We start from the raw sequence: 134,094 nt of genomic DNA, 5'->3' as shown, positions 1-134,094 counted from the left end.
TGCACTGCCGCATGAATGTTTTGGCCCATGACCCTTCATCCCGATTCATTTTTGGCCCTTCACTGATCACTCCTGGTCTTTCCCCGGGAACCTTTTGAGGAACTATACCACTTTGACCAGGGTCTAGATTTAGTTGAGGGGTAATTGATCTACCCCTTAAAAAGGTACTTTTCCACGGTTCAGAAATTTAGTGGGGTGTGGTCTGCAGTGCTGAGTTATTACTGCATTTATTTCACTTGAAGCTCCAAGGTGACCACTGGATTGAGATGGAGACTCAAAAGAAAGTGTCAGACTGATGGACTGACAACGAGATGCAGGCCTTGCTCAGCATTTAAATGCTGAAGAAGATGATATCCATATCAAGAATTGGAGGGACCCACAGCGAAAAGGTCTATGCCAAAATATCACAGAGGTTGAGCAAGCTCAACATTATCCTGCCAAAAAGTACAGGGAGATGTTAGAAAAAAGTTTAACAGGACTAAAGAAATCCAGGGTCACAAGAATGGGAGGGGCTTCAACCGGAGGATCAGTAAGCTGTCTAATATTTTTTTATATGCATCTTCCAGGGACATTGGGCTGCAAGGGAAACGTAGCCCTAAACACCAAAGACATCTAGCCTTCATTATATTCTTTCAATATGGAAACTGGCCCTGCAGAGAGTTCAGTTTGAAACAACTGTTGTATAGCCTTAACTCATATTTCTAGAAGTTGTCTCTTGTAGTTTGGTAGAAGGTCTCATCTCCCCTTTGGACTATATCAACAGAATGCCAGCACTTTTTGTGTGTGTGTTGGTTAGCAGAGTGTTATTATACCAGTCCATAATAAGGGTGAATGTTTTTTGTGGCACATTTTTTATTCAAACCAATATGATTTTCTCCTGCGTTAAATAAATGGAAGTACAAATTCTATTGTACGCTATGACAGATAAACACATCCCACTCACAGCACAGTGTGCAGCCCTGTGTTGAGGAAGATAGTGACTGTCATCGCTAACAGGATTTGAACCAGGGGAATTATCAAGAGATGACAGTGTACATCGCCAAGCTCATTATGTGGTGCCAGCCATGTCAACTGATACGCATCATGTAACCACGACCAGCAGGAGAACAGTCTCCTTTGCAAGAGGTCAAAGTGTGGCCGTGTGTGATGGGAGCTTTGATTGGCAAAAAAGGGCTGTTAGTCAAATGGATTTTTCACAGCTAAGATGCTGTTTTGAGATGGAAATGGGAAGGATACAGTGATTACATTGTGATAGTGGAGTGAGGTCTACTACACAAGAGTGCACAAGAGTGTAAGACATACTATCTACAATTACCAACAATTCTGTGCGGCAATACCCTCCTGTAAGGCAAACATGAGGGGAACATCAAGCACAAGAAAAACACATACACACTGCAGGCGGTGATGAATTATACACAGGTATCAAGGACAAAAATAAACAAAAACATGAAGAGATACGCAAATACCTCAGCAAGAGAAAGAATCAAACAGGGAAAGAAATAATTGATCGACAGCAGAAAAACAGGCAGGAGCTGAGCGACAGAAACAAACTGAGTGAAGAGAAGTGAGAATGCCGGTCGAACAGGAATGCTGTAATTTATCCACAGCTATAATCTTTACAGAGAGAAACATCTGGAGGAGGTGTTTCACCTGACTGCTGCACACACTCAGAAAGTGAAAATGAACATTTGAAAAACGGGGTTAACCCCTTTATTTTTAATTCTGCACATGCCTTTTGTATAATTTGTCATTTGTGTGTATGGACGTTGTTCCAGACGGTTTTTACAGACTCAATGCACACATCACTCCGTTAATATACGAGGGGAGTGACGTGTCTAGAAAACAGGAAAGTTTGAACCTGGTGTAGAAGTTACAGCTTGTTTCAGGTCCTGTGTTGTGGTCTAAGATGTTGCTTTTATTAGACTTATTGGCTTCAGTTCATTTCTGTTTGATTAACTGCCAGCTGCAGAGCAACTTCAATGAGTCAGGATCACCAGCAGTGACTAATTCGTACCATCGCACCATGCACACTGTTAACAGTTGTGGAGCAGGATGAAATTCAGCATGGAGGTTAATAAAATCTACCCTTCATCGGTTATTTTCTGTTAATCCAGTAGCATGTTGAAATGTGCATCTCAGCACCAATTTCCAAAAAAAAGTCCTTAAACCTCTCTTTTCCTTACTCAGCTCATGCTTTTTGTATGTAGGCTACACACAATGATCAAGGCCTGCCCTCTAGTGAGAGAACAGCTAACCCCCCCCCGCATGCCTTCATGTGTACAGCATACAAAAATCAACAACAGCTAACCCCCCCGCATGCCTTCATGTGTACAGCATACAAAAAGAAACTAATCAAGTGATGTTTTTCCATTTTTGTCTCCTATAGAGTTTTTTTTTTTTTTTCAAATAATTTTTTTTTTTTCATGCAGCCTTTTTTAAAATCAAATTGAAAATCAGGTCAGGAATGATGCCCTTTAAAAAAAGAATGCAAACTTTAGGGATCTTGAAAAACTTGCTAGGTTTCTGCTTTCAATTAATTCATACAGCATCACACCAAATTTAAAAATGAGGGGAAACAACTACAACAAACATTATGTCTGTAGACTACAGTGACAACAACAGAGAGGATCAGGGGGAGATAATTTTTATGTGTGTGTAACAAACCCTGTTAAGTCTTTCACACACTGAACCACAACAAATAATCCTAATTATGGTGTCACTGTTTAGGTGTTCTAGTTTCTCCACTCTTTGAAGATTTATTAACGTGCCTGCACAGGAGCTGCAGGGCAAACAGAACTACTGTGTCTGCACAGGTTGCGTTCAGACACAGTATTGTGTACAAATCTATACACAGTCACTGAAGCTCTGATTGTACAATGAGAGAGAAGAAACTGCAGAGAGAAAAAGTCATTTTGGTTCAGCGTCTTCCATTTATGTGCACATAAGTAAAACACAAGTTGTTATTTCATGTGTGTGTACAGCTGTATCTCTTCTTCACACTTACACTGAACTTTCATACACAGCCCACACACGGAAAAACATATCGGTGTTGATTTTTTTTGATGGCATTTTGAATGAGAGGCCCGTTGTTGTGCCATTTATCCACGACCATCACCTCATGTTGCAGCATGATAATAGGGTTATATTAATACATATAATGCACGGCCCCATGTTGCAAGGATCTGTAAACAATTCTTGGAAGCTGAAAACATCCCAGTTTTGAATGGCCAACATGCTCACCGGACATGTCACCCATTGAGCATGTTTGGGATGCTCTGGATCCGCGTATACGACAGCGTGTTCCAGTTCCTGCCAATCTCCAGCAACTTCGCAGAGCCATTGAAGAGGAGTGGGCCAACGATCCACAGGCCACGGTCAACAACCTGATCAACTCTATGTGAAGGAGATGTGTTGCACTGCGTGAGGCAAATGGTGATCGGTGGTCACACCAGATTCTGACTGGTTTTTTGACCCCCAAACCCACCCAATACAGTACAACTGCACATTTTAGAGTGGCCTTTTATTGTGGCCTGCCTTAGGGTCACACAGATTTAGACAGATTTGTGAACAATATCTTACAGAAACAGTATGTGTACATCGAAAAAGTTTGATATCTTTGAGTTCAGCTCATGAAAAATAGGAGCAAAAACAAAAGTGTTGCGTTTATATTTTTGTTAAGTGTATTTTCAGATACAGTTCAAATGATGAGTCATGATGAGGCATTTATAAAGTATTAAGGGGGGACAAGGTGAAACGGGTAAAATGTTTAACTAACAGATATCACTATGAAACTTCCCAAGTTTATCACTTACAGTAAGACAAATATTTTTGTATTACAAGTTTTGTCAAATGTTATGTCTAAATATGTAAATGATGAACAAAAAAGGCTCACGCACATCCAAAAGTGCAACCAGGTGCTGAGTCCAGGGAGGCGAAACGAAAAGAAGAAAGGACTTGCCACACTGTAGGAGCTCCCATACAAAAATGTATTAGAGGACTAAAAAAGGAGACAACGTTTCGAGCAGTGCGCTCTTAGTCAGGTCAATCAATATGTAAATGAGGCAATATGAAATGTGCACTAATTTTCATACATTTCCAGAAACTAAATCTGAACAATGGATAAAGTCACTTTCAAAATGTTTGTTTTATTTTGTTGACATATTAGAGTCATACGTTTTTATTGAGGGGATTTTCTCTTTTTAGCACTGTACTGTCACCAGCCCAATCAAATTTTGCCATGTTTTTAGGAATAAAATGTTGTATAAATCAGGCTTTGAATGATATATCAACAATCCCCTCTGTGAAAGTCTTCAGAATATAGACAGGAATAAAACTGGAAGGTTTGGTCTCTGTAAGTGCTGCTGAAGTGGAAACTAAAGGCTTAGAGTGTGAGGAAAAACTCATTTTGAGAAAACTTGTACTGTAAAATTCCATAGATTGTTAATGTTTGTACTTTTATGATTGGTTGTGGATACTGAGGAAATTACTATTTTTGGAGCTTACATCATTGTTCAGGAGAGAGAGCTTTACCTGACAGGCACAGCATAGTATGTCACAGTAGCTGTTAACTCTTGGTGAATTTAGGAGAAATTTACTGACGAAAGAGACAAAATGAAGTAAAATAAAAAATCCTTAATGTGGATTTTCTACCATTTCTTTCGACTTTTCTGAAAGAATACATGTTAAGGAAGAAAAATAGCCCAAAATCTCAAAATTGATGAGTGCATGAAAAAACTGTGTTTTTGCCTGTAAGTGTGTCACCTTAAATCAATTACAAACAAGTTATTCAGGAGATGTCAGTGGTTCATAAGAATTATAAATAAAGTTAATGATGTTAACTTACATATTTATTTATGGACCTGTATACATGCTCTTACAATGCTCTTACAATGTTTTGGATATGTATAATAATCGAGACAGTGCTTCTAAGTTACATACTACTTAGTATCAATGTAGGAAGAATGCTATATAAATGATGACGTTATGCTTAATTAATGCTTTATAAATGATGAAGTCATGCTTAATTAATGCTTAATAGTGTGTAGTTTTTATAAAGTGGTACCACACTAACACCTATTAAACCCCTATTGTCTAATCAACTCAGTTGGTTGAAGGAATGATTCATAAAAGTTCATAAAATCATTACATTTAGCAATCTGATCAATATCTTAATTTGCGTTATGTGATGCCCAGTCTGTGCATGCGAGTGAGGGAGGACATGAAATACATGAAAATAAACCATGAAAAATAGAAGTGTTACAAGTCAATATAAACATTGATCCACTTCACCTTCCGCTGAGCTGAAGCACAGTAAACTAAAAACACTCTACTTGATGCCTGCCATCATGTGAATCCACCAGTTGGCCTGCACAGTCCAGCCCAGACGCTCACACTCAGAGATTTGAGCGAGGAAATGCTCCTTGGCCTCTGCCTCCCCCTGATCGTCCTGCAGCGCTGCCCGCAGGTAACGCATGTCCTCTGCTGCACTCAGCTCGGGGATGCCTGTCAGCATCATGAGGGAGAAGAGAGTGACCAGCAGGCGAGAGTGGGAGCGCAGGGACAGGTACGCCTGGGTGCAGGTGTCCTACGAGGGACAGGTGGGGCAAACAAGACAGAGAGCAGGGAGGACGTGGGCAAAATATAAGGACATAAGGTCAAAAAATAAATAAATGTAAGAAATAAAACATTGTCATATGTTTTGTCATTTCAAATCCAAATAGTGATTCACATGCACACATTCAGTTAAATTCCAAACCATCTGTTGCACATTTTGAAATAACGCAAGCACAGTCACGCTTAGACACACACACACAATCAGGTCAATTCACAATTCAGATCTTACCCTGAAACACTGTAAATAGAGGCTGTTGCGACCTTTGACCCTGCCCATGACATACAGGAAGTCAGGTGTGAGGACAAATGGCACGCGCTCCCTGCTCACACCAAGGAAACTCTTCCTGTTACCCAGGATGTGTCCGAAGTCGATGTGAAACAAGTTCCCTAAGAAGCAGAGAAAACACGACAACAGTAAAAAAAAAAAATTCTGCACAGCAAATCATAAATACCTCTTTCTCATAACTCAGTATTTTACTCATATCTACCTTGGTCTGTGATCATGATGTTGTCATTGTGTCGATCTCCTATTCCCAGTATGTAAGTGGCCACGCAGTAACCAGCACAGGACTTCACAAACCTCTCCACAGTCTTGTAGTGCTGCAGTCAAATCAGATTCATAACAACATATTTAGGAGCATAGCAGATCACTGGGAAACCGCTCTGATTCAGCTGATAGCTAGCTACAATTATTTATAATATTTTATATAACACATACATTTTAAGAGAAGAAACAAATATCAACAGCTGCACACAGATGTGACTCTGCCTGTCATTTAGCCAGGACCTCTTCAAACTGAAGACCTAAATGGAGCTTTTTACATTTTACATTAAACATTTTACATTTTACATAATTTACAGTCTGATATAGCCGGGTAGATACCATTGGATTGGAATATACGTTACTTATGTTTCTTTCTCTTTTTGTCTTGTTGCAAAACTAATTGCCCTTTGAAGTTGAAGAAGTAGTTTGGGTCCAAAATCTGGCTTTAAATCTGTTTTCCATATTACTTACGATTTCCTGGAGAGGACACTTTGACTTGAGCCACTCAAACAGAGCATCATTTCTGAAGGATCCAGCTGTTCCTCTGTATTTCTTGTGCACTGTGGCAATGGTCACTGCATCTCTCACAATCTCAATCATACCTGTTGAAGAAGAACTTCATTAAATTCATTATGAGCACACTGCAGTTTTCCACATGAGATTCAGTTCACTCATTATAACTTATCAGCCTGTGAAAAATAAATACAAAATCTGGTGCTAACTATAGGGATAACTGAGATCAAGTTCTGACTTGGTAATTTAACTTGAGCATAAATGAAAAATTACAAAACTGTAACTAGAGAAGGGGAATTTCTCAACCCCTGGTGACAGTATTAGTTTGAGCTGTGGATACCTATGTTGTGTCCTGTGGAGATGCAGCCATATGGAACAAGGTTGAGGTCCAGAGATTTCTCCTGCCAGATGGAATCCATCACCACCAGTGTCTATACGGGAAGATACACAGACTAATACATTAATCAACATAAAAAAACAAAAGTAGTAGGATTGCTCATAGGTAAGAGGAGTGACTGAGGCAGAGAAAAGAAAATCCCTGACCTGAATGATCAACATGTCCTGTCTGAGGTCGTCCCCTTGTTTGAAGATTACTCCGACAGGAGTAGCAGAGGTGGGTGACGGCATGGGACAGAACTCCAGCCACAGTGGCTTCTTTTTAGAGGCCATCACCTTGCATTTATCCAGCTGGACAAAAAGGGATACACAGAGAACTGGGTTGTTAAGTGTTAAACAATTACTAAGGACGTTGCTTCCCAACCCAGGTCTTAGGTCGCATGAGGCCAGTACAGAAAAGCTAATCGCCCTCTACAGTTCTTCCTCCTGATTAACACCACACTTCTGATCCCGGTGATTCAACACTTCCTCTATGTACAGTAAGAGAGAGAAGTTGTCGGTAATAAGGTTTTGTACTGACCGCTATGAACAAAGAGTAGACACGGTCGCGCACATCCAGTTCAATAGGTGCTGGCCTCAAAAAATGTGGACAGGAAAAGATCAATAGTAGTTTCGAGCTCATAGCTCTTCATCAGTCACATGGTAAAGGGAATGTATACATCAAAACCCATCTTGTACAAAACCAAAGCATACAAACAGTCAAAGACACTTCATCATAATTAAATAGACCAACACCCATCAGGCCGACTGGCCGTCATACAGATCTAATGAATTAGAGGCGCCTCTAGTAATAGGATGGCTAATCTTCAAAATCTAGGACAAGGTTATCACATTATTAATATTCTAAACCTTTTGATCTTGTTTAAAGATTTAACAAATTTTAAAGTTCAATTATCCACAACCCTGAGCTAGAATAGGGACAATCCAACCACAAAAAATGGAAAAGTTAATACATAGACGATCAAATATGCATATAATCCAAACAGTAGAATTCCCTCATGATAAGTGTAACATGAGAAGTGACTACTACAATGATCATACGCAGAACAACTCAGGAACCACCTATCACACAAAAGATGGAATATAAACATTAGAAGATAGCAAATAACAAAAAACAAAAAAACAAGATAGCAAATATCAAATATCAAGACCCGTCATAGTCGACCCTAATGCTGAATACATCAGGGGAAAATCATCTAAAATATTACACATTACTAGAATATTACACAGACTCTTTCACAATGTTCAATTTCTTCATCAAGCCCCCAACAAAAAAGCTCAAAAAGAGCTCACAAAAAGATCACATAAAAGGTCTGATGTTAAAGTCCTCGTTTAGACCCTTGGGAGTTAAGGTGTCTAACGTGTATATCCAGTACAGTTCTCTCTTAAGGAGTAAAGTGTCAACATTGCCACCTCTGCGAGGGAGTTTGACTGATTCAATCCCAATATACTTCAATGAGGCAACGCTGTGACGTGCTTCTGTGAAGTGAACCGCAACTGGACTGGACGGGTCATGGTTCCGGATAGCACATCTGTGCTCTGTGATCCTCGTTTTTAAAGGTCTAGTGGTTTTCCCAATGTAGGCGAGACCACAGGGACATTGAAGCATGTAGATGACATTTGTAGTTTTACAGGAGATGATGCTCTTAATGGGGAATCTCTTTCCAGAGTGGGGGTGGTTAAAGGAGTGTGTTTTGTATGTGGAATTGCATTGTTGGCAGTTGCCACACCTGTAGTTACCAGGTTGGATTTGGGTGAGGAAATGTGAAGCGACGGATGGTGGTCGGTCTGCTCTCACCAATATGTTATGAAGGTTCGGAGGTCTTTTATGGATCATTCGAGGAGGGTCCTTGAAGCATCCCGTTTGGTGCTGACTTTTTTCTCCAGGTGTCTGGGGTAGCGATGGGATCCAAAATGTCACCAAGCTTTGCATCCCTCTATGTTGGACTCTTTGAACAGGAGGTGATCTCCAATAAAGACATTAACCCCTTCATGGACCACATATCTCATTGGAGAAGGTATCTTGATGACATTTTTTTCGTTTGGACTGGCACAGAGACACAATTAAGACAATTTCACAAATTTATGAATGACAAAAATGAACACTTGAACTTTTCTTTGGAGTTTGATGCTCAAAAAATGAACTTTCTTGATATTCTGGTTTCGAAGGAGGGGGACACTTTAAAAACCAGCCTATATCGAAAAAGCACAGATAAAAATTCACTACTTCATGGGGACTCATACCATCCTACCCCTCTCAAAAAGAGTCTCCCAATTTCCCAATTTAACCGTATTAGACGGATTTGCAGCGATGATATGGATGAACAGTCGGCCATTCTACAGGACCGCTTCAGACAGAGGGGATACAAGGAGGAGTGGATCTCTGGCGTATGACCTCCCAGAATGAATGCCTCAACAAAATAAAAAACAAAAAATCTGAGATTAAGACATTGTTGCATTCAATATTCACCTGCGGGAAATCGAGAAAATCATCAAATCGGATCCAGCATTGAAGGGATGCTTCAAGGACCCTCCTCGAATGATCCATAAAAGACCTCCGAACCTTCATAACATATTGGTGAGAGCAGACCGACCACCATCCGTCGCTTCACATTTCCTCACCCAAATCCAACCTGGTAACTACAGGTGTGGCAACTGCCAACAATGCAATTCCACATACAAAACACACTCCTTTAACCACCCCCACTCTGGAAAGAGATTCCATTAAGAGCATTCCTGTAAAACTACAAATGTCATCTACATGCTTCAATGTTCGCCTACATTGGGAAAACCACTAGACCTTTAAAAACGAGGATCACAGAGCACAGATGTGCTATCCTCTAAACGAGGACTTTAACATCAGACCTTTTATGTGATCTTTTTGTGAGCTCTTTTTGAGCTTTTTTGTTGGGATGACGGGTCTTGATATTTGATATTTGCTATCTTGTTTTTTTGTTTTGTAGTCACTTCTCATGTTACACTTATCATGAGGGAATTCTACTGTTTGGATTATATGCATATTTGATCGTCTATGTATTAACTTTAGCTCAGGGTTGTGGATAATTGAACTTTAAAATGTGTGCGGTCTCCTCTTTTTGCTTGTACTGACCGCTATGACCATTGCTACAAAACTAATTGAGGGACATAACGACCTGCCTCCAATAAAATTATATCAAATATTATGTCTGGGCACCCTGGTATCTCCACAGACTTGAAATACAGGGAAAAGCCTGAAAAACACATCTTAAAAAAGAAAGACAGTGTACCTCATCTAAATTTATCTCTGAGTGATCATATTATGATATGTTGTGTGGTCTTGTCTGTTGTCATTCAGGTGCTGAATAAGTACACACTTTCATAGGGGGAGCCCCACCACCATGTCATCACACCCTGCCAAATTGTAATCTCATAAAAAATATATATATATAAAAAAAATAGATACAGCTCTGCATATGTTGGATATGTAAATTGACATCCACGTAATAAACACATAAACTTGGAGGTTATATTTCAGTATGTTGTTACAGCTTGTTGTGCTGGCCAAAAGGCATGCTTAAGATATCAAAGACAAAAAAACAAAAGATAAAAAGACAAGAGTAACATTTTTCAGTCAATCCTAACACACTCACTAGTTGCATGCAAACAAACAGATGACTACCGTGGCTTACCAGGATCCTTCCAACTTTCACACGGGGGTCAAAGGGCAACAGGAATTCCTTTGGCAGATTGGAGCTTTTCAGAAGCTCTTGAAGCCTGAGTGGAGCTGAAACAAGCGCAAAATCAAAATGAAGGGACATAATCAGATGAAACACTATTAGATGAAACACTGAGATAAGTAACTACCAGGATTGTGACCTGCCAGTCGCTAAAAAGCGTGAACATTTGCTGATGAATTGAACAAACAGTAAAATAAAAGAATAGCGGCAAACTACATTTTTAAAAAGTGTCAATGCAAAGTCAAGTACAAAATCTGCTGAAAAGATGACTGTAATGAAAGGAAAGAAGACAACATGAAAAATGGTTTAAAAAAAAAAAGTCCTAATAAGCAGCAGGATAATTAAAGATGTAACACTGCCTGGTTAAAGGAAAGTCACGCATATCATCTTCACCCCAAGTTAATCAGAGGGTATTCTTATCTTCATGCAGAGACAAAATAAAATAACAGCTTCACAGTGTTCATTAGCAGCCATGACGGCTTATTCCTGGAAAAGTTTACAAATTGTGAGTGTGTATTTTTCCTGACTGTGTGTTTTTCGCCTACTGGCACAAAACAGGTGTGTGATTGCAATCAAATGAAAACCGAGACCCAAGAGTAACAAGCAAAACAGTACTCTTCAGCAGAGAAACTTCAGCATGTTGATAAGTGTAGCATCTGGTGTGGTCCCATCGTACTCATTTTGATTTCTACCATTCAGCAAATGTATAACTAAATTCAATCCATAAGAATGTTTTTCCAAATTGTGTCGCACCTGTAGAAGTGAGGTCAGTCTTGTCAGGGAAGAGGTTCTTAATCATTATAGCCACTTGGTGCAGGGCCTCCACAGCCTGGACCTGCTGGGTGAAACTGTCGAGCATGGCCTGGCCGCAGCCCAGCAGGTAGGCCTCCAGAATCACAGCCATGCGCTGGCAGAAGTACGGACTCCCTGCCACCTCACTGCGGATGTACCAGAAGAAGAAGTGGCCGACTCGCTTGCTCTGCAGTGAAAGAGTGAGTTCACTCAGTTCAGATTTTACCACCATCAGATGTGATGATAAACCACTGAAATTCTCAATATACTGAACTTAGTTTGATATAACATTGTATGCAGTGTGGCAGCATGACTCACCCGCAGAGCTCTTTGGATGAGGTATCGAGCAAGGCAACTGTCATGGTAAGGTTCAACTTTCAGGGTCTGTTTGAGTGGAGGCAAAAGATCAGTGTCCCCTTACGCTCTGTCTCAACATAGAGAAGATAGAGACTATCTATCCATCCATCCCATTCATCCACCCATCAATCCATCTATCCATCCATCCCATTCATCTATCCATCCATCCCATCCATCCAGGGGGTCAGTACTTTCTTTCACATAGATTCAGATTCAGATCTTTTATTCATGTACTCCGACAGATGTACGTGAAAGGGAACCCCAAAGAAGCAGAAACTGCTTAGAAATAGAGCACCCAAGCAATCAACAGCATTCTCTATCCCACAACCTGCCCCCCACCCCACCCTCCCACATCCCCCCACACCCGCATAATCACAAGATCACCCCGCAACCTTTACTAGCCATCCATTGGTACATGCAGTCATCGACCTATTCCACACACAAGCACCCACACACTCACACAAAAGGTACACATACACTCATAACAGCGTTGTCCCAAGAGGTACATGATTCTGACATGGTTATATTATAATTACTTAAGTAAGGCAAGATACATGATTCTATAAGGCGAGATACGTGATTCTAGGCAAAACATGATTCTGGCGGAGGTTACATTATAAATAGTATATGATAATACGAGATACATGATTCTCGCAGAGGTTATATTATAAATAATACATGATTGTGGCAGAAGTTATATTATACATAGGAGGACAGGAGTTTCTTTCTAACATTTTTTTTGAAGGCAGAAAAGGACTGTGAATATTTAATGAACCCATCCAGCTCATTCCAAATCTGCGGACTCCTGCAGACCACACACAGGCTGTAACTTTTGAGTTTCTGCTTTTTCCCCAATATGAGATTTTTCTTCCTGGTGTTGTGAGTGTGCAGGGGACGGGAGATTGGGATGAGCTCACATAATCGATTATTTAATTGATTGATGACCTGATAGGCCTACATAATACAGGCATTATGATAGATATTAGAAACAGGAAGCCTCAGGAGATCAAGGGAGTGGAAGAGGGGGCCAGAGGAAGCAGAGAAATCAGACCATGTCAATGCACAAATGATTTTCTTTTGTAAAGAATGTAGTTTGATGAGATGACTAGGAAAAGTAATACACCATATTATATTACAGTAGTTGAAATGGGGTTCAATAAGGGATCTATACAAGTAAGAAGAAGAAGACAGAGTAAGAAGAGCAGAAAGTGGAAGATAATGTCTTAGTTTAAAGAATAAACCAGTATATTTTGATAATTTATTGATTAACACATTAATATGATGCTTTAAATTAATTAGTTCGTCTAAACAGTGCATAAACAGTGCACACTTGTATGTATCTGTTTTGGCACACATACCTGCACCAGCTGCAGCAAATACCTCAGCACATCATCATTGGACAAGCTTTCCAGTCTCTGGACTGCAAGTCTCCTGACTACCTCATCTGCACAGTCCATGCTTAACAGCTCCAGGGCCACTGTTACGTCCAGTTCTTCTGGATCCCAGTTTCCCAGTAGCCAGTGGACATCCTCAACCATTTTGCGGTCCATCCAATCAACATTGCGTAAGTAGTAGGGAAGATGAGAGGCGTAGTTGATGCTCTCCCTACAGAACCGTCTAAGGTGAGCCTCTTTGTTGCTATTGACTGGAGATGGGCTTCTGAGAGTTGCAGTGTCTGTTGATGACACGGATAGGCCCTGAGGAGCATTCACATGTGGAAAGGAAGAATCTGTGCTGGACAAGGTGGACGTAGGTGAGGGGGATGATGAGGAAGGTGCGTTAGAGGAGAGAGGAGATTTTGTTGGGGAGAGGCTGGATGGGGGAGTGCCAGCACATCCATGGAGATGAATGCTATTTGGGAGAACTACAGGAAAGCTGTAGCGGTCTAGGAAGAAGCTAATAGCCATGGAGTCAGCTATGTCTGGGTTAGTAGCAGAGGACAGCTTGTCTGCTTGGTAGGTGATGGCCTCTTCTTCCAGTTCAGGGTAGGTCCACATGTGAAGAGTGTGGGGGCCCTGGCTAAGGATGGACCTGCATAGATGAACAACAGCTGAGCCATAATGATGATGAAGCATACACAATTTGAAAATATTTATTATATAAAATAGCTTTTTGTGTTACAATTGTTTTGACAAATACCTAACAGTCGTATTGGATACAAAAAACTGACCTGTGATCAATGAGGAGAAGATTTACAAAGTAGAGGACCTTCCCCTCTGCTAAGTCTTTGGTCGTTGGGGAGACGTCACCACCACTTGAATTAATTGTGAGACGCAGCTTGGCTCCACGAGGCATATCCCTGAGAAGGACATCAAAATCCAGCCACTCATTCCACAGAACTTCATCTGCGAAGGCCTTGCAGGTGGAGGACACTGAGGAGAGAACCTTGTTGCCGTGAAGTATAGAGGCTTCGACATATATGGACAGAGGGCATTTGCTGGGAAGACTGGGGATGTCAAAGCCAAGCAACTTGACCCTGAGTTTCCTGTTGCAGTCCCACAAGGATATCATGAAAATGTCTTCCAAATCCTTCCCTTCAAGGCAGAGATCATCATGGGAGCTGAACTGGCCACTGAAACCATCAACGAGAGGCCAATCCACAAACTTGACAGTCTCCTTGGGAAGCTGTGATGCAGGTACTACAGAGAGATGGAGTTCCTGATTGGTTTTCAAGCACTGTCGAACCCAGAGGAAATCACTGAGGGGGTACTCTCCAGATAAAAATTCCTCCCTTCCTGTGACTTTAAGCACCACATCACCACAGTCTTCATGACAGAAGCCCTGGTCTACCAACACGTTTCTAAAGATCTGAAGAAGAACATTTGGCGTTACGCTTAAATCGATGGGTATGCTGAAGCTGAGCTTGCTCATGTAATGAAAGGTGACGGGAAATTTTCTATTCAGATGGTCATGCAGGTCTGTTGGAAAGGGGGCACATGTGATCCAAGGCTCTGTGGCGTACAGCATATCATCCCGATTTTTTAACTCTTGTCTCCTCGGGGATGCCAGTTTCCTGCGAGTGAATATCAGCTCACCGAGTCTGTCGGATGCTTCTTTTTCCAAATCGTGTCCGATCAAGTAAGCCAGACACTGCAGCTGTTTCTGTTTCTCCTCTGAATCAACCGCTACCACAGGTTTTACCACCATGTATGCCAGCAGGCGACCAGTGTCGTCATGGGACCATGGGATGTCCAGCGTCCTGATAATCTGACAGTCATCGTAGGCCTCGTACAACTCCTCCCCCCTGGCGTACAGCAGTGTGTATTTCTCTGGGTCAAGAATTCCAAGTGGATCTGGGTGGCATTTTTCTTCCTGGGCCTGAAGGCAGCGAGTATATTATATGACATATGTGGTTGAAGTGTAACAATACAGAAAAACACAATCTCACCTTTGTCAAAGTACCCATGATGCTGTTAAATAAGAAGTCATTACAAATCACCATGAAGGGGTTGTGTAGCAAATTCCTTGATAGAAATTTGATAGAAATGTATGAAAGTTGCCAAGATTTGTCACAAACGTTTTTAAGTGTAATACTGGGTGAAAAGATACAGTGGTCAAAGTTGTTGGGATTTAACAAGTGTGTGAATGTGTGTGTGAATGGGTGAATGCAATGTATGATATACTGTAAAGCGCTTTGGGTATCGTTCAGGTATAGTAAAGCGCTATATAAATACAGACCATTTACCATTTAACCATGACATCTGTACTCAATTTCAAGACACTCTAATTATTGATAACATTTGGACAGATCAACACTGTCATCCCTTCACTGGATTTACTATGATTTCTTTTAACTGTCCTTTCTTCATAACCTACTAGCACAAACTATAGCCTGTAGGTGTTTTAGTAAATATTCACATATCAAATTAATCTTGAAAACTCAATAGTACTCATAGTACTCCAAGAGGGACTCAACATTGTAAATTAGATAATAAATAAAGAGCAAGTACCAACTTAGCTTATACACATTGATAATATACCACCAACACGGGTCTGCCCACCTGCATACAGATGCGTAGTCGAAGCTGGTAGATGCTGCACTGCACAGGGAGGATGACTGACACCAACTTGCAACCCATATCAGCAACAAAACTTCCATCACAGCCTGGTGGTGGAAAAGGTTCTGGTTGCAACTCACAGATTAACCTTAGGTTATTCTCAGAGCAGCTTTGAGCTGGCAGTCCAAACACATCATGTGGACTGTCAGGCTTATTCATTAACAACAGATGATCCATTGTTGCTGTAAGAGAGCAAATGTATTTTTAAAGATTCAATGTATACACATCTAACAGGTTATTAGAATTATCTCTGCAGTACAATTCATAGGTTGTTATTATGACATTAAATGTGCTAACAAAGCAAATAATACACCTTACCTTATATTTAGTTTACCTGAGAGAGACAGGTTTCTTCTCTCTGAAGAGCTTCTGGTGCAGTCTGTGTGAGTCTGTACCTGTCTGACTGTGTGAGACTAACTTCTTCTTTCCTGCTTGAGACTTCCTCATTCTTTTGTACCTGTTCCCAAACACCTGCGCATACATTTACCAACATCACAAAGAGGTCAACTTCCTTGTTTCCTATTTGTACTTAGAGGTTATGAATTAGGGCCTAGCCCAAACCTCCTCTGACATGTAAAGGGTAAACACGAACTTTGATTCTGTTCTGCTTAACAAAAAAAAACACTGACACACAATTAAGTTTATTTCCCTTGGATTACAGATCAACAATTGTTATGTAATCAGAAATATGGCGCTTGAAAAGGAGGAACATAAGAACTTCTGCACTACTCAGTTTCTTACAGGAATCCATTCAACCTGTTAGTCTCGTTTGTCTTGCTGTTCTTTTTTTTCCTCTTTTTTTTAAATCAACATTTAAACACACATTACAAGACACTTACCCAGACAGTTAGACATGCAGAACCATATGGGACAAAGGGTTACCTGTTGGAGACAGTATTTCATGAGTTAATGAAGTGTTTAAAAAGATTAATAAACAGACATATAAATTCATGATAATAAGAGAGTTAAAAAGAGCTTACGTTTATAAATAAGTTGATAAAAATGATTTTCAGTTGTTGATATTTAAAAACCTTCATGTGAGGACATTTTATTTTGAAAGTGTGTGGTCACATGACCCCCTGGTCTGTTTTGAGGGTGAACTGTGGGATTGTGGGTCAGAAGCATAGACTGTAAAAAGAATGGATGTAGCATCCGTGACGTCACCCAATGGTTTTGGGGAGTCGTTTTTGTGACTCAAATATGGCGGCCTGAACAGCGCCATGTTGGATTGGCCGGCCGAGAACCCGCCCACTGGCCTCGAAGCAGCTGTCCTCGGAGCTGCTCGGACCTGTCACTCAACGTTTCCGCGCTCTAATTGGCCAGAGTTTTAACCTAATAACAGTAAAACATAGTTAAAAAAAAATTCACCCCCCTCAGAGTGTGTGCGGGGGTAGAAACTATCGATTGAGACAAAAAAACGTTCTGACACCAGGCTTTTAACATGTTTATTGAGGATGTAAAATCGGCGATTTTAACATGGGGGTCTATGGGGAATGCTCCCTTCTGACACCAGCCCCCAGAGGAAGCCGGGGGGATTGCAGTTTTTTGAACGCGGAAGTGAGCTTCACTTCTCAGACCGACAACTGCCCCCTTGGTCAGAAGTGAAAAGCGGGACCATATCTATAGAACAAACAAACAAACTGATACAGGACAAACCAGAAAACGGGGGGTGGAATTGCAAAAAGGGGTGTTGAGCAGGCATATTGAATTTGTTGGGAATAAAAAGAGAGAATAGAGAGGTTAATAAAAAGAAAAAGATGATTGGAGACGCACCGTGATGTACCGCCGCCTCGGGTGATGTTTCTTTGCTCCTACTCAAGCAACTTGGTCCATTACTGTAAGTTGTGACAAAAAATAATATGTCTTGAAAGCAAACTTCTTTTGGATATGAAAGAATCCATTTAATTTGTAGAAACAAAACATAAAACGTACGTATCGAACAAAGAACTCAAAGATTCCGCCAGCCTGCAGTCAAAAAACAATATACTTCCGGTGTGCCACACCTGAACCTATTAGTGGGCACCTTACAGTAAATGTCCTCCCATTATTCCCCCACAGCGCCACTCAGGCGCTCTGTGAGAATGGCTCCACCAATGATGTTTTGGGATTGATAAAGAGAGGTTACCAAGCGCCCCTGCCAGCTCTATGCAAACTGGAGAGGGTCTAGCAGGTTCTCAGTTTTGACCACAAACTCTCCCATGACCTCCGACCAAAACCGTCTGACCGGGGGGGAGTTATAGATTATAGGATAATCCTACCAGAGTGCATGGGGGTAATTATCTATAATGGCTGGACAGTGTATACAGGTGTTGGTGTCAGTGAGGCCCATCAGGTGCATTTTATGGGTGGTGATGTGTGTTTTGTACTTTGTAGCCTATTGAATTACCTGTATGTTGGAGTTGGGTGACATGGCAAATGTGTTGTTACAAATTGTTTGCCAGTTGATATCTGTTTTGATCTGAAGGTTTGAAGTCCATTCAGGGGTAGACTGGGGCAAACAATCAGCCCTGGCATTTTTGGCCCAGACCGGCCCACAACGCTAGCAGGAGTGAAAATCCAGTTTCATTATTGGGGGGACTAAACATTAAGATTTCAGAGTAAATCCTGGGTGGGAAATATGTAAATAATCTTTATTTTTGCTGTGTTGTCTAACGTGATGTCGAGTGAGGGAGAGAAAGGCGGAAAAATGTCAAAGTAATAATATTGATGGGCTCCGGACTAATTTTAAAATTGTTCTGTGGTCGACCATCAATTAAAGTCATTTAGAGTCCCTCATGGAGTCTCTCTACTGTTGTGTTCTCTGACCCAGAAAATTGAAATGATTGTCAAAAGGACGTTACTTGCGACCACAGAACAATTTAAAATTAGTCCGGAGCCCATTAATGAACATTGGAAAAACAATAGATTCTTGAACAAAAATGAATATAAACGTCCACACGCTGCAGTTGGGAGTATGGATGGTATGAAATGAACTGATCATAGGTGACCTGATATCTGAGGTAAACATTGATTACGACTGGAAGTGCCTAGTTAGACTGTGCAGTGAAACGGTATCTTTCATAGAGGTAGGCTATAGGCTAAATCCTCTGGGAACAACAACACATTCAAACGCGGTCTCATCACACACTCTTGACTCAACAACTGTTGTTGAATTTTCCATCTCCCCATCAGAATCTGTCTCCCCTAGTCAGAGTTAAAGGGGGAGTCGGATTTTGTTGGATGAATACGAGGGACTGCCAAAATCTGACTCCACCCCCCACCTCAATGTACAGTATTTCTTGTTGTCAATGTTTACTTCATAAATACGGATTAGAAGTAGGCTACAGGTATGTCAGCAAACTGAATTTGGTGCATATGAAATACCTTTATATTAAAGTAAGCGGAAAGTTTGTGTTAATATAAGTCGTTAAGTAGTCATATCTTCCGACAGCAATCACTTACATAGAGTGTTTGGTCTGAAACACGGGTCTGTCAGTCACTCTGCTCTGCCGTAAGCTGAGGAGAAAACTTTCCTTGTATCCTACAACCTTTATCCAATGAGGAGAGAGAACGGCATAAAGGGGCGGTCCTCTCTGTGTGTGCAGCCAAGGGGACAGTTGCATAGACCAGCGTTTCTCAAACTTTTTTCAGTCAGGGCACCTTTCAAAAGTGCATAAAATCTCACGGCACCCCTGTGTAAAATGTAATTCAAAATGACACTGCATAGCCTAAATGTAAATGTCCTGTTTATTTAGACGGGACAGTATTACAGTATTTATGCATAGGTGCCTCTGTAGCCTACATATGCACACACACACACACACACACGCACACAATAATCCGCAATGTGAGAGGAAGAGAGAAAGGTCTACATGCGCGCAGCGCAGGCACGAGTTCACATGAATATCCACCGGCGTCTCCGCTCCGTTCTGACTCCGTTGCGAACAATCAGAGAATTTCCACCGGTGGAAGAGGAGAGAGGAGGCTGTGACTCACCATCAATGTGAGACGTGAGCCTGGTACGACGCATTTTTTTTCATAGCGTCCGGTGGACACGGACCCTGCGCTCTCTCTCTCTCTCTCTCTCTCTCTCTCTCTCTCTCTCTCTCTCTCTCTCTCTCTCTCTGAACGCTGCCGAAACGAGCCGCCAGCACCGCTTTATAGGCTACTGTATATATCAGGGGTGGAGTGGGGCATATGGAAAGCCGTTTTAGTCATGATGAAATAAATTAATAAATGCATAAATAAATAAATATAGCCATGAAATGAGTCCCGAATTAAATAAATAGGATGATAAATAGATAAATGAAATATAAATACATATATTTTTATTTTAAAAACAACATTTTTATTTTTCCAGGAGACTTTTATTTTCTAACGCCTCATTTATTTATTTCCAGATACTTTTATTTCCTAATGTCACATTTATTTATTTCTGGTTACTTTTATTTCATAACGTCACATTTATTTATTTCTGGGGACTTTTATTTCATAGCATCACATTTATTTATTTCCGGCGACTTTTATTTCATAACGTCACATTTATTTCTCTCCTCTTTTATTTCATGCTGCAATATTCAAATGAGGGGGCGGGGTTATCTGGACCCTTTCAGAGTAAAACATCACACGACGGCCTATTCACCTTATTTTGCGCTGGATCTAGTGTATGGAAGTGCTGTTGTTGTGAACAATCCACTTCCCTGTCCACTGAGCTATGTGTTAGTAGCCTACGGGCACTCTGGTTGAGAAGAACAAGTAGTACGTTTACGTGTCTGCTCTGCTCTTTCCCAGAGAAGCAGTAGCTTACGTGAATTTGCCGTCGGACCGCAGTAGCTGTCATCGTTGCCGCCGATAGCGATGCGTATCCAAACGACGGCTGTTTTAAGTTTGCCCCGATGTTTTTCGGAGAAGTGAAGCTCCAGGTCCGAGCAGCGACCGCGACATCATAGAGGCAGCAGCCCGGCTCCTGACGTGCTCCGCCGGCTATACGGTCCTCGCCCAGGTGGAGAAAACGACCGCTAATTAACTTACCCGATGGCTTAGAGGTTTACCACCGGCTGATTAAACTCTTTTTATGGGATAAAACATCGGGGCAAACTTAAAACAGCCGTCGTTTGGATAAACTAACCGCACATTGCGGTTCTAAATGTTGGTCTCATTGATGAAATCTAGCAGAAGTTTGTTTGTGGTTAGACAGAAGAGCAGCACTGCCTTGGGGTCTGTACGCACAGAAAACACCACATTTACATCAATAAATAAATGTTTTACAATGAACCAGGCCGATCTCAGAGCTGGCAAGACTCTCCGGTAACTAGGCATATTGAACGGTTAAATGCCGTTAACGGGACGAGAGCGGTCAAAACTGCGGTTCCAAGCTAGCTACATCGAGGGTAGGTTCACTTCCTGTTTTCAAAATAAAAGCACAAATTCTATCGTTGGGGTTTTCTATATAGTAAAGGGCAACGGGTGTTTTATTTTGTGAAAGTAACCGGAAGTGCGTTGCTCACGACGGCTAGCTTTAGTAGCGCCGAAATCGTCCGAACAAAATTGTAAACAGCTGGTATTTAGACAATTAACGACACACTGCTGATCTAAACGGCTACTTTCTCGCCTAAAAACGTTTGAAATGTTGATAAAGTGATATATTTAAAGAATTTAGAGCTAAAATGAAATCAGCTTTAGCCTGTTGATTTTGGCTCGGGTAGGAGCGCAATGCATTATGGGTTATCATGTAGTATGCTGCAGTGTAAACGCTCTGCATACTGTCTGATTGATGAGTATGTAGTATGGAGTATGGACAGTATGCAGTATGTAGTATGCGGTTTCGAACACACCCAAAGAGACTGTTTCTGTTTACGTAGCTACACCCGGTAACGACTTAAATATTTTCATTGCAGTTCATTATATGTTTTCTTTGGGAGGTGGCATAATACATCCATGGGAGGTGGGTGCAGGTTGTGCTAGCCTGCTCCACAATATCCCTGCCTCTCCACTTTGTGTTCGAGACACACTGCCGTCTGCTCTTTACCCAGTTGCTGTGGCAGGGACATAGCTAGCTGGTTAGCTACGCAGCACACTTAAGCATGGATGTATAACACATAAGGCAGAGAGATGTGTAACAACAGAAACTAGAAAAAACGAAATATGTTTAAAACACTATTCTCCTCCCCAAGTTATTGATCAAGTTGCTGAGTAGCCGTCAACAATTAACAACAACAGCACTTCCGCATGTGATGTTTTACTCTGAAAGGGTCCAGATAACCCCGCCCCCTCATTTGAATATTGCAGCATGAAATAAAAGAGGAGAGAAATAAATGTGACGTTATGAAATAAAAGTCGCCGGAAATAAATAAATGTGATGCTATGAAATAAAAGTCCCCAGAAATAAATAAATGTGACGTTATGAAATAAAAGTAACCAGAAATAAATAAATGTGACATTAGGAAATAAAAGTATCTGGAAATAAATAAATGAGGCGTTAGAAAATAAAAGTCTCCTGGAAAAATAAAAATGTTGTTTTTAAAATAAAAATATATGTATTTATATTTCATTTATATCTATTTATCATCCTATTTATTTAATTCGGGACTCATTTCATGGCTATATTTATTTATTTATGCATTTATTAATTTATTTCATTATGACTAAAACGGCTTTCCATAGGGGGGCAGGGTTAGAATAAGAAAAATAAGAAATATGGGTAGCTATATTTAGCTATTTCCTTCAGAAGTGGGCACTAAGATCATGGATTTGTATTAAAAGTAGGCTACAGAAATGCTGAATGGGGTGAAAGAGCTGCAATTAGTGCCACTCAAGCATTAACGCTGCTGACCAGAACATTACATCCAGTCAGGTATATTTCCCCCTCCCTCTGCTCTGCGAATGGATTTGACTGACAGCTCACACACCACGGTTTCGGGTCTTGTCCTACTCACCAACATGCTTCGGTGCCCATATAGGTTCCGACTCTCAAGTGGTTAAAATCCGACCAGGTAGCCTACCGACGTACCGGCCCACTTAGCACGGACTGTGTTGTCTTGTTAAATTAATATAACTATAAATAACGTGACACACGGGCAGGACTGATAAGCTTTGCTGTTTAGCTTCCGTGAGTCGTTCTATTTTTAGCCGTAGCCGCTAGTTTAATGATAACTTTCTCAGTGACTTTTCTCCATAGATTTTCTCTAGCACGTTTCCCATTTCCCATGAGGCTTTGCGCCATTCTACAATTTAAGAACGAACAAACATTGCTGGTTATTTTATGTTTGGTCATGAAAGTTCAGTTATATCTGAACAAAAAGAATTAGATTAAGACAGGAGGCTAAACAAAAATCATTTAGTAGTCTGGATTGATGAGAGTCTGTGTCACTATCGCAACCATGAGTGAGATGTAAAAAGACAAGAAGTGGTATATAATGGTTGGACAGTTGATATCAATTAATTCAAGGAAACCTTGAAGATTATCATGAGAACATGGTTGATATACATTAGCCTTAACTCATTGAGGCTGGTCACAAAGGCCGCATAACCGCGCAGGGCAACCTGCTCGATGGTATGCTGGAGCATATTGGCTGGGCGGCCGACCGGGAGATCTCCTGGTCGTCCTGACAACCACTCCTCAACTGATGTATATATCGTCGCTGTCCAATGAAAACCACGTATGTCCATTTTTTTCGATTTTGAGTTTTTTCAACAATTAGAGTGATCAGGTGTCCCTCCGTGAACAGTAAGCTTTGGAAATCAAAATGACCAGTGAAAAGATGTTAAATCACCTCATCTATTTTTCACGTAACTCCCTTTGATGTCAAAGCTGTCAATCAAAGCGCGTATCTCCAGCTTCTGTGGAACAGTCCTGTCGGCGATTTTTTCCCCCTCCCACAAACCTCGCTGGGAGCAACAGCAGCTGGTCATAACAATGTCAAGGTAACGTGAAAACGATTGTTATTGTTTGTCGACTATTTTCAACTTAACATTAGCTGACATTTATTAATAATTGCTTTTATTTCGTTCAGAGAAGTAACATGCCACACTCTTTATTGAGAGCTTAGCTGACGTATTTAGCATAGCATACCTAGCTTGCTAGCAGGCAAATAAACTCGGTTGGACAGCTTGGTTTTATTATGAGATTCACTCAAACACGTATTTTTGCCATCAAACTCAAAGGAGCAAGACCTTATAATACTGCGGTCATGAACGTGACCGTAAAATGGCTTTATCTTTGAGTGAAAACCCTGGTGTAACTCACTAGCAGTAGCGCGCTAGCTCACGTCAATCTACTAACTTATAACTGACCAGATAAAAAAAAAAAAAATACTGACCCCGATGTTTCCGTGGTCGAGTATTTTAAACGTTGTGTACTTTGTGTAGCGCACACAATTGTTTTTTATGTGTTTTTCTCCCTCCTCTTGGGATGTCTGTGTCATTAAAGGGCATGTGTGAGTTTGTCAACATTAGTTATGAGGCACTTGTGGCAAATGTGAGGGTCAGCAGTGAGGAAGGTTTGATGCTCTGGCTATCTCAATCCTAGTTTCCAACAAAGTCAACATTGTATTCAGTGGACTAAACCTGTTTCTCTTTATTGTTCTTAGATTCATCTGGTAGTGACTCTGACCATGATGAAGAGGATACACCTGCCCAATGAGGGTTGGTGGCTTATCATGATTATCACATTACACACTTTGCTTCCAACACCCCATGTTTGATTTTGTGTAGTTAAGCTCAAAGTCAGTCTCAGAGCTAGTTCTGATAAAGCAAACTTCTGCTGTATTTCAGAGTTATAGACCATCATCTAGTATGTGGGTAAATTTCAAAATTCTGAATCAAGAATTTTTAAGAGATGATAAGAGATGATGAAGTACAGAGCAACTGAGGTTTTCAAAATTTGCCGGTTGAATCAACTGATACAAGCTCAATTCTGAATATTGGGAACATTGCATTCAGTGTATTAAATGTGTTTTTGTCCTTATTGTTCTTAGATTTGCTTGAAAATGATTCTGGTGATGACCTGGAGTACTATAGCCAATGAGGGTTGGTAGCCTATTATTATTAGATTACATTACACTTCCACATCTCCATATTGGGTTTGTGTAGAACTTAAAGACCAAAGCCTGTCACAGATCTAGTTTTGAGAAAAGTAAACCATTGCTGTATTCAGTTGCCAGTCAAAGCAAAGGATAATGCAAGCTCATTTTTGAATATTGTGAACATTGCATTCAGTTTACCAAATGTGTTCCTCTTTGTTAATTCACTTGAAAACAAATCTGCTGATGAAAAACAAAAACACGCACACATTTCTCACAAACAAAAATCCACACACACGCTGAGAAGTCATGCACCTCTGAGCAGTCAGGTAGTTTTTATCATACTGTACTTTTTTTCCCCACAAATATTGACTTCATTTTAAGTGTAGTGCTGTAAAATATAAAACATTAGCATTACATAAATTTTTTTAATGTTCAATTCATCAAATTATGACTGTTTTCATGAAATCCCCCCCCCCCTTCTGTTTTTTCTTTTCTACTAGGTACAATGTGGATGGCACTATGGAGTATAAAGTACTCCACTCAACTGGGAACCCTATCCATCCCTGTCTCTCAGGAAGAAGTGTGCCAGTGTTGCCCCACTCTACTCATCCAGCCAAAAGATTACAGCTGTGAAATTCAAGCAGCTGCAAGAACTGAAAACTGAACTGAAGTTTTACCTTAAGACTTTCATGCCTTTTATGATGCACTTGATCACGAGTCAAGATCAATTCAAGTTACACATGCACACACAGCATGCATACACTCACTCACAGCTACCACAGTTTAATTTGTGCTGAGGTTGCCTTGTGTACGGGTCAGGTTCTTGTGGTCAAGCTGGAGGTTTGGGAGGTCCAAAGCCAAGTGTCATGACAGCTCTCTCTTTTCCTTACAGGTGCGAGGAGTGTGGTGGTTCACTGTGAGACCAAGAGAGGTGTGTCCAGTGTCAGAGCTACAGGGAGGACCAACAGGTTTAGATGACCCCCTGTGTGAGGGATACCAGAGGTGGGTGAAACCCCAGCATGTGGACTTCCATGGGGGAAAAGAGGTATGGTTGTAGTGTGATGTGTGAGGAACACCCATGTGCATCAAGTCCATGGACATGCTCCCTGAACTGTGACACAGCTTCTACAATGGTTGAGGGTGTGTTTTAATGCCAGTACCAGCTAGACTGGTGCTTTGGCCTGGCTGTCAAGCTGTTACATTTGTTCACTGCAGACTCAGGTTTTAAACCAGTAACCATTCTCTTCCTTTACCAGTCTGACTTGTTTACACAGGTGAAATCTGTGTCTGGATGTGTGTGACTGTATGACTCTTGGTCAGGCTGCACTTTAGAGGCTGGGCCCTGAACTTGCAGCTTGACCAAGAGTCATACAGTCACACATCCAGACACAGATTTCACTCAGGTGAGAGGAGACTGTTCTCTCCCTTCGTAGGCACACACGCACAGCTGCACAGGCACTCACACACATGTACACACAGAGGCATAAACACACACGTGAACATGCATACATGGCACACACATACGTGCAGTCACACATCCATACAGTCATGTGTGTGACTGTATGACTGTTGGTCAAGCTGCAAGGGTCCCAGCCTCTAAAGTGCAGCTTGACCACGAGTCATACAGTCAGACTGGTAAAGGAAGAGAATGGTTAATGGTTTAAAACCTGAGTCTGCAGTGAACAAATGTAACAGCTTGACAGCCAGGCCAGAGCACCAGTCTAGCTGGTACTGGCATTAAAACACATCCTCAACCATTGTACAAGCTGTGTCACAGTCTTCTCCCGTTCAGGGAGCATGTCCATGGACTTGGTGCACATCTCACTACAACCATACCTCTTTTCCCCCATGGAAGTCCACATGCTGGGGTTTCACCCACCTCTGGTATCCCTCACACAGGGGGTCATCTAAACCTGTTGGTCCTCCCTGTAGCTCTGACACTGGACACACCTCTGGTCTCACAGTGAACCACCACACTCCTCACACCTGTAAGGAAAAGAGAGAGCTGTCATGACACCTGGCTTTGGACCTCCCAAACCTCCAGCTTCACCACAACACCAAATAACCTGAGCCGTACACAAGGCAGTCACAGCACAAATTAAACTGTGGTAGCTGTGCACCATCACACAAACAAGAAACACATTCATACAACTGCAGTACACAAGCACAACATTAAAAATGAAACTTTTTTAAAAATCTGTTTTGTATGTTCAACTTCATAGATACAATGTTGCAATTAACACACTACATACCTAATTGTGATGGGTTTCCCTACCACTGTGTATTTATTTATTTATTAAATACAATTCTTTGATGCATGTATTGTTGGTATGTTGTTGTTTGGTGCACCTTTAAATGACTTGGGCCATGCCTGATCCTTGTCTGTTGAACACATGGAATTTCTATCATATTTTTTGGCAGAGTACATAAATTATTTACTAAGTATTTTGTTGCTTTAAGGCTTGTTGCTTTATGATCTTCTAGTCCAGTGGTACAGTAGCAATATTGAGCTAAACTGGTCGTAATTACCAGCTTCAACTGCAGAAGAGAAATGCACCAGAAGTCTGCTGCTGGAGTTTACTGAAGCTAATGATGTCAGTCATTTGTTATGTATTGTTAGTAAACTAGTGGTTTAATAATGGCTTGCAGCAGTTAATATACTAAGTAGCCTACAGTAAGAAGGACGATGTTTACGCCCCCCCCCCCCCCCCCCCCTCCCTCATCCGGAGACGTGGAGACTGAGAGGAGTGAAGAGAAAAAAAAAGTAGGCTACGGTAGGACGGAAGTGCAGTCAGGCAACGTCTGTGTAACTTTTGCCATCATAGCCATAACAGTGTGTAGTTGTGTAGGTAGGCAACTGTTTATTTCATTCAGCTTACATGTTTTATGTGAAGAAACTACGGATGATATGTAACGTAGCATTTAAAAAAAAACATCAGAGCGCATTAAGCTGTCAATGAAACGCGATCTGGCCATTCTAATTAATGATGAGAAAAAAACGTATCTCCGCCGTCGCGGTAAAAAATAAACACGTAAATCCATTTAAACACGATTTTAGTAAAATGTGGATTATATCATGACACTCACATGTGTATGACCACATTTAATGTTATTGTAGCAAATTTGATGATACCACATTCAAACACTGTGAAATTACGGTGTTTTTTCCATTTCCTGTAAAAGTACCGTTTTGGACATACGTGTTCTACGTCGGGCAGCGACGATATATATTTCAACTCTGAGCGCTCTGAGCGCCGCGACAAAAAAAGGAAACTCCGACAGCTTTTTTCCGAGCTCCAGGATCTGAATGGAAAGTAGACGGTGGACACGGCCCCTTTGCATATATAAAGAGAATGTATTCTATGAAATGTCAGAAGAGGTATTTTTTTCACGGCACCCTTGACGCAGTCAGACGGCACCCCAGTGTGCTGCAGCACCCACTTTGAGAAAGGCTGGCATAGACTGAGGATGATGGGCGTGCATGTGGTGACGTAGGGACGAGGGCGGGGACTGCTAACTCCATCCGCTGACAGGAAGTTAGCCAAAACAACCGGATCGCTTACTTCTGCTTTAAGTTACTTTATTTTATATTTTGTCGAGTTCAGCCAACACAATCCAACTCCCCTTGTAACTCTGACTAGATGAGTCAGATTCTGGTGAGTTTCTCTCATCTCAGGCCTACGAAATAGGGAACAAAAAAAAGGCTACTGCACTTCGTAATCCACTTTTTTATTTTCAACTTGAATCACTCGTTATGTAAACAAAATGTTTGTTCAGAGAGATTTTTTAAAACACTTTCTGACTGTAAACAAAGACTCAGAGCTTTTATTGACTGGTCAGGACATCATTTTATAAACAAAAACACTGCACAGAAATTAGCCTAATATTTTATTTCACAGGGTTCTTACGGATCCTTAAAAAGTCTTAAAAGGCATTGAATTCATTAATCTAAAAACAAGGCCTTAATTGGCATTAAAATGTCTTAAATCAATTTTTCAAAGGTCTTAAAAATGTTAACACTTGGTAAGTGGGATTTTATGGTTGTAATTAGTCTCAAATCTCAAAATAATTGGTAACATTCCGACATAGAGAAGTTAGGGACTGTTCGTTATTTATCATCAGTGCCACCGGAGGGATTCACGGGACTTTTTTTTTTTTTTACATGACCCCCCTGTCGGAGTCAGTAAATTTTAACATGACCCTGCATTAAGCCTTATCAAAAGATACATGACCCCCCCCCCCCCCCCCCCCCCCAGCCATCGACACGTGACATCGCATCACGTAGCGCGTGACACTACATTATTTCATTTTGACAACCATGTGTGCAACACCTTCTCATCAATCCATGCCATTTATCAGCTGTTATTAAGACCCAACTCATCAATAACAGAATCGCGATTTTGGACCAGCTCATATTACACAACAAGACATTAACAATTAATCCACACTCAAACCGAAGCAACAATAATGTGAACTGCACTCAACAACGTATTATTGCAAGGTTTACGACAGATATGACAGACAACTGTGTGTGTGTGTGTGTGTGTGTGTGTGTGTGTGTGTGTGTGTGTGTGTGTGTGTGTGTGTGTGTGTGTGTGTGCCTGCGCCTGCGTGTGTAAGAAAGAGAGAGAGAGAGAGAGAGAGAGAGAAAGTAGGTAAAACCTGCTAGCTGTTAGCTACCGTAGCTCAGGCGTCGGTCTCCCGTCAGGTAAAAGCTGCTGTTTATTCCTCAAATGAAGCTCATGAAGTTGTTGAGCCTCTCTGGTACAGTTATCCATCACTGCAGTTGAATTCGCCGCTAAACTGCTGGACGCTAAAACCGAGGGGGGGGGGGGGGCGTCTGTTTGTTTACAATTCACAAAAGCAACGTGTACGTACGTGCTGCTCAGACTATGTAGAGTTACGCAATGAGGCAGGCAGCGTAGCCTCTGTACGGTAGTGAAGTTAAACTCACTCACCCATAAAAGACGTGCTAAGCTGCGAGCGAATCCTTACTGAGTTCTTGGCGAAGCGGTTAGCATCGTCGCCTGCGGTGCGGGAGACGCGGGTTCGAACCCCACTTAGGGCAGATCAGAACAATATAAAATTACGTTGTGATTTAGGGGCCGTTGCTCTCATTGCCATCAGTGCTTGCAGCTTTTAAATGTCCCGTTTTTGTTTTGTTTTTGTTTTTTGCGAGCATTGCAGTGTCCTCCAGACAAAATGTTGAATGACCCCCCCTCGCTGACCTTTTTTTTTTAGTGGACCCACCCCTCAACAAAGAATATTATGACATGACCCCCCCCCATTTTCCTCCGGTGGCCCATTCCATAAATAACGAACGGTCCCTTAGTGGCGGCCGTCAACGCTAAATTTCTCACCGCCTCCAGCTCCCGAGTCAGTGTTTTTTTTTTCCAGACTTTTTATGCATTTATTTTGAAAGGACAGCTGGAAAGAGACACAATCCAATGTTCATGTAGTAGTCACTTTACCTTGGATCACATAGGAAAGTGGGTAAAATTGTCAAGCCTAACCCTATGTAATTGATGTGGTGTTTTTTTTTTCTTTTTTCTGCATTTGTGTTTATTATGAAGTCAGTCTTAAATTTCATTTCAAGTGGCTTTAAAAAAGTCTTAAAAAGTCTTAAATTTAACTTGGCATAAGCTGTATAGGAACCCTGATTTCAGGCTACATGAATGAAAAGCCGTCAAGTAACAAGACATGCCCACATGAAAGGTAGCCCACTACTGGTTGGTCTTAATGCCAGTTTAAAACTTGTTATCCATTCACCAGGCTTTATTTGACATGTGGGCAGTGAGGTGAGTTAGGAGGTAGGTGATTTTACCTATGTTGATCTGTTTTGCCATAAGAAAACAGATGTTGATAATGTAGTTGGTGTTTTTTTCTTGCAGTGTAGAAATGGCAGATGCTTTCCATCAATCAGAAGGATCCTGAGGATCTGTCAGGAAATCCAAGAGACCAGTCCAAGAAGCTGTTATTGCAGCCAAAAGGCTTCTGCTAATAGCTGCATTAACTTTTTTGCAACAATTTGCAAACGTTTCTTCAAAAATATTATTCTGTCATTCAGGCTTGTTGTTGATTGAGATAAGGCTAATAGACAGGAAAAATACATTTTCAATTTCAATTTTTAAAATTCAGTCCCTATAAATAACATAGCACATTTATTAGCTGACTGTACATACAAATATAGATATATACTTAGAAGATAATACAAAATTGTCTCATTAAATAAGGCCCTGCCATCAAAGACATCAAAGTACAACGTTATGAGCGACACTATTTACTTTAAAGCGTGTTCCCTGAAAATGCAAGACTTTCAATCACAATAACGAGGTCACGTGCATGATAACAAACATGTAGCTACCGTTTGTGCATATGAAGAGTTCATTTGCAAAAGCAGATAAGTGCCATTTTGAAAAAAATGAGCTGAGGCTTTGTAATTATTCTTTGAATAGTGTTGCTTTCAATAAAACTTTATTTTTTCGAGATATGTCTGTTTTGTTACATCTCAAAGTCACTCCACTTTGGTTTGACTGATATCACCTTATGGAAATAAAAAATAAAAAATGAAGATTCTAGAATTTTTTTTAAACGGAGTTATCTGCTTTTGCCAATGAACTCTTCATATTCATTTTCGCGCCAGTCTTATTAAATTAGCTCGCTCCAGCTCACTTGCATCACTGTATATATCACAGAACAGCCAAACTGAGCTTCAGTGTGGATGCACAACGTCTCTGACTCTTCTCCCATCCTCTCCGCGCGCACACGCGCCGCTCTTCTCCATCCACCACCGGATCAGATCCAGCAGCGCTCGCCTCATCTCCGCGCTCCTCAGCCCGTACACCAGCGGGTTAATGCACGGTGGCACCATGAGCATCACCAGCAGAGACATGTGGAGCACGACCGCCGTGGCCGAGGGAGTCGCCTCGGACATGGCTGCGTTCTCGGACGGAGGGGACAGTGCCACCATAGCCGCGGTCCCTTCAACTTCCCACAGCGCGTCCGATGCCACTTTAAGCTGCAGCGGCAGCAGCTGCAGAAACAGCATGCCGCAGTAGAACAGCACTGTATTTCGCGCGGTGGTGTTGACCGCGTTGAACGGTATCACTGCGTTACGCGCGTCGCGGTACATCCTTAGATAGGAGAACGCGTAGACCATCAGGCACAGCAGCAGAGTGAACGAGCCCACAAATTTGCGAAAAAGGGCAGCGGGACGTGGGAACCCCATGTGCTGCTCCATCATGTCCGGCTCGCACAGTAGCCCCCTGGTAAACGGGTCATTCGTTTGCTCCGTGCCCGTGCGGAGCAGCAGTATATTGACGGTGCTGATTGTGATGGCGTACAGCCAAATAAACCCCAAAGTTAGCCGCACGCGCACAGAAGTGAGGATGACCAAATAGTGGATGGCGTGGCACACGTACAGGTAACGCTCCAGCGCCATGCAGGTGATGGTGACGAGACTGGAGAAAATACTGACAGTCCCCGTGAAGTACTGGATGTAACACCAGGTGCCGAACGCCATCGTCCGGCGATAGATTAATGAGTGGATGACGGCCGGGCTGAAAGTGAGGGTCTGGACGAGGTCGCTCAAAGTCAGATTCCTCAGGAGAGCGAAACGCGGTTCCCAGGAGAGATCCTCGGACCGTCCCAGCCCGAACAGAGTCAGTCCGTTCACCAGGAACGAAAAGAGAGTCAGCAACACAACGATGCATATCAGCACCGGAACAGCCTGACCGTGGGGGATTACAGACAGGAAGAGGCAGCCGGCGACGTCCGAGTGCGCCGTTACGCGCGACTCTGTCCGGTTCTCCTCACTCCACCAGCCGCACTGCTCGGTGAGGTTACGTACCTCCGTGTCCCTCATCACAGGCAAGGATCCAGATTAACATTAACTGCCCGTGCTATCCCGTTCCTTATATTGTATTGAGCGCCTCGCATCCCCCAGCATCTCCCTGATGACCTGACCTACCTGACGCCCCAGGTGCCCTGATGCCCCCCCCCCACACACACACACACATGGCACATGGATAAAAACTGTTCAATAATAGTAATGTGAATGGAGCATTTATTTATGATCTGACTTTCTTCCCTCAGGTCACTGTCTGGGGTCTGACTGGGAAGGGTTATCACATGTCATTCATCCCCCCTCTCTCTTCCCATCATGATTCCAGGCAGCTTGTCAACCATTTAGGAAGAGGAAAAGCTAAATTCATATCCATGCTGATTCTGTTTGGGTCAGTGAAGCCTCCCACAACTCTTGCCCACTCTAAAAATTAAATGTTTATAAAGCTATTACAGTTTTTCTCGATTGCTAAGACACATTTCTTGAAAGCTTCTCTCATTTTCTCTAAACTGTGAACACAAACCCCAATTTTCAAGCTACATTCACAAAACCTCAGACTCTTCTTGCAAAACCAAACTTTCACCTCAAAACAGTTCAGTCTGTGCCCAAAACTGAACTATGTTGTCAAATCGTGCCCCGAGTCAATCAAAATTAAAAGCACTACTGAGCAGCCACTAAACACTACATAGAAAAATAGAAAACACAACGCTCAGCACATGAAGCTGTAGAAATAAATGTTTATCGTTCACTGTGGGCTAAATGCATGTTGCAAAACAAAAAACCTGTGCATTTAGCACTTCTCTCCTTCCCTTTCTTTCACCCTCCTCCCTCCCTCCCCACACCAATTTCATCCCCTTTCCCTTCCTTCTTCTTTTTTCTTCCCAGTTCATCCCTCCCTCCCTCATCCTTTCTTCCTTCACCCTGTGTCTCTCATCTTCTCCTCTTGCAAAACAAAAAACCTGTGCATTTAGCACTTGTACATAGTACTGTAAAAGAAAAAAAAGGTACAAAAAACAGAAATCCTGTGCATTTTACACATAGCACTTGTACAGTACAAAAACAAAGAGAAATCTTGTGCATTTAGCACTTGTCTGCAGGAGGCATATACGTAAAAATAAAGTACAAAAATATACAAATGAGAAGTGCATTACTCAGCCGCAGCATACTGTATTTTCTCTGATCTGTACTGGGTCAGGCCACAGGACTTCATCCTGAACTGGCTTACTGTATTCCCTCACATCATTGGACACAAGTGTGATCAATTTTGAGTTGTTGTGTTCAACTGGTGACACCCGTGCTTTAGTTGCGTTTGACTTTTGCCACCTGTGCTCAGCATTATGCAACACAGGTGCATCACAATGAAAATGTGTTGGTAAGTTGTTTCTAAACAGGTGAAAAGTGCTGATGGTTTTGCCAAAAGAGAGTGACTGGTTCAATCAGTGGGTTCAGGCAACTGAGAATTTGTTTCAGACAAAAGTGTTTTAGCAAATGAGAAAAACTGTAAGTAACTGTTTTACATTTTAAATGGTGATGTGACTAAAATCATAAACCCAAACATTGATTCAACTATAAATAACATTTCCCTGCTGTGACAGAACAAAATGTAGTTTGAATTTTTTGGGGGGGAAAAACAGCTTCTGGCTCATGAAAACCATAGGAAAACAAATCATTTTTAGACTGACTAAAAGGGGCAGACTGACCCCCAGTGTTAAAGACTGGGAACTGCAGTGCCAGGTCACCACTTCACACATCCCAGGCAGGATTTATGCTGCATGATGCAATTTATACATATTAGCTAAGAGACATTACCTTGTAATTATGTAATTTATTGGCCAATTTATGCATGAATGAGTCATAACACTCTCTGTGTTTCATAAGACACAACAAAATCATATTCAATTCAATTCAATTCCATTTCCATCACCTACCGTATCCAATATAAGATTCTACTCCTCACTTTCAAGGCCATCCACAACCTCGCCCCTCCTTACCTTTCTGACCTCCTCCACATCCCCACACCTGCTCGCACAATTAGATCCTCTTCTTCCATTCACCTCTCTGTTCCCCCCGCTCGCCTGGCCACCATGGGGAGCAGAGCATTCAGCCGCTCTGCTCCCCAGCTCTGGAACTCCCTCCCTCCTGACCTCCGTAATATCACATCTATTAATCTGTTTAAATCCCAACTCAAAACTCACCTGTTCCGACTTGCTCATCACATCTAAGTCACTGCACTTGTTTTAATTCATTTCATTGTTTCTTCCTTGGTGCTTTATGCTGTGTTTTTAATATTTTATATGTGCTGTTTTTTATGCTGTGTTTTTTGCTTATGAGATGTTCTGATGTTCTGTATGTAATTATTTTCTGTGAGGCGACCTTGAGTGCCATGAAAGGCGCCATACAAATAAAATCTATTATTATTATTATTATTATAATTCAATTCAGTTCAGTTCAGTTCAGTTCAGTTCAATTCAATTCAATTCAATTCAATTAAAAAAAAAAAACATTAATTATCCCAAGGCGGCAATTTAAGGCACATAGGCAGTAGCATCAAATCTGTACAAATTACAAACTGTAGAAAAACAATACAAGTATGTGACCAATCTAGAGTTCTGTGTAACAATTTCAACCTTAACGCAGAAATATTTTTTTTTAATGATTTTCAAAATAAAAGCTAGCCTCATGCATACATTTAGATTGATAAATATAATGCAAGACTTAGTTGTCTATGTCAATGAAAATGTAATAGTCAGATAGATTTTCTTTTTTTTCTTTCTTTGAAACAAGAGGAGAGTTCTTTTTTGAATAAAACCTTTGCTCCAATGGTGGTGAGGGGAGTGAACCTGGGCATTCATCAGTATAATGTAAATGTCAGAACCAAATTTAACTTTTTTGTCCAAATTTGCCCAAAAGCACATGTTTGCACGTGCTCATTCATTAAGGCTTGAATATTCCACTTCAGCTGAATGATGGAACCCTGTCATGACTATAATAATCCAAAGAGGCTGGCCCTCATGCACTGCATGCACATATCCCTTTTTGTCTCTTTTAAGAGAAAATATTCCACCTCTCCTTCTGTCTCATGTGGGTAATTTTCAAGGCTCACGTGTAGTCTGGCCTACCATTTTAAAAATAAGTATACACTCTACATTTTCAAATGGCTATCATCATCAACAAACTTGGAATGTTCCTTAATTTTGGAGGAATTCACTGAAATACCATACAAAATAATTTTATTTCAGTATTCTTAAGGGTTGAATAAACATGCTAGTCTCAAGGCCCCTTAGAAATTGCAGAGCTTTTTATGGTAGTGTACAGTATATATCATATTTTAATGGAGGGGCTATAAGGGACAGGAACAGAGGAAAGGCAGACTGGGGTATAAGAGGAGTGAAGGAAGGATCAGGATGGAGGGATAGAAGGCCAGTGGGGGAGGAGCTATGGCATACCTCCAGCCTTATATAGGGTGTGTTTGTCTGGAAGCTTCAGCTGCTCCTCTGGGGAATGTCCAGGAATAGAAGGTGGACAGAGAAGGCGAAAAGAGAGGGCAAAAAATGAAAATGATAAAATACAGACAAGCAATTTCTTCTTTATCATTGGTTCTTGGTCCGTGGTCCCCAAAGTATTCCCACATTTTCTGTCCCTTTTGGTCTTGGCCAACAAGAGGAGAGGCAGCTCTAGAAAGTTTTGAGCTGGGCAGAGCATCAGCTGGTGCTGTCAGTCAGCCGGCAGACAGCATGAAGGAGGTGACATAAGTCGGACGGCATGGAAGCCGAACTTGCGCTGCAGCCATTGGGAAATGGCAGGAGTGATGACTGAGTGGGGTGAGAGGGGGTTAAGGAGGAAAGAGGAGACGCTGGGGATCAGGACAACAGTAGGAGGAGTGTGATGAAGAGGAGAAGGAGGAGGAGGAGGAGTGTTGTGTAGGAGAGAAGAAAACTGAAAGCCTAGACGTTTATTGTATTCTCTCCTTGACTGGTAGAGTTTGCATTAATACCAAAGTAGGTTAAGGTTTCAGAGGTGGTGCAGGAAGAACAGTCCTGCTCAAATATTGTTTTGTTAGATAAAAAAAGAAAAAGAAAACAACACTCTGAATATAGCCAACACACAAATATGACAGATGCTAACCAGAAGTGTATTAGTTTTTAATTATTTAATAATTGTTTCAAATTCACTTCACAATAACACAATATTGATTGGTGACAGGGTGATTTATTTATCAGTTTATTTGTCAGGGGCAATAAGTGTAGGCATTTTTATATCTAATTCATAAAATCAAATGACTTGTACTATACAACACTGTACAATAGACAGTAATACTAACAATTAAAGCAGACATAAAGGTTTGTCCGTATCAGCTTTGTGCTGAATGCTAATGACAACATGTTCAATTTGGCAGTACTAACACAACAGTGTTTACCAGCAAGCTAACATCTTAGCCTGTTACATGCTATTACATTTGTGTTTGAAATAACACAACAAAACAAAGTCATTCATGTCCACACACCAAATACATTTCACCAGGGGTTTGACACAGGTTTTATGGGCCAAATGTTACTATGGTGTGTAAAGGAAAATACAATACAAAGATTTTACTTTACAGGTTTGCCATCAGCAGACAATAATTCACCCAGTCTGGTGATTTATTCATGTCACACACACACAAGCTCTGCAGCAGCTCGTGGGTACACTGGAGTATAATACAAACATTTCAAATGCACAGAACAAAAAAGTTTCCATTGTGTTTCATAGCAATCAGCTCGCTTGTGTTAGGGTTATAGTTACAGTGGTTATACACAGGACCAGCTGCCTACATGCACATTCATCCTGTCGATGAGGTAACACAAACCCATACAACTCGCATGCATACTGAACATTTAAATAGACAAATATATATCAGTGCATGAATAAAAATGATTATTAAAAGTGTATAAGAACCCCAACTTCCAGTAAATAACAGTCTTTACCTGGTTGTTCGTGGTATCACCACCAGTAACCAGTCCCACAGGGAATTCTAAGACACACACACAGTAAACCTTTCTTTTAGCGCAAGTGTGTGTGTCCACTCCAACAGGCAAGCATTCATTCAGAGGATCATTATCTGAACAAATTTGTGTGGGAGAGCAGCAGGGAGTAGGCTAATGCAAATGCCATGGTAACAATCCAGTGACCACCAGATTCATTAAGACTGGCCCTTTGTCACTGCGGTAACAGTAATGAGCACCTTGTTAAGATTGTGGATTCTGATCAGCACGCACCCAGTGGCAGCCAGCACCGAGGAAAAGCAGAAAGCCGATAATGGTCCAGACCAGTACTAAACCTGATAGTGTGCGATCATGTCTGCCCAAACACTGTTGCCTCAGCCAGATGTTACAGATGGGGCAATTGTGAATCAACCTCACTAAACAATCATCAACCACAAGTCAAGAGCCATCTGATACACTGACAAACATTAACGTGAAAATATAAAGTTAGCTAAGCTTTACAATAAATATCTATCTACAGTATTTGTGTATTACCTATTACAATTACCTTTTTTATTCACACTCAACATGACCCAAAAATCATTTGGTTAATAATAATTTTATACTTGACCCCATCTATCCATCTGTGTTAGTCATCATTATCTCACTTAACGCAGAAGTAAGCGGAATGTTTGTGTTAATACAAGTCTTAAATAGTTATATCTTCCGACAGCAATTACTTACATCAGCCTTTCTCAAAGTGGGTGCTGCGGCACACTGGGGTGCCGTCTGACTGCGTCAAGGGTGCCGTGAAAAAAATACCTCTTCTGACATTTCATAGAATACATTCTCTTTATATATGCAAAGGGGCCGTGTCCACCGTCTACTTTCCATTCAGATCCTATGGAGCTCGGAAAAAAGCTGTCGGAGTTTCCTTTTTTTGTCGTGGCGCTCAGAGCGCTCAGAGTTAAAATATATATATATTAGTTGAGGAGTGGCTGTAAAGCCGACCAGGAGATCTCCCGGTCGGCCGCCCAGCCAATATGCTCCTGCATACCATCGAGCAGGTTGCCCTGCGCGGTTATGCGGCCTTCGTGACCAGCCTCAATGAGTTAAGGCTATTGTAAGTCAATCATGTTCTCATGATAATCTTCAAGGTTTCCTAGTATTAATTGATATCAACTGTCCAACCATTATTTATACCACTTCTTGTCTTTGTACATCTCACTCATGGTTGCGATAGTGACGCAGACTCTCATCAATCCAGACTACTAAATGATTTTTGTTTAGCCTCCTGTCTTAATCTAATTATTTTTGTTCAGATATAACTGAACTTTCATGACCAAACATATAAAATAACCAGCAATGTTTGTTCGTTCTTAAATTGTAGAATGGCGCAAAGCCTCATGGGAAATGGGAAACGCGCTAGAGAAAATCTATGGAGAAAAGTCACTGAGAAAGTTATCATTAAACTAGCGGCTACGGCTAAAAATAGAACGACTCACAGAAGCCAAACAGCAAAGCTTATCAGTCCTGCCCGTGTGTCACGTTATTTATAAGTTATATTAATTTAACAAGACAACACAGTCCGTGCTAAGTGGGCCGGTACGTCGGTACCTGGTCGGTACGCGGTACCGTTACTTCTGGATTTTAACCACTTGAGAGTCGGAACCTATGGGCACCGAACAAGGGGGCAGTTGTCGGTCTAGAAGTGAAGCTCACTTCCGCGTTCAAAAAACTGCAATTCCCCCGGCTTCCTCTGGGGGCTGGTGTCAGAAGGGAGCATTCCCCATAGACCCCCATGTTAAAATCGCCGACTTTACATCCTCAGTAAACATGTTAAAAGCCTGGTGTCAGAACGTTTTTTCGTCTCAATCGATAGTTTCTACCCCCGCACACACTCTGAGGGGGGTGAATTTTTTTTTCCGTTTTACTGTTATAAGGTTAAAACTCTGACCAATTAGGGCACAGAAACGTTGAGTGACAGGTCTGAGCAGCTCCGTGGACAGCTGCTTCGAGGCCAGTGGGCGGGAACTCGGCCGGTAAATCCAACATGGTGCTGTTCAGGCCGCCATATTAGCTGTGTCCCAATTCAGGGGCTGCATCCTTCGGAGGGTGCATTTGAAGGCCGATTACGTCACAGCGCTGCGCGAAGGCTGTCCCAATTCGTCTAAATTCGAAGGGTCCTCCAAATGCAGCCTCCAAATGCGTCCTCCTTTCCCCTGCATTCGGAGGGAGCGTGCCATGTTCCCACAGCCCTATGTTCCCTCAGCCCTATGTTCCCTCTGGACTCTCTCTACCTATCTGGACTCTACCTATCTGGCCTGTCTAGCCTCTACCTGGTCTTTTTACTAAACTTAACCAACTCCTTTCTTCATTGCCTAAACCCAACCAATGGTGGGACCAAAGGGCTGAGGGAACATAGGGCCTAATTTTCAGTGACAACAAAAGTTAGAAATGAGGGAACATAGGGCTGAGGGAACATAGGGCTGTGGGAACATAGGCATGACCCCCATTCGGGAGATGCACCGCGAGTATCCTTCGCGGCCTCCCGTATCCCAAGATGCTTTGCTGCACCGTTGTTGTTATTAGCAACCTAGCCGTTAGCTATCGAACGGAGCAGCTCTGTGCTGTAGCCACGGTAACCCGGCTCGGAGGTGCGGTCACCCGCTGAGCTGAGCTCTGCTCTGCTCTGCTCTGGCTGCACAGGTGAGGAGCAGAGGTGTGTGTGACAACTTTTAATAAGAAAGCTATGAAAACACATTACTTGTGCTCTTTATTCTCTATTCACTTAATAGCCTGAAGCCCCCCCCCCCTGGCTGCTGTTCAATGGTTTGTTTATTAGTATATTAATGATAACTGCCCTTGTATTGATTCTACTTCTTGAAAAAAAAAAAAAAAAAAGAGGAGGAGGAGCGGTAGAGCCGTTGCAAGCGGCACTTTTAAATGTTTAACGTCCGGCCGTTGTTTACGTTCGGCCATTGTTTACGTTCGGATCAGGTAATGCTCTGAAGGCTAGACCGTCCCATTTACCAACCGTTGATGCAGCCGACGGAGGAGCCTCCGAAGCCGTTGCCTCCGGAGACCGCGTAGGCTGGGTCCTCCGAAGGCTGCAGCCCCTGAATTGGGACACAGCTAAAAACGACTCCCCAAAACCAATGGGTGACGTCACGGATGCTACGTCCATTCTTTTTACAGTCTATGGCACCGAAGCATGTTGGTGAGTAGGACAATACATCCATGGACAAGACCCGAAACCGTGGCGTATGCAGCGCGCTGTCAGTAAAATCCATTCGCAGAGCAGAGTAGGGAGGGGGAAATATACCTGACTGGATGTATGTTCTGGTCAGCAGCGTTAATGCTTGAGTGGCACTAATTGCAGCTCTTTCAGAGACTCTTTCACCCCATTCAGCATTTCTGTAGCCTACTTTTAATACAAATCCATGATCTTAGTGCCCACTTCTGAAGGAAATAGCAAAATATAGCCCATATTTCTTATTTTTCTTATTCTAACCCTGCCCCACTCCACCCCTAGTAGGCTATAGAGAGAGACCGCTCCGTGGACACGGCCGTTGGTCACGGGCACTCAGAGCAGTAGGGTCCGTGTCCACCAGACGCTATGAAAAAAATGCTTCGTACCAGGCTCACGTCTCACATTGATGGTGAGTCACAGCCTCCTCTCTCCTCTTCCACCGGTGGAAATTCTCTGATTGTTCGCAACGGAGTCAGAACGGAGGGGAGACGCCGGTGGATATTCATGTGAATGCGTGCCTGCGCGCTGCGCGCATGTAGACCTTTCTCTCTTCCTCTCACATTGCGGATTATTGTGTGTGTGTGTGTGTGTGTGTGTGTGTGTGTGTGTGTGTGTGTGTGTGTGTGTGTGTGTGTGTGTGTGTGTGCATATGTAGGCTACAGAGGCACCTATGCATAAATACTGTAATACTGTCCCGTCTAAATAAACAGGACATTTACATTTAGGCTATGCAGTGTCATTTTGAATTACATTTTACACAGGGGTGCCGTGAGATTTTATGCACTTTTGAAAGGTGCCCTGACTGAAAAAAGTTTGAGAAAAGCTGACTTACATAGAGTGTTTGGTCCGAAACACGGGTCTGTCAGTCACTCTGCTCTGCTGTAAACCGAGGAGAAAACTTTCCTTGTATCCTACAACCTTTATCCAATGAGGAGAGAGAACAGCATAAAGGGGCGGTCCTCTCTGTGTGTGCAGCCAAGGGATGCGTGTGCATGTGGTGACGTAGGGACGAGGGCGGGGACTGCTAACTCCATCGGCTGACAGGAAGTTAGCCAAAACGACCAGATCGCTTACTTCTGCTTTAAGATGCCATGATTCATATCAGCTCTCAGAATTAATTTCAGTTCTGTAGACAGTGAGATGCCTTCCTGAAAGACATTTAGCAGATTAGAGGACCCATTTTAGTAGAGGTAGTTTAATTTCATATTGAATATAATGCAAAAATATTTTTCTCCCTATTAATGCACAAAGCCTACATCCCTTTTCCTGTACATTTGATAATTACATCAACATTTCACCACTGTTGGTCAGGTCTTAGAGAAACAGGAAACTTGATGAGAGAAAGAGAGAAAAGGGGTGGAGGCATGGTATGTAGCAGTCCCCACCTGGACTCAAACCAAGTCCGATGCTGTAGATATTTGTCTCAGAACTGCCCAGACATCTCAAGTTTGAGAAATCTGTTAACAGCCGCTACAAACTTTGAATGAAACTCCATGTGGCCAGCCTGGAAGTAGACTTAAGGCCAAAGGTCATGTGTCCATCAGTTAGAAATTAAATTTTATAAAATTCAAAATTCAGATTGTTGATTTTTTATTTTTATTTTTATTTTTTTTATGTGCCACTGTTACACTCTGTTTTACCAATTTCTATTGAAGCATAACAGTTACCTATCACCAAAGAAGCTGTTTCAGCAAGTGTCATAGCCACGTACTAATGACTGTTAACCTTAGCTAACGCGAGGATCATTTTCTAGGAGTTGTTGGAGCTAAAAGGAGAGTGAAATTGGACTTAACATTTATTAGATGCCCAGAAAGTCAACTCCAGATGACCACTGATCTGTTACTACTGAGTATGTAAGTCGATGACAGTTTGCTAACATGTTAGCCAAAACAGCTTGCAAAACTGCTGACCCGGTTGTCGCGTTTCTGCCGTCTTCTTTGACCTTCACCTTTAACTGCTTTTGTTTATGTCTGCTTGCTGTGGCCAAGAGCTGATGATTTAAATAATGAAAATAAACCAGATCACACAATTTAAAAGTGTACAGAAATGGCCGTTAGTCCTGTTTGTCGCGCCGAGTTGTCACGAGCTGCAACACAAGTTTACCCGAGTAAGGAAAACGAATTTGATTGGTCGTTATCGAGCGGGCAGGATATTTAATGTTTGGGGCGAGCCTGAGCTCGGTGTGTGTGTGCGTGTCTCAGGTGTTTGAATGACAGATGTCACGGATCCAATATCAGTGGCTGATGAATCGTGCGCAGGCTGACGTATAATCCGTGCGCCTGCATTATCCAATGCGGAAAAAAAATACACACTTTCATCCCGGATTTACTCAAAAATAGAATTTTGCACTAAGTTTGGGCTACATCGTCTGATAGATGAGTTATTACACTAATTTTATGACCCAGAGTGGGCTCAAATTCAATTTTCTTTTCTGTACGCCTTTAACCTCTCAAAGATTGTTGACATTATGTGGTAATAGGAATATCGTGTAGGCTATGCTGAGCTAAGGATGCAATAAAATTTGATCAACCTAGGACTCTCGTCATCTGGCTCAAACTGTCGACAGGTTAATTTCAGATTCAATGTCTTATCATTCATTCTCTTGTTAAATGAGAAAACCTCCCCCTACTCAATCAGTCTCATTATTTATGAGGAGCTCCTCCCCCTTGAGCGTACATTGGACCTCTTGATCTCCAGATAAGATGCCTGATAAGTTATTAGCACCTTCAGCTGCTCTTGTTTCCATGCCAATGAGGCAACACTGTGGGCATAAATAGATCTCCAGTGAGAGAATTGACAGGCTGCGGAGCCTTACTGCTTAAAATTCCAGTGTGTGCACCAAGATCAGCAGAGACTCCAAGATTAACTAATGTTTCCATCAGCTGACCTGGGGGTCTGAAATGGAAAAGAAATACTTGGGGTTGTGCAGTTAAATCGTCCTCATTCCCTGCTCATATTACTGTAACAGTGCATTTGTGTTATATTAAGACAAGATAAGGTATTCCTTTTTTTTTTATCACACGATGCCACAGTGTCGCAGCAGGCAACAACAGTACGAGCACAGATAATAAATGTAAAGCAATAAAAGAAAGAAAAGCAATATTCATAAGACAGTACATATGTTTGTTTGTAATAACATAAGCAAGTTAAAGAACAAATATTGAAAACAAAAACATTCAAAACAAAAGCGTAACCATTATATTCTTTATACATATTCGAAAATGAGTGAGAAGAAGCAGTGCTTGTTAAATCCCACCCCTTGTCCATAAATCATAAATAAATCATTTATCTGTTTATCCAATTTGATCTCTGTGTTGATGAAGTTCCTCGTCTTTGCTTTCTCATCCCTAGTGTGGGTCATTTATTTTTACTCTTAAGGGCCTTTCACACCGAACGCGGTATGCGCTGCGCCCACCGCGAGGTACAGCGCAGACAGGCGCAGAGCAGGGCGGCAGCGCGTACACATATGGCGCGAGTTGCTGAGCAACCGAACAAACAAGACAGCATTTGGGGGGGTATATGCAAAGATATGTTCGCCAGGAGCTACAAAACGAGCGCTTCCAGGTGAACTTTAGCGTCAGGCTGAGCAGGGAGCAGTTTAACAGCCTGTTAGAGAGAGTTGGTCTGATCCTCAGGAGGATGACAACTCACTTCATGCATCCGTCACTTTAACTGAACGTCTGGCCGTTTGTTTTCACTCTGCAAGCGGCTGATTTTTTTTCAGACTCCACTACATCCTCTCCTATTGGACGCGCCGAGATGTCGTCACAGCGCGCTGCGCCCAGATTAAACATTTTTTAATTCGGGCGCAGCGCGCCACCGCGGCATGCGCCCACCTCGCGTGCCGCTCAGCTCGGCGCAGAGCCGTTCGCCGGTGCGCCGCGGTAGCACGTACACAATGAATGGGTTTGCTGCCGCCTTCCGCCGCCTGCCGCGTTCGGTGTGAAAGGCCCTTCAGGGTGATTTATTGACCATTTATGTTTGAAAGAGGAAAGAGGACCAATGCAGGTCAGGTCTTAGGCCACAATTTAAATTAATCTTACTGTAAGTATTTGAGCTAGACTCCAAGTCAAGTCTCAAGTTTTTGGTCGCAAGTTTAAGTTAAATGTTAAATCACAAGTCCAACGCATAAGTCTAGTTGTGATGAGCGTTCTATCATCTGATAGCCATCAGTCTGCCTGAAACACTACATTGCCATATATAAGGAATTCAAAGCAAGTACTGAATTACCACCACTTTCAAACTTTCATAGAGATTTTATTCTACAGTGCAATTTTGATACTATTTCCACATATAATTAGTAGTTCTTTTTTATAATACATATAAGAGGAGAGAACAAAGCGAAAATTGATTGGCAGAGCATAATCATGCAATTAGAACTTGTAATCCACAGTACTCCATGGCTGTCCATTACAAAGATGTAAATCATGGTAATTGTGGCTCTTTAAAGATATCAGGCATAGAACATATTGAAAACTCAATCAGGGCTGGAGATAGACTCAAAAGACTCCTGCAAAGAGAGTCATTTTGGATAATATACATTAAAGGCTATTACCCAGGGTTGAGAACTGGATCTTTCTCCCTTTTTGTGAATGTACTCCATTTGTCTTTTAAGACTGATCTTTGGAGAGTGATGATGGTTCCTCAGTCTCTTGTTACAGTAAGCTCAACATTCATATATTTTTTGCTCTTATTTTTTATTTTCCTCTTTGATTATTTGTTGAATGAATTGTGTAATGCTGATTCTCCTCCCGTTGTACAGAGTCTCTCACCCTCTTTTGTGTCGTTGGCAGATCCTGCTGATCAGGTCATGTGACCGCCTACCTGCTCATACTGAGGAGCTGTCTGTAATTACCTATTTAACAGTGAATTGAGCTGTCTGACAAACATTTCATCCTTGCCCTGATGAAGGCCAGTTTAGCTGAAACGCGTACGCATGTTTTTGATAGATTAGCCATGTATCAGTAATAAGTATCACCCTCATGAGTGCCTCAGTTCTCTGTTTGTAAGCTTTTCCTGGATCTCCCTGACTGAAGAGCACCTGAGGGATAGGATACCCTTTTTGCTACATCCAAGCAGCACTCCATGCACTGTGTTCTTGACATATGAGATGGTATCGTGTGATTAGTGTGGGAATGTACAAAACATTGTGTGTATTTTATGTTTTATTGGACACCAGATGGAAATTAGATTTGCGTTAAATCTGGTGCACCCATTTTTTTAATTTTTTTTTTAATGATTATTGTCCCTACATCAAATCAAATTACTTCTTTATGTAGTTACGTGCATAATAATGAGGAAATGACATTCAGATTATGAGATATTTCTTTATAGTGCCAAAAAGTGAACAAGTTGTTCACATCTGTTAACATGTAACCATTTAGTAAAACAGAGTTTCATAGAAGGGCCAGCATGGCTGTACATGCTCTAGTTTCAGTACATGATAAGCACTGGTGGGAGTTGTTATATTTGGCACTGAAACCTGCAGCATGTGCAGATTAAAGAAGAGCTGAATTCATGACATCATGTTCAAGGTATGTAGCCTCTGTGCTACTGCTAGTAGGCTACTACCCGGGCTAATCACCATCGGCTACAACACTTGCTATTAGAAAACAAAACCTTTGGGAGAGAAAAAAGAAACATCTCTCCCTCATGAATGGTAGAGCAGCACATGTATTTCTGTCGTCGAAAGTTCACTCTCCCATAACTCTTCCATGTTCTGTCAGCCGTGACCTCTGCCTGCCTGGCCTGGTTGTGGCTACATGAGATGGTTTTGTTTGTGTACTTGTTGATGGAGTGACAAACCGGCAGCTAAAATGGTTAAAGATGAGGTACAGCTGTGTGAGATCACAAGTCCACTTGCTGCACGCCTCTTAAGTTACAGATGTCACAAGTGCAAGGACAAGTCAGCAGCGGCGAGGACACGGAGACGGGGCAGATAGATGGGTTAACGGACACTGAGGAAGGGGGCAGAGAATCCGTGCATGTGCCGAGGTGTTAATCTGAGCGTGCGCGTTTGTGATGTGTGTGATCGCGCGCGCACTGGGGCCGTTGTGCACTATGTGAAATCAAGTGTCCATCCACTCTGAGATGCCCAGTTGATCCTCTGCCAAAATAACCCCCAGCTGCCAGATGCCTGCAATGTGTTTTCTTTTTTTCTAAATAAATGTCACTGAGCTTGTCTGTTATCTAAATATGGGGGATTGGAGTGTGTGCCACACAAGGGGATGTCCATCAGGAGATTGTAACAGGACACAAATTAAAGTTGGATTTGATTGGCTGGCTCCTGTCAGAGGAGGGGGGCTCTTGCCCAATCCTGATCATTTTCAGTAAAAGTGTAGAGGGATAAGAGGGTACTTATGGAGGGGGGCACACAGCCACAGTGCTACCTGAACTGTGTAGACGGGAGACTATATTTCCCAGACGTCTGTTGTTTTTACTGGTGTCTGTTGTTCAGCACAGCCGGCCACCATGGTAAGAAACCGACAGCTGAGAGGGAGGTAAAAGGGGGAAACGGCTAGGAGGAGGAGATGTAGTTTTAATGGTTCTTTGAGGATTTGCATTTCTTTCCCACTGATGAGGACTAAAAACCAGGTGGCAGAAGATGGAGACTATGTGAAGCAAGACAAACTTCTTCTGCTCACCCAGCGAGGCTTCTTCTGCAGCATAGCTGGATTTAAACGCTGCTTTATCTCTTGGAAATATTGAATTACTTGGGAATTTAATTTGGGGCAGCATCCTTGCTGCAGACGGAAAATGATTTTTTTTTTCTGACTGGTAACCTGCTGTTGGAAACTTTGACGTGTTTGTGTCTGTTTTACAGAATGATGATTTCCCTCTGCTTTTGTACTCCATCACTCAAACTCAATCTGATTTGATCTTTAGATCACAGGGGGACGATACTAAAGATAGAAAGCTCACAGCTGAGTAAAGTGAGAAGACATACTGACTTTCCTGTGTGTCCTAACTCAGGACATTCACCTTGAGAAAATTCCTCTCAAATCCTCTTCATAGTCTCACCTTAAATTTAGCTTTAAATAGAACTAACCAGCAGGTTTGTGTGACCCACCATATGCTGTGATACTGATGAGGCTCTGTCAAGCAAAAGGGAAGGAGGGAAAATCTTTCACTGTCCTCCTCAACTACTCTAAATGGAAGGGACAATTAAAGGGGAATAGCACTCAGTGTTTTTGTGCTGTGCTCTGAGTTACTTATTTACTCAGTTACTTTGAGTTATTATTTCTCCACAAGAAAACCTGTTTTCATACTGTTTTAATATTTGTATTGTGTATAGCAAGGAAAATAGGTTAGCAGCGTCAAGTATTAGAGTCTATAAGATGTCTAAGCTGCACTCTCTAGCAGTTTTAATAATACATTTTAGGTTTGAACTGGAACAGCACAAATAAAAACAAGTTTCATCATAATACCTCCAAAATGAATCTCAGTTATTTCAATTAAACTAGTGATCAGTGAGTTTTATACTGAGGGGCGTTCGCCTTTAAGAGCCGTCATGAACACATGCAGACAGCTGGCGGGGGATTAAACATGACTTCTTACCTGACCTAACGCTATTTCCAGTCTTTGGCTGTCACTTCGTCCATAATAGTTCTGTCTCTGGCTTTAGGTTTCTCCGTTGGTTTTCTGGCCCTGATGGAAAAACACGGCTTAAATATAAAGAGGAGGGATCATAGCAGAGTTTCCATGTTTCAGTGCAGCGGAACATGCAGAAAAACATGTTCTATTTTGTATTTACAGAAGCCACTAACGACTGTATAAACTATACCGAAGGATTTTACTGGTTCTGTTTTTTTCTTTCCACCCACAAGTATTGATTTCCATTTATTTCAATGAAAATGAAATGAAAATCAATTAGACGCCTTCTTGAATTAGGGAATCCATTATGTAGTACAGGGAATGGCTACCTGCAAGGTCACAAAAACACTTTTACACTCCTGACAAGTGTAGTAAATGGGCAAGAATGTGCAGAGATGTTTTGGATGGAAATCGTCCTCTGTTTTGTTCAGATCACAGGAGGCAAAATGACACACACAAACACACACCTCAGTGTATCAGTGTAGCTAGAGCAGTTAGGTGTGTGTTAGAGTGTGTGGGTTTCATAGAGGACTGATGAAGATGTTTCCTCTCTGATCGGTGGTCTTCACATCCTGCTCTGGTGTCCTGTCCTTGTGGTGGTGACGTTGCTGTAGCTGCAGGTGTTTACAGCTTCACAGGATTGGTAACTTCTCTCTGTCTCTCCTTCCACCTCCCCTCCCCCACCCAACCAACCCACCTCCCTTCAGCCCACCGACGCCCAGAGTGATGCCCGCTCCTTCCTGACTGAGGAGATGATTGCGGGTAAGTCCTTCTCTGTCTCCTCCACTACATGGGTGGGTTAGTGGGGTTATACCTGAGGCTCCTTCATCTAAAGATAAAGGTGTTTGTGATGGTTTAACCTGAATCATGAATAAAAATTATACATTATGTAAAATATGACGTATCACAGTTTCAGACAGCATTACACAAGATCCAGAAATAATGTTTTCTGTGATTTTCCCGTATGGAACCGAAAAGTAATTAATATGTAAAGTATAAGGAGATGTATTGTTATACATATATGTTATCACACACACACACACACACACACACACACACACACACACACATATATATATACATATATATATATATATATATATATATATATATATGGTTTATAACCCACATCTATTATAAATATAAAGAAATATCTGTGGTGAATTTTTCTATAGTATGACATGTTGAAACCTATTATATAAAAGACATACAGTATATTTAATTTATAGCGGCAAAACAACATGCATACATAAATTATATATGTTTATTTACCTTTTTCTTTGTTAATTTGTTAATTAATTGGCAACCTCCATATTCTTGCTAAGTGGTGGATAACAGTCAAGTTTACTTTTTATAATATCAACATATACAGACAAGCTTTGAGATGGAAATACTAATATTATGAGTGTACAATATAAGCATACATTTATAAACATAAGCTTTTTCAATATAAAGTGGTCTAACATGGTGCTTATATAATTTTCACATATACCGTACAGGATGTGCATATATGGCATGTGTGGAAATTCAGTTCTGTGGAAATGTACATAATATATGACACTATTTTTGTATGGTTTGTTACCACTGAAACTTTCTGAATTTGAGCTGTCTCCTGGTCTCATCCAGAGTTCAAAGCCGCCTTCGACATGTTCGACACAGACGGTGGCGGTGACATCAGCACCAAGGAGCTGGGCCAGGTGATGAGGATGCTGGGCCAGAACCCCTCAAGAGAGGAGCTGGACGCCATCATTGAGGAAGTGGATGAGGACGGTGAGAGGCTGTGTGACAAGAAAGAACAAAGTCCATAGACTTTAAAGGACTGTGGACTTAATTCAGTGCAACAAAGAAGCTGTGTTGCGTGGGACTCCACAAAGGGCCCGGGGGTCTTTAGTCATCCACAAAAAGTCAAATTGAGAGCCACAAATGTAAATGCAGCTGTTTCACACACAACTAACACTGGGCAAGTTCCCATCCAAATGTTATATTTTATTTTTATTGGGCACATAAAAACTTGAATATAAGCAAATTCATCCAATGGATTGTGATGTAAATATATCAATGACTTAAATGTCACTTATGGATGAAAAACAGCAGCAGATTCCAATGTTTATTTAATTTACACATGGAAAAATCCAAGCTTTCATTCACAATAACACAGTCATGGTTTTCTTTGGTTTTTAGTTTGACTGGAACTCTTTGGCACTGGACTCAGGTATTATGGCACCTGACTGGAGAATCAGCACCACCTGTTGTTTATTTTATTGAACCAACTCTGACCATTCACATTACTGTAGTGGATGAAAACCTGCATAAATAAGCATCTTCTTTTGATGATGTTCTGAAAATTATGTTCTGGATATAAATAACAAAATAAATAAGACTGGAAAGTGCTTTGAAATAAGTTACTACACAATCCCACATATCCAACAAAGCCCAAACGCCTCCCTACAGTTGTATACACGTTATAAAATGATGCAAATGTTTGGCCTCCTATGGGAAAATTACATATTTTGTTGAATATAAGGTTAAAAGAAGTAAATTAAATGCCCAAAGCAAACAGATATGAACATGGCTTTCATCAATTGTTAATGCATTGCTACTTTTTATTAGATGAGCTGAGAATAAAAACAATAACTACTAAAGTTTAAGCACCTTTTTATCATCAGAATTTCATTGACTTGATTGGCCAGAATTTGCACTTTTTTAAAGCAGAACCAGATGGAAATGTTTCCTGTGACTTCATGACAAACATCAACACATCTGCATACACTGTGGTCATTTTGCAAAAAAGTGCTATTGAAATGACTGATAGCAACCCAAACCCTTGATACTGACATGGTGCTGTGTCCAAGCTTTTGCATAATGCTTCAATTACTGTTTAATGTATTTCATATATTAAGTTCATGTATTGTGTGCTGATATTTAAGGAACAGCTAACTTTACTACAGGGGTTGGGTTTTACTTAATTTTCATTCCCAGCTTCTTCTCGCCCTCTCAACCTCCTTCTCACTTATTAACCCCCAACCCCCACACCCCTCTCAGGCAGCGGCACCATTGACTTCGAGGAGTTCTTGGTCATGATGGTGCAACAGCTAAAGGAGGACCAGGCCGGGAGGAGCGAAGAAGAGCTCTCAGAATGCTTCCGTATTTTTGACAAGTATGACACCCTATACCCTACCCACCATAACCCCTATGACCCCATAACACTGCCATAAATACAATGCCTTACCTAAGCACATACACTATAGAGCATTTTACTGCATTCAAGAGACTTAAGAGTGAGTGTTGTATAAATGTTTAACAATTAGGTAACACTTACCGTATTATTCAGCAGAATCAATTGACGCTTTGTAGAAAATGACACAATAATCAACATAAGAGCATCATCAAAGCAACTTGATGTTTTTTGACCCTACACACACAGTCTGCATGGACAATGCATCAGATGAGATAAGAAGAAGTTAAGATTGGATTTATAAGTGGTCCTAATGTTGATCCGTATCCGTATGGTAGAGAATCTAATTTACTGACACAAAAACATCTATATGTGGAGTTGTTATTTACCTTTTCAAGCCTGAAATGAGTTTCTCATCTGCCTCCTACACAGCATATAGTATGCTGGGATTGATGCAACCTGACCTGACCTTTCAGATAACCCCCACAGTGCAGTGTGTGTGTGTGTGTGTGTGTGTGTTTGTGTGTGTGTGTGTTTGTAGTGGGGCTGCCAGGTGAGAAATTAGTGGTTTATGGTCAATTTGCTTTTCCTCCTCAGAAACGGAGATGGCTTCGTCGACCGTGAGGAGTTTGGAGTTATCCTGCATATGACTGGAGAGCAAGTCACAGAGGAAGATATAGATGAGATGTTCGGAGAATCAGACAACAACAAAGATGGAAGGATTGATTTTGATGGTAAGATTAAGCTACACAGCCTGTTCAAAAATATATGTTATGTAAAAACAGAGAGAGAGAAAAAAAAAACAGACTGCAGTTACAAATCCACCAAGTGTTGGTGGTGAAGCTTCATCACAGCAGAGAGAGTGTCGGCTGCAGAGGAGCTGAGTCTCTGTAACATAATCTCATGTTCAAAGAGATGGTTTACATTTTGTTAGATGTAGGCTATTAACTTGGGTTCTTTTGGAGTAAGAGCATGTGTAATTCAGTGTGAAACTGGAACCAGCAGCCCGTTAGCGGAGTTTATTTTAGTTTAGCCCAGCATAAGAATAGCCACCTAGCCCAGGCTATTCCTGTCATTGTCCACCATCCACCTCACTGTGTCTCCGGGACGTCACTCTGCCTGCCAAAGAAACAGAAAATAGCCCAGTGTAAAACTATTTTTACACTTCAGCTGCTGTTTGGATTAAACAAACACAAAAGAGCTAATTATCTAGCATTAGGGCTGCTGGTAAACAGAGCCAGACTCCCTGTTTCCTCCTTTGTCTGGTCCTTATGCTAGGGATAACCAGTCGAATATGATATGATATGATATGATATGTGATATGATGTGATAGTTTTATACCTAATTGTGCTGTTAAAAGGTGCAATGGTTGTCTAGTTAACCTGAAAACCAACAACAGCTTCTTCAATAAATGTGGACTGTGAGAGAACTTCAGTTAATACCATCATGAATCAACACATGTGGACAGGATGTGTACAGTTTATATATTGGTTATAATATTTTTATACAGTTAACACACATGAGGCATTTAGATGAAAATAAAATGTGAGCATGAATATTGCAGGGAAAGAAATACATGTCCTTTTAAAAAAATCATTTCAGCCCTAGAGTGACACGAATGATGATTGATACATATCATTATCCTATTTTATCCATTTCAGTCATTTCATCCCCTTGGAATTATAAGGTTCTATCTGACTTTTTTGTCAAAATTTAGTTATTCACATAATCCAGTTCTGGTACTACGTATTCACATAATAGGAGGTGTTTTTTCAAGTTTTATGCATTTTTGGTCATTTAATCTGGAAAACAAAAAGGTTGTATCTACAAACTCAAACTCTATCTTGGTCTTATAAGGGTCTAAACATCTATATCTCAAATCTGGTCAGAATGCAGATGGAACCTTATAATTCCAAGGGGAGGATTTTTCCATAATTTGACTTGGACAGTGAATTTGTTCACTCATTCACTGATCGGGGTCTGGTGGCTCTGTGGTGGGTCGGTTCAGTCACTGTGGTCCATTCTTTCTCTCTCCAGAGTTTCTGAAAATGATGGAGAGCGTCCAGTAAAGAGACCAGCTACATTCCGTGGTGACCCTCCCTCAGAGAGAATACGAGGCACACTGTCTGATGGAAATCTGTTCAGAGCGGACTCAAAATGCTGTAGAAAAAAAACCCCTCGACCATTATGAATATGATGCAGTTTCTGAGGCGTCCAAATGGATATAAGTGAACCACCTTCAGCCCCACCCCTCCCTTCACCGTCTCATATGAAACCCTGGGGCCTGGTGAGGATATCTATAAATATCCGTTCAAACCTTTTAAGACGAAGCCACTTTCTCCTGGCCTCCTCCTTGCGTGGGCCGCCTCCCAGCTGCCAATTTGGCAGCTGCTGTTTCTTCAGAAATGCTACACCACCTTGCCTAAGCCCCCACCCCCCTCCTCCTCCTTCAAAGTTGAACCTCTCCTCCAACCTGTCCTGTGCTTTTTAAATAAACCAACTCTCCTTCCGCTCACTGTTCATCTTTGCAAGTTATTCTCCCATGCATGCCTCACACACCTTATCTTGTCTGAGTCCTGTCTGTTTCTTTCATCTCTCTGTTGAGGCCTTTCTGGCACATCTTTCCAGCCTTATGACTCACACACCAGCACATGCACTTTCTGCATAACCAGCATCATTGTCTCTTTACACACACACACACACACACACACACACACACACACACACACACACACACACACACACACACACACACACACACACACACACACACACACACACACAAACACTTGTTCAACTACAACTGTCCCAGCTCCAGCCTCAAACTAGCCTGCTGCACACACAGATAGAGCCTCACACCAACTTCCCTGTCTCATTCAACACTAGAAAACTGACATATCTGCAGGTCTGATCCTCCAGCAGCAGGTTCTCCCAGCACAGAGATCTGACTGAGCCCCAGAACTAGCAGGCTTGAGACAGGCAGTTAATGCTCCCTTTGGAAAATGCAGCTCTCCCTCTGAGTATATAGCCTGCAGGCCCCCCACCACCTCTCAAAAGCGGCATCCCCTCCCCTTTCCTCACAGCTGCTCCTCAGCATCCTATCCCCCTATCCTGTCTCCCACCTCGGGCCCTCCCCTCAGGAACTGGCCGCCATATAAGGAGCATCAGGTTGTGTTTTTCAGGCAGTGTGGCACCGAGGTGTGTGGGTGCCCTGTCCACTCTCTGCAGCCTAAAATCGGCTCAAGGGGGTTGGGTTGGTGGGGGTGGGGGGTGTGTTGGGTGAGATCGGGGGTCCACCCCACAGCATTTTTCTTTGGTTTTGAGTTGCACACCCAGATTGAAACGCCATCATCACAAAACCCATAACGCAGTTTAAAATCTCTGCCCCCCACCCCTCCCCCTCCTCACTACTGTCTTATATTTACAAGGCCTAAATGGAAATCAACAGTGTGAACTGACGAGCTGCTGATGTGTAGCTTTATTTTTAAAATCCACTGATTTCGGTTTAATTTCAAGAGATCGCCTGTGAGGCCATGAGGCCATTTCTACAGAGTAACCTGTTGCATTCATTGTTTTTTTCAAGTGTATGAGATATTTTACAGTAAATCACAGCTTTGTTTCAGCTCCTACCGCCGATCTGAGTTTTAACAAACCAGCTGACAGAGAAAAAGTAATATCCTGCTCATATCTGCACTCTCTCCCCCAAAAACTTTATTTTACACACGCTTTTCTGTAGATTTTTCCACCTTGACCCAGAATCCCACAGTGTTAAAAACTCCTGCTTTACTTCTTTTACATTCTTAACCTTGCAACTTCAAGAAACAGGAGCTTTTCCCCTCCAAAGTGTGATTGGCTTGCCCTGGCCCCAGAACCCTAAAAGTTCAGGATACTAAATCTGGAGGCCTGTGAGAGGCAGGGGGCGGGACCTGGCTGTCCCGTTTAAAGTGTGTCTGAACCTTCACTTGACGTCTAGTCTCTCTGTCGGGGTGCACACGGATTGACCACTCCTTTGGGCTTTTCTTTTATCCTTGGATATTTGGGGGGGAAAAGCTAATCCACAAACATGGTAAGATCAGTTGTGCAAACGAGCTGCTGCATCTCCTTTAAACTGAGGCCAATCTGCCACCAGTTATTAACTCAAAAGAATGACATCATATCAATTAATTAATTTATACTTAATTAACTAATAGGAGGATTTGAATGTTAAGACCAGTAGGCTACACTAAGTTGTTAAGAAAAACGTGCTTTTCTTCGTATAATGTAATGTAGATGTTTATATGTTGGCTTCCTTTAAAATAATGTTTTTTATTCTAAATAAGACAATTTTTCAGTTGTGCTTTTAGAGTATTTTTTTTTTTTTTTACTAAATTGCACTTAAGCCATTTATCTTGTGCAAATGCTCTTAATCCGTGTAGAAAGTTAAGAATGGGTGCTGGGAGCTGGGTGGGACTCAGCTGTGGATTCTGCTTGGGCGACAAATTCCCGGGGATTGGATGTCTGCAGGCCATATACAGCGCGCCTAATGTGATGAGACTGAAATAGCCGCACTAATTTCCACCATGCTCGAGAAACCTGTGGAGACGCGCCCACTTATTTATCCGACATAACTTATTATCGCAGATTTAATAATTCCATATCACATCTCATCACAATAATATATCAAAGTCTGTTTTTTCTTAATGTATCACCTGTGCGTAATGTCATTTTTACGCATTTCATGTTTATATGTGAATATGAATATGTTATTCAGTTCAATTCAATTCATTCCCATGAGTGTCTTTTTTTAAATGAATCATGGGAGCAGTCTATGTCCTGGAAATGTAGAGTTTTGGGGGGTTTAACTGGTATAATTGGGATAATGAGTGAAGCCTGTAGTAAATGAGGACCCTGTTTTCTTCCAGACTGACGCGCAACAAGAAGCCCGCTCCTACCTGAGCGAGGAAATGCTGGCTGGTGAGTATGACGCTGAAGTAACGCGTTACTTTGGCAGCAGTATCCTACTGGAACAGTCTAGATTCTACTCGTATTATGAGGCCTAGTGGTTTTCAATTATCACACCTATAAATATCAAGGTAAAATCCCCCTTTCTGTTATCTCCCCCTCAGTTTCAGAGTAAACTTTATTAGTTCACACAGTATTATATCCGTGCACTTGAGCGATGAAAGATGCTCAGCACAAAGGCCCAGTGATGATAGATGTGCTACAATTAATTTACGCAGAGGCAGATTTCAGTTGTTCAGTATGAAAAAACATGATGCAGAAGCTTTTTTTTTTGGATCTGACCTGTTTCCTCGTCTCGACCAGAGTTCAAAGCCGCCTTCGACATGTTCGACACCGACGGTGGCGGTGATATCAGCACCAAGGAGTTGGGCCAGGTGATGAGGATGCTGGGCCAGAACCCGACAAGAGAGGAGTTGGATGAGATCATCGAGGAGGTCGATGAGGACGGTGAGTGACGGATAACAGTGCGTCTCTGGTACAGTAAACCCACAGTTACGCACCATTAAGACCACTGTTTTCTTTTCATGTGGTTCATGCGTAATTGTGCGCAACAATGTACGCGCCGTCGCGTCTAACAAGTACTCGCAGGGCCCTGGTTTGACCTGACCACCAATCAGACAATGTGTCCTCTTGCTGACCCTCAGGTAGCGGCACCATCGACTTCGAGGAGTTCTTGGTCATGATGGTGAGGCTGCTAAAGGAGGACCAGGCCGGCAAGAGCGAGGAAGAGTTGGCAGAGTGCTTCCGTGTGTTCGACAAGTACGTTCACACTGCACACACTGATTTTATGGAGACAGATGTATGTTTGTTTGTTTGTTTATTTGTTTGTTTGTTTGTGCAATAGTTTGTTTATGCTTTCATGACTGTTTCGCCCAGGAACGCTGACGGCTACATCGACAGAGAGGAGTTCGCCCTCATCATCCGCAGCACCGGAGAGCCCATCTCAGAGGAGGAGATTGATGAGCTGATGAGGGATGGAGACAAAAACACTGACGGCATGCTGGACTTTGACGGTACGTGCGTCTTGGGTGATACTGTTGATGATGGTGATGATGTGTTTGGGGGGTAGTAATGACACCCTCCTCTCTTTTTCTTTCTACTCTCCCAGAATTCCTCAAGATGATGGAGAATGTGCAGTAAAACCAGAAAGACTCATGGACATTCCTCCTCCCACCCCCCTGTGAATCCCCCACTCTGAACACATCTGACTCCCCCAAAGACCCACTGCAACTACTCCCTCCCTCCCCCCACACACACTCCTTTTCCTCCTCTTCCTCCTCCCTCCTGTCCACCTGGTTCACTGCCTCTCTTCTCCATCCTCATAGTCATCCTCAACAGACAGCTAGGGCACCTGGCGGGGGGTCGCTGGCTGGGCTACAACTCCCCCCCCCCCCCCCCACTTGGCCTGTCTGTGAAGGCAGACGGCCTCTGGATGCTGCGCTGACACTGTACACCCTGACAGGACGGCAAAGCTGCAACGGGGGGAAGATTCGCTGCACACACCTTCTGCAGCGTATGCATGGCGTTACATGTCAACCGCGACCCCCTCTCCCCCCCTCTGCTGGTAATGCTCTGATCTTGATGTAGTCTAGATAGATCGGCAGCCTGTTACCTGCTGCTTAGACCAATTCATCCAAACACTTCACTGTACAAAGAAGTAATTTGCTTGAACAGAATAAATGAACTAACACATACTCACTTGTAGTTGGTCTGTCATATTTATGGTCTGTGTATAAAATTTTGTTTTGAGGAATATCAATAAAATCTGTTTATTTCTTCTTTTTGTCCATTTCCACTTGAATAATGTCTAATATCTGAGAATGGATCAACTAACTTCAGTCAAGAAGTGAAGTTGTGAGGTTACCATTACATGTCTGAGCCAATGGACTTTACTACCAATGAGATATAAACTAAATCAAATTAAGATATACTTTTTTTTTTCAGGCCAAGAACCTTTGGCTGTACAACTGGCTGTGTTAATGTCATTATAGTTTATAACCTGTCTAATTCTGAGCAATATTAATTTAAATATTGTGTTGCATGACTAGTTCTTGACACATAACAATAATTTTTATCTTCAAAATGTTATAAAACTGTAGAAAAGGATGGCAGTCACAGTTTCTCAGTGACACTTATCAATTCAAACATTTCAAAGCTCCCAAAATACTTTTTACAGTCGTGGACGACTAAGGAACCACGCAGAACATCTTCACAATTTTTGGCGCTGCTTCACAAAATGACTCAAAACTATTACTTTGCAACGGCTGGTTAATTCATCTTCTGATGAGTGGCTTTGCAGCACTTGTCATCCAAGCTGAGGCTTCACAATGGAGCTATTGTTTGATGATGAAATTGTGCAATAAGAACAATATAACATAGCCTATGGTGCTGCCATTTTAATGCTTAAGCTGATTTGTGCGTGTGATCTCGAGCCATGAATGTCAATACCCAGATCTATATTTTTGGGGTATAAAAGATTATAAAAGACTGTATGTGTTAAAACAATATGCAAGTTCCTTTATTTAAACACTCCCAGGCAGCATGACAACACTTTGACATTACTCATCATTGTCAAACCATCTGTACAATAATGCAATCAACAAAAAATATCTGAATGGAGTCTCAACAATCCCCTAAAGAAAACACTGGTAAAATAAGTGAACAGCTACTACCAGATAAAAAAAAAATCAGATACAGGTCAACAGGGTGAGTTCATGAGCCATAATTTGCCTCGTCGAAAGCTTTCCTGGCTCTCTTCAGCTCCTCGTTCATGGTCAGCAGGTCTTTGACTCGGGCGAACTTCCGGGGGTCTTTGCGGATCAGAAACACGATGTCCTCCACCTGGACGCGGCCCTGGCGTCCGATGGACATGGCTTTGTGGGTCATTTCCGTGATGAACTCGATCACCAGGTCCTCCAGGATGTCCACCGACTCCGTGTACGGGTTCTGGTCGTCCCCGAAGCCGTACATCATGCACCGGAGCTCCTTGGAGAAGAGCCTCTTCCTCTTCCCGTGGCCGACGTCCACCCCGCTGGTCCCGTCGTCCAACTCCTCGTCGAAGCCGGTCTCGTCCTCCTCGTCCGCCATTCTGCCAAAAACACACAGCGATACATCGCATTAACGCTTATAATGCTGCATGTAGTTCACACACAAAGCATAACATCCACAGAAAGGCGCATTACCTCTTCTTGGTACAGCCGGGAAAACAACAACACTGTGTGGTGTCGGTTGACTTCCGCCTCGGTTTCGTTGACTACGGAAGTGAATCAAAATGTCGCCTCTTTAAAACACTGCCCCGTGTGGTCGCTTCGTGCAGGTCGTCCCCCGAGGAATGACCAGCGTGATGTTACACCACAAACTTTGCCTGTATTAATCAGTATCATCAACATGACTCACGGTAGGTTTCTTTTGAATCAAGTTTTGACTGTGGTTTTATGTGTTTCTAACACGTGCTTTCATGTTTCAAGCCAAACTTAATTCAAACAGATGTCATTTTGACAACATCGCGTCTGTGCTGCTGTGCTGTCTGCGTTGTGAATTAGCCACACGTTTTGTTATTTCCCCCCCGGGTTTGTGTGTGTCGTTGTGAACGGAGCACTCCGCCGGGGCCGCAGCGAGCAGTGAACGAAGTCAAACATCTGTTAAATTGTATAAATGTCCTGGTGTGGTGTGAGGAAGCCGAACAGGGGAGTGGGTCATGACGGTTCAGAGGAGGCCTTGCGTGTTGGCCAGTGTGACTTGTAGGCGGCAGATCGATACTGCAAAGGTTATAACGGGGGGATTGATCAATGGAGCTCGGTCTGCGGGTTTAGTCGAAGGGAAAAGACACGTAGCGGGTGAAGGCACCGTGGACCCTGTCACCAGCTGCAGAGACAGAGGTGATAACGAGGGCCCAGCACAGTTTAATGTTTACATTACATTAATGTGACTGTTTCTTTATATCGTGTTGGCTGTTGAAGGACGAGTCCTTACAGTCCACAGAGCAGGCTAACTGTCAACTAATGGGCTCAAACAAACAATAGGTCCTGTCAAACTTTGCTGAACAACGGTCTCACGAGTGCTACTGCTGTGTTTTCTAATATTAGCCGAGTGTGTCTGGAAACTAAACCAGTTCCTGTTTCATAATGTGTCTGTTAATTGTGTTGAACATTATAAACAGTGGTTTGAGCTAGCTGACGTGGTCCAGCGGTTAGCTCAGAAGTCAGTGTTGCCGTTGAGCTAATCGTCCGCCCCGGGCTCATTGACAACTCTGTAAACGGTGCTAACGGGGCTTCCTCGTCCTGAACACACGCCAGCTCACGCTAACCCGGCTCCCTCTTCTCCTCTTCCACATGGGGGCTCTCCCTACTCAAGCACCGAGCCACGGCTGAGAGGAAGGGGTGCAGTCAGCCAGTCAGTCTCCAGATGAGGAGGACTTCTCTCCAGTAGCTGTCCCAGCTTGGACAGCTGTCCCCTGCAGCCCCTGGATGGCGTGTCCTGTGCAGTTCCTCTGCCGGGGGCTTCGCACCGTCGGGCTGGTTCTCCTCTACTATGTCTTCTCCATAGGCATCACCTTCTATAACAAATGGCTGATGAAGGTAAGCAATGTGGTGTTGATCTCTGGGGGTGAGGATGGGGATCAGAGTGGGTTGTCTCCCATTGTCTCATGATGGAGGAGCTCACCTGTATCAGATGACCCTGTCCTGTCTGTTTCTCTTTCTTTCAGGGATTCCACTATCCCCTCTTCATGACCTTAGTTCATCTCACCATCATCTTCTGCCTGTCGACTCTGACGCGTCGGGCCATGCACTGGTGGACAGGGAAACCCAGAGTTATTCTAAGCTGGAGAGATTACCTCTCTAAAGTGGCTCCCACAGGTGAGAGTGAGACTTTATGTGGAGCCTTGGGTGTTTTACCTTAACTGTTCAAAAGGCACCACAGTGTGTTCAGAGAATGGAAAACTAGCAAAGGGACTGACAGTCATCTCTTATCATGTTCACCACGAGTGCTCTGGCTAAAGTCCACATTGATAGAAACACCACATCACACTTTAGTAGTTGCAGATTTTAAAAATACCAGTAAAGCCATTCACCATAATAAAAACATATATTTGATACATAAAGTTAATGTTTCAGTGCTATTCAGATAATTACAAACTACTACAAAGCACTTCTTTTCAACGTTACCCTACTTTATTTTTCATAATAGTCAGGAAATGTCATAATAAAACATATTTTTGCAAGTAGTTTGTCTTTTAAAAGCCCTAAACTCTGTCATACTCAGCTTTGGCCACAGCACTGGATATTGGACTTTCCAACTGGAGTTTCCTTTTCATCACCATCAGCTTGTAAGTTTGTGTCTTAGTTCTTTTCTTTTAAATATATATTTTTGGGCTTTTTCGCCTTTTTAATGGACAGGATAGTTCAGAGAGAGACAGGAAATGGGAGGCAGAGAGGGGAGAATGACACGCAGGATAGGAAAACATGACGAAGTAACTTCTATATGAAATGATAAACCTCAGCTTGGAAGTTTTATCTAACATGTTCTGTGGCTCCTATTTCATGTCATTCAAGGTACACCATGACTAAGTCGTCAGCCGTTATCTTTATCCTCTTCTTCTCCCTGGTGTTTAAACTAGAGGAGCCGGTGAGTGACATTTTTGTTTTTGTATTTTTGAACATTTTAATGTGTTTACCCAACCTTGAGAGCAGGCTGTTTTTCTTCAATACATGCAATATTTGCTCGTGTTTGAACCATTATTTTGTTTGTTTTAGACTGTTTTGGCATTTGCAAGAGTGCCTCTAATGTGCACATTTTCCCTACAAAGATGGAAAGAACCAATTACCAACATGCCAAATAGCTTTTAAGGCACTTCAAACTGCAGATTGAAGTGGCAGTGGAAATTATAATTATAATTAATTATAATAATTATTTAATCTGACACAGAGCTGACCTCTCATGTAATGAATGTTACTACTTAGACAGATAAGTAGATAACACCGATGGGATACTATGTGCGTGCGTGTTTTGTGAGAGAGAAACGCAGTATTTCTTCGAGCTCTGTCAAAAAATATTAATGCAGAAACATTTTTTCTGGTTCTCCACTTTGTGCTTCCTCTTTCCTACGTGTGTTTTTCACTTTGTACTCTTCTCCATCTGTGTATATGTTTTGTGTATGTGTGTGTTTCTTAGCATGTTTCTCTTCTGCCCTTTTCAACCAGAACCCATTCCTGATCCTGGTGGTCCTGCTGATCGCCACTGGCATGTTTATGGTAACATTTCAAGCACAACAGTTTGTCCTGGAGGGATTCATCATGGCGCTGCTGGCATCCTTCATAGGGGGGATCCGCTGGACCCTCACTCAGGTCCTCATGCAGAAAGCAGAGCTGGGTCAGTGTCGAGTCAATCTATTATTAACAATAGTGAAGAAATGTTGAGCAGCCTTGTCACAGTTATTGTGCGTAGGGGCATTTTAGCCAGAGACGCATCTAAATCCATCTAATACACTTCATTACACCAGTGACAAACCACCATGAATGAATGGAGATATTGAGGTAAACAGATTAATTTGAATTAGTTCAGTGACCACTCACCTCACGCTGTGCTTCACAGATAAATCATAAGAAGCTCCATGTGAAACATTTGAAAGAAGCACTGTGACAATACATATTTAAAAAGTAATAAAGCTAAAATGGTATCATCAACATGCAGCTACAGTAAGAGAAGAATCAGACGGGAACAACGATATAACCTCTGACGTGACTATTCAGCACATCTGATTTTGTAGTTCTAGTAATAGTTTACAATTACTGTATTTTATGTTTTCACAAAGTTATGAGTTATGACCCTGTTTCCCCCTCTTCGTCCAGGCCTTCAGAACCCAATAGATGCCATGTACCACCTACAACCTCTCATGTTCCTCGGCCTCTTTCCTCTCTTCATCTTTAATGAAGGTAAGATACTGTATATATATTATCCATAAGTTATGATTTGTCTTCCCCACTCTGCAGTAAAGAGTGAGGATGCATTCAAATCAACTGGTTGTAGAATTTCACATACAAGACAGAGATGTGACTCAGATGCACTTAAAGACTTAAGACTGCATTTAAGACTTTTATTCAAGTGAACCTTTGCCGGTTCAAGCAGTGCTAGCATTTGTCCCCTTATAACCTCTTCATAGAAACTGATCAGAGTGTTGTACGCATTGCCTTCATGCTGCCTCTGTCCTCCGTCTTCTCTCTGCAGGGTTGAGCCTCAGTACCTCAGAGAAGTTGTTCCGTGTGACGGAGCTCTCGCCTCTCCTTTACTCCCTCTTCACGCTGAGCATCGGCGGCTCACTGGCCTTTGGTTTAGGCTTCTCTGAGTTCCTGCTAGTCTCCCGGACCTCCAGCCTCACTCTGTCCATATCAGGGATCTTTAAGGTACTTTTTGAGTTTAATATGTGCAATATATTCACTTTTGACGTTTATTTGGGGGTCTACTAGGCCAGAACACTCATTTGAAAAAAAAACATAGCTGGTATCTCAATTTTTCTTCCGTCCATCGACCTTTGTTTTCTGCTGTGTGATGAGCGCTTAAAGACCCAGCAGATAAATTCTTTCCTTTGTCCTTTTTCTTGTCTTGTTTTCCTGTAGGAGGTGTGCACTCTGCTTTTGGCAGCTGCCCTGACAGAGGACAAATTGAGTGGGCTTAATTGGATGGGATGCATTGTGTGTCTGTGTGGCATTTCATTGCATGTGGGACTCAAGACATATTATTCAAAAAGTACGTTTATTGTAATTTTTTTGTTTCTGTTCATTATATATATGTGAAGAAAATGAAAAAATTATCTAACTTTTTTTTTTTAATGAGAGAAATTACACTAGTTCTTTCTCCTACACTGAATCTACACTTAAATCACTCTCCAGAATCTATAAATATATGTTTACATTTTTAAATTTAAAAGTTTAAGGACTAGAAAAAACGAGAAGTTTTCTACCACAGGCTTCAAGTTACAACATCACACCTGTGTAATGCCTGCTGAACCAAGATTGGCTTCCACACTCTTTGTGGTGGTACAGGATCATGCTCGTACATGCACGTCTTACACAAAGATTTAATTGAGCACAGAGAAGCTTTTCCTCGTCAGTTGGAAAATGTGACGGCAGTGTTGTCTGTCAGGCTCAAACATCCAAGTATAGTAACAACAGTCAGGCACACTCTGGGGTGGAGGAGGACTTGAAGCGATGATTATGTTGACAGTGTGGATTTTATTTTTATTTTCCACCAGATAAAGTCCCGTCTTTACGACAGCTGAACAGCAAGAGCCCAGAGCTGGAGCTGCCGTTGCTGCAGCAGACCAGAGACGAGGTCGAGGATTCAGCTGCCGACGAAGACGAGGAGCAAGAAATCACCCTGCATTGACATCACGGGATGTCAGTCCTTCACGACTCTTCCATCGGAGGGTTTGAACAGTGACGCCAAATCAATGCTTCTGCACTTCAAAAAAACTGTTTTGAACACACTGCCACAAAAAAAAGAGGGAACAGCATCTTCAGCTCTTAACTTCCACTGCTCGTGTCTTCAGGCGAGGCCAGGGCCTCTTTATCAGCTGTACAGTAACTGTGGACTTTGAACGTGACATAAGTTATGATGCTTTGCCTCAGGGCTGCTCCAGAGACGTAGCTAAATACATGCAACTGTCGACAAAGTATGATGTATGAAGGAGGAGAGTGACACAGCTTTAAATGGTGATTTGACACCTTGAATTGCAGTGGCTCGTTTTATCTTTGCTAAAACCTTGTCACTGTGGGAACACCTTCCTGGTATCTATACCTAAAAAAAAAAAAAAAAAAAAAAGGTATATACGGTAATAATGGCATCTGTGAAGTGGCACACAGAATAAGCTGTTAGAAGACTGAAAGGCATCACAGACAGAGTATTTATTTCTTTACCTTAAAAATGTAGCCTGGTTCTGAAGAGGACTTTAAGTTATTTTGTGTGAAAGTGACATTAACAGTTGCATTCCTATTTTTGGTGATGGCTTTGCTGATCATCTTTGTGGGCCAATTTGTCTGCTGTACAACTAGTTGACACTTATTGACTAATCAAATAACTGTTCAGCCTAAAAATGTGTGGAGAATTGGTAAATACTCATCACAATTTCCTGAAGCCTTAAAGTTCATCTTGAAATTCCTAAAGACAAATTAAATGTCACGTTAGACAAAAGGAAAAGTTCCTCAAATTTTACAGAGCCATCAAGGTGGTAGGAAATGTTGTATTTATGTTTGATAAATGACTTGGAATTAGTCATTAGTTGTCACTTGTCAGAGTTATAGATTAATTTTCTGTTGACTAATGTCATGAATTGAGTGTTTGAGCCAAGCAGGCAAATGCCAAGGATGTCAGGAGGCCGGACACGGTTCCCTGAAAAGACACTGACCACTGCAAAGGTGTGATTAATGTCAGGTTTGGTGGCATGAATGCCCTCTCAATGTGATGTTTTTTTGTTTTTTTCCAGTGGTATGTGTCCTAACAGTAGAACATGTCACACTGAGGCCATTTTAATCACGTTTATGTCTTTGTCTAGCTCTAACTGAATAAGAAGGATTAACTGAGCTACAGGGTTAGAGGTAAAGTAATGTTTAATGGAGTGATTATTTAAAGAGATGTGATATGATTGTACCTTAATGTGCCTTCTTAATGCGACAGCATTGAAAAGGCAACTTAAAGAGCTATTTTTTAAATTAATTATAATTGAATATGTGATTATGTGGCTGAAGTACCTCAGTTCCAAGCCATTTCAGAGGGTAAACATCTTTGAATGTTTTTTTATGTCATGAGTTTCTGTAAAATGCAGCAATGTTGCAAATGCATTGAGAAATAAAATAAAACTCAAGTAAAAAAGATCAGATTTGAATCTCAGGATAAACATGAGAAATAGCTAGTTATGTGTAGCCAAATTTAGAATGGCATTTTCCCACTCTTCCTTATCAGTTTAGACTTCATTGCATTCCTGTCAATACACTTGATTATATGTGCTCATGAGTCGAGATGCCATGTTAAGTTAAGCGTTCATTAAGGTAACTGAGTTTATTTTCACTGAACTCAGTTAACCATACTCCTGCAGGGAACACAGGTCTTTTTATGTCCAGTTCTAATCCAATAATCAAGTTCTCCTGCATCTATAACTGAACAGGTCATTTCCAATGGCACAAAAATCTGAATACTCTTGCTTCGTCTGCAAACATTGTTGTACACTGCTCAAAAAAATGAAGGGAACACTTAAACAACACATCTTAGATCTTAATTAATGAAATATTGAAGTTTAAAATCGTTGTTCAATATATAGTAGAGTGTGTTGAGAACAAAATAACATAAAAATGATCAATGTAAATCAAAATTATCATCCCAGGTTGATTTCACACGGGTGTGATATACTTGGAGTTACAATGTGTTGTTTAAGTGTTCCCTTTATTTTTTTGAGTAGTGTAGTTATTTCTAATTTTAAAGCTCCCATGTTTTATTTCACACTTTTTTATTGTAAGTAAGTTCGAGATACATCCAAACAGATAGAATATAGGTTATTTGTACGTTTAGATACCAAAAACAGGTCTGCCTGTCAATCAGATGGGAGGAGGCTCTGAGCCTCTCCTAACCAGCTGACTGTTTCCTGAAGCTCTTGATATCTTTTAGAAGATATATGGTGAGTTGTAATAGCAAAAAAACCCAAAACATTTAGGTGTTTCTGTAGCTACATCTCTCCTATAGTCTTCTCAGAAAGCTCTAAACCTTGCTTCTCATTGGCTGACTTTTGTCTTAAAACAGCTATCAGATTAACACTTAGGGAAATAAAATCTTGTAAGGTTACCGTTAGATGGTGGGTCCAGGTGGGCAGGGCTTGGGGCATGAGAGTGGTGGCTGCTTTGTTATGACATCACAAAGCTCGTTGTAAGGCTCAGTTTTTATTTTTTAACCTTTATTTAACCAGGCGAAATCAATTAAGAACATGTTCTTATTTACAATGATGGCCTGACAAGAGGCATAAGCTTCTTGATGGGGGGGGGGCTGTGAGGGAGAAAAGATAGGTTAAAAGACAATAGCAAATATACACAACAATACAAACATTCAGCAGAAACAAGGCATAAAAGTTAATAACAAGGATATTCAAGCATAGAAGACAAGATTATTACAAGCATAAAAGAGAGTAAATGTCAAAAGTCAGTGTCTTTGTACAGGCAGCATGTACACTACTTACAAAAAGTTAAGGATATTCAGCGTTCAGATGAAATTTCAGAATGCACCTAAAATGCACTATAACCTTTACAGGTGAACTTAGTTTGACCTTCTCTAAACTTTTGAAAGCACATGTCCACCTGTTACTGTAAAGTTCTCATAAGACGCTGTTATCTAACAAGTAATCACAAAAATCACAATGAGTGTCTGATCCATGAATCAACCACTAAATGTTCTGGTTCAATGTACTGAAACAGTCCTCTTCACCATGCTACTCACATTCTGACATCATGACACCAAGACACCTAGCCTATACAACAGTCAATCAACAGTACCTGGACATGACGTCCTTCAAATGATGGGATGTTGTCAGAGGGAAGTGTTCATTGAGCTCAGAGTGTCATCAGTGAGTTGAACAGGTAAGGTAAGGTAAGGTAAAGGTACTTTATTAGTCACATACAGCTAGTACAGTGAAATTCTTTCTCTGCATTTAACCCCTGAGGAGCAGTGGGCAGCCGCCCGGGGCCCAACTCCAGATTATGAGCCAGCCTTTGGTCAGGGGCACTGACTGGAGGATTAAAGGGATAGTTCACCCTAGAATGATATTTCGCTCATTATCTACTCACCCTCATGTTGACTAAGGGCTGGAAGAAGTTTCAGATTCCTCCGTGGCTTCTCTGAGTTACAGGGGGTCTTGGCGTAGCAGTGCATGTCCATATAACGGTTGCAAAGGGACACCGGAGCTCTTCGTAAAAAAACACACACAAAAAAACATCCAAATACCTCCATGATGCTCGTATGTAATGTCCGTCTTGTGCTGAAGCCCCAAATTGCGTAATTGTCCCGAAAAAAATTAAATAAGTCTATATTTTAAGCTTGTTTGTAGCGGAAGCTTCTCGAAGCTCCTCTTCCTGGTCCGTCCAAATCTCGCGTGATTTGCGCCGGCGTCAGTATGCGTCAGTGTGGTTACTGCGAATCACGCGAGATTTGGACGGACCAGGAAGAGGAGCTTCGAGAAGCTTCCGCTACAAACAAGCTTAAAATATAGACTTATTTAATTTTTTTCGGGACAATTACGCAATTTGGGGCTTCAGCACAAGACGGACATTACATACGAGCATCATGGAGGTATTTGGATGTTTTTTTGTGTGTGTTTTTTTACGAAGAGCTCCGGTGTCCCTTTGCAACCATTATATGGACATGCACTGCTATGCCGAGACCCCCTGTAACTCAGAGAAGCCACGGAGGAATCTGAAACTTCTTCCAGCCCTTAGTCAACATGAGGGTGAGTAGATAATGAGCGAAATATCATTCTAGGGTGAACTATCCCTTTAACCTAGCCGACATTTTTAGTGGTGGGGGAAACCGGAGCAGACACGGGGAGAACATGCAAACTCCACACAGAAAGGCCCTGGGCGGCCCGGGATTCGAACCCAGGACCTTGCTGTGAGGCAACAGTGCTAACCACCGTGCCGCAGAGAGACTGGAAGAGTCACCGAAAGGCAGAGAAGTGGACGTCCTTTTTGGACACATGACAGACACACTGACATTTTTTCTTGTTTTGTTGATTTTGTTTCAATAAATTATTTGAGACAAATAAATTCCATAGGCCTACTTATACTTAAATACCCTAGGCTACTTTACGTTTTAATATCACTTGAGCATGAACTTTTTACATTTCCATAAATTTAACCCGTAGGCTATGTCGAATGAGTTGGCTAGTGTACTTCTCTGTGGCCTGAGGAATTGATATTAGCACCTAGACATGATTTAAAGGTAATGTAGGAATTACCCCCATCTGGTGCGGTTGCATATGGAACGTACGGTATTCTTGATGTTGCATTCACGTGAAATCGGGCAGACGTCAGACAGACAACAGACGCTGCATGTAACAGGATAAACAAGTGTCTAGTGGTCCGCCAGCACGAGGCAAAACAATAGGCGTGACAATATGTTGTCATGGTGATGTCGTATTGTTTAGGCCTACTAGTCCAGTAGGCTAATTATAGGCCAAAAAAGGGGTCAACGTTAAACAAATTGCAACAGAAGCAAACTCAACTGATTTTGTATCCTAAACATGTCCTGAATGAGGAAAAAAAAGCCCCGAAGAATCCCATTAGGGGAAAGTTTTGAAAAACACCCAAACATATCCCATTTACACGCATATAAAAAAATTTTTTCACGTGAATAGGGTAAAATTTTTAACCTTTAGATATCTCCATGAAAATTACTGAGTTGATTACTTACATTAAGACAAACAAAAAATGTATTACAAGTTTTTTGAAATTATTTGTTAACATGTGCAAATTTGCACAAATTTGCACAAATTCCACCGTTTTGATGGCACATGTATATATGAAGTTGCTGTAGTGGTACAAGCATGAAAATTGGAGTGAGTATTGGTCAACCAACAAGAAACCACTTCAAATTTCAAGATGACTGCAATTTTTCAAGGTAGCCACATCCTTAGTGGAGCAGGTATGAGATTACGTATGGCTAATTTGCATACATACCAACACCTGATCTAAACATTGGGTATAGCAGGTGAAAATGTCTTGTTCAGTCTTGTTAACATATTAAAGTTAAAAACTTAATATTAAGGTCTGAATGGAACCCATTTAGGCTATCAGGTGTTGTACTGTATGTGTGCAAATTAGCCATACATAATTGGATTATGCACTGTTACTGTTACTCATACAGTACCTGCTCTACTAAGGATGTGGCTACCTTGAAAAATTGAAGGCATCTTGAAATTTAAAGTGATTTCTTGTTGGTTGACCGATGGAGTCAACTCACTCCAATTTTCATGCTGGTACCACCACAGCAACTTCATATATACATGTGCCATCAAGACGGTGGAATTTATGCAAATTTATGCAAATGTATGCACATTTTCTCATGTTAAAAAATAATTTCAAAAAACTTGTAATACATTTTTTGTTTGTCTTAATGCAAGTAATCAACTCAGTAATTTTCATGGGGATATCTAAAGGTTAAAAATTTTACCCTATTCATGTGAAAAAATTTTTTTATGCGTAAATGGGATATATTTGGGTGTTTTTCAAAACTTTCCCCTAATGGGATTCTTCGGGGCTTTTTTTTCCTCATTCAGGACATGTTTAGGATACAAAATCAGTTGAGTTTGCTTCTGTTGCAATTTGTTTAACCTTTTCTCATAAAATGACTGGACTATACCTGACCCACGTTTTACCGTCTTTCTCTTGTCGAGTAAAATGACATCCAGTTGGTTTGCCGACGGCGTCATTCGGGTGCCTGACTGCACCTGAATGCAACATCAGTGCCTCCGCTCCGTCCTTCCTCACACTACACAGTGGTGACAGTTTTAACAGGCGCTACCTCAGAGCCGGTTCAGACCTCCATGGGGCCCTAGGCAAAATTCTGCTAAGGGGCCCTCCTAACTGAACCCCAAAAATTTTCAACAGTCGCACCTGACACCCAGTGTTTCCACGCATCCCCCCTTTAAGCGTATTGCAGTGTTGGTCTAACTAAGAATAAATTCAGAACAAATCAAATCAAACTAAATGTAACAATGCATGTAAACATGTTAATGTTTGAAAAAAATCACCATTAAATAAATCTCTAGATAAAGCTACTATTAATTCAGCTCCATCAAATTGGCTGCACTTGTTTTACTTTCACTTCAAATGTAGGTAATTATGTAATTATTATTTATTATATAATTATTATTATTTTTAGCACCATTGTCATAATATTTCACAAGTTTTGTTTGATTCTGCATCTATATTTGCATGTAGGCTATCCAAGCAAACAAAATTCAATCTTAGTCAATATTTATCCATTGCTTTCCATTTTGTATGATGTAACTACACTACAACTAAAATTATAGGAGCCAGCAAGACGCACACGGAGACCGGGGTTCACCCAGGGCCCACCGCCCTGTTAATGCAGGTCAAACACGGACTAGTCCCTCCCTCCCTCCCTCCCTCCCACCCGGAGAGGAGAGTTACCTGACTGCTGTTCCTGCAGGTCATTGTCAGCTGTTTCTTCCCCCTAATTCCCCGAGGGATAACTCCGCTTCATCGTGGCGTGCTAAACGCTGTCTTGCTAGGCTGATGTGCTGGGAATCCGGTAGGCTACACGTGCGCGACGGACGGTCACGTCGTCAGTTTTTTTTTTTTTTTTTAACGGGGCCTCTGCTAATTTGCGGGGCCCTACGCAACGTGCGTAGTGTGCGTATTGGGTGAACCGGTACTGCGCTACCTGGAAAACTTTCTCCCCGAGCCGACAGGTCCGGTGAGTTTCTGTGGTTACCTACGGTAACGCTGCCACTCAACGTAAAAAATGGCGATGCAACATGGCCGCCTCGGTTCGGTGCGCCCCCCCTTGTATATTTGTAACGACTTGTAACAACTCATTCTAAGGTACGAGAAAGCTTTCATTTGTTTGCAGGTGTGATTCGACGTAAGTGTAATACGTATTTATGAAAGCAATATTTGATTTTTGCTAATAGAAAGCCAAATAAGTTACTACATATTGGGACGTTGAAATTTTCTCTCAGGCTACAATAAGGGACCTTTAAGGTCAGCATGTGGTCTGTGGACGCCATGATCCACACACTGGTAGGCCTACAACACGGTGACTGACTGAATATCACACCTACAGAAATATTGGAACTGGGTATGTTTGCTCTCTCGAGGTTGTTATACCCTCCTCCTCCTCCTCGGAGCACCACGCCCATGTCGGAGCAGCGGGACGGCCTCGCGTCTCGAGTTTCAACCCCGGGGAGTGAACATACTGACTGACTACCTGATGCAGGGAGCTGCCTGGCTCCACAGCTTAGCGGAACTGGCGCGTGCTGACATCTCACCTGTGGTATGCTGTGTGGAGTGAGTCTGGAGGAATAACCTGGATTCACCGAACGGCCAGGTAAGACCTCACCTGCCTGCTGCTGCTGCTTCAGGGCGGAAAACAGTTGGTATGTCAGTGTAACGAGGCGCAGGTTTGTTTAGCCAAGTTTAGACTGCTGAAGGAAACCGGGTTCCGTTCAATATCTGACTGTGTTTACTGGTCGAAACTGTTGTTGAAAGAACAAAACGGCTTTTTAGCTACGTGAACCGACACAGGTGTGACCGATGCAGACACATCCATCTATCACAAAACCCTCGCTTTGTTCCAGCTCCTTACAGCACACACACACTCACACATTTTTGTATGCAGCATGAACATTTCAGAGTATTGATTATTAATAGATATTTTTCAGCATAAGTGCTGTTATTTCAACAGTGTCATTCATTCATTTGTTTATACATCGTTTCACCATTGGTTTCAACAGGACGACTTTGTTTACAAATGCATTACATGCACTCACAACTTCTTCATAGGGTGTTAAACCATTTAGTAGCTAATAGATAGTGTTGATATGAAACTAAAGAGTAACATCACTTACATATACAGTAATTCAAGTTTATAGTTTCTTATAATGCAGCTAAATGCAGAAAAAAGAAGATTAAGTATTTAGGCTATGTCAAGGTACAATCACAACTGTTGTTCTGAAGAGGTGCCTGATATTACAGTTATTATTGCCCTTCATTCACTATGGGCTCCCACAGGAAGAAGTTGTTGAATACATGCAACGTATACCTAAAACTTCATTAGAGTGTGTTGTAATGTTTATAATGCTTATAACTGATTAAAAAGGTATTTTTGTGTTGTAGTTAGTGTCTTTCTAGGCTGTAAGAGTTGTTGCTGGGTGAATTGGAGTCCAAGTAATTTCATGGTGGTCATTTTTTCCTGGTGAGATCACTCAAAGGCATCAATAAGTGAATGATGACACTTGTAGCCACTTTGGTCTCAATGTTGTGTAGTTGCACAGTAGCCTAAGAGAAACCAGTGGAAGTAATTAATAGAGACTGTAATTCCATTGATTTTACTTTTCAATGCAAAGAGAGGCAAATAGACACCAACATCACGATTCTAGATAGATAGATAGATAGATAGATAGATAGATAGATAGATAGATAGATAGATAGATAGATAGATAGATAGATAGATAAAGTTAAATACTCTTGGCCTGATTGTATTGCTCAGATTTAATTGCATACAGTCATAAACTGAAAAAAAGTGAAAGAGGAAACTCTGTAATCCTCTTAGCAAGTCGATCTGCTGACATTGCATAACAATAGCCATCTTTTCCTGTGTGTCTGACAGGCAGGCAGGCAGACAGGTATGCACGACATGCGACTCAAGTATAAACTCAAACTTGGCAACATTCAGACAAGCAGGTACATGTGAAACATGAGAAAAAACATACAAGAAGGGCGATACAGTCACATCACGTACCGCACATGATGGTAGTATATCAAGTGGGCTTAAAAGCCTGAAGGCGGGTGGAAGCTTCTCTTTAAAAACCCTCTTCACTGGTGACCTGTGTAATCAGGTCTAAAATCCAACAAAAGGCTCTGGCAGGAATTAAATGTCAGTGAGGAATGAAAGCGATTCTAATTTTCAAAAACATGATGTTCAGCTTTTGATTGTGCGTACAATTTAATGTTTTCCAAGACAGAAATGCTTCAGAGCTGTTATGTGACACAATGTGTGTGTTTTTGATATTCATCTTCTGCAGTTCTGCTCATTATGTTGTCAGTAAAGCTGTCAGGTGTTTGCATGTTTGAATGTGCCCTTACTTTTCCCCATCCCCTCTATCACTTTGTCAGTTTCATGTTGAACCTACTGAGCCCTTATGTAACCAAACACAGTTTAATTGATAATTTCATTGTTTTAAACACATGTGCTTGCAAGGTCTGTGGTCTGTGACTGCCAATGTGTTCGCTGAGCTCACAGTCTGTTAACTATGTGGCTTTGTTCACTCTGCATTCTGCTGCACAAAAGACAAATGTCAGAGGTTTTTTCCCCTCGTTCTCTAAAGATCACCTGCCTACACAACTTATTGTCATTTTCCTACAGTTTCCAAGTGTATTCCAAAATTACAGAGTACTCTAAGCTTTATTTTATGGAGGTCAGGCCTTTAAAATGTAAAAATTGTTTGTGGTCTGTCATCTAAATGATTGATAACCCTCTGTTTGTATTGTGTTCGAACAGTTTCTCGCAAAGCTCTTAGAAAAATCCTATGGTTGCAAATAATCTTTTTTAATGAGACAATAAGCATCCAAACATTCTAATAAAGTAATACGAGTATAGTGTTAGAATGAGATGAGATTGTTTGTAAACTTCATGTGTATCTTCTGTACTGTTGGATGCTGGCCGTCTCAGACAGAGGCGTGTTGGGTTTATGACCTCCTAAAGTGCTGCGTGTTTGTTAATATTATAGCCCTGTGTGTGTCATTAGCTGTGTGAAGTCTGAGGGTCTGTAATGGGGACAAGCACAGTAGCACCTGTGGTTTGAGTGGCCCATAAAGCAGTTCCCATGGGAAAATGTGATAGGAATTGTTGGTGCCTGACTGTTCAAGAAACAAACATTTAAAAACAACAATATAATCAAGTTTGCTGTTAAAGGGATAGTTCAACATTTTGGCAAATTGGCCCATTTCCATAATACCTCTAGTTTTAGGAGTAGGTTCATTACCTTTAATTGTCGGTGTAAGATGTTTTTTGAACGGCGGAGCAGAGCGGCAAGCTGCTCAGAGCTACGCTACAGAGGCTAATGGGATTTCTTGGTTTCCCTCATCAAACTCAACACAATCCAACAACTCTAAAACGCTCTCGTGGACAAGTTGTGACCTGCACATTCACCACGCTATGAGATAATAACGGAACGTTACGAGACGGAGTTGCTTTCGAGGCAAATGCAGAGACTGCTTGCCAAAAACTGCCCCCGACGGGAATGCGGTTCAGCGGTTTTGCATGAATTTATCTCAAAAACAACTCTGTCTCGTAACGTTTTGTTATTATCTCATAGTGTGGTGAAAGTGCAGGTCACAACTTGTCCACAAGAGTGTTTTGGAGTTGTTGGATTGTGTATTTGATGAGTTTAATGAGGGAAACCAAGAAATCCCATGAGCCTCTGTAGCGTAGCTCTGAACAGCTTGTGGCTCTGCTCTACTGTTCTAAAAATAGCTTGCACTGACAATTAAAGGTAACAAACCTACTCCTAAGAGTATAGGGATTATGACAATGGGCCAATTTTCCAAAATGTTGAACTATCCCTTTAAGGAAAAAACAAATCTAACAAATTGAGATAGATCAATATTGACGATATTTGATAAAAGGACCAGTGTGTAGGGTTTAAGAGAATCTATTCAAATCAAATACAATCAACACACACATGTTTCTCTGCCATGTTTTTACAGTAGCCCAGAACGGACAAACTGGACTTCAGTTTCATTTTAAATTGGCTTGTTTACACTGACTGGATTGTGACTACCTTTGTTTTTCATGATTGCAGGCTCCACCTGTCTCATGTCTCCTCACTTCTCCACGTCATCTTCTTCTTCTTCTTCATCATCATCACCACCATCTTCATCGTCATTGTGGCTAATGCTGTGTTTCCTGCTCAGTGTCGTCCTGCTACTGTCGCCAGGGGTCCATGGCCAAGGTAGAGTAGCTCCGATTGTTCCAACGTAAACAGGAAAACTGAAATATACACAAGGACAAGTCAGAATTTTGTAATGTCTTTATTTTGTCTGGGGTTTACTTTATTGCACATTGCATGAAAAGGCAAGTCTCAATGGAGTTTCTATTTCAGTGCTGCACTAAAAAATGTCAGCCACGACCGCACACAGATCCCTCCACAAATCACGAAGTACAACACATCTATTGTGGAGCTCAACATAGATGCCCGCCCGCCTGCAAAAGTTGATTTTGTTAGTAGGTCTGTTAAACCTTGACCCTGGTTTCCTATAAGATCCTCTGCCAGGCACCCAAGAAAAGGGGGACCCTAGAGAGGCCCTGAGACCAAATTTACAGTCTCTCTTTCTTGCTCTCTCTCTCTCTCTCTCTCTCACACACACACACACACACACACACAGGCATATGCATACACACATGCATACATACATGTCAGTCAGAAAAAGATCTGTTGTGTGCTTAGGGTCATACATCGACCGAAGCGATGAAGACTAAGTTGTGTGATTCATGTTCATGTCTACACTCCTTTGTCCTCCTTGCTTCCGTTTTGTCCCCCCCCCTCCACATCTTCCTCTCCATCTATTACGCCGCCACATATGACATACAACATCCTAACACAGTGTATGTCTGTGACGTCCCTCTGACATGACCTACGACCCTCCAGTCCCCATCCAGCGTCTCGTTCCTGTTTCTGGACCAGACCAGAGGACAGGGCATGCTTTGATGGATAGAGGGGCAGCTGGAAAGAGGGATGGATGGAGGTTGAGAGGATAGAAACATGAAAGACGCTGCTTGTTAGAAAAACCCCTGCTGGAAATTATGTAGATGAAGCTGAAACAAGAGATGGATGGATTTGAGTCAGGAAGTGAGAGGACTTATTTGTTTTATCTCTGAAAAGCCTATGCTCTCCCCCCTTTTTCTTGACCCAAATCTTTGACTGGGCAACATGGAGACACTCATGCATTTTAAAACCTGAGTCTCTTTTTTTTGTTTTTTTTTTCTCTGTGAATGTCAAGGTCGTCTGAAGCTGACGGTCCTATCTGAGGACAGACTGCAGATGAAATGGAAGGAAGCTGATGGACCCGTTCAGGGCTACAAGGTCCGAGTGAGGCCCATCTCAGGTGAGACTCTGATTAAGTGATGATAGAATCCATCCATTAGTTGTGAGACAGTGGCCAGTCTATCACTGGGCCGACATATAGAGACAACCACATGCTCAAATTTTGGAGACGTCAGTTAATCCAGTGTGAATGTCTTTGGACTGTGGGAAGAAGCTGGTGAACCTGAAGAGAATCCACTGAGGCATAAGAGGAATATGTCATGTCCTCACAAAAAGGCAGGAATTGAACTCTTGCTGTGAAGTGACAGTGCTAACCACTGCACCATCCCCACAAGTCATTTTGTTTTCCACTCCCACGTCCTGCTGCAATACTACCCCAGCATTACCCACATCCATGGTCTGGCTCAGTTGCGACATCTAAATTCTTCCAGTCAGATAAATGCTTTGAATTATGTGTCATATATGTATATAATGTCAGGGCGGAAAACTAAAAATAAAATGCTAATTTAGTCTATAAAAAACTGAACGATTTGCAAAAAGTCAAAATGAATACATATTCACAAATGTATTTTGGAATTTATATCAGAATGACTCTCTCCAAAACAAAAATTTCAATGGACAGAAAAATACGTGTCCTTCAATGTTAATGTAACAAAAATCCAAATATACAGTAAATGAATAAGGTTCACAAAAGTATTTCTGATGCACACATACTTCTTCATTTGAATATAATTGAAATCCACAAGGAATTAAAAAGAATATACAATTTTCATCAAAGACATACACATGTTGTGACATTTATACACAAACCGTTGAATCTGCATTTGAAAATGGCAGGTGCTTTGTGAACATCACTGCATTTGTATGTGTGATGTTTTGAAAATCTTTTCACTTGGGGAATAAAGTGTAGCCAGTCAATTAGCAAGTAATTGTCTCCATCCTCTCAGCCAATCACAAGAAGGTATCCCAAACATTGCTCATTTCAGAACATCTCATAGCAAAGAGGTAACTAGCTAAACCTGTTAAATGTTTCACCTATGATTTGCATTGACGATCTCAGTCTGACCTGGTGCAGCTCTGCGGGGACGCCTTCATGTGACTGGCTGAAAGGACGGAGACATCTTATAAATCTCACGATTTGTTAATCCTTCTGTGTGCATTTATTCATTTTGAGATGAATCCGATACCATTAAAGTGTTGCAACCTTCCCCGGTCTCATCTATTCCTAAAAAAAAAGCATCACTCTCAGCAGCCTACCTGATGACCAGATGAATATGGCCCTTGATTTGAACGTCTTAGAGTCTTTGGTTTAGGCACATAAGCGGCAGCAGCTTTGCCTCTGGCTCAGTATCAGGAAGAAAAGATAAGAAAGAAAAAAAGATGTGACTCAAAGGGCCTGATAACCTTTTATGTTCTGAGGAAACCTGGGCTGAAATTTGAGGCTCAATTTTGTATGCTGTTTTGTTAAGTTGAGAGAGGCACATAGGAGATCAGTTGTATACATCGTTCTACCATTGTGTTTTTCTTTCGTTTTCAGCACTATATCATAAAAAGCATTGGCCAAAATCCAATCCAAGTCAGATCATAAACTTTTTATATCAGTGTATGTCTTCAGTGCTAAGCCTGATTCCCCCGTCTCTAGTTTGAAACAGCAAATCAATGCGGTGTGAAAGTGCCTTTTATCTCAGTGCAATCCAGACTGGACGTGTCAGTGTCTCTGGCTTCACAGGTGATGGTTTGGATAAGAATGCAGTCGCCTCCTCCCCTCCTTTTCCTTCACGTCTGACTCCTTCCTTGACATTTTTTTTCTCTCTGTCACCCTCTTATCTCCCATTCCGCATTGTGCAGCTAAGCCCAGGCAGGTCTAAGAGAGAGGGGGGGCTTAGGGGAAGATCTCAGTCCAATACAAGACTTGTCGTGCCCAGGGGTGTAAGGTCTAGGAAGGAGGGAGGGATGTGGGGGGTATTAAGAGGATGAAAAGGTGGCAGTACAATTCTGGGACACGTGTTGAAGATAATTGCATAGATGTGTGATTAGGAGGACAGAGGAGGAGGCTCTGTATTTAACATCTATCTTTTCCATAGCAGACACTTTTCAAATGAGCAAAACTGCAGTTAGACCTGAGGTTTTCCTGCTGCTTTAAGCCTGCAGCCTGAACTCATGGCAAAACAGGTTTGCAGAAGCGGATCTAACTCAGACATCCAAGGTCAGTGGACTGTGGAGAGGGAGGGACATCAACAATGTATCATTTAGCATCTGGTAGAGTTGATTTTTTTTTAAAGAGATTTTGCTGCGTTTTATTTTACAGTAGGTGAGTCTATAATACAACAAGCCCTACTCCATCTTTAATGACATATCAGACCCAAAATAACAATCCTTAAACACACCTACACTAAATTATACTGCAATTAGAAACAAAAATGAGGCCCTAATATGGTATTAGATTTCATTTTCAAGACCATAGTCAAAGAAAGTTTGTGTATTTTTTATAAAGTACATTTTGTTACATCTTATTAGTGTCCAATTTGATATAAACAACCACTTATTATGTCTCAGTATTTTTTTTAATGTTCCATAGAATTAAATTTGATACACACTACATTTTATCACATAATGTTAATGTAGTGTACAAAACAATGCAACAAAAAATCTGTCATGTTTTGTTTTTATAGCATAAGACATACAGTAAAACTGGGAACATAATTAGGAAAACAAAAAGTTAAAAAGTTCAAGGACAATATTCTAGGATATTAAACTCTTTTGAAGCCACTGATTGTGAACATGAGGTCCAGTTGAAATATTTAGATTTTCTGTGATTGTGTTGGTAACAAGATGAATCAGCATAAAGGAGGGAGGTGTCTGATCTTGCAGAGATTGACATCACTGAAGAGACTTTCAGACAGGGATCTGTGGGAACCAGCTCCTGAGATCACCAGAAAACTAGAAGAATGTATGAAAAACTGTGAATTTCTTTGGCACCAAAGTCTTAAATAATCTGAGATGGAAAACTTTTTAAGATCGTTTAGTTGACCCATCAGAGAGCGTGTTTATTCTGTGGAGGGTGTTGCTTACTTCTTTGTGTGATAGTCTGACTAATGCTGAAAGAAACACATGCAAGAAAGTCGTCAAGGCTGCTTCTAAAATTACTCACCACTCCCTAAAAAGAGAGGCCCGGGCTAAAAGGATCAGAACATCATTAGAGATTTTAGAGAAGTACATCACCTGAGGCTGTTTGACACTTGAATGGTAAACCTGAGTTCCTGTAGTGTTCACTGTGTCTGTAATCTGTAGTGAGGGCCCAAGCGCACTGAAAGGGTGTGAGGACCCGATGGAAAATCGCTGTTTATTATTAGTAGTATTATTGTCTTTGTAATAATGTGTGTAATTTGAATGTTTTTAGATTATTTGGGTTTTATTAGTCTTGATTTATCTTTTACATTCATGGTACTTTGTGTATATTATTATGTTTTATGTATATGGTGATTTAATTAGCATGCTGTGCTGATTGTTGTCCTGTCTCTGCTGTGTCATGAGCTCATCATGGAAAGTTCCCACCAGTGTTTGTTGTAATCAGCTAAACTCAAAACTGAAATACACTCTCTCCTAGGTTTTTAGTAGAGATTTTACTAATTTTTTTGAGTCGAAAGTCAGGAGCCATGTGTTTCCCTTAAAACCAGTGTTTCTCAAACTTTTCAGACCAAGGATCATTCTATTCATCTATGTTTTTTGTGGGGCTGGATGTCATCAAATGCACCATGAATCATAGTCATCTTAGTGTCTGAGTCATGGCGACTAAGTTACTGCTAAAACTCAACCCTTTATCTCAATTGGTTTATACCTGTTATAAAATACAGCCAAAGATAGAACAATAAATGAATCCAAAATAACAGATTGTATCAAGAATCACCTTGGAATCATGCATGCAATTAAATATTAAGAGTCAAATGTAGGAGTTTTTTTTTTTACCTCTCCTCATGAAATGATTCTGACAATGTGATTTCTTCTTGATAGATACAAAATGTATATCTTCTCAAAACCTTAGTGATCAATCTCTTCCAAACATATAATTGTGAAAATTAAACCACAATTAACCTTTATGATTTTAATGAGCATTGATGGGCTCATTAAATGGGAGGTCTCCACATTCACTTTCAATTGTCAGGCCGCTCATTTTTTAACATTAACTCTAAAACAAACTGTAAAATGCACCTTTGAAGAGAATTACTAACTCATAGATACTCCAAATCATTCATGCCTTCTGCTCTCAGGTTACTTAACAGTCATGTTAAATGGCTGTGCTCCCTCACATGGTGCAGACGCAACAAATGTCTAATGATTTGTTCATTGTATTGCTTTTAATTTTATCTTGACCTCTGTGTGGTTGTTGATCTGCACCTTTGACACATAAATGTTGTTTGTGTAATTGATGGCGGGGCATCAAATCAATTGTCCTCTTATAAAGTTGTCTGAATCTGCATATGAAGCCATGTCCAAGTACTGTACACTGTAAAACTGTCACCTCATAAACTTGAATTGAGAATGTACATAAAAAAGCTGCTTTAGACCTATTCTCATAGTAACTTGGAGCCAGATGTTTATCAGCCAAGTTGCTCATTTCATCTTCCAGATGTTCCACAGCCGGAGCTGATGCTGACCACCACACGGGGCCGGGCCACCGTGGCGGGACTGGACTCCAGCCAGGAGTATGCCCTCCAGGTCCTCGTGCTCAACGGAACGACGGAGAAGCTTCTCGCCAAGAGACGATTCACCAGTAAGAACCACACAGCGAGGTGGATGGGAGGAAGTAGAAAGGCCGGTTGGGGGGGGGGGAGATAAAGAATGGAGGGTGGCAGACGAGCACAAAGGGAACAAAGAGCTTATTGAGATCAAGGCTGCTGAGATCAAGTAAGAAAAGAAAATATTCAGCTATGGAGACGCAACAGTGGCTCACCTGGTAGAGCAGCACCTCTCTCTCACTGTCCTTCCAGAATAAAACGCCTGAAAAATGTAAGATTACTCAGCTTTGTCACCTGTAATATGGAGGATAGATTGTGAAGACAAAAAATAATCATATTTACGTTTTAATTTTTTTTATTAGCCTTTATTTATACAAGTAAAATTTCATTGAGACCCAGGATCTCATTTACAAAAGAGACCTGTTTCAGGTAGGCAGCAGCAAAACACAAAGTTACAGACTAACTGAACGTACAAGAGACAAAACACAAAACACGAACATTAAGATAATTAATGCAAACTACAAAAGTGCGACAAGAAGAATAAAACTAGTACATACATGTGCAGACCCCTACAGACGGTCTCACTAGCCTTCCTACAAGTAATTTGAAGTCCCCTAAAGGTTTATTCCTTTAGGGGACTTCAAATTACTGCTTCAAGCTTCTGCTGGAGCATCTTTTATAATGTACAATAGGATTATTTTTCATGTACAACCCATGAAATGTATTTCTTCTTTGCTAAAGGTGACAAAACACACACAAGTTTGAACAAGGGACATAAAATCCACAGGAAGGATGTGATGGGATGTACACGTTGATGACATTGGCAAGAAAGCAGAGTCATATCATAGGAGGAGGTGCATTTTTGACATTCTTATGCACACACACACACACACACACACACACACACACACACACACACACACACACACACACACACACACACACAGCTGGATTACAGGCTGACAGTTGGGCTGTGTTTGAACTCCCTGTGTGTACTTACATGAGCGAGGTGTGTTCCTGGGTTGTAAATCTGCCCACAAACCAGCATTTGTTCCTCTGTGGCTCACTAAGGCCACATTACCAGCTAAAATTACACAGTGGGTAATGGCCGTCCGGCCACACTCTGCGACCGTGTCCGAGGAGGATGAGCAGCCGATGGGGAGGGAGGGCAGCTAGGGCTTTGTCTGAAGTTTACAGGTTGTGGAGCCTCACTTATGTTCCTCAGATTGTTGCCTCCATCAGTGATCTGTCTCCTGATGAGGATCCCATCACAGCTATTGATTCCTCACTGATTTGTGAGCCCCTCTTCCTCATGACATTTTATCACCAGACTGTGTTAACTACCCTCCTGGGGGCTGGTATTAGGTCAGGCTAGATGGTACAATATGTAGATGCAGCCTGTGGTTGCTGGTGAGCCGTGCGAGCGATAGTGGGTTACTGTGTCGGGGCGAGCGTGTCCGGGCAGGCCAGAAAAACATGTGGAAATTGGAAAATCGTAACACTGGCTGTCTCACTGGAATGATGGCAGTCTGGGAATTCCTTCCTGGTGTGTCTTTGCCTTTCCCATTTGCTCTAAGCCGCCCCCAGGCCCTGTACTTATTTTGAGCTGTGCTGGTGATAGTAGGTGACTATTGTTAAGGCAGTTTTTACATCCGAGGAAATTTCACCCTCAATTTGCTGCCATTGACCTTGTCTCTTTACTCCAGGCGAGGATTTAACAGTGAGACTCACCAAGTTGAAGGAGTTAAGACAGTGAAGTAACACCGCACACTACACAGATCTGTCTTTACCTCGAGCGTGTTCGGTTTTATCTCTGATCTAAACCGACTGGGTCGTGAAACCCACTTTTATATAGATATGTTGTCCAGTCATGCGGCTGCACTGTCAGCATTCAGACAGCCCTGCAGTCATCTTAGTCAGAAAGCAGGGAAATACCACTCTCAAAAGCAAAACATGTCTGGTTCTAATATTGCACTGCCTCTTGTTAGTCATCACCGTGTCCTATCCAGAGCTAATTATATAATTATATAATAGGAGGTATGTGCGATGATGTTCCCCAGTACAAAGTCTGATGACAGTGTTGAAGTTGACACAGATAAGATGATTGGTAGCCAGTGCTAGTGAAATGGCTCTATGTTCAATGTCGGTCAGTTTAGTTGCTCAAGTAGCTCAGGTGTCAACACAGATTTTTTTTTGTCAATTCTCACATTTTGGAGGCCAGAAGGCAAGACAAACACCCAAATGAGAAAGAAAAATTAACACAACTCTGGACGTAAATATATGTTGTGACATTGCAGAATCTTATTGAAATGATGCCACAGCAGATGCATGTCATAATCAAAGCTAAAGGCAGTCCAACGAAATGTTACAGTGTGTGACTTTTTTTTTGGACAGGCAGTGTATATGCAACAATCCAGTACTAAGTCAGTTTATCCACGTTATTCAATTAGTTGCAGCAGTATGGTTGATGAATGTTTATTCCTAGATTTATTAATACAATTATTTAAATGTTCTTTTTCATTTATGATGATGGTCAAACTGTATATTAGAAGAAAAGTCCATGTCATTCATTCTCTGCATTTGTTTTGCATTGGTTCCACTTCAGGCAGGTCATATACCAATAATATGTATGTCAGTAATATGCACAGTCCCACCACAGTTTCATAACGAGCCAGCCAGACTGTGAACTCTATGTAGTAATAGTGAACTTATTCCATTCCACACAGTAAATTATTAATTTATTAGTTATTAATATTAATTATCCACATGTGATTTCCTTAGCTGCTCTCTTCTCTTCCAGTGGAGAGTCTGCGGGAAGAAGAAATGATCCGCAGCGGCAGCCGAGAGCAGAGGAAGAAGATGCTGCCCGGCGGGTCGGGGTCAGGAGACCTGGACGATGCAACGGAGGCTCTGCTGGGTCTGCCGACTATTCTGTATCCAGACCCCACCACCACCACCGCCTCCACCACCACCACAACCACAGCTGCTACTACTACAGGTGATGAAAACACTGCATCAACACACACTCACATTGTGGTGTTGTTACAGCATGATGACTTGAGCTCGCCCCGTCTACCTGCTGCACAAGCCTGCAGCTCTCCTCTCTCAGAATCTTCAGAAACCAAAACATCAGACTCTTCTTCAAGTAGTCCAGACTTTTCTGCTCCCATTTTACTTGATCAAGTCAATGAGTCACCATATAAAGATAAAAAAAAGAAAAGAAAAGCGAAAGTCTCTTTAAAGAGTGATGAAAAGCGATTAAATGATAACCCTTCTCCGTGATCCTATACCTTCCCCTTAATTCCTCATGCCCTATCTAAAGATTGCCACCTGGAATGCTCGAGGAATCCAATCAAATGTTTTTAGACAACAGAAGATAAACTATTTATTAAATACAGACTTTGATTTTCTTTGTCTTCAAGAACTGAGACTGAACACCATTGAAGACGTAAACGATGTATCGAAACTATGGAATAAGGGGAAATGTGTTATATCAATAGGAGAAAATAAAGCTGATGGTATAGGAATTTTATTCAAATCCCATGATGTTGATATAATTAGAAGAAGAGATATTATCCCAGGAAGACTTCTTATTATCGATTGTTTCTATTCTGGTGAAAAATTACGTATTATAAATGTGTATACTGCTCCACAGGTTTCTAAAAAAATGCAACTGTTTAACAGACTGAAGGAACTCCTTACAGTAGGCTATAAGACTATCTTGTGTGGTGATTTTAATACTGTTACTGATTCCAACGATAAATACAGTCATAATAAAAAAAAAAAAAGCAAAATAAGAGGCGTCTCATTGAGTAAAATGGGACTGTGGTCCTTATTACACTGCCTGTATTATGATTGTATAATATTATTTGCACATTTTGGAAGAGCACAAAGTGAATTCAAGTGCAGGAAGAAAGCATACAAATCACACATATGAATCAACAGCAGCAAAAGATAAAAAACTGTTACACAAATCAGGCAACATGAGAAAAAATGAAAAAGATGTGATGGTAATGCAAGTACGGTCTGAGAAGGAGTATTTCAGGACACATTTGAACAGCTGAGACACAGCAGAGCGAATAGGAACTGGGAGAGGTTTTCAAAGCCGTGTTCAAAGTCTGATGATCCCCTGTCTTTATCCTGGACTCTGGAAAAGCTCACGGGCCTGAACCACCAGATGTAAGAGGAACTCAAAGTTCGTAGTCCACTGATCTGCTCTGACGCTTGACTTTGTAAAGATTTAAAAATGATTTCTCAAGTAAAACAAGTGCAAAGAGCTGGCAACCCCGGGTGATGTGAGGAGATTATTTTTTGTCTTAGTCAGAAGCCTGGCTGCTCTGATCTGCCTACAGCCGCTGTTATTATAACACTGAGGGATGCCAACACACACCTCCACACGTGTACTGTACACACAGGGGTACACCAACATAATAATGACAGCCCAGCAACAGTAGCTGGAGTAAGAGTGAACACAGGAAATAAAAGCAGATATGAGGACAGATAGAGCTTTTTAGAAATTGGTTATTTCATAAATTACGAGCAACGGCAAAAAATGTGACCTATTAATCATAAAATAAACAAAGTTCTCGTTTTTCCTCTTGACACTTAGGAAGTCAGATTGATCTAATGTCAACAGGAGATTTCCTCCCATGTACGGCCTCGACCGGTCCCTAAACGATCTGTGCTTATCTCACTGTAACCCCACCCATGTGCTTGCCATTACCTCTCTCCCCCAGAGCCCCCGGCCACAGAAACCCCCACTCAGCCCCCCGACGAGATCCCAGAGAAAACCGCCAAAGAGAAGCGGAAGAAGAAGAAAGAAAAAGAGCGAGACCGGTCGAAGGTGGAGAACAAGGACCAGCAGGGAACAACACAGGGGAAACAGGCGGAGGAGAAACCCCGGAAGACGCCTTTCACCACCCAGCCGGTCACAGGTGACCCCCCCCCCCGCTCCCACAGTGCTGCACAAACATGACTCATGACAAACTCAGTTCTAATCTTCTACCTATGATGACATTTGTTGCTTTAATGAGCCAAAACATGCTGGTAATGATGAGGACAGCTGTCCCTGAGCAGGAAGTTAAGAACGTCTGGTCATCATCTTCTTATGAATTAAGGAACAAACGGCTGGAGAGCCGTTAAGTGTTAGTTTGAGATGTGATGACAGTGTTTACACGAGGGAGGGACAGGTAAAGGAAAGGATAATGACAGGCCCTCCTGTTCAGCTGCAGGGCACATGTGTCCTCTCCTTCATAATCCAAGTGAGCACACACGTTCACATGCAGGGAAACTCACTCATGTTCATGTTGGCACCGTGTTCACACACAGCATCTGTTTCCTGATCTAAAACCATGCATTAAACGGTGTCAGTGGCTAAATGCATGGTTTGTTGCAATTCCCCGCGAGAACAGCTTCAATTCACTTCTATATAAAAAAATCAATCAACACGTCTCTGCAGTCAGTTTTAAATCGTTTGCTCCACGCTTCTTTTTATGCAGGCATGTCTCCAAGGAGACCGTTTGAATGCAACAGCGACGCAGCGGCGGACATCATGCTGTTGGTGGATGGATCTTGGAGCATTGGACGCACAAACTTCAGACGAGTCAGAGACTTCCTGGAGGGACTGATGACGCCCTTCAACATCGGGCCGGACCACATTCAGATAGGTGAGGATCAGGGTGGGGAGGGTGGTGTGAAGCCTTCTGTGGGGGCGGTGCTCATGTGGACACAGTGCCACACTGTGGCCGTGCTGTGTCGTCTGTTTGATCCACACCAACTGGCTAAGGGAACATGAAATGTGTTTTTGTTTTTTATTGCCAGACAAAAACATTGCTACATCGATCAATGATTAGTTATTATGATTTATATACAGTAGCTCTGTTCCTGCGCAACCTATTCAAAAATATTTATTTGATTTCTGCTGATTGGTGAGTTGTCGATGGCCATAGTTATTTACACGTGTGTTTCAGTTTCAAGTTTTTGTCACATATAATTACACGTAATTACAGTGAAATTCTTATGTAGGCTACCTCTGGTTGTCGAATAAGAATACAAAAATATAAAATAATTAGAAACAATAGAAATTTTTTTGTTTCAAGTTTTATTTGAAACCAAAGAGGATACGAAGGCTGTCTGCCCTACAAGCGCCATCTTTTGCATTTCTACTCATTTGTGTTTGTGCATCCACAGACACACAAGCACACATCCAAATACCCCAATACACCCCCGGCAACAGCACATACCCATAGCAACCACCTGGGATAACTAGCAACACCACAGCAGCCACAGAACAACTCCTCCCCAGTGCCAGAGCAAATAACCGACAACCACTTGCAACCAACTGTGCCAGGAATAGCATCAAGACACACATTGCTCCTCCTTTTTTTTTAAGCATAATTGCACTTAAATGTTGTTTTTTAATGTTTTTGTTTTTAGTGTTTATCTATCTATCTATCTATCTATCTATCTATCTATCTATCTATCTATCTATCTATCTATCTATCTATCTATCTATCTATCTATCTATCTATCTATCTATCCATCCATCCATCCATCCATCCATCCACCCATCCACCCATCTACGTACCTACCTGACCAACAAATATAAAAGTCCAGTTCACCCCTTTCGCAGATCAGGTTTTCAACCTCAATTAGTTATCAAACATATTTGATATTTATTTGATATTCTGAGGCTGACATTAGTTAGCATACTGCAGCTGCAAGATATAAAGTTAAAAATCTCACCTCCAGTTCTTGTGGAAAAATAAAAGACTCATCTAGACTTGTTTATCTTTACCAACATCACATCAAGCTGTTGCACCACAGTCTCTGCCTCTGCATGATATCAGGTGAGGTGGTCCCTGATTAGCCCCTCGAGCACTGTAATTTTAATATAGGCAACAACAACGTGTGATGTATCGTGATTTTGTAATCTTACTCTTTGGTGTGTGATGCAACTCTATATTGAAATTTCTTTGGTGGTTTTACGTAAAATTCCTGTGGTCTCACATCCACCTATCATAAACCACCAAATGACCCCACAGCTCCTTTCAGCTCATACACAATTCATGCCTCAGCTCCTTTTATGATACTTTATCTTATTTCACTTCATGTTCCACCTGTCAGGCTGAGACTTGTCAGACCTCAACGCCTTCATTTCAGATGCTTTTTCAACATCAACACATTTCTAAAGAATAAAATCAAAACATTCTTTCGTTTCTTATCTCCAGTAGTGTGTTTTTGTGGTTGGGAGTCTATATAGTAAGTTGTAATAGAGCGCAGATTATCAGCACAATAACAAAAAACAAAATACAAATATTACAATTAACCATTTAAAGTAGATTCTTGTGTAACATGTGATGTATTTTGTCCCAGGTCTGACCCAGTACAGCGGTGACCCTCGCACAGAGTGGCATCTCAACAACTTCACCACTAAAGAGCAGCTGCTGGAGGCAGTGAGGAACTTTAGATATAAAGGAGGAAACACGTTTACAGGTAAACACACACATCATCACCTTACAGACACACTGTGCGCCATTATTTGTCCCATCCGTGTGTGTGTGTGTGTGTAAACCCTGTGTCCCGTCTCCCAGGCCAGGCGCTGCTCCACGTCATGGAGGAGAACATGAGGGAGGAGGCGGGAGCGAGGTCGGACACGCCGTTCTTCCTGGTCCTGCTGACTGATGGCAAATCTCAGGATGACGCCATCGCTGCAGCAAACCGGCTGAAGAACGCCGGCGTGGAGATCATCGCTGTAGGTGAGACTGAGAAGAAGACCTCCCAACGTTCAAGACCATGCTCAAAACTCACCTTTTTAAATGAGCTTTTACATATATAATTATATGTGTTTTATAGTGTTTTATAGCTGTTTTAATTTTATTTTATTCTGACTTTGCTCTATTTTATGATTTTAAGTAAATAGAATGTGCAGTGTAGTCCTGTTGGGGGGGTTGTTTTGAACCATTTCATATCTTTGTGTCGCTCAGGTGTGAAGAACGCCGATGAAGCCGAGCTCAGACAAGTGGCGTCGGAGCCGGTGGATCTGAACGTCTATAACGTCAACGACTTCCCTTTGCTCAGTAAACTGGTGGCTCGGCTGGTCCACATCCTGTGTGGGAGGATAGAGGACCGTGGCATTAAGAAACGTAACCCCCTCTACCAGCTGCATCTTCCTGTTGTTTCTTTTTTCTGTCATTTAATCTACACCTCTTGACATTGACGTTGCTGCCTATGTGCTTTTAATTCCCCCCTGGGGAGGAATAAAGTCTTTTGAATTGAATTGTTTCCCTCCTGTTGTCCTCCTGGGTCAAAGAAGGATGGACAAAGGGAAAGGAAGGAAGGAAGGAAGGAAGGCAGGCAGGCAGGAAGGATGAAGGAAAAGAAGGAATGAAGGACGAAGGGAAAAAAGGAAGGAAGTAGGAAGGCAGGAAGGACGAAGGGAAAGAAGAAAGGAAGGAAGGACAGACGAAGGGAAAGAAGGAAGGAAGGAAGGGGAAAGGATTGTGGAAAGAAGGAAGGGAAAAGGAAGGAAATAAAGATAGAGGGAGGCAACAGATTGGGCCAATTAGATCAAAAGAGGAAGGAAGAAGAAGTAAGGACGATGGGAACGAAGGAAGTAAGGATGGAAGGAAGGGAAAAAGGAAGGAAAGAAAAATGGAGGGAAGGAACAGATTAGGTCAAAGAAGGAAGCAGAAGGATGGGCGAATGGAAAGATGGGAGGAAGGAAGGAAGGAAGGAAGGAAGGAAGGAAGGAAGGAAGGAAGGAAGGAAGGAAGGAATATTGATTGTGGAAAGAAGGAAGGGAGAAAGGCGGGAAAGAAGGAAGGATGGAGGAAGGGAACAGATTGGGTCAATTTGACCCCGAAGGACAACAGGAGGGTTAAATGCAAACCTTCATGTCTCGTTGATGCCTGATGTGTGAATCCGCTGTTGCTGCCTTCTGCAGGAATGGAGCCTGCACCCACGGTGGACCCCGCCCTCTCCTACCCAAGTCCTACTGACCTGCGCTTCTCTGAACTTGGCCCCAGAGAAGTGAAGCTCCACTGGACCAACCCTGTTAAACCGGTCCAACAGTACAGAGTGGTTTACCACAGCGCCGAGGGTCAGAGACCACTGGAGGTTAGAAAAGTGACTGTTGATTAGAGATAAACACAGTTATATAAACACATTCCTCTCCCCATGAAGAATTCAAAGCAGCCTCCACAGTGTACTGCACATTGTACTCCCGTTGTAGGAGAAAGGTGCTGGATGGCAACCAGGAAAGTGTTTGTGGTTCCAGCTGGAAACAAGGAGCAAAAACATGTTTATCCTCTAATGTTTCCTCTTAAGTAAAGTATCCACTCTGACTCAGGATGTAACAATAGAAGTGTTAGTGACTTTAAGCAGCAGCAGTTGAAAGGCCGACTTTGAGGCGATTCAATGATGTGGATCCTATGTTGAAACTACCTACAGTTATAGTTTTGTTATATTTTACATGGTCATTTTGTTGATATTCAATTATACTACTAGTAGCATATATAACAAATATGATACCTAGCTACAGTGTTGCTCTGTCTCCAGGTGGTACTGGCTGGTTCAGAGTCCACTGTGCTGCTGGAAGGCCTCTCCTCTCAGACGCTGTACCACGTGTCCATCTTCCCCGTGTATGAGGACAGCGTTGGCCTGGCTCTCAGAGGAACCGTCACCACATGTGAGACCAATAACACACTGACGTCTGAATTGTTTTCCATCACCTTGTCTTTTTAATGAACTGTACTGTACTTTTCATATTAGGAATCAAACTCAGTCCCTGTAACCATCTATACTGTGTCTATTAATATAAAAGACCTGCTATCTCACTGAAAAGGTTGTACTGAAAAAATAATCACCCTTTTCGCTTTATGCAGTAATATATTAGATGACCTTCAGCAGTGCATGTGATCTGCCCTTTCTCAGTCCTGCTGTATGCAAAAGCACTGAGATAAAATCAAAACAGATTTCTTTTCAAATGTCACTGTACGATAGGAAATAAGTGAGGATCCTAAAATGACACTTTACATTTGCAGGCATCCTCTGTAAAGAAACAGTGTGTTAAGCTCTGTAGTGAAATTGTTACTTCCTCTGAAACTCTGATGCAAAGAAAGAAATATACAGTATATACTGTATACTGAGATGAGAATATACACTGTAAAAAATGAATAAATAAAAACACCGCTCACATGTTAGCCAAGAAACTCGAGGTGTCTCCTGAATCTTTCCACTTTTGTCTCCGCCCGCCTCAGTGGCCCTGGCGACGCCCGCCAACCTAGAGGTGACTCCATTCTCCTTCAGCACGCTGCGGGTGAGCTGGGGCGCGGCGCCCGGAGCGACACAGTACATGATCCTGTACTCAGCTCTCAACCACGGAGAGCCCGACGACGCCAAGGAGGTTTGAACTGGTTTTCTCTCTCTGTCAGTTTGTGTGTGGACTAAATGAATCAAAAAGCAAACTTAAAAACACAATTAAACACAAAAATTCACAACAACAATTAGTTGATTAGTTGAGTACTCTATTTGTCAGAATCTCTTCTGAAATTTCTCTTGCGTCCAAGACACTTGTTTCTCATAACAAAAAAAAAACATTACAAAATATAACACCAAACAAACGTCAGACAAAATGTCACATCAGACAATAACCAAAACATTAGAAAAATATAACAAAATATAACATGAGACAAACACCAGGCATGTGATGTGCTATATACGTCACATGCCTGGTGTTTGACTCATCTACAGTTTTACAGATTTACAGTTTTACTACAAGGTGATTGTTCTGCTCTGCGCTCATGCAGGCAGAGACTGTCCCACCTCAGGACCAGGTGTTGTATGACTGTATCAATGAGTTTCTGACTTCGTACTCACTGCAGGAGAAATTCAGTGCAGACCAGATGGTGGTGGAGCTGGCAGGGTTACTGCCTGAGACAGACTACTCCGTCACCCTGTACGCTCTCTACGACGAGGATCCCAGTGACCCCGTCACTGCCGTCGCTACCACATGTACGAATCACCTCTTTGTTCTTTCTATTCAACTCCTCCTAACTAATCATTTGATCAATGTACTGTATCAAACAAAAACACTGCGTAAGATAAGTTGTTGCACTGTGCTGTCTGCTCATATGTCATCCTCTTAATCCTCTTCTTCTCCCTGCAGTCCCTCTCCCTCCACCTCTCAGTGTTCAGTTCCCCATGGTCACCCACAGTGGGCTGAGGGTGAGCTGGGTGCCCGGAGCCGTGGACGTACCCGGTCATAAAATCACCTACAGCACCAACCACGGCAGCGACGTCAAGCAGGTCAAATAAAAATATACACTGATGTTAAATCACAAAACTTTCTGTGTCCAAAACCAGCTCCAAGTTCATTAAAATCCATAAAATAAATGTTAAGGAAACAGATCTCACTCAAACACCTGATAAATATGAAGCTTTTATACATCTGAGAGGTCCACATCTGCTTACAAAGTCTATCCAAACCGTATTTAACTTTTGAATGTTCTAATTATTCACCATAAAGATTTTTTTTTTTTTGACAAATGCACACGTACAATATTATACAAGTGGTTTACAGAATCATTTGAAGCTTGGGTTTCTCAAGCTGTATGAGGCAAACAGACTCACATGGAAACAAAGTAAAATAAATCAATAAATAAAAAGATTTCATTGATTCAAAATACCAGAATATAAAAACTATTTTTTGTTTTGATGAAGATGATGATCACAAGACAACAAATGATAAAGAACATAAAAGCATTTGACAGGCTCTCTCAAGTGTACTAGGTTTTGTTTACTGGTTTGTAATAACCCAAAAATGAGCACATTTTACTCTTCAGTAAGGTCCATTATGTTTGAGAGGAGAAAACTTGTTGTATTGAAGCCCTCAGTGACCTTACATTTATATATTTATTTCCTCCAGCTTCTGAAAAAACTTTTTTGAGATCCTGACAAAAAGAAACTTTGTTTCCCCAAGAACACAGTGCATTGGAAATCTGGACAATAAAACAACAGAAATAATATTTATTGAAGAAACAATTATTCAGTGCAGCAGGAAAATATTAATCAGTGCATCATGTATCTATTCATTCATTCTCCAGCTTTATGCCTTGATATGCACATTAGTGAGTGGCTTCCAAGAAGAGGTAAGAGAGGCTTAGTTTTCTTTGTGAGCCTGATGTTGTTATTAACTACATGAGCTCCAAGGCCTATGCAGTCTCCATGGATACAAAAATGAGCACATTTTACTCTTCAGTAAGGTCCATTATGTTTGAGAGGAGAAAACATACTGAGATGTATGGAAGCCCTATGGAGGCCCTAGCCTAGCAGCTCCAAGGCCTAGACAGTCGCCATGGACACCAGCATGACTGAGAGATGCTGAGCGGCAGACGTGACAGAAATCACAGGCGCATGCATCTGTGGTTGATTGTCACATATGTAATATGTTATCTCTGGAACGCAGAGGAGATGAAATGTACAGATGTATGGCTGCTCAGGGCTTCCGTAGAGCTGTTTATTCATGACAAACATCTTTCCAGGTGGAGGTAATGGGGCTGAACTCGGTGCTGGTGCAGAACCTGTCCTCTTTGTCCAGGTACCTGGTGTCAGTCCAGTCTCACTACCCACAAGGCCTTTCTTCAGCACTCATCAGTAACGTCACCACCCGTAAGACACACCGAGAAATACACGTGTGCTTCATCTTAAATGTGCTTTGTTGTGTGAGGGGAATGGCTTTGAGTGATGGTGATATTCTCCTCGTCTCCTAGTGAAGGTGCCCTCGCCCTCGGACCTCAGGGTGACTAATTTCTCAGGCAGTGACATCACTGTGCGCTGGGAGGCGGCGGCTGACGACGTCGTGTCCTACCTCATCAAGTGGATCTCGCTCAGCGGAGGAGACCTGAGACAGGTGGGGGAGGGGGACAGCAGGTGGGAGTGTGTAACGCGTTGCTATGGTTAATATAATACATGAATAAAGTGTCGCTCTCTTTCTCCTCGTTGTGCGTCCTAGTTGAGGGTGAGCGGTGAGAGCGAGGGGGCGATCCTGGAGGGGGTGGAGGACGACAAGGAGTACCAGATCTCTCTGTCCGCACTTTATGGAGATGGAGCTCAGAGCGAGGCTGTGGCCATACGCTACAGCACCTGTGAGTCACACACACATGTAATCACACACTACACAAACACACAAAAGCTGGACAGCGCAGAAAATAGTTTAAATCAGGGATTCCCAAACTGTGGTGTACAAGCCGCTGCTAAAAGGTGTATGACATGAAAGGGGTAATGTCGACACTATGGTGTTATATTTTACTAATAAATAAATAAATTACAGACATTATTTCAAATGGGGTTTTCACAGTGTAAATAGTAATATTCAAGAAAATCATTTGTAAATCTGAATTAAAGATTTTTTTTAAAAGTTCCAGAAATCTATCTGATAAATAGACTGTGTCTTTTTTTTAATGTGTCAGGCATTTGGGTTGTGTCAGCCAGGTTGGAAAGTAAAAGGGGGTACACGGGCTAAAAAGTTTGGGAATTGCTGGTTTAGATTAACACACAAAACCTTAATGAAACCGGTGCAGAAGGGACATAAAGACGGGAACACAGCAACTCTGAAAATCCAAACCAAGGTCCAATAAACTGACAAGATTCATCCCGACGGAAACATGAAACATCAGGGGACAAAACAAAGACAGAAACTAAGGCTGTGGTTGGAATTATCACAATAATCTCCCCTCTCTTCTGCATTTTTCCTTGAAAAAACAAAAATGAGGTCAAAGGAAGATGTGAGGGAGTTAGGAAAGGATTAAGGAAAAGGCCAAAAACAATCTTATATTAATATCTGTCTTTGTCGCACTGTTTTAGAGTCATGTTGGTGAATGGATTTCAGTTCATAGTTGAAACTTCTACTGTTGCCCTCTAACTATAATCTTTGGTGATTTAAGAGATGATGCAGAAGGAAAGGACCTGAATAACATTATTAGTATGGTGGGAAAAGCCTTTATTTTCAGAGCTACAAAAATACAACATTTAAATGGACACTTGAAAAAGATATTAATAGAAACAAAGTAAAGAACAGAACTTCATTTTTGAACGTGGGTGGGGACTTTTGAGCCAGGGTGAAGGTTGGACTTAATACCCTTTACCCTGAAATGAGATTTTAGTAAAAGAGGGCCTTGTTATTTCCTATTTCCTTTTTTCTTGTTTTGTTGCTTGTTGTTGTTTTTGTCCTGCTTTTGATTTAATTTTGTATGTATATCATGATTATATATATTTGCTTACGTAATTATGGATTTGTATTGATGATTTAGATTTTTGTGAAAATAAATTAAAAACAAAAATCTGTATCGTATCCCTGCAGTGTCTGGTGGAGGCCCGTCCAGTGTGTCGGTCTCTGAGGAGACGGCGGTCAGCCTGATGGTCAGCTGGGTGCCTCCCAACGCTCACGTCCTCCAGTACCGCGTGTCTTACACTGCACTGACCGGAGCTGAAGCTCAGGACAACACTGTATGTGAGCTGTAAGCCAGCAGCACCTCCGTCCTCTTTACTCTGATGCTTGGCTTTGAAAGGTGGGCTTGTTTTCTACAGGTGTTGGTGTCGGGGGCTGAGAAGCGGGTGGTGCTGGAGTCTTTGCAGCCGGACACACGTTACAGTGTCCTGGTCACTGCTGAGTACCACAACAGAGAGGGAGGCAGCGGCTCAGCTCAGGGCAAAACCAGTGAGTTCCACAGACACTGAAGTACACTTAATTAATTGGTCTCAGCACCCACATTATTACAATATATACGAAGATAGAAAAACTTAAGGAAATCTGAATGTTATTAAGTTATCAAGAGTCATCCCAACTCCCCAAGTAACAAAGGGAGCCTGAGATCACCCAAATCTTGTGTGAATTCACTATGTGAATATTCAAATAATACATTACTTTGATTCTTCCTCATGTTCACATTTAGCACGTCTGTAGAAATGATCAAATTTGCATTCACAGTCACTGGAGGTGAACAGCAGTAACGTGGGTGCTCGGTGTTGGAGTTGTTAGAGCAGGTCAACTCCAGACTGAGACCATCTTTACAGCATGTCATTGGCCCAGTCTCTCTCCCTGATGTCCTCTTGTCCAGTGAAAGGCGAAAAATTCCCACAAAAAATAAAAAAACAAAAACAAAAAACATCATCAATGGATTAGAAAAAAAAAAAAGTTCTGATATAAACGTTGAAGCTCTAAATTTCTGAGTGGATCTACTTCTACTACTGTCAATAGTCAATAATAATGACTACACACTAATAAGCATTCTTTTTGCATTATTAAATACTTAGTCTATCATTTAAAAAGCATTCTTCCTCGCTCATTAACTTAGACCTGTGTTCATAAATTACATGCTAATAAGCTTCAGTGTAAGAATTATGTTTTAAAATGATGCATTAAGTATTTATTGATGCCTGACCAGTGCTGAATAGTGTGTAGATGTTATAAATTTACCAAAACATGATTTTTATCATGCAGTTTATACACATGCCGACATTATTCTCTCTTTCCCCCTGTTTCTCCTGCTGTCTCTCTCTCTCTCTCTCTCTCCAGCCAGTCTGCGGGTGAGCAGTGTGAGTGTGGTCCGGTCCGACCACTCCAGCATCTGTGTGTCTTGGAGACCAGTGTCTGCAGTCGATGGATATCGAATTGTCATCCAGGCTGTCAAAGGTAATCTATAGTCAGATCCATAGTAACTGACGACTCCATGTTCCTAACACTCTGAAACACCAATGTTAATTTACCCATTGGTGCCTCTGTGTGTGTGTGTGTGTGTGTGTGTGTGTGTGTGTGTGTGTGTGTGTGCATAGATAAGGACACAAAGGAAGAAACAGTGGATGAGTCCAGCAGCACTCACTGCTTCACTGACCTGGTGCCAGAGACTCTGTATCGTATCAGTGTGCACTCCCTCCTCGGCTCAGCGGAGGGCGCTGCCGTCTCCATCCTCCATCCGACAGGTTTGATTTGGCCAGTGTGCTACATATTGAAGGGAGTCTGCTCACCATTAAGGCATCTGCTTTAAAGGTATAGTTCACCCAAAATTCAAATTTCACTAATTTTCTACTCACCCTCATGTTGACTAAGGGTTGGGAGAAGTTTCAGAGTCATGACGGTCGCAAACGGGGCTCAATTTTCTTCGTCCAAAAAGACACACCAAAAAACAACCAAATCTCACACGATTTGCACTGACACAGGCAGAGCAGTGAACTGAGCACTGAACACTGGGAGTGGGAGCTTCCGCTACAAACACGCTTAAAATATAGACTTATTTAATTTTCTGGGAACAATTTCTCATGTCGGGGCTTCAATACAAGAGGGACATTACAGACAAGCACTATGGAGGTATTTGGATGTTTTCTGGTGTGTCTTTTTGGACGAAGAAAAGTGAGCTCCGTCATATGGACATGCAGTGCTGCGCGGAGCCCCGCTGTAACTCCGAGAAGGCACGGAGGACTCTGAAACTTCTCCCAACCCTTAGTCGACATGAGGGTGAGTAGAAAATGAGTGAAATTTGAACTTTGGGTGAACTATACCTTTAATGTCTTTCTTATTAGATGAATTATAGATGTGCGAACAAAAAAAGGAACCATTAGTTTGCAGTTGTGAAGTAGAAGTCTTGACATTTCCTTTCCTAGATTATGTGATGTTTTTTTTCTTATTCCTGTCACAGCCACAGCTCCGGTGCGAATCCCCATCCATCCACGGATGTATCCGATCCACAATGAAGGTGATTCACCAGTCAATCACACTCTTCTTATTCTGCCACAATAAATGTAATTAGAACGACCTGTCGACTCCTGCTGGAGTCCAGTGGTCCAGATGACTCCAGGTGGTCCATTTCTTTGTAATCATCTGGATGATTGCGTCACTTAGAATGAAATTTCCTTGTAACCATCGATTTGAACCACACAGATGTCAGTCAAATCATTAAAATAGAAGAATTCTCCAATTTTATAGGTAATTCTATGAAATCATCCCTTGTTAGTTGGAAAGTTGATTGTATCCCTGTGAAACTCGTGTGTGTGTTTTTTTCCACTTGGATTGAAAATGCTGCTGCTGCTTTGTCAGCTTCGACTTTAGTGGCTCAACACTGCCTTCTTGTGTTTGCAGTGTGTCCTGAAGTCACCATCAGAAACAGCATCGTCAAAGGTGAGACCAGCGAACTGTCCCCACGCATGACCGCAGACCCACTCACGAAGGATCATTTTGAAATCATTAAAACAGCAGATTTAAAATCAGAAGAATAAGAAAGCAACGAGCACGGTGCCTTTTTATTTCTGTTGCGTGTTTTGTCGTCACAGGTTTCAACATGATGGAGGCGTTCGGTCTGACCCAGAGAGCTCACTCGTCCGTCGAGGGCGTGGCAGCCGAGCCTTTCGTCTTCAACACCGTCCCCGCCTACACCCTGTACAGAGACGTCCAGCTGACACAGAGCACCAAGTGAGCTGCTGTTTTTTTTTTATTTTATCAACACACCACGTACCTGCGCTTCTCATAAATGCAGCTTCACGTGAATTGATAAAAGTGACCCACAGTACCTCTTCTTGAATTTAATCAGCAGTTTGTGTTGAAATCAACTTTACTACTTGAGCATGCTTAAACACATCAGGAGCTGACAAATGGCAACTGAAATAAATAAAAGCAAATAAAACAAATGTATAGAGCGAGGTTTCAGGGCTCACCAAACTCGCAGGCCCCTTAAAGATGCATTTGTTTTGTTTTTTTGGCAATGATTTATCCATATACAGTAACCTGGCAGGTTTGGAAAGTTGGTCAAGCTGGATGCATTGTACAAATTCAAATTAATTATTCATTTTGGTCACATGACAACCTCCAAATGTGTGGCAGAAATCCACTCGCAACCTGTTGTGATCTGTTTAAAGGAGAGAGGTTTGATCCCCTTCAGGTTCATGTTCACATTTGGGACATGTGTTGCTCACAGCTGTGCTGCTGGACAAATATTTGGTCCTTGTTTTTTTTCCTGAATGAGACGAGATGCACTTGGAACAGAAAATAAAAAGAAGACCATGAAAAGAAAGGTCTCATCATTCAGATTCCACACACATCCGATCATCTTTATTTTATGACTGAATGGGAATAACTGTGGAGAACCAGGGACGTGACAGGAAAAGCAATGAAGCATCTCTTTGACTTCATAGACATTAAAGTAGAGATTGTAAGGAGATTGTTAGAATCATTTATTATAATAGCCACGGAGCCGTTGTTGATACTCTTATTCATTCTTCACTGTAATCTCACATTAATGTAAATATTATATTAAAGCTTCTGTTTCACGCCCCCCCCCCCAGGTTTATCCACCCTGCAGGTTTCTCTCCGGAGCACACCATCAGCATCGCCTTCCGCGTGTTGCAGGACACTCCCAGGGAGCCCTTCGCCCTCTGGCAGCTCACCGACGACGACTTCCAGCCCAAGATGGGAGTGGTGCTCGACCGTGAGTGACATGTCTCCACCTGTCAGTGTCCCACACTGAAGACTTAACATCTGGACGTCCTCTCAGACATCTGCCTGCTTACATCTCCTCTAACATGTGTTCACTGTCTCTAGTTTTCCAGTGTGGGTCATAGTTATATTTAGAGCTGACAACAATTAGTGAATCAACAGAGAAATCATCGTCTACTATTTGATATTAATATTTAATGTTGAGTCTTTTTTCCAAGTAATAATAATTCATATAAGTTTCAGTCTAAGTTTCTCAGTTGTGACTATTTGCTGCTTTTCCTTGTCATTAAATGTAGTTTCTGTGTTAGTCAGACTCTGACATAAGAAGACATTTCACTGGGCTTTAAGACATTTTCCATTCTTTTCTAACATTTTTTTTTTTTTTTTCTCCAAGTATATTTTTTGGCTTTTTGCCTTTATTCGATAGTCCACAGTAGAGATAGACAGGAAAGGGGGAGGCAGAGAGGGGGAATGACATGCAGGAAAGGGCTGCCCGACGCGGGATTCGAACCGGGGCGCCTGCAGTGAGGACTGTAGCCTCTACATGGGGCGGCCACTCTACCCACTGCGCCACGCACCGCCCCCTTTTCTAACATTTTTTGAATCAAACAATTGATTGACATAATTATTGGTTGCAGTAACTTTTATTTAACTTCACAAACCACTTAAACACATTTTTTAAATAATATTTTTATAATATTGCAGTTGTTATATATAGTTTTTATATAACTTGGGGTTCAGATATAATGCTTCCATGTTTCTGTTGCTTCAGGGCTTTGTGATCATGACCCATTATACCTGACAGGAGTAAATGTGTTTTGTAAGCAGGCAAACTTACAGTATATCTACAAAGATGCTAATTAAGTAATGGATTACACTATTAACCAATGGATCTCTTGCTTCACAGTAAAAGGATGTCTGATTGGTGTTTTTTCTTCTTTTACTAATATCGGCAAAGTCTAAAACCACCATTGTTAGTCCATGTCTTATTAATATCAGACTTTTTACTGCTTAGTTTCATCTTTTAAGAAATAACATGACGCCATTAGTGACCTATTCTTTTTCTCATGTTGCCTTGGCCTCAACTTTCTCTTCACCTCTCTGAGGGGTTCAGATTTTCTTCTGTACTTGGAGGATATTGAACTTCAGGCCATCAGGGTTTCGCAGTAGCACTGAACTAATGAGACTACCTACCTTCCTTACACTCAGCCAGGTCAATCTGACAAGCTGAGATTTTAATGTGAGAAATAAAAGTTGAGCGTCTGTACTTGTGCTTTCCACAGCGACCACCAGGCATGTGATCTACTTCAGTCTGGACTACAGGGGAGAGGTGCAGGAGCTGACCTTCGACCAGCCGCAGGTCCACAGACTCTTCTACGGCAGCTTTCACAAGGTCAGATCATGAGCACTGAGCAGAAAATGAAACACTGCTGCTGTTCATTTGATTGCTGATTCTTTAATGAAGGAGAAATGTCAAGAGATGCAATGGAAGGATCAAGGATCGTGGTTAATTGAGGTGGTTAGAAAAAGTCTCCACACATGAGGACAGAAACAAAGACCAACATAATTCTACAAGGAACCAAAAGAAGAAGAACACAGAGTCAATGGTGCAAGTTTAACTGAATTTATCATCAAAGTGGGTCATAACTTAATCAACACAATACACATGTTTAACAGGAGCATACCAGAATCACTCATGTCCATTGCAGATTTCCTTTTAAATTCACTTCAACAAATGATATTACTTAGAAGAGTCAGAGGTTGAAAAAATTGTGTGTTTTTAAGTTTTCTTGAGTGTCGGAGTAATTCACTAACTGGTATTTGTACATTCATGGGTACAGGAAACAGGAAGTGCAGACATGAACTTCTGTACCAGTTTGACAACATAAATATAGGCTGAAAAAAACAGGGCTGTGGTTTTAACCTATAGCGAAATGTGTCCATGGCAACATTAGTCTTCCTGTTGACAGCCCCTCAAAGACCTGACACAACAGGAACTGTAACTGAAAGTGTTAGGGTGCAGTTGTCTCACTCTGAGGGGAAGCCCATAGTGTCTTATTTTGAAAAGACACTGCTTCATCAATCTGATAGTCTGGTTTTATGTGATATATTATTCTAATCTGGGTTTCATCTCCTCCACTCGGCAGATCCACCTGTCAATCAGCCAGGTGAGCGTGTCCCTGTCTGTGGACTGCCAGCGTGTGGGTGAGAGACCCGCCCGTCCTCTAGGAAACCTCCCGACCGACGGGTTTGAGATGCTGGGAAAACTGGTGAAGACCCGAGGACCCAATAGCGGATCTGCCCCGGTACTTTCCTCATGTTCACATCTATTTAATGATCTTATTAACACGTCCAATCTGTCAATAATATTTACCTCCTGTGTCCTTCATGTTGTTCAGTTCCAGCTGCAGTCCTTTGAGATCGTTTGTAACACCACGTGGGCCTTTGAGGACACCTGCTGCGACCTGCCTGGAGTGGTCTGTTCACTATTATATACATTTACACCCATTCAGCCTAATGGTCTCGTTCAGACATGACACTCGTTCACATCCATCCGGGTGGTTGACGATGAGAAGTGGACAGCTGTAACTTCAAAGTGTGAACCTCAGTGTGATATGTCAAACAGAAATAAAAGCTTTAGTAAAGGAAGAATAATAAAAAAAGAAAGTTATAATCTGTGACTTATTCAGGCTTATTGTGAGCTGATCCAGTGTTTGACATGACAAACGAGTTGAGTGCTCACAGTGAAGGTTCATTACAGTTCACTGTCGAACAAAAGGAGCGAAATTGAGCAGTTGACATTTAAACTCTTTGGTTTAATTTGCAATTTTAAAGTGAGATGTGTGAAAATGACTCATACCTGTATGACTCTCTCCCTCACACAGTCATGTTGCTGTCATCACTTTTCCTACAAGGACGAGTCTTTTTGTTAATGTCCATTGTGTGTGTGTCTGTTGTGTCTTTTTCCATTGTGTGTACCAGAGAGATGAGGAGAGCTGTCCTCCCCCGGCCTACACCTGTACCTGTTCCTCCGACGTCCCTGGAGCTCCTGGCTTCCCTGGACCAAACGTACGTCACCTTGAGACCCGGAATCTTTTTTTTTTCCTGCGTGATCCGGCTGTTTGAGAACATGTCGACATTACTTTCTTTTTCTTTTTGACCAGGGAAAACCAGGTCCCCGTGGTGTGAAAGGCGAGAAGGGAGAGCAAGGCGAAAAGGTGATAAAAGAAGATTCAAATGCACATTTATCAAAAATCCGATCGACGTCTTCATGTAAGTGTTCTTTGTGTTTAAGGGGGAGATGGGTCCTCCAGGAAAATCTGGATTTGAGGGGGGCCTTGGACTCCTGGGCAGCGCAGGACCCAGAGGAATCGCTGTCCAGGGCAAAGCAGTGGGAAATTTATCTTTAAATATGCAGCCTCTGGTTGTAATCATGGATCAATCCTGATCAACTGTTGTCTTAGGACTTATGAATCCAGTAACAATGTGTTTTGTATGTTCATGTTTTCCTGTTAGGGTCCACCGGGTGCAGCGGGGCCAAAAGGCGAGCCAGGGCGACCTGGACTCCAGGTGAGTTCAAACTGAAACAGCGGCGTCACTTAAACTCAGATAATCCCACACATCTGTTTCTCATGGCTCCATCTCCATCCATCCCCGTAGGGTTTGCCAGGACCTCCAGGTCCAAAAGGGGAACAGGGGATCCCAGGCCCCCAGGTGAGCTGTTAGATACAGGACAGTGAAAGTCATCAGCTCTTCATCTGTTCTCATCTCTGTGCCGTCTTGTCTCACAGGGCATCAGAGGGAAGGAAGGTAACATCGGTGCTCCCGGCATCAATGGACCCAGGGTGAGATAGGAATTTTATTTTCAATCATTTATGTACCATCAGATCAAAGTTCTACATTTAAAAAAAATTTTTTTTTTAAATCTAATATGAAGTTTGGTAGACTGTTGATAATTTTTGCCTCAAGACGATGGATCCTGATTTTTTTTTTGTGTGACCTCTGATGTTAGGTCAAGTGACCCCATCAGGCACAATTTACACTTAAACCACCAGCTATTAAATAGGCCCTACTGACTTATATTTATAAACACACGTTCTGAGAATGAACTGATTTCATTCTGTACATTTTATTTTGGATTTTCCTTTGGCGCCACCTTAAGGTAGCAAATCTTACTTCCCAGACTAAAATGCAGGTCAACTCAAAAGTTTTTTCCCACTCAACAGCAAACTGAGCATATTTCCCAGCAGCTGTTTCCATCCTGTCTCGGTCCTTTTTTGTTAAATTTGCCTTTATTTGAAAAAATGTAAAAAATGACACCTGGCACGATTCAAATGAATAAAGCACTTTAGTTCCCAGTTCAGGATCATGATAAATAGCCTGTCGATATAAATATGAGGCAAGGGAAAGGGGGGGATTATTGCAGCCTGCCCTGACAATTCACTATTTACACACACTTGCATTGAAAAACATCACCTCTGACGTGGCACAAGGTCGATGTAAACTGGTGTTTCAGTGATTAATCACAGTTTGAAGGAGAGAGTGCACAAGGTCACACTCTGTAGACGCCATCCAAGAAGAAAACCATCACTCACTAAACTTCACCAAAGGATTCACCTTTGCCAAAGAACATGATGATGAATGTTGGCAGCACATTCTTGATGAAACCAAAATATTAGTTTGAATAAGCCTGTGAATATTCTCATTTGTCCAGGTCATAGTTATTATTAGTCTGAATCAACAGAGGTCCAGCATCCAAAGCTATCCAAACCTACCTGGTCCTATGTGAAAAAGTAATTGTCCCCCCCTGGTTAAATCGTGAACTAACTGTGATAAGCCTTTTTTTTTGGGGGGGGGGGGCTGAGTTCAATTCATTCTCCACACCCAGGCCTGATCACTGCCAGACCAGCTGAATCAAGAAATCACTTCAATAGAACCTGTCTGACAAAGTGAAGTAGGCTGAGAGATCTCAAATAGCAACAAATCATCTAAAGAAATTCAAGAACAGATGAAAAAATGAAATAATTGACATCTTCCAGTCTGGAAAGACATTTCTAAAGATTTGAGACTCCAGTGAACCACAGTCAGAGCCTTTATCCACTAATGGAGGAAGCTTGGAACAGTGGTGAAAAGCTTCCCAAGATGGCTGCCCTACCAAAATACTATAAAGAATTAATTAATTAAAAAAACATTTAAAGGGACAGTATGGGACATTTACCCCCATCTAGCGGTGCGGTTGCATGTCGGCACGTATTCTTGCTGTTGCGTTTACGTAAACTCGGGCAGAAGTCAGAAAAACAACACACGCTGCATGTATCAGGATAAACAAGCCTCTATGTAAACAAACGGTCCGCCAGCACGAGGCAAAACAATACAGGCGTGACAATATGTTGTCATGGTGATGTCGTATTGTTTACCTGACCCACGTTTTACCGGCTTTCTCTCGTCGAGTAAAATAACATCCAGTCGGTTTGCCGACGGCGTCACTCACGGCGTCATTCAGGTGTCTGACTGCACCTGAAGGCAACACCAGTGCCTCCGTCCTTCCTCACACTAGCCTACACGGTGGTGACAGTTTTAACAGGCGCTGTCTGGAAAACTTTCTCCCCGAGCCGAGAAGCTCCGGCGGCCCGAGTTTGTGGTTACTTACAGCCACGGTGACACTGAACGTAAAACATGGCGATTCAACATGGCAGAGAAGGTTCGGTGAACCCCCCCCTGTATGTTTGTAACGACTTCTAACATCTCATTCTAAGGTACGAGAAAGCGCTCGTTTGTATGCGGGCGCGATTCCACTTCAGTGAAATACGTATTTATGAAAGCGATATTTGATTTTTGTCAATAAAAAGCCAATAAAGTCCCATACTGTCCCTTTAAGTGTGACAAAAATGCAAAAAAGTAAGAAATCAGGAACTACTTTTTCACTGTATAAATAGCTGTTATTCTCAGCTGTAAACTGTATGCTAAATATAATCATAAACAGCTGAAAAGCACAGGACATTTCTGTTCTGATAGTCAGCGGTGTAAAGCTCAAGCATGTGGGAGCCTCCTTTCATATCTAATGGGTCTATAATAAAAAGTCCAAGTCTATTGTATGTAATTGTGGCTCATTTTGATATGATTATGTACAGCCTATATAATAACTACTAGCTAGAGGGGTCCAAAATAATTCAGAGTTTTTTGTCAAAATAGGTGAACATTTTCCACAGCTGAGCCAACCCCCCCCCCCCCCCCCCCCGGACCTCACCAATTTCTAAAACCTTGGCTACAGCCCTGGTTGCAGCTGGTTAATTAATACAATTTCAGTTTTATCTCAAATTAATGGGCTTCATTGTTACTGGCTAAAATATGGTATTGCACCAACTGAACAGGATTTGTAAAGACTTGATATTTTAGTGATATCAGGGCTGTGCTCAGGTTTGTACTGTACTGGGTTTGTAGGCTTGTTCAAATCTGTAGTTTAGTTGTTTATTCACTGTTCCACTTGTCTGTCTGTGTGTGTGTGTGTGTGTGTGTGTGTGTGTGTGTGTGTGTGTGTGTGTGTGTGTGTGTGTGGTGTTCAGGGTTTCCAAGGAATGCCAGGACACCCAGGGCCGTTAGGGGAAAGGGGTCCCTCAGGACCTGTGGGACCTACGGTATGACCAGAGGGACAAACAAACAGCATCAGTCACACTTGTCTGCACCTTCGATCGTTTATGTCTGTGTCCCTTGTGTCTCTCACCTCACAGGGTCTGCCGGGTAATAAAGGGGAGCGAGGAGAGAAGGTGGTTACATGTTTACACTCTTTTTCTTATTTCAACTCTGAACAGCAAAGAGATCGTTTTACTGCCATTTCAAAAATGTTACATTGGGTTTCATTGGAGCCACAGTTGGTGAGTGTGCTGATGTTTTACAGGGGGAACCTCAGTCTATGGCAATAATCTACCAACTGGTCACACAGGCCTGTGAGCAGCTGGTGCACAGTAAGTTTTCTGCCACGACCAGCTCTTCTATACTCATCGTTTCTCTGTGACTTGAAATAATAATAAATAAAAAAATTCTCTCACCTTGTCAGAGGAAGTGTTGAAGCTCGACATGTTCATCAACGAGATCAGTCGTAAACCAGCTCCCATTGAGGAGCCGGTGGGGCCCCCAGGGGAGCCTGGTATACCAGGACCCAAGGGCCCACCAGGTGACAGAGGAACCATGGGTAATGTTGGCCCACGGGGGAGACCTGGGAGGCCTGGATATCCAGGAGAGCAGGGTAAGACGTGTTGGAAATTAAATACTAATGATATCACTGATCTGACTTTTATGAATTATGATTGTGTCGACTGTCATTATAATATCACACGATGTATGTCATTCCTTTCTGCAGGGCAGAGAGGTCTCACAGGGCAGAAAGGTGACGCAGGGCCCAATGTCCAGGGGCCCACTGGGGTCAAAGGATTTGCAGGTACCTCTTCCTGTGTCATTTTGTTCCCTTACTGAGTTCATATGTAAAGGCTATACTTTTTGCAATGTACCTTATTATATATTGTATATATTATATGTATATTGACAGTTTCAGCTGTAGTTGTATAGCCATCTACCAGTCTGGAAAGTATAGCCTTTACATATGAACTCAAAAAGAAATATAATCAAAAGTAGGCTAGATGAACTTGTTTGGACTCTTCATCTGTGCTGGAGTTTATTATGTACTGAGGCTTAGAGTGAGTGGATACTAATAAATCAGAGGTACACAAGGGATGTCACAGACATTATGCTCTCAAATTTTAATTAAAAAAAAAAAAAATTTAATAGTGTAATAAATAATGTCTGTACTGATATAATACATAATTGTCCCACAAAGTATCAGTAAACAGCTCTGTCCTGATGGTCCTGTACCTGCAGGTCCTCCAGGTGAGTCCAAGCTGGGAGGCCCTGGTACCAGAGGAGATGATGGTAAGTCTGGACCCCCGGGGATCCCCGGACCTCTTGGACAGCAAGGCGAGATCGGACCACCGGGTGTGTGCGACAGTAGTGGAGGCTGCCAGAGAGTTCCCCCACAAACAGGTTAGTCACAAGGAAACGGGTCTCCTGACTCACATAGTAACACACAGCCTGGTCCAGGATTTATAATCATGACATAGACAGAGTTCAGGATTAATGTTGTTTTTCAGTGAGGCAAATTTTTATACATTACAGATTGTAACAATACAGATTAAACAACATCTACTCCAGGCGTCTTAGGCAGCTCATTTTTCTACCTTACAGAGACAGTCAGCTGATGTTTTCAGGCACATTTGCCCAGCACAACAAGCTTGAAATACAACACTGAGATTTTATCACTTCAGAAATAGTTTTTTATGGGCGAAAATGGCTCCAGCCTCCACTTGACTGTTCTTTGTGTGTGTGTTTGTGCTCTCTTCATCCAGAAGACCCTTATTATGGCTACCAGCCCTGAGTGGACATGAAGAAGCAAGCGGCGATGGTAAGGTCACTGAGTGACTGACATCTGTTTTGAGATGACTGTGGTTCCTCCGGAGCTGAGTGACAAACTGGAGACTGGAGCTTTAAACAAACAGAAAGAAAAAGCACCACTGAGGAGGTTTGGTGTGTTGAACTCACCACTGACTGATGCAGAAGCTTTATCACATGTGAGAAAAGGAGATAAAACAGGAAGGATCTCTCTCTGTCCTATTGTTACTGCATTCTTTGACATAAAAAATAAACAGCTGAGAAGGGAAACTAAGAATATAGTAGGAAGCTCTTTAATGTAGAATAGTGTTTTGATGAACAGATAGCATCATGGAAAATATTCTCCCACTGGGATCAGTAAAGTGCTGTCTTATACACCATTATTCGCACTGAAACTTTTTTGTTTATGTATCCATGCACTGTATCACGTAGTTTAGCCATCTGTGTTACTTTTCTACCTATTTCATCTGCCATTCTAACCTTAACTGCCTCAATGATAATGAAAGCGTACATACTCCATGGTGTAAAAGCCTCTTTTTGTTCCATGGTAGAAATGATACTGTGAGAATGTCTTTTGTCCTGTGTATGATAATTTGTATATTGTTAATTATATTTACTGTACACAATTATTCATGCTATGATATGTTATACATGTATGCATTTGTATTGAAATTCATGTTTACATTTTCTGATTTTCTGGGATTTGGGGAGTGTGCGTGCTGTGAGTGTGAGAGAGAAAGTATTGTGTTTGTTTTTGTTTGTTAGTCTCTTTTGTAATGTTTTTGATTTTGTTAATAAAATTTCATTAATATGGCTCTGATCACCTTTAATTCCAAAATACAAAATAATGTGACTGTCCTGATTGACAGGATAATGTTGTGCTGTGAAAGTCAGAACACTAAATCTGTAAAAGCTGGCTAAATGTGATAATAATTAACATTAATCAATATAATAATCAAAATGTCAGTCGTTTGTCGGAACCATGTTGAGGAGAGAGTTTCCAGTGGTTTCTATTTTGAAGAGCACAGTCGAGGTTCCAACCTGTAAGCAAAAAGCTCCGTCAAGTTAGTCACCAGTGGTTCCCCCGTTTCCGGTTTTGAGGTAAATAGTTGTCTATTTTTCAAAATAAAGAGCGCCTGTTCATAGCCACCGGGGACTGGAGTTCAGCTTAAAGCAGTAGTAGAGCATAGTTAACAGAGAATAAACAGCATTATTTCATTTTTTAAGTGAGGACATAACCAAACAACATTTCCCAGTGTAATTTTCCTTAAAAAAAAATCTTAATTGTAAGATGTTACAGTATTAATGTTCAGAATGACACAAAGTGGGTCTTGACTATAATATGACTGCACATGGTTCAGTGTTTCCAAGATCTTTCTTTAATGTATCAGTATAGCTGATACAATTTCAGTTTTATCTCAAATTAATGGGCTTCATTCTTACTGGCTAAAAAATGGTATTGCACCAAATAAAAACAGGATTTGTAAAGACTACTGGGTTTCTGGGCGCGTGTGTGTGTGTGTGTGTGTTGCAGGTTAACATCCATAATCAACAAATATTTGAAGATGTTCAATTATATTCAGCTATCCAGCAGTATATAAAGCAATAAAAATGAGCTCCAACTTCACCAGATGCAGCATTAGTGATGATCACCTACTAATCAGTTACTACATAATATATAGGCCTATAATATAGTCCGTGTGTGTGTGTGTGTGTGTGTGTGTGTGTGTGTGTGTGTGTGTGTGTGTGTGTGTGTGTGTGTGTGTGTGTGTGTGTGTGTGTGTGTGTGTGTGTGTGTGTGTGTCATAACTGTAAATAAATAAATGGAAAAAAAAAAAAACATTTTGCATTTTCAAGGGTGAGCGCGCCCATAGACTGTAAAAGCCCATACTTAATTTATTTTGAAAATCTTAAACCGGATATTATGGGGATTTCTGGGACTTGACGCAACTGATTTTAAAGTGGATTCAAGTCGCCATGGCGAGCCGAAAAACTTCTGCCCCTAACCGGGACAGTGAGGACAAATACTCCGTGTTATTACCGACCTACAACGAAAGAGAAAACCTTCCTCTTATCGTCTGGCTGCTGGTGAAATACTTCGGAGAGAGGTGAGCAGCTGCTGGAGCCGCGGAGCTGTGCTAATGTCGCTGCTAGCGCTGCTGCTGCTGCTAGTCAGTGATGAGCTGTCACTAAACCAAATGACTGGTCCTCACTTCAGGAAGGAGGACTAACACTTAGTTTAGGGCCAACGTCAGAATTGATTCAAAACTTTTTCTTTCTTTTTAAAAAAAATCAATAGTTGCTAAATTGTGATTAATAGATTTGATTGTGTTTATATCAGTGGCTGAGTAAAGCTGTGTCAACCGTCCTCACAATTATAGTAAGACGAAAATGTGTGTGTTTGTGTGCGTGCGTGTGTGTGCGCGCGCGCGTGTCAGACCTAACCAGATTGACCTTAAATTGAATTTGCTGTATTTACAGTGGCTACAACTACGAGATAATTGTCATTGACGACGGAAGCCCAGATGGCACGTTGGAGGTGGCAGAGCAGCTGCAGAACATTTATGGAGAGGACAAGATAGTAAGTAAAGACTCGGGGTTAATCCCTGGCCTTGTCTGAGCTGAGATGAAGCAGACAGTGCATGTTGTTGTAACACAGTGTAAAATCTGTATAAGAGCTTATAAACAACCTGCTGAGACAACAACAGGTTGGTTGGGTCAGATGTTGACATTAGTCTGACATGTTTTGCTCCAGTAAATGAATACACACCCTCATTCTCTGTTCTGTGCTGCAGCTTTTACGGCCTAGAGCGAAGAAACTGGGCCTAGGTAAGATTTCTTTTTTATTTTAAAGTGTCCAACATGTGTTAGAGTTGTTGTAGTAGCTCCTGCCATGTACTAATGAACTCCTGTTTGCTTTTCCTAGGCACTGCCTATATCCACGGCATGAAGCACGCAACTGGGAACTTCATCTTCATAATGGACGCAGATCTTTCCCATCATGTGAGTGCAGCTCGTTTGATCGCGTGTGTACACAGTAGATTCACTCCCACCTGTGTTTGCTTGCCTTGTCCTGGCGTGATAATAGAAGATGCCACGCAACACATGAAGCTGAAGCCAACAGTTAGTTGGTATAAAATCTGCCAGATACTTTTTCAATTAACTGGTTCATCTATCTGATTGGCACAATGTCAGAAACCTGTGATTAAACCTAGGATGTCCCAAAGCCCAGTGTGATGCCTCTAAAATTCAACAATATTAATGAGACAAACTTTACTCACTTGTGATTATTATCAAGATAGTTGATGATTAATTCATTCATAAGTTTATTAATTCAACTCTAGCAATCATTATCTTTTTTTTCTTTGTTCAGTGTTTGATATTTTATCGTTGTTTGTCTTTGTTTGTTGTTTTCCAGCCCAAATTTATCCCAGAATTTATTGAGTAAGTGTTTCCACTTCCTACCTACTTGTATGTTGACATTTTTTCCCACTTCATGTATGTACATCAGGGGTATCAAACATGCGGCCCGCGGGCCAAAACTGGCCAGGCAGAGGGTCCAATCCGGCCCTCGGGATGAATTTGTCAAGTGTGAAAATTTGAAATTGCACATATTTTTTATCAAGAAATTTCAGGTTGTTCATAATATGTGTGTAAAAGGATAGTTCATTAACTGTAAACATATTAATAATGTATTAAAAAGTAAAAAAAAAAAATCAAAGTTCTTTTTATTTATAGGCTATCATGCTATTATTTTACTGGTCCGGCCCACTTGAGATCAAATTGTGCTGTTCGTGGCCCCTGAACTAAAATGAGTTTGACACCCCTGATGTACATGGTCAAAAATCTCCTTATTTAAATGATGATATTTAATCACAATGCCACAGTTGACTTTTTTTTTTTACACATCCTGTAGTTACAAGATTGTTTTGTGTGGTTTGTCAGCAAGCAGAAGGCGGGTGACTATGACCTGGTGTCTGGTACTCGATACCAAGGCAACGGAGGCGTGTACGGCTGGGACCTGCGCAGGAAACTCATCAGGTAACTGGAAATCAGGGAACGGTTCCCTGTCTTTAGTTCGTTCCCAATTACACAGAGGGATTGAGGTCTAATTTTCTCTTCTTTCTCTCAATTCAATTCAGTTCAAACAGCTTTATTGGCATGAACAGAAATGTGTTGTTGCCTAAGCATTTTACAAAATATTTACATACATATTACAATATTATAATTTATATTTAGTACGATACAATACAATTTCTCTCTCTCTCTCTCTTGTTAACAGTCGGGGAGCAAACTTTCTGACTCAAGTGTTGTTGAGACCTGGTGCTTCAGACCTCACAGGCAGCTTCAGGCAAGTGGTGCAAGTGCTGTGAAATAAGTGTCTCTGACTGTTGAGTCGTACGTGCGTGGAGCCATGTTTTTCTCTTCACTCCTGCCGCTTTGTCTCCTCTCCTGTCAGGCTGTACAAGAAGAAGGTGCTGGAGAGTCTGGTGGAGCGCTGCGTGTCCAAAGGCTACGTCTTTCAGATGGAGATGATCGTCCGCGCCAGACAGCTCAACTACACAGTGGGAGAGGTGAGGACCTGTCATTGACTCCACCATGTATTTATGTGTTTTTGATTATAGCAGAAGACACTGGAACTACTATTCAAGAAAAAATACAAAATAAGAGTGCATACACTAGGTACACATCAAAACATCTCAAGGATATACCGGTACACACACATACATGCACAGGCTACCATCAGCAAATTGCAAAGACTGCCCTTGTACAAATCACATCCCTTTATCATGTTAGGATAAAAGCACATTATAAAACTAGCAGCACTCTCACCTTTGGTTAGCTGATTATTCCAGGCTTTGATGGACAGGGGGACAAATGAGTTTTTAAAACGGTTGAGCCTGCACTTGTGGTCTGTAAAGCCGCTGCCTGAGGGGAGGAGCTGATACTCAGGGTAGGAGGTTATTATTTACCAAGTGCACATATGATAAATCCTTTTCTCCATAATGAGGCATCTACAATGACAAGGACGTGGCTCATGGATTGGAGGAAATTTAAATTGTATTTCATCAGATTTTACTTTTCTACATTATTTTGACCTCATCAAGAATTTTTTTTATCCAGTTGTCCTGAATTCAACTCTTCAAATTTTACATCTTTTTGTGCATCCACACACCACATTAGACTGTGTCTATATGAAAAACCACCACAGACCCAGACTTGTTACATGTGGAGTAGTTCAGTAAACTGACTGAGATTTGATTCAAAACCTCTGGTCATTAGACCAGGTTTAGTTCATAAACTGGGCTTTTCCTGGGTCTAGTTTACCTGGACTTGTCAAACTGAACTCGATTAACAAGTAGAATTGAGGGACTCACATTTAAACTCACATTCAGGTTTATTAAACCTGTGTTGCATTTGTAAAAACTGGGAAAATGGTCAGGCCAGGCTCCAACACCACTATATTTAAAGTTGAAGAAATATGAACTAGATTAACACGTCAACCCCACAGACTATATAAAGCTCAGGTTTATGAAACACACACTCATAAGTGTGTTGGTCATAGAAACAAAACAAGGTTTAAATAAAAATTGTTTTTTCTGTATCAGCACAACATGAGACCACATGTAGCCCAAAACACACTCTAGAAAGATTTATAAAACCAAATAGTAGTTGCAGTTGTTTAATACAACTGTAACTACAAGTGGAGCAGATACTTTACCCTTTAACCTCACAATTTGAAGCCAAGGTCAACATCGTGACCTTGTATCCAGACTCTTGGATCTGAAACTTCTAAAAAAAAAAATGTTTATGTTTTTTTTCCTAACTCTTCCTAACTCTTTCTTCCAAACAACAGGTTCCCATTTCCTTCGTGGATCGAGTTTACGGAGAGTCCAAACTGGGAGGGAACGAGATTGTGTCGTTTGCAAAGGGACTGCTCACGCTCTTCGCCACAACATGATCAGCGATGCATTCACTGTTGACATCCCACAGTTGTATAGCTCTTAAAGTCGCTGTCTTACATACTCCACTGTAGTTCAGTCAGGATTGTAATGAGGGGGAAAAAAGCTCCACTTACCCACAGTCAGACTATGACATGACTGCAAATGATAAGACATGGGGGGGCGGGGTCATCTCTCTCCCATGTTAGCAGTAAATAAAAAATAATTCCCTGTCAGTAGCTGTCCAGAATACTGAAGGAACGTAGCGCTTTACATTCCCATCAACCTCTGTCATGAATTTTCAACAAAGCAGATAGCGTCTCATCATTCCCAGTCCGAACACAGCTGTGAGAGGGGTTTAAGATTATCTGTGACTTGTTTGTACAAAATTAAACAGTTTGTATTGTTGGCTCTGTTCTCTTCTGATTGTGCTCCTGTCAAAACTTCAAACAGGTTTCAGAGAACGATCAGCTGCTCTCACTGATCAAGGTCAAAGCGGCTGACTTCATAAACACAGGCAGGTCAGAGTGAGGATTTTTAATATCTCAACAAACAAAGTGACTTCAGGTCCATCCTGGGTGATTGTGATGATCACTTTGAGGCCTAACTTTCAACTTCCCTCACAGCAACTGTTACTTTGTGTTGAGGCCATAGAAATCAATAGACACCAACTTGTACATTTTGGTTGGAGGTCAGATCCCACTTTCCTGATTGTACCGATGACAGTGTGAAGTGTAAGGCAAGAAAACACACAGATGCCCTAAAAACTCTGCAGGTTAGTTGTATTTCATTATGGGGTGTGTCTGTTTAAATGCAAGTTTGTGTAAGACCCTGAAGGCACCAGTGTTACATGAACATGAGCATTCTTGTGTAAAAAAAAAAAAAAAAGGGGGGAAAAAGGCAAAATTTACAAGAGCAGCTCAAGCACAGGTAGAAAAAAGTGGAATACATACCGAAAGAAAGAAAAGTCCAAAAAATGTATTTAAAACAACAGTGTAATGTAGCACTATTTTTATCACCACTATTTATATGGCTGTGAAATATTATTACCACCTGGTGCAAGATACTTTCTCGTACTTTTTAATCAAGTCAATTTTTACATACATTGTGTACACTATGCACATAGGATGTGTTTTTTTGCCCCTCTAAAAAACACATTTTTACTACAGTTTGGTATGGTATTCTTATTCATTTCAGTACATCTTTATTTCTGTCTGTTTTTTTCTACTTCTGTGTTTGAGCTGCTGTAACTTGTAAATTTCCCAATTGAGGGATGAATGAAGTCTTATCTTATGTACATAATATACACCCAACTTAAATAAGAACTTAAATATGAAAAGTATAGGCTACTCTGTATGAATATAATGATACACCAGGTAGCAGTGGTAATAACATTGCACAGTCTTATGTAGATAGTGGTGAAGAAAATGTGACACACACACAGTGATGGTGGGGATGGTGGTGGTGGGTTGGCTCACTGATGATGAGGATGATGAAGGGAAGGAGTTAACCCATGCGGATGGACATCTTTTTTCCATCCCTCTACCGTTTAGATACAATGCCACTTTAGGAAGGTAGTTCCGGTTGGTTTGCTACATATTTCTACACCTCTGTTTCCACAGCCCAACCATGTACAGCGCCACCTACCGTTGATTCAGGCCTTATCTCTGGGGCACTTTGTACATCTGACCCTGGAGGGATGGACGCCAGATGTAGTCGGCCCGCGCATGCGCACAAAGCCTCTGAGGCCTTCTCCAGGAGGACGCCCGCTGTCGGCCAGACCGCGCCATGACTACACCGGGTTGTTTACCCCACAGCCCCGGACACAGACACCAAAGGCCGACCGCTGGCTTTTTCCACGGACGAGCCCGGTGTTTTTTGTTAGTTTTTTTTTCTACAGTAGACATTTACTTAATTGGCTGAACTGATTGGGGAACCAATCAAGAGTTTTAATGAGCCGGGCTCGCGAGGATCTCACAATGAGATTATTTATGCTAATCAAGTAGATGTCACTTCCGCCCCTTTTATTTGCGCCATTTTGGATAGGGCAGTTTCTAGGCTGGATGTGTATTGTCTGTCAGAGAGAGGAGAATGGTCCAAGCGCTATCGGCTGCCGGGCAATCACAGGCGCACTTACGGCGATTTATTTGAGAGAGTGGGTCACGCCGGTGGTCGTCCCCAGCACCAGGACATGAGTCCGCCCTCGTCGCTGCGGAGAATGGAGGGTTTAATTGTCTAATGAGGCTCGGAGGATCTCAGTTCCCGTTTGCCGACCACAGGGAAGAGGATAGCCCTTGTCGGCGAGGGACGGTCGGGCTCGGAGGGTGCACCAACGGCCGGCGCGTTGTCACCTGAGAGGATATAACGGAAGATATCTGGAGGAGAGTGAAACACAAAAAAGAAAAGAAAACAAGTGAAAGTGTCTGTACATCGTCTCAGCCAACCTGAGGTGACACATTTCACTCGGACGGGAGCACTGGATGTGAAAGCAGGTAAACTTGTCTGTCATAATACTGGACCTGTGTCCCCCAAAGCGGGATAGTTTTTTTGTGCCGTTAACCGGGGCTCTACCTGCGGAGGACTACGGCGGAGGTAACCTGTGCCGGAGATGGAGCCAACGTTGTGTTTGTGGAAGTCGGGGAGGGGGGGTACGGGGTCCAGCCAGCGGTTATCTCAAGTTGAATGACTCCCCCCCGGTTTGTTTGTTTGTTTATAACAGCGCCCGGTGAAAAATAAGAGAACAACAGCCCGTGTGCTGTAAAGGAAGAAACGAGGAGGAGTAAAAATGGCAGCATTAGTTTGTGAATAGTCCCGTGTTGTTAGTGCGAGTTGCTAGCTTAGCATGCTAACTCAGCGCGGTGTGTCCCCCAGTCTTTGTCAGCGGCGGCAGCAGCAGCAGCAGCAGCTCTCCCTGCTGCCTGCCAGAGCAGCTATCGATCTGGATACTGCCAGATGTTGATCACAGCCCGGACCCGCTGACACCCGCTGTCACCTGAACGCACCACGCACACGTTTTTCAGCGACGTGCGAGAGGAACGCTGCGAGTATGTAAAGTGTAGCTTCGTTACTGTACAGCTCTGGTAGTGTACTGTAGAGTTGTGTCTCTTGTTGGGAGGGGGTGGTGGTGGTGGTGGGTTGGGGGGCGCTCGATACATATTCACAACCACAGTCACATTGTAACCGAGTTGTGTGATGTATGTTTGCCTTGTCAGTGATTTCAATAAGGTGATCAGAACATGAGGAGGAGCCAGGCAGGTGACACCTGGGCTGTGATGCACTAATGCCTCCTGTTTGAGAGGGAGAGGGGCAGGGGGGGCTGTCACCCAGTCAGGACAAATGTCAAATGATGAACATGGTCACCAATGTCTCTCTCCCTCTCACACACACACAGACACACTAGTACACAGGATCAGACACAGACGGCCCTGTGCTTTCCTTTCCTTCCTGCAGACAGGTGTTCAGCCTATTGACACAAACTAACCCCGGGTGCTTTGTGAGCATCCCTCCCAAACTTTTCTGGGATCTTTGTGTGACTGTAGATCTGTCACCAGACGCCTCTCTCTCCTCTCTCTTATGGTGAGCGACCATCTACACCTTGACACTTGAGGAGTGTAAACAGCAGCCAGGACGTAGGTTACCAGGTCCCGGAGGAGGAGGAGGAGGAGGAGGAGGAGGAGGGCTGAGTGAGCGTTAGTAGGAAACGTGTGGTTGAAGGTTTGTAGGCCCCTTGTTGTTGTTTTTTTTTTCTTTTTCTTTTTCATACCACAGTCGAAGGGGGAAACCTGTTTTCTGCCAGCAGCCCTCAGCAGAGCAGAGCAGAGCAAAGCAGAGCAGCCTCCTATCGCCTTTCCTCCCTCTCCTCCTCTTCCTTCTCTCCCTCCCTTCCCTCCTGCTCAGCCTCTCCTTGGCTTTTTTTCTCTCTCTCTCTCCCTCCCTCCTTCCTCCCACCCCACTCCCCTGCGTGCATATCCATCGCCCCCTCTTTCTCTCACCCTTTCCACCCCCCCTCCTTCAGCCTCCTCCCCTCCCTCCTTCCCTCCCTCTCTCTCCTCTGAGCCTGTCTGTCCGACCTCCCTGCCCCCCCACACTCCTCCCCTCCCCTCCCCCCTCCACTTCCGTCGCTCACTCTGTCCTCTCTCCCTTCCTCTCATCCCTCCCCTCACTCCCCCTCCCCTCTCTCTCTCTCTCCCTTCTCTTCCTCCCAGCTCCCTCACCCCCCTCCTCCTCCTCCACCACCTCATCCTCTCTCACACTCACCCTCCCCCCCTTCCCTGATCTCTCTCTCTCGCTCCTTCTGTCCCTCCCCTTCCTCCCTCCCTCCCTTCCTCCCTCCCTCCCTCCCAACATCCCTCCCTTCTCTCCCCCCCCCCCCGCCCCTCCCCTCCCCCTCTCCCTCCACTGCAGACATATTGTAGAGGCTGCTGCTGACTCAATAGGAGGCGCCATTCTGTGATGGTATTGCGAGGCAGGGAGGAAAAAAGGGGGCAGGCTGGAGTATAGGGAGGCTTACATAATGGAGCTCCTCTCTAGCGCCATCTACAAGTAATGGGAGGAAGCAGGAGCAGAAGACAGAGGGGGGTGGGGGGACTGGGGGTAGGTGGGCAGGGGTGTGTATCTCTCTCACTCAGTCCAGCCTTTGCATGTTTCTCAACGCAAGACAGACAGGAGGATGGACTTTGGTTCTGTAGGCTCGTCACTAGGCCAACAGTTGGTGCAACTACACACACACACACACAGAGAGAGAGTTCCCCCTCCCTGTTTTGTGTTTTCTAGAAGGGAAATAAGCTGAGGTGTTCACAGGAATTGTTTGGGACGGTGCTGTTTGTTGTCACTGGGCTGCCTCTATGTCCTCATGCATCAGTGACCTTTGACCCCCCCCTCACTGTATCTAGCCTTGATTTAAATAAAGATATTTGACCAGCCGCTGTAGACGGTGAATGAAACAGCCAATACTTCTTCTGCCAAAAAAGATGGCTCCAACTAATAACAAACTGTTAGTCATTATAATGAATGGGTTCATAGGGGTTAAGTTGTATTTTGTATTGAACCGGTGGGTCTCTCTCTCTCTGTTTGTCACATTTCTTTCTATGTCAAACAGTAGTTAAATTTTGCAAGGTCAAATTAAAACGTGATTATTATGAATTATTTACTGTTAAGGTTATAAAGCAGGGCACTCGGTGCAGAAACTGAACTGCAGGTGTCATGGTTAAACTGTCGACCTCTGGCCCGTAGCTTTGTTGCTGGAGGTTTCTCATAAAGTGATGTTTACATTGTGTTTGTCACTGAAATGGACTGTGCAACAAACACAGTGAGTGCATTTCTTTCATGAAAGATTTATAATTCATTTGAAACCTGCGTTGTTTCTATTTGGGTTCCTTCAGTTTTCTCCTGCTCTGCCTTTGTCGCCCGCGTCGCTGTACATCTCAGTGCATTACCGCCGCGCGTCAGTCGGCGCAACAGTGCGAGACCGTTGACAGGAATGTGCATCATGTCTGCTCGAGGTCAAAAACCTCAGCGTACCTTTTCTCACCGGAGTCTTGATGGTCTGATGGAAACGTGTTTGCTTGCTGAGGCCTCATCAACCTGTTCAACTCTGAGCTGAAGCTTTGCTAACAGGTCTTTTTTTTTTACAGAAGACTTCTGACATGTTACAGCGGAGCGGGAACAAGTGCAAATAATATATAATTCTACAAACTATATAATTCGACAAACTATTTCCATGGTCTACTTGGACTCTTGAATTGAACAGAACCACCACCACCATTCATCATCATCATCAAATGTTGTGATTGACAACAACTTGACAAGTCAGAATATCCGCTGTGAAAAATACTGTTTACATGGCTGTTGAATTTCTTTACCTGTCCCTTTCAAAATAAAGGCTGCATTTAGAACCAATTTGAGCCTTGCTTGGGAAAAACCCAGCCCTCTCATTGGTTTGAATGGGGCCAGTCTGTCAGTGCAACGCAAAAGGCTCTGTCAAAACAATGCAGGGTCACCAGGCAAAAAAAAAAAGGTTGCACTGGGCTCAGCTTTTGTAAAGTAATTGTGTTGGTCAGTCACCTCAATGAAAGCACACATTTAGTAGGTGTCTTGGTAACAGTTTATCACAACTACACAATACTAAGCATTAGTTAAATATTACTAAATATGTCATTCATAATCTATAAACACAGTTGTAAATACATTACTCTTATTAAAGTCATTTATAATGTGTTTAATAATTTTCACCCTAAAGGATGGATATATAAAATCAAGTGTTATATCAGTTATTTAGGAGTTGTCAGTGGTTTATAAGATCCTTCATAAACTGTAATAAGTAAATGATTTTAAAAACTATACTAGATGTAAATTGATGTTGCATTTATACGTATAATGATTCAGACATTTACTTACAAGTAGTAACTACCTGACTTACTCATGAATTGCAGTGTTAATAAAATAATAGTGTTCATGAAACATCATAAATAACAACATGAACACACTCAGTAATCATAAGAATATGCCTTTGTAGGAACTTGCTGTAGGAAGAACACTTCATAGTTGATGAATTAAGTATTTGATAATGGTGAATAGTGTGAAGTTATAATGAAGTGTTACCAACTACCTGAAATGAAATACATAACCATGAGCAGATTGTTGTTTCTGTTTACATCACAAAAACATCCCATTTGTAAAATCCTGTATGAGTGTATGAACTTTACTGATGAATCCTCATATGTATTCATGTGATATTCAGACTGGACTGCATTGTTTTGTTTTTTTTTTGTTTTTTTCATTGTCTCTCAGCAGCAGCACCTGAAACAACCTGCCCCCATCACACCAGGCCTGTTTTAACACAGTGTTGCTTTCAGTCTGAATCCACAACACCCCCACAATTTAGCTTAATCTATTTGGGGAACGACTTCATCACTTTTCTGCAGATGCTGACTAGTTTTCAATGTCATTACTTCCCACTGCTGTAAGCTGAAGACGGCAGTGATGTGTGTGTCTCGTGTCTGAAAGGGGGGTTTGATGAAGGCGTCCCCCCCCCCCCCTTTTATTCGTGTTACATTATACAAGTTCAGTCAATGAAAGGAGAGAACTGTTCATTTCATGACTCATGGTTCAGTGTACATCCATATTCTGCCCCACACCTGTTGATCACATGCTGTGTGTGTGTCTCTCTCTATTCAGGTGGGCAGCATGTTCCAGCTCCCTGTCAATAACCTGGGCAGTCTGCGGAAAGCGAGGAAAAATGTCAAGAAGGTTCTGGGAGACATCGGCTTGGAGTTCTGTCGAGATCACCTAGAGGTGAGCAGCCCACACTGTGGTGCTTTTATCATGACCACACATGCCACACACTTTTTGTGTCCAGTCTCAAATTTAACCATCGAGTAAACATTGTAGTGCAGTCATGTTTCCTGCACCTCGGATTGATTTCCAAATTTGGATGTTTTTTATCTTTTAAAGACATATAGTTTTACATATGGTGGTCTGTGTGTTTATTTTTCCTCGGTTAAACTACTGTAACTCTCTCTGTAAGGCTCTCATTACCCCTGTTTTAGTTTCCCTCTGTTGGCCACCTATTACTTTTCGTATTGATTTTAAACAATACTTTCAAAGCCTTGCACGATCTAGCCCTGAACAACATCAAGGACATATTAACCCCTCATAAGCCTGGTCAGATCAGCAGGCAGTGGTCTTCTGCTTATTCCCAGAACATGTTTAGTTACTAAAGGCTGACAGGCAAACTCTGAAACAATTTACCTGCTGAGATAAGGTCTGCTGGATCCGTCACTGCTTTTCATAACTTAAAACCTTCTTTTTATGAAAGCTTTTATTTCTGTTTGAGTTAGGATTCTGATCATTTTTCTTCTTTGTTCTTATTTTTTTGGTAAAACATGCTATGAAAAGTGCTACTGCCCATCTGTGTCAATATCTTTAGCATATGTGATTATTACCAAATAAGACTTTAATTCTAAGTCTTCAAACTGATCAGTGGTGGACAGTAACGGAGTAAATTTACTTGAGTACTATACTTAAGTACATATCCAGAGGATTTGTACTTTACTTGAGTATTAGATTTCTTTGGTACTTATTACTCTTACTTGAATACATTTCCAATACAAATATTTTTACTTTTACTCAAGTTAATTTCTAGGAAGGCTGAAAAGTACTTTTTTCTAAAATCCTATTGGACACAAGCTGTGTTTGTCAAAGAAGGAAACCCTAACCCCTAAAAGCAGCACATCAGTGCAGGTGGTTTCAAAGAGTTAATTCTCAGAAACAAGAGTTAAAAGGTCCTTAAATTCATTTAGAAAAAATTATATAAATTCACTGATGTGAAAAATAAGAAATTTACTCTTACTCTTACTTTTACTCAAAGTAAATTTAAAAGCATGTACGTTTGGATACTTAAGTACCTTTAAAAGCAAGTACTTTTTTACTCTTACTCGAGTAACATATCGACTGAGCTACTTTTACTTGTAACGGAGTAAATTTTGACCAGTAGTATTTGTACTCTTACTCAAGTACTGGGGTCGAGTACTCTGTCCATCTCTGAAACTGATGCACCATCATTATTTTCATCTGTTTTAGAGAATGGTTTATTTGGATGCATGTGCCTATGAATGTTGCTTTGGTTTAATAATAAGGCCAGTTTAGGAGTTGAGATAATTCTTCCGTTTGTCTCGCTGCAGGAGCTAAGTGATGAGCAGCGGGGGGTGCCTGTCTCTGCTGCAGAAATGTAGATAATGTTTGATGAAAGGAGTCTATGAACTGGACTTTAAACACATACATATGATGTGATTATCCTCATTGACACTGTGTCCTCATTCTGTTACAACTCACTTACTTTAACATAAAGGCTGCCTGTGCTCTCATCTCCAGTGTTAGCTGTGAGCTGTAAGCTTCCTCACCACTGTTGCCGTTAACCTGTGTTTACTGCTCATATGTTGGCCTGGATTTTCAGACATTTTGACTTGTTATTATATTGTCCAGTATTTGTTTTTACAACATTTATAAAAACTAGCTTGAAAGATTTTATAGCACTTGACATGAATCATCAGCATTAGAGATCCAATATCGATGTCAGGTCCAATATTGACAACATTTTATTTATCGGACATCAGATTGACAGCACCACTCCAGACTCACATTCTGAAGTTCAAGGTTCAAGGTAGCACAGAGCTACGCTACAGAAGCTAATGGGATTTCTTGGTTTCACTCATCAAACTCATCAAATACACAATCCAACAACTCCAAAACGCTCTGGTGGACAAGTTGTGACCTGCACATTCACCACGCTATGAGATAATAACAGAACGTTATGAGACAGAGTTGTTTTCGAGGTAAATTCATGCAAAACCGCTGATTCGCGTTCCCGTCGAAGGCAGTGTTTCGACAAGCAGTCTCTGCATTTACCTCGAAAACAACTCTGTCTCATAATGTTCGGTTATTATCTCATAGCGTGGTGAATGTGTAGGTCACAACTTGTCCACAAGAGAGTTTTGGTGTTGTTGGATTGTGTATTTGATGAGTTTGATGAGGGGAACCAAGAAATCCAATTAGCCTCCGTAGCGTAGCTCAATGCAGCTCGCGGCTCTGCTCCACCGTTATAAAAATAGCTTGCATCGACAATTAAAGGTACGAACCTACTCCTAAAACTATAGGGATTATGGCAATGGGCCAATTTGCCAAAATGTTGAACTATCCCTTTAACACATCAAGTCTGTTGCACTAAAGACATAAGTGAACTGATTGCAACAACAGGAGCTTAGCAGTTAGCTAACACAACACGAATACATTTAATGCAATTATCATAATCATTGGAATCAGTGATATTGGCACATACGTATTGGAATCAGTTTAGAGCATGCATAATCAGCATGTCTCCAGGTGTGAGGGGAGGGGCTAAAGTCTGGTGTTATACTTTAGCCTTGACTTGACTCCATAGGTACAGTGTCGTTAGGGTGTGGCTACACACCTCCCGAGATAACCACAACAACCGTGCTCGGTCTCCTTGGTAGCATCTCTCATCTCTCAGCAACACAGGAAACTCACACTCCCTCTGCCTCAGTCAGCTCAGTGGTCTCACACACACAGTCTCCTCTGGTGTCTTCTCTCTTTTCTGAGTTGCAGTCATTTGTATCAGCACCCAGCTCTCCACGTCATGATCCACTCAGGGTCTCTCGCCCCATTGTATTTTTTAAAAGCGCACCCACAGCCAACTAGCGTTTCAGCAGCGTAATAGCAGAGCGACGCAGACGCAGCAGAGCACACTGGTATAAATGCTCACAGCAGCGTAGGCCACCTGTGTAGGCTGCAGCGTAGGCTCTGCCTTGAGTCCTACGCAGAAACACAAACCAGACTTAACACACACACACACAATGTGAGAGAGAAAGCGGAGGAGAGGAACGTGACCTCAAATGACAGAAAACACAGAAGAGAAATGAAACAAGTGCAAACGAGCAACATTTTTATCTTGCATCTGTAGAGTCAGTCTTTGCTTGGTGACTGTCTGCTCATTTATCTTTGTCTCTTTGTTGTTTAGGACTATAAAGACTTCACTCCCCCAGAGGTGTATATAAAGCACACCACCTGGGAAGATGTGTGCATGTGGGAACCATCACATACCAAAGTCCAGGTGTGTGACACATACACTCTTCACTCACTGTTGTTTTGAATAATTTTTCCTGTTTACACTACAGAAAACAGAAAATATGTGTGAAGGTAGAATAAAATGGGTCTAAATTTTCTCAGACAAAGAAGTCTAAGCTTTTTTTTCCCCCCACCTCTGTGTCTCCAGGACTACAGATCAAAGCCCTTCTGCTGCTCCGGCTGCCTCTTTTCATCCAAGTACTTCTCTGCATACAAGAGCCACTTCCGCAACGTCCACAGCGAGGACTTTGAGAACAACATTCTGCTCAACTGCCCGTACTGCACTTACAATGGCAACAAAAAGACTCTGGAGACGCACATCAAACTTTTCCACATGCCCAACAACACCGTGCGGCAGGGGCCCGGCGGGATGGTGGCGGGGGCCGGCGGGCTCATGATAAAGGACGGGGTCCTGAAGAGGACCGGGGACACCGTGGAGCAGGCGGTGTACTACTGCAAGAAGTGTACCTACAGGGACCCTTTGTACAATGTAGTGCGAAAGCACATCTACCGGGAACACTTCCAGCAAGTCGCCCAGCCCTACATCGTGAAACCGGGAGAGAAGTCGCACGCTCAGAACGGTGGCACAGAGACAAACAGTGTTAACAGCAACCAGATCCACTGCAAGAAGTGTCTGTTTGTCCCGAGGACCTACGAGGCGCTGGTTCAACACGTCATCGAGGACCACGAGAGGATCGGCTACCAGGTGACCGCTATGATCGGGCACACGAGTGTGATATTCCCCCGCCCCAAACCCATCCTCATGATCCCTTCCAAGACCCATGGAGACAAGACCATCATCGGAATGGGCCCTAAAGGTGCGGTAATGGCCACCACCAGGTCTCCCGGCTCGCAGCAGTTGAGTCGGATCGTCGCTTCGGCAAAGACGGGCTTCAACTCTTCAAGTCTTCTGTCTGGGTTGAAACACGACACAATAGGATTAAAGGCCGGGAGCACCCATCCTTTCACCATTGGCGGGCAGCAGGTGAGGGTGACTCTACCGGGGAACGCCCAGGTTTCCGTGCCCCAGCAGTCGCACGCGGCAAAGCAGCTTATTTCTGGCGGCGGCCTGCGGGGCGCGGTCGTGGTTAACTCCTCTTCCTCGCTCAAGTCCAACCCCCTGGGGTCACGTGTCCAGGCGGCGGCCACAACCGTGGCGTCCGTCACGGCTAAGAAAGGCGGTTCCTCGGTCCTGGGCACGTCCTACACACAGAAGTGGAAGATCTGCACCATCTGCAACGAGCTCTTCCCGGAGAACGTGTACAGCTCTCACTTCGAAAAAGAGCACAAGGCAGAGAAGGTGCCGGCCGTCGCCAACTACATCATGAAGATCCACAACTTCACCAGCAAATGTCTCTACTGCAACCGCTATCTCCCCAGCGACACCCTGCTGAACCACATGCTGATCCACGGCCTGTCCTGCCCCCACTGTCGCGCCACCTTCAACGACGTCGAGAAGATGGTGGCCCACATGCGGCTGTCGCACCCGGACGAGAGCGTGGGCCCGCGCACAGACTCTCCCTTGACCTTTGACCTCACTCTGCAGCAGGGCAATCCCAAGAATGTTCAGTTGATTGTTACTACCTACAACATGAGAGACGCCCCGGAGGAGTCGGTGGCGTTTCACGCTCAAAACAACACCACCTCCGGTTCCTCAGCCTTGTCCTCTTCCCTCATCTCGGGCAAGAGGTTGATGCCTCAGCACCCGCCCAAAACACCCTCGGTGGCGGCTGAGGGTGCACCGACCAAGAGTGCCCCGCAGGCATCTGTGCCCTATAAAAGGGACGTGGGGAAGACACTATGTCCTCTCTGCTTCTCTATCCTCAAGGGCCCGATCTCAGACTCACTGGCTCATCACCTGAGGGAGAGGCACCAGGTGATTCAAACGGTCCATCCTGTAGAAAAGAAACTGACCTACAAGTGTATTCACTGCTTGGGGGTTTATACCAGTAACATGACTGCCTCCACCATCACTCTACACTTGGTGCACTGTCGAGGTGTAGGGAAGTCCCAGAATGGGCAGGACAGCAGGGCGGCTCATTCCTCCCGGGTCGGCCAGGCCCAGAGCAGTGCCCTCAAACGGGCCAGCTTCGATAGCTCGGACACTAGCGCGCCAAAACGAAGGAGGCCTGGCCCTCCGGGGGAAAGGGCCCACCCGCGGGACAGCAACGGCCCGTCTACGTTTGTAGAAAACCCAGACGAACCCGTGGTTCTGGCTCTGGACCCCAAAGGACACGAGAACGAGTCGTACGAGTCCAGGAAAGCGTTTCTGACCCAGTATTTCAACCGGGCGCCGTACCCCTCGCAGCGGGAGGTGGAGAAGCTGGCGGCCAACCTCTGGCTGTGGAAGTCGGACATCTCCAGCCACTTCGTCAACAGGAGGAGGAAATGCGTGCAGGAATGCGAAACCCACAACGCCAACGTTTTGCTGGGCTTCAACATGCACGAGCTGAGCAAAGTGAGTCACGAGCTGGCGTGCGTCCAGGCCGGCACGTACGAGGGCAGAGAGAGCAAGAGGCGGACATCCAGGACGCACATGGGGGTGTCCGAGGACGCTCTCAGGAGACACAGGGAGCTCGTAGCTGCTAACGGTGGCGTGGCCCCACCAGCTAAGGGAAAGCCGGCAGGACCTGCGGAGGGCTCTAAGGCGGCGCCGCCGGCCCCCAAACCCAACAGTGCCAGAGGAGACCAAACCAAGACAATCAACAGCACCTTACCACAGAAAATGCCTCTAGACCTCTCCGAGCCCATCGCCATCGACTCTGACAGTGATGAGGAAGAGCAGCAGAAAAATAACAAGGAACAAGAGGGAGAGGTACATCGCCATGGTAACGAACAGCTTACCAGAGCTAAGGAGACAATTGAGCAGAGGACGGGGGCCAAGATCATCTCGGATCTAGACGACATGTCGGACGAGGATGACGACGACGACGATGACGACGACGATGATGACGATGACGACGATGAAGACGAGGACGACGATGAAGACGAGTACGAAGGGGTGCACGTGGAGAACGGCTTCAGGCCCACGGAGAGCTCGGAGAGACAGGCTGCTAAGGGAAGAGACCCTCTGCCCATCATCATCCCCAAGTTTGTCCCGTCGTCTGCGCGAAGCAGGAGGGACGGAGCCCAGCTGGGGAAACAGCAGGTCTGACTGGAGGAAGCAGAGAGACTCGCACAGTCAGAGACACTTTAGATTTGATCCACGCCAACAAATCTGCCTCGCCTAAACCGAAGGACGCTGCCTTGTTACGCTGGGCATCTGTGATGGAGGGAGGGAGGGAGTAAAGTCTCCTTGAGTGAAAACTCAAAACAAGCCATTCAATGACATTTAAAGGCAGGACTCGAAGAGCAGCTACAGGACTGATGTAAAGATATGTGAACAAAGTTTTAATGTTTCCCCCCCCCCCAACCTCTCCTACCCCCTCTGACCAGGAGGGAGTGGGTTTGGTGGGTTGGGGGGGCACAAAGACAACAGTGAAGTTACACCAAACAAATAGACAAAGTTTTTTGCCTTCTATCTACTTTATTACATTGAGGAGTTAGTAACGTTGATTTAGCCACTGAACTTGTGAGCGTGGCTTTAAAACATTGAGTTGTTGTGAGGTAAAGCTTTCAGGCCGACCAGATAATCCATCATTTTTCATGTAGTTATACCGAGATAGGTAGTGTAAATTTTGTACAGTCTTTTAGACATGTTTGGACAGACGTTGCCGTACATGTACCCTTAAATATTTGCTATTACCTGTGTGTAAGGTAGCCTCATATGTTCTATATTGATATGCTTAACGATAGGTGTTGCTTTGGTGGCTGGTATTTTCTTGTATGTTTAAGTTTATTTTTTAACAAAAACCTAGTTTTTTTTTTTTGTTTTTTTTTGCAAAAATAATATATCTATATATGAATGAAAGATCTGAATTGATTTGTTTTGCTTTCTAATTTGATTATGATTTTAATTTTTTAGTTTATAATTTTATTTTTTAATGATTTCTGCCCTGAAAGAAAATTGGCGCTGAGGTATTCTCCTTGTCTCACAGTATAAAGGAGCACTTCACCTACTTTCTGCAGCCCTGTGCTCATCGGCCTCGACTGTACTGTACTTTCTACTTTCACAGTTTCAACTTTTATGTTTCTCTGCCCCACAAAACTGGACAGTGACCACCATACTGACATCCACAAAAGTTTTTGTTCTCCCCAGAAAAGAGTTGTGTTCAGTATGTGTTCTATGAATTGTGTGTATTTGTTTTATGTTTTCATTTTTCACTTAAGCATTTATGAACAATAAAGTGCTGTAATTGTGCTTCTCACACAACTAATGGCAAGGTGTGCTGGTTTCTTTGTGCAGATGGATCGTGCACAAAAAATGATTCTTGATGTTAGAGAAGCTTTGAAACGCCTCCTTTTAATCTTGTTTCGTTAAACTGTAATGTGTGCCTCATGCTAAATAGCACAAGTTTCTATACAGTACATGTGTACACCATTAAAAGTGTTTTAATTAGGGTAGTGAAATTATGAAATCATTTCTTATCTTATATTATCAATCATTTTTTATTTGTTTAAAATGTACCATAAATGTTTTTTTATGTCTAGTAATGGATAAATATGCTGCTCTATGGAAATGTAACTTTATTAAATCATCAGCCAACAGTGACAAGTATTGTCCAGCAACCCCCAAAGGCCTCACTGCATTTGGCATAAAAACATGCAAGTAACATAAAAGCACCATCTGAGTGGGAACCGTTAGCAGAGACGGATTGGTTTGCGAATGGCTGAACCGTTTCTAACTATGGGCTAATGTAACAAAAGGTGTGTTAATCACTCATAAATAAATAGTGGTGTCAGAAGAAAAATGGCATTAAATACGTTGACGGCTCCAACTTACTGTTAACCTGCACACTGATGTATGTTACTTAGTTGATTAAAAGAAGTTTGTGAAAACTTGCACTCCGTGGCGCATCGGTTGCTGTTTGCAATACTGTAGTCCAGTGATGCCCTCCACCCTCCACCCCCTCCCAGAGCACTCCCAAGATAAATCTAAAAGGTCACCAGATAAATCTCCCAAACGCCAACCTAATGTTAACAAATATCTCCGTTGCAAAACACTCGTCACCGTTGAAACATGTTGCTCAAAGAGAAAACCGGCGCAGCATCGTCCTCGCATGAAACTGTCAGAAGGAGATGTTGAAGAGTATAAAGCAGCAGTGATGCACTGACAGTTGTGATTCTGTAGGAGGGACGAGATGGATCACAAGACGTGCCCATTGGCGCACTGTGTTGTCACCAGCTCGTCTTCAGCTTTTCCGTGAAGCAAAGTAAATATTTTGTCACAAACACAAGAAAGTGACATTTTTAAAATAAGATTGATGATGAATGTATGTATTTAAATCAGTTTACATGTGATTTGAAGAGCATGTTGCAGGTTTTTGTACAAAACTCATTCTGCACAACTAGCTCAACAATGAACCGATGCCAAATCCAGGCAGCAGCCAGGAAGGAGGGACATTTCTGAACAGAGCCAAAAAAAAGCCATGCCTGTCATTTGTTTCTCTGTTTTTCTGTTGGTTACAATTATTTTTAATTGACATCAAAGTGATGCTCTTTGCCCTATTTGTCCAAGGTATAAAAACAACTGCTGCCTTCCACCCAACCAATCAGGTCTGAAATTTCTTGACATCCATCAGCCTGTCATAACAAGGTTTACATCCTCAGTGGGGAATATCAACTCAGGGTGGGATTTTATTTACAGTTCTTTAGATTTGTAACAGATATTAATTGTTAAGAGATTAACTATGATTAAATTAATGTATTACAAACGACGTCGTTGACAACGGCCAGGTATCAGGTAGGCTACACCTGTTCAACTGCTCGTTGAACTCAATGCATTTAGGCCTGTAGACAAAGGGTCTGCTGTTCAAACTGAGCGTCAGAGTAGAGAAGACAGGTGAAATAAGGGACTTTGAACGTGGTTGTTGGTTTGAGTACTTCAGGAACTTCTGATCTCCTGCGACTTTCATACACAACCACCTCTATGGTTTACAGAGACTGAGTCAGAAAAAGAGAAAACATCCAGCGAGCAGCAGTTCTGTGGACAGAAATGTCTCGTTGGTGCCAGAGGTCAGAGGAGAACGTCCAGACTGGTTCAGAGAGCAGTAACTCAAATAACCACTCATTACAATTGAGGTCTGCAGAAGAACATCTCTGAACCACAGCTTTGAAACAGATGGTCTAAAGCAGCAGCAGGAGAAGAACCACAGCAGGTGCCACTTCTGTCAACAACAACAAAACTGAGGCTAAAATTATTCACATAGGCACCAAAACTGGACTGCAGAAGAGTGAAAGACTCAATTTCTGCTGCAAAATTCAGATAGTCAGATCAGACTTTGGTCTAAACAACATAAAAGTTTATTTTCTTGGATCACTTTAACATGCCATGTCACAAAGCCCAAATCATCTCAAACTGGTTTCTTGAATCCAACCGCAAACAGCCTCCGTAGCCACCAGATCTCCATCCAACAGGGCTTTGACCTTTTCACATTATGGATGTGCAGCAAACAAATCTGTCATTATCATGTCAATATAAACCAAACCCTCTGAGGATACTGTGGCTGGTGAGTGTATATTAGGACACAGATGTTCCAGCTGAGTCAATGTACAACCTGTAGACATAGAGAGACATTAGGCTACTTTAAGAATCCCAAACCAAGGGGTCCCAAGGTTAATCATAAAGGCTACATGCACATGTTGTCTGTATACAGTGTATAGGCCCTAGAGGCCCAGGTTCAAGCAGGAGCGTACCTATGTTTCCCGGGTCCTATGTTCCCCAGGTCCTATATGTTCCCCGATTGGGGAACATTTTTTTTAGAAAAAGGGTCCTATGTTCCACACTGTTGCCGGTCGATGGGCTCTCACTTATCTGGACTCTCTCTATCTGACCTGTCTAGCCTCTACCTGGTCTTTTTACTAAACTTAACCAACTCCTTTCTTCATTGCCTAAACCCAACCAATGGGACAACTCCACTTTTCGCTCAAAGTCACAACTCAACTTCTCATTCAGAAATAGGCAAAAATCTGCAAAGTCACAACTCCACTTCCAGGTATGGGACCAAAAATTGCATGTTCCCCAGGTCCTTTTGGGAAAAAGCGAGGAACATAGGACCCTTTTTCTAAAAAAGGGTTCTATGTTCCCCGGTCACATACACAGCGGGGAACATAGGACCTGGGGAACATAGGACCTGGGGAACATAGGGATGATCCCGTTCAAACCCACCTATAGGCCTATCGGTAAATGTTTTCCTTCCATCTCATCTTCTGAGCCGAGCACCTTGATTCCTCACATGTTGAATTTGAGCTTTGTCACGCAGGAGTTGTGTTTTTAAGTTGCCAAAAATAGTTCCAGGAACATCCAGCATTGCTTGGTAACCAAAATTAAGTTGCCCACAAGTGGCGTGATGATGTGTCTGGTGTGATGGAGGATGAGAGTTTACTGCTGGAGAAAGACTCGTCGGTGTTTTCTAACCATAGAAATCACAGGTGAGGGAGTCATTGACGTTATCCTGATGAAATGTGCTGAAAAAGATCTTAGTCCAAATGTTGAGGTTATGAACAGTGACAATAAGTGTCCATCTATGTACCTATAAAGTATAGCCGTCCCTGTTTCCAGGTGTTGTAGCGAGACATGAAAGAGAAAATGTGATGTGTTTGTCAGAGAGCCGTATCATGTCTCTTTGTGTTCTGGTTATAACGCTGAGACCAAATAGAGTCTGTCTGAATGTTACCACAACACTACATTATTAACCCTTTGCTGACGTGTGGACACCATTGGATGAAAGGTGCTCTCCCACAGTGGGGATCAATCAGTTCTGACTTGAGTTGTATCTCCCCAGTCACACTGGGTAAATTGTGAGTGAGGTCGATGTGTGAACTCACTCTGTATATATATATATATATATATATATATATTTTTTTTTACCTCCAAGTATTTCATTAAAATCTCATCCTTTGCCGCCCAGGGATGAGGAATCTAAAATGGAGGGAAATTACCCCAGTGCAATAGGGAGAGAGAGAGAGAGAGAGAGAGAGAGAGAGAGAGAGAGAGGGAGAGAGAGAAGGAGAGATAGTAAGGCAAGACTCTCCTTGGCTGGCTAGTCAGTGTTGCTATGCTGTTGTAAGGAGCGAGGGAGAGGGAGGAAGGGAAGGATGGAGGGAGGGAGGGAAGGAGTG

The 134,094-nt window shown here is 42.3% G+C and overlaps 8 protein-coding genes and 1 long non-coding RNA gene across 11 annotated transcripts; 7 read left to right on the top strand and 2 right to left on the bottom strand.

The window, feature by feature from the left end:
* Positions 1–4,763: 4,763 nt before the first annotated feature.
* LOC146984182 (phosphatidylinositol 4,5-bisphosphate 3-kinase catalytic subunit gamma isoform) lies at positions 4,764–16,167 on the bottom strand. The gene is made up of 12 exons (XM_085781107.1): positions 15,933–16,167; positions 14,102–15,249; positions 13,290–13,962; positions 11,893–11,958; positions 11,536–11,761; positions 10,735–10,829; positions 7,214–7,357; positions 7,011–7,101; positions 6,629–6,759; positions 6,102–6,213; positions 5,843–6,000; positions 4,764–5,584 (listed from the first exon to the last, which is right to left on the bottom strand). Exons 1-12 carry the CDS (start codon positions 16,164–16,166, stop codon positions 5,327–5,329), a joined length of 3,336 nt encoding a protein of 1,111 aa, XP_085637233.1. The 5' UTR covers position 16,167; the 3' UTR covers positions 4,764–5,326.
* A 7,660-nt stretch (positions 16,168–23,827) lies between these two features.
* On the top strand, positions 23,828–25,945 carry LOC146984181 (uncharacterized). Its single transcript, XR_015036208.1, has 4 exons — positions 23,828–23,891; positions 24,557–24,611; positions 24,944–24,995; positions 25,492–25,945. It is a non-coding gene; the product is annotated as an uncharacterized LOC146984181 (long non-coding RNA).
* A 21,490-nt stretch (positions 25,946–47,435) lies between these two features.
* LOC146984180 (troponin C, skeletal muscle-like) lies at positions 47,436–54,336 on the top strand. The gene is made up of 6 exons (XM_085781102.1): positions 47,436–47,522; positions 49,349–49,403; positions 50,268–50,411; positions 51,684–51,798; positions 52,414–52,550; positions 53,854–54,336. Exons 1-6 carry the CDS (start codon positions 47,520–47,522, stop codon positions 53,883–53,885), a joined length of 486 nt encoding a protein of 161 aa, XP_085637228.1. The 5' UTR covers positions 47,436–47,519; the 3' UTR covers positions 53,886–54,336.
* Positions 54,337–55,783: 1,447 nt separating this feature from the next.
* tnnc2.2 (troponin C2, fast skeletal type, tandem duplicate 2) lies at positions 55,784–58,595 on the top strand. The gene is made up of 6 exons (XM_085781103.1): positions 55,784–55,882; positions 56,718–56,769; positions 57,121–57,264; positions 57,462–57,576; positions 57,694–57,830; positions 57,926–58,595. The coding sequence occupies exons 1-6, from the start codon at positions 55,880–55,882 to the stop codon at positions 57,955–57,957; spliced, it is 483 nt and encodes a 160-aa protein (XP_085637229.1). The 5' UTR covers positions 55,784–55,879; the 3' UTR covers positions 57,958–58,595.
* Positions 58,596–59,309: 714 nt separating this feature from the next.
* Positions 59,310–59,934, bottom strand: taf13 (TATA-box binding protein associated factor 13). Its single transcript, XM_085781106.1, has one exon. It carries the CDS (start codon positions 59,902–59,904, stop codon positions 59,530–59,532), a length of 375 nt encoding a protein of 124 aa, XP_085637232.1. The 5' UTR covers positions 59,905–59,934; the 3' UTR covers positions 59,310–59,529.
* Positions 59,935–60,703: 769 nt separating this feature from the next.
* Positions 60,704–66,683, top strand: LOC146984177 (solute carrier family 35 member H1-like). The gene is made up of 9 exons (XM_085781101.1): positions 60,704–61,394; positions 61,523–61,673; positions 62,080–62,143; positions 62,370–62,442; positions 63,018–63,186; positions 63,666–63,749; positions 64,042–64,217; positions 64,431–64,560; positions 65,066–66,683. The coding sequence occupies exons 1-9, from the start codon at positions 61,284–61,286 to the stop codon at positions 65,197–65,199; spliced, it is 1,092 nt and encodes a 363-aa protein (XP_085637227.1). The 5' UTR covers positions 60,704–61,283; the 3' UTR covers positions 65,200–66,683.
* Positions 66,684–72,732: 6,049 nt separating this feature from the next.
* On the top strand, positions 72,733–110,142 carry LOC146984176 (collagen alpha-1(XX) chain-like). 3 transcript variants are annotated; one of them, XM_085781098.1, is made up of 42 exons: positions 72,733–72,918; positions 76,394–76,543; positions 77,592–77,696; positions 82,263–82,406; positions 85,172–85,369; positions 87,108–87,305; positions 87,870–88,037; positions 89,746–89,865; positions 89,964–90,128; positions 90,357–90,515; positions 91,316–91,488; positions 91,930–92,059; positions 92,631–92,776; positions 93,255–93,384; positions 93,539–93,678; positions 94,914–95,040; positions 95,142–95,281; positions 95,384–95,516; positions 96,731–96,876; positions 96,958–97,087; positions 97,946–98,062; positions 98,203–98,349; positions 99,063–99,119; positions 99,503–99,541; positions 99,694–99,832; positions 100,702–100,844; positions 102,136–102,245; positions 103,000–103,158; positions 103,252–103,329; positions 103,835–103,921; positions 104,017–104,070; positions 104,148–104,243; positions 104,369–104,422; positions 104,513–104,566; positions 104,644–104,697; positions 107,416–107,487; positions 107,581–107,616; positions 107,748–107,814; positions 107,907–108,095; positions 108,210–108,287; positions 108,725–108,886; positions 109,249–110,142. In XM_085781098.1, exons 2-42 carry the CDS (start codon positions 76,408–76,410, stop codon positions 109,275–109,277), a joined length of 4,809 nt encoding a protein of 1,602 aa, XP_085637224.1. In that variant the 5' UTR covers positions 72,733–72,918; positions 76,394–76,407; the 3' UTR covers positions 109,278–110,142. The 3 variants fall into 3 exon arrangements, with proteins under 3 accessions (XP_085637224.1, XP_085637225.1, XP_085637226.1); XM_085781099.1 differs by having other exon boundaries at positions 109,252–110,104; XM_085781100.1 differs by lacking the exon at positions 76,394–76,543 and having other exon boundaries at positions 72,796–72,918.
* A 1,085-nt stretch (positions 110,143–111,227) lies between these two features.
* Positions 111,228–115,538, top strand: dpm1 (dolichyl-phosphate mannosyltransferase subunit 1, catalytic). The gene is made up of 9 exons (XM_085781097.1): positions 111,228–111,399; positions 111,773–111,872; positions 112,087–112,120; positions 112,218–112,294; positions 112,710–112,735; positions 113,237–113,332; positions 113,574–113,642; positions 113,751–113,865; positions 115,149–115,538. The coding sequence occupies exons 1-9, from the start codon at positions 111,269–111,271 to the stop codon at positions 115,251–115,253; spliced, it is 753 nt and encodes a 250-aa protein (XP_085637223.1). The 5' UTR covers positions 111,228–111,268; the 3' UTR covers positions 115,254–115,538.
* A 1,535-nt stretch (positions 115,539–117,073) lies between these two features.
* adnpb (activity-dependent neuroprotector homeobox b) lies at positions 117,074–130,190 on the top strand. The gene is made up of 4 exons (XM_085781096.1): positions 117,074–117,725; positions 122,410–122,526; positions 125,768–125,860; positions 126,023–130,190. The coding sequence occupies exons 2-4, from the start codon at positions 122,419–122,421 to the stop codon at positions 129,026–129,028; spliced, it is 3,207 nt and encodes a 1,068-aa protein (XP_085637222.1). The 5' UTR covers positions 117,074–117,725; positions 122,410–122,418; the 3' UTR covers positions 129,029–130,190.
* The last annotated feature ends 3,904 nt before the right edge of the window (positions 130,191–134,094 follow it).

This window comes from Trachurus japonicus, chromosome 7 (assembly GCF_045865225.1).
Source record: "Trachurus japonicus isolate A0001 chromosome 7, Traja_1.0".
In the NCBI taxonomy this organism is placed as follows: domain Eukaryota; kingdom Metazoa; phylum Chordata; class Actinopteri; order Carangiformes; family Carangidae; genus Trachurus; species Trachurus japonicus.
Note: the sequence above shows the minus strand (reverse complement) of the source record. Positions and strands in the feature narration are given on the sequence as shown.

What these genes read in the sequence shown, in the direction of transcription:
- LOC146984182 (XM_085781107.1), bottom strand. Translation starts at nt 16,166, where the DNA reads ATGGATCATCTGTTGTTAATGAATAAGCCTGACAGTCCACATGATGTG. An exon ending in TCATCCAAAGAGCTCTGCGG is followed by an intron (nt 11,762 to 11,892) that starts GTGAGTCATGCT and finishes CTTTCACTGCAG; the next exon opens with AGCAAGCGAGTCGGCCACTT. An exon ending in GACTGACCTCACTTCTACAG is followed by an intron (nt 10,830 to 11,535) that starts GTGCGACACAAT and finishes CGCTTGTTTCAG; the next exon opens with CTCCACTCAGGCTTCAAGAG.
- LOC146984180 (XM_085781102.1), top strand. An exon ending in TGCTTCCGTATTTTTGACAA is followed by an intron (nt 51,799 to 52,413) that starts GTATGACACCCT and finishes TTTCCTCCTCAG; the next exon opens with AAACGGAGATGGCTTCGTCG. An exon ending in TGGAAGGATTGATTTTGATG is followed by an intron (nt 52,551 to 53,853) that starts GTAAGATTAAGC and finishes TTCTCTCTCCAG; the next exon opens with AGTTTCTGAAAATGATGGAG.
- tnnc2.2 (XM_085781103.1), top strand. An exon ending in TGCTTCCGTGTGTTCGACAA is followed by an intron (nt 57,577 to 57,693) that starts GTACGTTCACAC and finishes TGTTTCGCCCAG; the next exon opens with GAACGCTGACGGCTACATCG. An exon ending in CGGCATGCTGGACTTTGACG is followed by an intron (nt 57,831 to 57,925) that starts GTACGTGCGTCT and finishes CTACTCTCCCAG; the next exon opens with AATTCCTCAAGATGATGGAG.
- taf13 (XM_085781106.1), bottom strand. Translation starts at nt 59,904, where the DNA reads ATGGCGGACGAGGAGGACGAGACCGGCTTCGACGAGGAGTTGGACGAC.
- LOC146984177 (XM_085781101.1), top strand. Translation starts at nt 61,284, where the DNA reads ATGGCGTGTCCTGTGCAGTTCCTCTGCCGGGGGCTTCGCACCGTCGGG. An exon ending in TGTTTAAACTAGAGGAGCCG is followed by an intron (nt 62,443 to 63,017) that starts GTGAGTGACATT and finishes CTTTTCAACCAG; the next exon opens with AACCCATTCCTGATCCTGGT. An exon ending in TCTCTTCATCTTTAATGAAG is followed by an intron (nt 63,750 to 64,041) that starts GTAAGATACTGT and finishes TTCTCTCTGCAG; the next exon opens with GGTTGAGCCTCAGTACCTCA.
- LOC146984176 (XM_085781098.1), top strand. Translation starts at nt 76,408, where the DNA reads ATGTCTCCTCACTTCTCCACGTCATCTTCTTCTTCTTCTTCATCATCA. An exon ending in CGCCAAGAGACGATTCACCA is followed by an intron (nt 82,407 to 85,171) that starts GTAAGAACCACA and finishes CTTCTCTTCCAG; the next exon opens with TGGAGAGTCTGCGGGAAGAA. An exon ending in CAGGACCTGTGGGACCTACG is followed by an intron (nt 107,488 to 107,580) that starts GTATGACCAGAG and finishes CTCACCTCACAG; the next exon opens with GGTCTGCCGGGTAATAAAGG.
- dpm1 (XM_085781097.1), top strand. Translation starts at nt 111,269, where the DNA reads ATGGCGAGCCGAAAAACTTCTGCCCCTAACCGGGACAGTGAGGACAAA. An exon ending in TTTATGGAGAGGACAAGATA is followed by an intron (nt 111,873 to 112,086) that starts GTAAGTAAAGAC and finishes TCTGTGCTGCAG; the next exon opens with CTTTTACGGCCTAGAGCGAA. An exon ending in TTTATCCCAGAATTTATTGA is followed by an intron (nt 112,736 to 113,236) that starts GTAAGTGTTTCC and finishes GTGGTTTGTCAG; the next exon opens with CAAGCAGAAGGCGGGTGACT.
- adnpb (XM_085781096.1), top strand. Translation starts at nt 122,419, where the DNA reads ATGTTCCAGCTCCCTGTCAATAACCTGGGCAGTCTGCGGAAAGCGAGG. An exon ending in TCTGTCGAGATCACCTAGAG is followed by an intron (nt 122,527 to 125,767) that starts GTGAGCAGCCCA and finishes TTTGTTGTTTAG; the next exon opens with GACTATAAAGACTTCACTCC. An exon ending in CATCACATACCAAAGTCCAG is followed by an intron (nt 125,861 to 126,022) that starts GTGTGTGACACA and finishes CTGTGTCTCCAG; the next exon opens with GACTACAGATCAAAGCCCTT.